This window comes from Lampetra planeri, chromosome 51 (assembly GCF_965212315.1).
Source record: "Lampetra planeri chromosome 51, kcLamPlan1.2.h2, whole genome shotgun sequence".
NCBI classification, from domain to species: domain Eukaryota; kingdom Metazoa; phylum Chordata; class Hyperoartia; order Petromyzontiformes; family Petromyzontidae; genus Lampetra; species Lampetra planeri.
This window is the reverse complement of record NC_136157.1, coordinates 3798051-3919946: the sequence shown is the minus strand read 5'-3', so window position 1 is coordinate 3919946 and position 121896 is coordinate 3798051. Positions and strand designations below refer to the sequence as shown.

General features: G+C 45.5%; 4 protein-coding genes across 14 annotated transcripts; 1 reads left to right on the top strand and 3 right to left on the bottom strand.

Annotated features, from left to right (window-relative positions):
• Window positions 1-361: 361 nt before the first annotated feature.
• Window positions 362-17165, bottom strand: NHLRC3 (NHL repeat containing 3). 7 transcript variants are annotated; one of them, XM_078616510.1, is made up of 9 exons: window positions 17049-17120; window positions 13460-13612; window positions 12765-12836; window positions 10333-10497; window positions 9178-9328; window positions 7821-8021; window positions 6632-6723; window positions 5038-5150; window positions 362-1789 (listed from the first exon to the last, which is right to left on the bottom strand). In XM_078616510.1, the coding sequence occupies exons 3-9, from the start codon at window positions 12825-12827 to the stop codon at window positions 1561-1563; spliced, it is 1014 nt and encodes a 337-aa protein (XP_078472636.1). In that variant the 5' UTR covers window positions 12828-12836; window positions 13460-13612; window positions 17049-17120; the 3' UTR covers window positions 362-1560. The 7 variants fall into 7 exon arrangements, with proteins under 7 accessions (XP_078472636.1, XP_078472640.1, XP_078472635.1 ...); XM_078616514.1 differs by having other exon boundaries at window positions 13541-13612; window positions 17049-17118; XM_078616509.1 differs by lacking the exon at window positions 17049-17120 and adding an exon at window positions 16852-16961.
• Window positions 17166-18037: 872 nt separating this feature from the next.
• On the top strand, window positions 18038-73935 carry PROSER1 (proline and serine rich 1). The gene is made up of 15 exons (XM_078616662.1): window positions 18038-18403; window positions 20643-20708; window positions 21203-21271; window positions 21863-21957; window positions 23578-23671; window positions 24859-24960; window positions 58393-58476; window positions 61034-61112; window positions 64025-64147; window positions 65752-65796; window positions 67541-68097; window positions 68618-68939; window positions 69927-70059; window positions 70805-70889; window positions 72050-73935. The coding sequence occupies exons 1-15, from the start codon at window positions 18359-18361 to the stop codon at window positions 72581-72583; spliced, it is 2433 nt and encodes an 810-aa protein (XP_078472788.1). The 5' UTR covers window positions 18038-18358; the 3' UTR covers window positions 72584-73935.
• LOC144734469 (serine palmitoyltransferase small subunit B-like) lies at window positions 32457-44814 on the bottom strand. Of its 5 annotated transcripts, none has more exons than XM_078616665.1 (3): window positions 44676-44814; window positions 36752-36798; window positions 32457-33831 (listed from the first exon to the last, which is right to left on the bottom strand). In XM_078616665.1, exon 3 carries the CDS (start codon window positions 33800-33802, stop codon window positions 33527-33529), a length of 276 nt encoding a protein of 91 aa, XP_078472791.1. In that variant the 5' UTR covers window positions 33803-33831; window positions 36752-36798; window positions 44676-44814; the 3' UTR covers window positions 32457-33526. The 5 variants fall into 5 exon arrangements, with proteins under 5 accessions (XP_078472791.1, XP_078472794.1, XP_078472793.1 ...); XM_078616668.1 differs by lacking the exon at window positions 44676-44814 and adding an exon at window positions 40801-40885; XM_078616667.1 differs by lacking the exon at window positions 44676-44814 and adding an exon at window positions 40247-40358.
• A 23128-nt stretch (window positions 73936-97063) lies between the features above and the next one.
• Window positions 97064-108123, bottom strand: LOC144734387 (angiotensin-converting enzyme 2-like). The gene is made up of 7 exons (XM_078616542.1): window positions 107945-108123; window positions 105950-106007; window positions 104449-104501; window positions 101936-102024; window positions 100937-101053; window positions 99026-99220; window positions 97064-98037 (listed from the first exon to the last, which is right to left on the bottom strand). Exons 1-7 carry the CDS (start codon window positions 108014-108016, stop codon window positions 97929-97931), a joined length of 693 nt encoding a protein of 230 aa, XP_078472668.1. The 5' UTR covers window positions 108017-108123; the 3' UTR covers window positions 97064-97928.
• Window positions 108124-121896: the final 13773 nt, after the last annotated feature.

The following is a 121896-nucleotide window of genomic DNA, read 5'->3' as shown; positions in this document are numbered from 1 at the left end:
TTCTACACGACGTGTCTTGGAAGTCACTCACTACACTAGCAACCCACACATCCTTTACAAGTGACCTGTCCCTCCCCCAAATTTTTTTATATCCTGAAATAGCCCGGTCTCTATTGCCCCTTCTCCTTGCCCGTCTATCTGTCGATCCTAATTTCTGGCTTTTTGTCTCCATTCCTGTCTTAATTCTCCCCCTGGTTCCTCCTACCTCATCTCACCCGCTTCCCTCCCCCTATCTCTCCGCAGGTTTCTCTCACGGCTCTCCCTGGCTTGCCTTATTCCACCTCTCAATCTCTCCTTGCCTCATCCTAATACCTGAATCCAGCCAGCAAACATTCAAAATGTAGCATGAAATTCCACTCGGTTGAGCAATTTCAAGATTTTATTGAACTTAATTTAAATTTCATGGAGTATTTCGTTTTTTACAATTCTACTTTGCAACATTTTACAAACATGTACACGCTATTTGCATTTGTAATGCAGCTCCAATTCACCTTACAAATGAATGTTTTAATACATTTACGTCCCTACACATGGACTAGCCAAGGGTGGGTGGCGCGTAAACCTGCTCCAAGGCTGTGGGATGCGGATGCCACTTGTACTTGCCCCACGTGCCATACAGTTAGCAAAGCTGATTTTTTTCCAGTGCGATTTGATATGATTTTTTAATTAACTACTTTGACACCCTTATATCTGAATTCTTTAACTGCACCTCGCGCTTTAAATACAGCATGTATAATGGGACCTCCTTTGTCAGTACCAAAATATGAGAATAGGTTTTACCCTTTTTTCTGGCAACAAAATAGGTGTTAAGATGTTAAAACACCAAACTGAAACCTTCTACAAGGAATCATACTCTGATTATCAGTGTTTTTGTTTGCATTCTGACCACGAATATTGTGGTTAATGCAGACATGATTCCTTGTAAAAGGTTTCAGTTTGGTGTTTTAACATCTTAACACCTGCTTTGTTGCCAGAAAAAAGGGGAAAACCTATTCTCATACAGCATGTATATTAAGATGAGGTACAGTAATGCAAATAAGCTCATTGGCATACCTATTGTACTATCACATAACTTTCCTTTTGTACATTACCTCTAACATTCCATGTGTACATTGCTTTGTTACCGAGGCTTTTGAGCACCAGAGACTGTTGCATTGTGCACTTATTACAGAGAAACTTGGTGGTCTTTGTAACCACGATTTGAAATGCACCTCCAAATTATAAAAATAATATAAATTCACTCAATGTTTATCTTAATTTTTGTGTGCCTAAGGTGCAGGGGAAAAAACATTTACAAAAAGATTGGACGAATGTAGGGTAGTTTCTTTTCCCTTTTCCCAACATACATAATTTTTTAAGGAAATTAAGGAAAAGCAAAACCTAATATTTCTACAACCCACCATCCCAATGAATAACAGCCTCCAAGATTTCATGAGCTTTGTCCATAGAGGTATTTAAAATCCACATATTGTAACCATTGTTAAGTCTGTGCTGAAATTGCAGCCTAAATAGAGACTCTGTGGATTTGTGAACGGAGTGAATCCGCAAAGGCAGAAGTCATCACCGGATTGGAACAAACTTCTGTGCCTGTTCAGCGCCGATCTCCGCCAGGTAGATGGCACCCGTGGCAGGGCTGACTGAGACAAGGTGTGGCCGCGTCTCAGGGCCCATCTGCAGCGAGGCGGCAACACGGCACGTGCCCGGTAGGCCCACGCTCGGCATGTGCAGCAGCAGCAGCCGCCCCACGTTGAGCTGTGCCACCACCAGGTACTGCCCATCCTGGGTCAGTCTAAAACATGCACATACACGCGCGCACATGACCTGGGTCAGTCTAACACGGGGGTTGGCAACCAAAAATGAGGCATTTTATTCGAATTTGGTCAACTTATTTCAAGAGCTGCAATGCACTTCAATAACATCATGAAGCAGTCCTTAAAGAGCCACATATGGCTCTGGAGCTGCAGGTTGCAGACCCCTGATCTAACACATGTAAACAGATGTACACACATGACTTGGGTCAGTCTCGCACATGTACACAGATGCGCACACAACTACTGTTGGCATTGTAATCAGCATCGGCATTGATAATCATCAGGAACAGCATCAAGCAGGTATATCATTGGAATCCAAGTTGTGGAACATCTTACCTGGAAAATAAATGCACCCACCAATTTATATATTTAAGACTGAATTAAAGTCAAAACTTTCAGATTGTAATTGGATAACAAAAAAGAAAGTAGTCTTAAGCACATTTATATTTAAAAACTTTGTTTATTCTCATTGTGTGAATGGCTGCATCGCATTGTTTTTGAACATCGTATTTGGTCTGCCATGACTTCCTTCCTAAGTAATTATCTCAAATACTTAAATACTTATTTATTCTGGTGCCTAGAAATGTACTGTGCAGGAGGCATGGTATACATAATTAAAATATCATTATGATAGCAGAATCCTAGAACCAACATTATTAGTATCAGTGCCTCCACGCTCTAATAAGCAATCGGATAGCACTGACCTCCGATGGCAGCCCTAAACTAAACTAAAATAACATTATCGGTACCGAGACTGACAAGGCCATGCAGGAGGGCGTGTGGTACGGTTTGGCGCCAGCTATCATAAAGTGTGGTCGTGTTGCTACAGTTCTCCACGGTGAGTACAATGTTTTTAAAAACTGCGGCGCTATGCCTCTAAATCAAATTAACGCCGAGCCGATTGCGAGTTCCAAGATTCACCGGTGAACGGGGGGAAGCCCCCAATCTGCAACTAGCAGATGTCTCGGAACAAGAAAAGGGTTAATTATGTTTGGCCTCGCGTTCCATGCTTGGTGCCTCCCTTTTCATAGGCAGTGTTTGTTTATCTTAACATGGCTGCCAGCGATTAATTTCATGCTTGGCAAAGGGGAGGACTTCTCTCCCCCCTCTGTGTCCACTTCGATTCTTAATTTAACACGTAGGCTTTCGCGACCAATATTGTTCATAATCAACGATTTTTGGGTTTAGATCGCGTTATTTATAAATGTGTCGTAACCCTCCACCACCCGACACGGCCAATCAGTAAAAAAAGTGTCACGTTGACAAAAGACAAATAGTTCACTGCTTTAGCGGTGAACTGAATGGCCATTCAGTTCACCATGGAAATGGAGGTGAAGATGCCTATCTGAATGCGAAATCGCATCATCACCCAGCTCAGAAATCCTCTCTAATCAAGACGCTCATACATCGGGCTAAAACAGTGTCAGATGATGAAAGTCTAGTGAGAGAGATTAAACATGTTAAAGAAGCACTAAGACAGAATGGCTACAATAATGCTCAAATTAACAGAGCACTAAATGCCAAATCACGATCGCAAAGCAACACTGCTGAAAGCGATCAGATTATTAAAACAATAAAAATACCATTTATCTCAGGAGTAACTGACAAATTAGCCCGTGTTTTGCAAAAGCAAAACATTACAGTAAGATTTGGTACAGTACACAAAATTCAACAACTAGTAACGTGCACTAAAGACGAATTACCTAAATTATCAACAGAAGGTGTATATTGGATTAATTGTGTATGTGGCAGATGCTATATTGGACAGACAGGGCGTAACGTTAGTGTAAGACTAAAAGAACACCAGAGAAATATTAAACTATCGCAAACACAACTGTCGGCAGTGGCAGAACATGCTTGCCAACAGGGACACTCAATTGATTTTGACAACGTTGAAGTGTTGTGTAAAACTAGTTACTACTGGCAAAGACTAATTAGAGAATCCATTGAGATTGAGAGAAACAGAAATAACTTTAATCGCTCAGACAGCTACAGGCTTAGTGCGGCCTGGAAGCGTATTATTAAATAAGATGCATTACAATTCCTTATAAGGGAAACAAGCACTAACTGATTATTAATGTAGCATAATCACAATAGAACACATTCCAAATGATTACTAATCTACAACTCGCATCGTAACAATAGCCTTATTACTAATCAAGTATATAATTACAATAACCCCCCCCTCAAATCTTTGCACCTGATGAGTTAATGAGTTAATGATGACGTCACCCTGCTGCTGCTCTATATAAGAACGGGAGACACAGCAGAGCCTCACCATTCTGGCGAATTGCCCGATGATGCTGGATGCAATTACCAGCGAAACGTCGTACTCAAATTGTAAATGTTGTGGTTCCACGCTTCAACACACCGGTGGGCTAAAGCAGTGAACTATTTGTCTTTTGTCAACGTGACACTTTTTTTACTGATTGGCCGTGTCGGGTGGTGGAGGGTTACGACACATTTATAAATAACGCGATCTAAACCCAAAAATCGTTGATTATAGATTCTTAATGCTGTACAGTTTTTTTGACTCTTAAGATCCGTCTGACTGGTTTGTGGCCTCAAGTGCCAACTAAAACACTTGCATAAAAACGTGATGCAACCAATGCATTGTCAATCGAGAAATTTGTTCAATAGTATACCCACGACATTAGTCACATAAACCATTTCATGGCAGGGGTCAGGCTCTCCATAGAATGACCACCGCTAACTTCTTAGGGTGGCGATATGGCCAAGCAGTAGCACATTTGTGGCTTGTTGCAGAGGTTTGCGATCTGAACTCCAACGGCACCGTAGTTAGCATGACCGGTATATTCACAGTGGACGTGAAAGATCCCGCAATGTTATTTCAAAAAGAGTAGGCAGGCATTGAGGTCTGCAAAGTAATTAACTGACAACAATGCAGCAATATCAACCCCCTACTGCTGGCAGGCCAGTGCTGCAGAGGGATGGTTGCCCCCAGGGGACATCTCAACCATTACATTTCCCTGCTGTAGGGAAATGTAATGGTTGAGATGTCACATCACACGTTTTAAGTTGCCGAGTCATGCAAGTGCCTAAAATCATTATCCTGAAGAAGAGGTGATCAGATATAACTTACTCAATGGTGAAGTTCACGATATGCTAGATTGATTCCTGATTGCGATTTAAACTTACAACATTTCAAATTTGAGTCGAGTGCTCTGACCACAGCAACACACTGGACCAGGCCATGTAGCCTCACCTGACGGAATATGGGCCGTCATCCGTGAAGCAAGAAGTCCACTCTCCCAGCCATTCACCAGTGGCAGCGTCGAACACTTGAATTCGCTTGTTCCCCCTGTCAGCCACCCACAGCTGTGATGTACAAACGCCAGACGCACAACTCTTGAGTGGATTTCATGCTCGCTAATAGGCATGCAACCTATTAAACTATCTTGTGATTCAATGCACATGTACAAATTTTGGGTCGTGACTCTATTCAAGTAGAGATGGGCAATATAATTATGTATTCGACTAATCTGATAATGTGAAAATACATGAGAAAAAAGACTTACATGTGTTCTTACACGTGCGAATTTATGGAAGGGTTATTGGGTGGGACTTGGTAACATAATTACCTTTTTTAGCTGCATCACGCTGGGCGTGAATTTGTTTTTTTCAAGGGGCCGAGTAACGGACCACTGGAAACGTATTTATTCAAATTTTTGGTTGCATAATCGCCTTAATCAAATGATTGCCCCAACTCTAGACTGAAGAGTGTATTCTTTTTAGTGTGAGTTGTAATGTTTATCATTCTCATTTGCACAGTGTTTCCCTGCATTAGTATACGTAAACATATCAATACACAGCTGAATGAGGTCCTTCCAATGCCATGTGGGTCACTGTGGTTATTTGAACATCATCAAACTGGTCTGCGAGTTGGTGAAGGTAGGAAGTGGAGACAGGGAAGCATACATGTAAAAACAACAATGTCTAGATTTGAAGCTTTCGTGACTGCAAAGATTCATACTCTTTGGTTTTTTCGGTAAAGTCACGTAGGTAAAACACTCGTTGTCTGTTAAAAACTCTAACAGATAAGTGAAATTCCTCCCCATAGAGGGCATTAATTCTAGATTTGAAACCAAATCTAGAATGAATGCCCTCTACGGGGAGGAATTTCAAATCTAGAATTAATGCCCTCTATGGGGAGGAATTTCACTTATCTGCTAGAGTTTTTAACAGACGAGTATTTTACCTACGTGACTTTACCGAAAAAAACAAAGAGTATGAATCCTTGCAGTCAAGAAAGCTTCAAATCTAGAATTAATGCCCTCTATGGGGAGGAATTTCACTGATCTGCTAGAGTTTTTAACAGACGAGTGTTTTACCTACGTGACTTTACCGAAAAAAACAAAGAGTAACAATAATGTCCTCCACATAGCCCCGCAGACTTAAATGGACAGTTTTGTGCATGGTGGTTGCCCATTCAAGCACTATCCAGGCTCAATATCCAGAGTTGGCTTCTGAGATCTGATGAGATCTGGAGCACTCCAGGTGACATGGCCAAAGGCAGCAACATTTTAACACCATAAGATTTGTATACACTTATTAGCTAACATTCAAAATAATTATTTCTTACACGTACCAATTTATGCATGAATCGTACATGTAGGAATCAATTTTAATCGCTTGCAAACATGTTTTGACATGCCTTCTCACAGATTCACTGCAGTCATTTTCTTATCATTAATCTCTTACATCCGTGTGTTTCTGCTGTTGCTGCTACTATTAAATTCGATACTCTCAGGCGCAACAGGTATGCATTCCGACGCCAATTTCTTGATCGGTAAACTGACCCTGCCAAAGCTGTCGAGGCACAAGCTGTGTGGGATGTAAAACTGGGCTTTTCCACTCCCCTTTTCTCCGTGCACCCACTCCAAGGTCCGGTCTGTCAATGGAAAGAATGAGTCACCATGTGCCAATCTGATCAAGTGCAGTGGAGGCTTACAGCTAAAAAGGAAATCAATTGTATTTCATATTGTAATCAAAGTTAAAATTAGCAGGGATTCATCCAAATGACAGCAACTGCAGGCAATTCAGCAAATGCAATGTTACTAAGTGGCTTCCAGCCTTTATTGGATTGGCAGACAGGTTTCAGCCACTTTCGCTTAAACTGGGGTCTCAAATGGAATGTGGTGATGGTCTCAGCCTGACTCACAAAGTACCATTAAATTAAACTTTGTGTTCCAGTTAACTTAGGATATACCAGCTCAGTATAATTTAAATAAATTGGTTTGATTGCCATGTGAGAAACACATGGAATATGAAAGGCATTCCACCTGGGTAAGATTCCTAACAAATTTACTTTAGAAGTAGTTCCTTAATCTCATCTTATAGGGGCTTTCTCCAAAATTGATGTTACATTAAATGTGTCTGGTAATATCCAATGGAAATGTATTTGCCTGAATGCAACATGACGTAGATAACGTTACAAAATTTAGTATATTTTGGAGGAAAAACAAGGGGAAAAAATTGAATTAAATGTAAGCTGGCAGTACAGTCAATTGAGTGAGCCTCCACTTGAAGACAGTCTCCATTAAGGAGACTTGAAAATGGGGCTGTTCGGTGGATGGAAGAATCCAAAAGGATAAATAAATGAAAAAACAACTAAATTAAATCACGACGTTTCGGAGGCAACACAAGCTTCCGTCTTCAGGTAAAACCGTTACAGCCAAATTCACTGTAATAATGCACTTATTCTTAATAATTAACTTAATAATGCACTTATTCTTAATAATTCACTTATTACAGTGAATTTGGCTGTAACGGTTCCACCTGAAAACGGAAGCTTGTGTTGCCTCCGAAACGTCGCGATTTAATTTTTAGTTGTTTTTTCATTTATTTATTTTTTACCTACGTGACTTTACCGAAAAAAACAACGAGTACGAATCCTTGCAGTCACGAAAACTTCTAATCTAGAATCTAATAAAGGGTCCAATGCGAAGTGAGAGGTAGCGACAAAAGGACAAAATAGCTCTCACGCACCAGATTGGAGCTTGAAGACGCGGTTGTTAAGGCCACCGTCTCCATCGGCAACGTACATCTCCCCTCGCGGCCCCACAATCACCTCTGCCGGCTGGTCAAACTGCAGTGGCGTGAAGCTGGCGCCAGCCTTGCCCGGCGTGCCTAGCACCTCAAGCAGGTTCCCGTCTGGGGAGAACCTCTTTATCGAGTGGCCCCATTCACCTGTCGGCAAAGTGGTTGCAGTGACACAGTCAAGACAGGGACCGGACTAGATATGAATGTATTCACACATGGCAGTGGCGGTCAACAATCACGTTGTGCTGGGGCTTTGCCGAGCTCGGCTGGCGCACCTCATGAGTGCCCAGGTTGTTTGTCCAATGCAAAATCTGAGCCGCGCCGCTGACGTCACAAGCAATGAACAAGTTGAGACGCATGCAGATACTGCGGTGAAGCTGTATTCGAGTAGTGACGTCACAGGCAACAACAACGTAATTTGCCCCACCCCTGGCCCTGCTTGGGCCCAAGCCAGATAGGGATGTCTCATGTCAGTATCATATGTAGTGATGTTATTCGGATCACTACGGCGCTTTGCGCTGTGTGTGTGTGTTGTGGAGATAACTAGCAGGGTACAGTACCATGCACGTGACGGGCCGGGGTGAGATATAGGGGCACGTGAGGACAAGTCACCCCGCCTCGGGTTAAGCACGTGACAGGATGGGCAAACAGATGCTAGGGAACTGGAATTGGCCGGATGGACCGAGGAGAGGGGCGACGGAGGGAGGAGCGGGGGCAGCGGGGAATAGAGGATATAAGGCAAGCCTCGAGCGAGGTTCGAGGCTGTTCGGTGGATGAAAGAATCCAAAAACCTCTTATGGATGATATTGGTCGCGAAAGCCTACGTGTTAAACTGACTAACCTCTATGGGGAGGATACTTTTCTTCAAACCAGAAAACTGGAGAAACTCCGAATTGTCTTCACTGGCATTCCTCAAAAGATGCAGAGATTCAAAGAGCGCAAGAAGGGTAGTCAACACATCTACGCCTCTATATCAGGAACGAAACAGAAAGACTTCTCCACAAATTTGGCTGTCGCCTGATGAAGCTAGTTGTAATTACTGGTGGAACGTCGTACTCAGTTTGTATATGTTGTTGCTTGGCTCTCCAACACACTGGTGTGCTGTACAAGTGACGAATTGGCATGTTCTGTTTACGTGACAACCCTTACTAGTTGGCTGTGTCGGGTGGTGGCGGGTTTTAATGACACATTTATACATTATACAGGTTCATTATCACAGTAAGAATGAATTAGACATGCCCTCTCCTTTGAGCTCGTTAAGTTTGCTGATCGGGTAATTATGAATGGTGATGGGGTGTGCTACCCGTGCCGACGTCTGTGACCCAGATATTGGAGTTGTTCGCAGATTGCAGGAAGAAGATGCCGTGGGGCATCTCAAGGGCTGACGAGTTCCAGGACCCAAGGAATGACCCAGACTCTGAGAACACCAGCATTTTTGGCACGTTGTCTCCCCTCTACACACAAACATGCGAAAATACAAAGAGTGCTTGTATAGCAATGTTCCATATCTGTGACTTATCTGCCATGAACAATTAACTGCCCACACCCAGTGCAGTATTTGTGCACATGGAACTCATTTCCTATAGACGTCCACAAATCTGACATTTTCACACGCAGTTAATGCTTGCATACATTTGTTAACTTATAAAATACAGTGGAGCATTGCTTCAGGTACAGAGCAGTTTGGGTTTTATTTTATCCGTGAACTTATTTGAGCAGGATGCAACTGTGATTTTCTATAATGTTCACATGTACAACTTTTTCACATTCGCCTACACCTCAAGTCTCCAAGCGAGTATGAATATGCAACATTTGACTGTATAGCGTTTAGGGTTAGCGCAACGTAAATATTAATTTGTTGTTACATGAAGCACCAATGGCTTGTTGACAAGAGGTCCATTGGACAGGCCCCAGGTGTGTATGTATATTTAACAGCTTTCGCACCATAGGTAGCCAACTGTGCAAATCGGAGGTGTGAGGAAAGGACAACTAAACACAAATATTAGTTGTAAAGAAATTAGTCTTAAATCTATATTTAAAAGTGCATAGCTCCAATGGCTTCCTCATATCGGAAGAGAGTTCCAGACCAATTGCAGGAGTGATCTGAAAGTGTCAGATGCGGTGACCGCATTTGTTGGATGGTTAGCCAAATTCCGCTGCAAGGATGGCCAGAGTTTACGTGATGGTTTATGCTCCTTTACGAGATCAGCAAGGTATTGTGGTTAATTTGTGCCCAGCACTTTGTGTTAAATGAGTGCTATCTTATAACGTATTCGTTCAGCAACCGGAAGCCCAATGCAGCTCAGCAAGCACTGGACAGACATGGTCAGATCTTGCAGTATTCTGTATTGGTGGACTGAGATGACAGACAGATGTGCCAACTGCGTTCCCCACTGCCACATTGTTGTTTTCGCTGCCTACTATATCGTGGGTAGCCCAAACGATTTTATCCACTTACCTGCGCGACATACACCCGTCCAGTGGCGCCATCCACCGCTGTAGCAAACACCTGCCCGCTGAAGTGCTCCGGATAGTGTGGCCACGTGGGGTCAAGCTTGTAGAGGAAGCCCTCGCCACTGAGATGATATGACCAGGCTTCCCGGTGCCTCAGCAGAAGCGACATCTACAAAGGACAGCCAACAGTTGTTACCATGCTAAGGGAATGTACTGGGTAAAGATGTCACCCTGCAATTGATTACTCATGCCACTGATGATAAAACAGCATCCACTACAAAGAATTCTAGAGTACAGTCATACCTCAGTATACGACCGCTTTGGAATACGTCGAATTTGGTATACGTCGTGTTTTGACGAGAAAAAAATGTCTTGGGATACGACGTCTTGCTTGGGGTACGACGCGCTTGCTAGAACTTGTATGGGTCGGGATGGGTCACCGCGTATCCGCGTATACGCCGTTCACGACTCCTCCCCTTCCTCACCACCATCCTCGTAGGCTAACAAACTCCTCTCAGCAAGGTAAAGTGATGTTAAATTTTATTTTTATTTCAATTTATTTATATTTATTTTAATTTATTTATGCATTTATTTTAAATTATGTATGCATTTTAGTAATATGTAGTGTCTAAATTATTTTATACAACCCCATTAATGTATAATATGTCATATAAAATATAATTTCTTATACTCTGGAACGGATTATTTCCTTTCCCTTATTTCTTATGGGAAAAAAATTAACTCGTTAAAAAAAAGTTTTTCACTATAAATCCTTTATATGCGTGGCGGCTAGAGTCCTCTCGTCCTCTGGCTTGAGATGGCTGCCACCTATGGGTCAGATGATTGCCTGCAACCATTAAGCAATTGGTAATTAAATATAATTTATTTTTTCCTAAAAAGTGTAAAATTTAGGAAAAAAATTTTCACGAAAATAAATTGTCACGCACAATGAGTCTGTGTGCAAAATGTCAGCTCGATTGGATCACGGGAAGTGGGTTAAAAAACGACCGAAAGATTTGCACGGTCGTAAGCGCGCAAGCAAGCAAGTGAACTTAATATAAAGGATTTAAAAATCGTTTGGTATACGTCATTTTCGGTATAAGTCCTACCTTCTGGAAAGAATTAACGACGTATACTGTACTTCTTTAGAACATAGTTCGCTTTTCTTTCACGCAGGCCAGATATCTTGGTATGCCCAAAATTAACCTCGCCACACATGACCTGCCGATCGACTGTGGCATACCAATTTAGAATCCCACTGGATAGAGGCAACCCAAAAAACACACACCTCTGATCTTGCAGGTAAACGTTTATTTCGTGTGCCCGGCTGTCAAATGAAAGTTTTAGCATTTCATAATTGAAGAAAAAAATACACTTTAAATTGGCTTTCTGGTGCCCTCTAAAAATAATATTCCAATGGTTAATATATATGTACCAACTGAGTCTGATTCTCAAGCACAATAATCGCTACTTGCGCATCATGACCATAAGGATACATTTTAATTGATGAAGCAATAGAAGAGGAATTAATGTTATCACACATGGAAGGATGATGATCATTAAGTGCTATATGTAGTATTGACATTTCAGGGAAATGGCAAAAACATGCTGCATTCAGGAACTGCTCTGTCCTCATCTTAGCTTTGTGTAATGTATCTACTGGTGCCTATAACTTTCGTGTAAGCTGGTCAGAAATCCAAGCACTATCCAAACTAACCCATGCTTGGTTTTCAAATAATGATGATATCGGGCAGATTCTGCATTGCAATACAGGGTGGCACAGTGTTAACAGTAGGCAAGGAGATCCTGAGTTTGATTTCCGACTCGGGCACCTTTCTGTGTGGAGTTAGTATGTTCTCCCCATGTTCTACCTAAGATTCCTCTGGGTTTTCTGGTTTCTTCTCATAGCCGAAAAAAACATCTAATGTCAATGGTTTCTGTCAGACTTCCCAATGACGAAAAATTACGGGCATATTTCTTAATTGGAATTACACACAGCAACTTTTGCTCCCTTCTGCAAAAACTTGGCAGAACCCTACCAAAAGCAAGTATTGAGAGTCTGTGAGCCTTTCCTGGGAAAACAAACATAACCATGTGATTTGTGGTCGGCAGCAGGGGGCAGTGCAACAAAGTCCATACTTGTAATGGATGTATACGCCTCCACATCTACGCTCTCCCCACCTTCACCAACCAGCACCGATAGACGTGAAGTGTGGTGAAATATCACTCGACAAGGCATGGAATGGCCCTCATTCAGCAGCACGTTTTTAAGAGAGTAGAACAGATTCATTGAAACTACTGGAAAGTTCAAGTGGACCACGTGTGTATGCAGTGCAAGTGTTCGCGTGGCATTACATGTTCACAAGGATTCACGTTCATCTTTGTGAAGAAAATGGCCAGTCAACAGTGGTGATGGCTGAGGCTGTAGATTATTACCTTCAACACGACGAGGATTCCCACGAGGGTGAGACTCATTGTCAGAGTCATACATTTTCTCATGGCTTCTGGCTGTCGGTACAAAATACATACACATCACACATTTGATAATTCTACGTAGACAATGCCACATTTTATAAATTACTCCCTCCAAATTTAGGGCCACCAATGGTGGAGCGACGGATCTTTGGCGCAATTAAGAATGGACCACTCTTTTAATGATTTCCTCGTGCAGCAAGGGAGTAAAGTGTGGTTTTGTGAAAGGCCTTATGTGCTGTGCGGTGCATCAATGCACGTGTGTACACCAGCATGCGATAACGGAGTTGGGCCTGTGAGTGGCTGGCAGGGTTATTGAACACATTCCTGCAGGGGGGAGCTGGTAGGAACGTTGGGTTGCTCGGTCAATGGCCAGGGTCAACGGCAGTGTGGTGTATTCCGCAAATATGCCCGACTGTGAGGGCTGGCACAAGCCGGCGTGAGTAGGTTAAACGTTGAGTTTTATAAGGGCACCACCGGGTGACCAGCCCCTCCCCACCCAGCCCCACCCTCCCCACCTAGCCCCTCCCCACCCAGCCCCTCCCCACCCAGCCCCTCCCCACCCAGCCCCTCCCTGCACGACGGACACAATAATCCCCTGTGGGCTGGTGGAACCAGGAGGTTCCTACCAGTAAAATGTATTGTTGTGGTTGTCACACCTGATGATGATTGCTTGTGTTGCAATCGAAACGTCGTGATTTAACTTATTTATTTTTCTTTTATCACCTACGTGACTTTACCGAAAGAACCAAAGAATATGGATTCCTTGCAGTCAACGAAAACTTCAAATCTAGAAACAAAACATACGTGGCCTAAACACAAAAACAAACACGGGGTCATTGTATTGGCCAGCAAAGCCAAAGATACGTTTTTAAGTCGAATAAACTGGACATTCCCTACATCCCACACAACACACGCCAACTGATGTAATTTCCATTCACACGCCCCCACGTCAAGGATTTGTTGTGCACAGTTGCATACACATAGCAGATGTATCACTTAATCACATAAAAAGTTTAAGGTTTGTTTTGATCTGCGACATTGATGATCCCGTTCAGAACAGTTCAGTTTGCTGTCCTTCCCCTGGCAACCTCCCGATTAGCTACGTACGGCGTGAAAGAAGTTCTCGGTACAACGCAAATTTATCACGGGAGATGCGTGGTACATGAGCACAACAACTGCAAATTAAATCTAAAAAACGTAAACAATACATTGCAACGAGACCTTAAGGAATTGTGCAGAACCATCAGGCGGCGACAAGCGATGAAATCCAATAGAGCTATCAACAAATCGAAATGTTGCTTAACAACAAGACAATTAAGTTTTGTTCACGAGGTGATGTTACAATGCATTGATGCACATTAAGGAACACCCTTAATAGTGCTAAGACGTAAAACAGACACTCACTATCTGTCGGTAAAGTCACGTAGAAGGTAAATAATAAAATATAAGGGAAGTAATAAAATAATAAAAATAAAACATAATAAAACAATTCTCACGACGTTTCGGCCACAACGCAAGCAGCCATCCTCAGGCGAAGAATGAAACACCCCAAGCTTGGAGCGTATATTTAAGCTGGGTTAGAGGGGGGGGAGGTGGGAAGAAGAGCGCCTAAACAAAATAATTTGCATATCAAGAGGAATTCAGCATATGGAAAATGCGTAGGAGGTGGGCGGGGGGGGTTCCAAATCAATACTATGCCCGTGCATTATGCAGGATTAGCAGCATCAAAGGGGGGGGGGAAGGGGGGGAGCATTAACAAAGGAAAGGAATGTTAATAGTATGTAGCTGTAGTTACTAAACAACCACGTAAAAAACTACAGTATAAACTGCATGACAAACGAGCCAGTTTGTAAGTCGGGGAAAGATACATAAAGAAGATACACCTCTTCGTCCCATTGTCTCTACTATCAACTCCCCGACTTACAAACTGGCTCGTTTTTTGTCCGAAATCCTACGGCCTTTCACTGGAAAAACCACCTCTGCAGTACTAAACTCTACTGACCTGGTATCAACAATCAAGGGGATTGCCCTGTCCCCAGACGACCTGCTTGTCAGTTTTGATGTGGTTTCCTTGTTCACCAAGGTGCCTGTGCCTGACACCATCGCAATCATTGAAGACTTGGTTCATCAAGGACTGAATGCTGGGGTACCCCCCCTGGTGAGACACTGCTTAACCAATACATACTTCACCTGGAATGGAACCTTCTACAAGCAAATTGAGGGCACCCCAATGGGCTCCCCCTTATCTCCGGTTGTAGCCAACATCTTCATGGAGAAATTTGAGACGGACGCCATCCAGACTGCCACTCTACGCCCGACCTTATGGAAGAGGTACGTAGACGACACTTTTGTCATCTGGCCACATGGCCGGCCTGCTCTAGACCAATTTCTCGACCATATCAATTCCATACACCCAGCCATCAGATTCACCATGGAAGTCGAAAATGATGGCAAGCTACCCTTTTTGGATGTCCTAATCAAAAGGAGACCTGATGGTTCAATGAGCCACTCTGTCTACAGGAAAGCCACCCACACGGATGCTTATCTAAAACCGGATTCCCACCACCATCCATCCCAGAAGAATTCCCTCATCAAGACTCTATATCATAGAGCCCAATGCATCTCCGACCATGAACACATTTCCAGTGAACTCAAACACGTACGCCAAGCTCTTAAGGCTAATGGTTACTCCGACTACACAATCCGCAAAGCCATCACTCCAACCACCAAGAAGGATCCTGTTGAGGAGCCTTTCAAGACCATCACCTTACCCTACATTGCTGGGGTCACAAAAAAGATCTCCAAAATCCTGATTAAACACAAGATCCAGGTCCGATTCAACACAGTACATAAAATCCGTGATCTGGTACCGTCTGTAAAAGATGTGGTTCCAGACATACAGTACCCTGGTGTCTACAAACTAAGTTGCCTCTGTGGTAGCAGTTACATTGGGGAAACCAAACGACATGTCTCGGACCGCATCCGTGAACATAAAGCTGACCTGAAACACTGTAGGACAAACACCTCAGCCGTGGCAGATCACTGTTACAACTCAGTGGGCTCACATGACATTGACTTCTCCAAGACAGAGGTTCTCTGCAAGCCATCTGGCTATCATGAGAGATTCGTACATGAGGCGATCCACATTTACAAACACAGAGACAATTTTAACCGAGAAGATGGATTCTGGCTTAGCAATCACTGGAAGGACGTAATAAACCATTTTGATACACATTAGGGTGGGTAGAATAATACATAGTGTTATATTAAAAATGTATAAGGTATAGGGTGGTTTATAGCAATACAGTATGTAATTTAATGTTGGTTTTGCCTATGGAAGTATATAGTACGGTATAGACGCGTGTGATGTAAGAGAATAAAGTTTAGATGGAAGCATATTATATAATTTTTTACAACGTAGAATTTTTCATGTATTACTTACTGTTAGTAACTCAGCTTATTGTAGAGTATAGTAAGTTTACTGATGATGCTATGTAGTTTATACTTTAGTTTGTCATGCAGTTTATACTGTAGTTTTTTACGTGGTTGTTTAGTAACTACAGCTACATACTATTAACATTCCTTTCCTTTGTTAATGCTCCCCCCCTTCCCCCCCCCCCTTTGATGCTGCTAATCCTGCATAATGCACGGGCATAGTATTGATTTGGAACCCCCCCCCGCCCACCTCCTACGCATTTTCCATATGCTGAATTCCTCTTGATATGCAAATTATTTTGTTTAGGCGCTCTTCTTCCCACCTCCCCCCCCTCTAACCCAGCTTAAATATACGCTCCAAGCTTGGGGTGTTTCATTCTTCGCCTGAGGATGGCTGCTTGCGTTGTGGCCGAAACGTCGTGAGAATTGTTTTATTATGTTTTATTTTTATTATTTTATTACTTCCCTTCTACGTGACTTTACCGAAAGAACCAAGAAGATGAATCCCTGCAGTCACGAAAGCTTTAAATCGAAATAAAATATAAAACAATTAAATTCTCACGACGTTTCAATTGCGACACCAGCAATCATCATGAGGTGTGAAAAACTTTACCGAAAGAACCAAGAATACGAATCACTGCAGTCACGAAAGCTTTAAATCGAAACCTCATTTCCTTGTTAAATGAAGATAAAATAATGAATTAAAGTGGCCGCTTTTAGCAATGGAATCACACGACGCCCTGAGAACTACGAACAAGTGGCGGCTCGTCGTTGTTTATTTCAACAGCGCCGTTTACAATAAAAACATACCTTGAGGGAAAGTGTCAAATACAAAACGTAACGCGAAGCTCACGTTAACGTTAACGATGCGGAGCTTTAACACGGGCCTCGGTCGGCCATCTTAGGTAAGAGGAACGGCTTCGGCTAAACGCGAGGAGGGGGCGGGGCGATTCACCGCCCCACCCCCCTCCGAGCGGGCGACGTCACTGCCAACTTGCAGTTACGGGGGTTAGAATATGGGGTGGCGAAGGGGGGGAAGGGGGGGTAGGAGGGGGAAGGGGTGGGTGGGAAGTGGGGTCGGTAGAAAAAGGGAGAGGGGTAGAAAAAGGGGGGGGGGCGTTGTAGAAAAAGGGGGGAGGTAGAAAAGGGGGGGGGGAGAAAAAGGGGGGGGGGGGTAGAAAGGGGGGGGGGGGGTAGAAAGGGGGGGGGGGTAGAAAAAGGGGGGTAGAAAGGGGGGGGGGGGGGTAGAAAGGGGGGGGGGGGGTAGAAAAGGGGGGAGGTAGAAAAGGGGGGGGGGGGGTAGAAAAAGAGGGGTAGAAAAAGGGGGGAGGTAGAAAAAGGGGGGGGTAGAAAATGGGGGGGGGGGGTAGAAAAAGGGGGGGGGGTAGAAAAAGGGGGGGGGGGTAGAAAAGGGGGGATTAGAAAAGGGGGGCGGTGAGAAAAGGGGAGGTTAGGAAAAAGGGTGGGTAGGAAAGGGGGGTAGAAAGGGGGGGGGGGGTATAAAAGGGGGGGAGGGGGATAGAAAAGGAGGGGCGGGGGGGGGGCAAGGAGGGGCGGGGGGGGGCAAGGAGGGGCGGGGGGGGGCAAGGAGGGGCGGGGGGGGGCAAGGAGGGGCGGGGGGGGCAAGGAGGGGCGGGGGGGGGGCAAGGAGGGCGGGGGGGGGGGCAAGGAGGGGCGGGGGGGGGGGCAAGGAGGGGCGGGGGGGGGGCAAGGAGGGGCGGGGGTTGAACTACTTTCCCTGACAAACATGGCCGCCGCGGGCCTCATCCCCACTCGTTCGCGAGCCACCTCGACCACGCGCTTCTGTCTCGCGTCGTTGGCAGCCGTCGTTTGAAAGCCCTCTCGGTCCCGCTCGCGAATCGCGCGGTCCGCGCTTTAGTCGCAACAACAACAACGTCAACAACAAGAAGAGGTTTGCGCAGTTGTTAAAGTGGCGTTATATCCGCACCCGTCGGGATATGTTCACGTTCGGCGTTTGCCGCGTGATGCGAGCGTGGGTTTTGGCATTAAAAACCTGAGGTGGGGTTTTTTGTAATCGTTCCCCCGAGTCGACATTGTTAACAGTCTTCTAAAACACGCAGTGTTGTAATGTCTAATAAGCTTTAAAAGCCACCCAAGCGATGGATTCCACTAAGTACGAGGTCGTCCTGGACGAAGTGAAAAAGGCAAGGAAACCTATGTTCATGTGCTGCTGCTGCTATCCTTTCACCATCGTCAGGGTCTATCCACTGCTGCCTTCTCTCGCAATCCTCTTGTATATAATCCACCACAGCACCTGTTATTTCATCGCTCCCATCTCCGACAGCGAACTCGTAACAACTTGGTGACAGCCACGTTGGCCGAGGGGGGACGTGACGACTTAATCACATCGTGTTGTTGTTGTTCCTTCCTACCAAGCTGTTCAATTATCAACATCACAGGTTGCGATGTCGTTGTTGATGATGATCGCTGACAATTGACCATGCTTTGATCACTACCACTGTACATGTTGTGCTCATTGAGCCAGCTTAAGGCACTTGCTAATCCACACTGATGTGGATCAACCGAGTTATGTACAGGGTGGTCAAGATGGCCCGTGACACCCAATTACTTGACCTTTGCATAGTCATTCCTGTTTTATATAAACCGTACTCAAGAAATGTTACGTTTTAGAGACTTATTGCGGGTCACAAGACATCTAGACCGCCCTGTGGATGATGATCACTGGCTTGTACGTGTTGTGCTCATTAAGCCAGCTTAAGGCGCACTGGCTTATCCACAGTAATGTGGATAAACCGAGTTGATGTACATTGTGGTCTAAATATGTTGTGACCCCCCCAATTAATTGACCCCGAACATCTTTTTTAATTATTTGCATATTCATTTATGTTTTAAATAAACTTTCTTTTAAAATCAGTTTTAGAGAATTAATTGGGGGTCACAAGACATCTGGACCGCCCTGTAGATGATGATGTGCTCATTAAGCCAGCTTAAGGCGCACTGGCTTATCCACAGTTAGGTGGATAAACCGAGTTGATGTACATGGTGGTCTAAATATGTTGTGACCCCCCAAATTAGTTGACCCCGAACATAGTTTTTCATTTGCATATTCATTTATGTTTTAAATAAACTTAAAAAATGTGTAAGTTTTAGAGAATGTATTGGGGGGTCACAATAAATCTGGAGCACCCTGTATACGTTTGGGGGCAATGCAGCAACAATGAACTGTTGTACGACTTCACTTGGACCCACTTCCATCCACCCAGCACCTACGGATCGCGAGGGATGGCGACTGCGTGGGGAAGCATTCATCCAGAAGTGGATAAACAATAGCTTATTGATGGTGATGACTGTGCTTATATATTCCCAGTTGCACTGGTCTGTACTGTGTTCAAATTGCACTATGTGGTATGTACTGTTTTGTCTTCGTGGTGTCTTGTCATATCTGCTTTGGGACCGTCCATAAATGACGTCACGCACCTGGGGGGGGGGTGGGGTCAGACATTTGTGACGATGTGTGACGAGGGGGGGGGGGTGAGAAATGTGACGTCACATCAAAATGCGCAACTTTAAATAAATATAGACAACACCTTCTGCTTAATTAAATAGACTTTTTAATAAATGTTTTCTCCTACAACATCAGAGTGCAGCGCCACATTAAATACGCACTACAATGACAATAGTTTAAAGCGATTTGAAGTATGTTATATTTTTTTTGGGGGGGGGGGGGAGGGGGCAGAGCTCTGTAACGTCACATTTGAGGGGGGGGGGGTCTGACTTTTTGTGACGCCGTGTGACGAGGGGGGGGGGGAGTCAAAAATTGTCCAAAATCGCGTGACATCATTTATGGACGGCCCCTTTGTGATTTTTGTTTCGACGTGACTTTATTGTGCTTCTGTCTAATGTGACGTTTGTGTGCAGTCTGCCTTGTGTGTCGAAATTGTACTCTTTTCTTTTACTCATTCGTCTGTACTGCCTCGCTTATCAATCTCAAGTCGATCTCGTTTTTTTTTTATCGTCGGCATCATCCATTGCGTTTCCTCTGCTCCATATCCGTAAAGGAAATCAATACGTAATGCTGCTTTATTTGAAATAATCGATAACCAATTTGGTGCATGTTTAATTTGCATAAGGAAGTTTTACTCAACCATCAGTTTTCTTCACATTGCCCAGTCGCATGCAGTTTGGAGATGCGTTTTCGAGTATTCTGCATGATATCCGAGCGAAACGTCACACATAAAGCTTCCCGAAGAAGCTCGCGGAATATGGCTCCAAACATCGGACGTCATACTGCGCAACGCACATTAACAGCTCCAAAAACACATTGGAGAGATATAGAGTACAACCGCGAAAATCAAAATTGCTGCTCGCATGTCAACAAAGTCTGTGGTTGCTTGCTTTCTCTCTCTCTCTTTTTGCCCACAGGGGGTTTTAGCGGAGCACAAGCTGAAGGCTGTGGCGTGCGTGCAGGGATTTTTTTCCGGAGAGCAGGTAGGTGATTGGCAAGAATAAAGGAAACACAGATGGAACAAACACACACGGTTTCCGTTGTGCACTAGGAGACATAACGCATTCAAATGGCCAGATTTGTATTCGACTAGTCGTGGATTTACAGCGAGATTTTAGTAATTAAGTTTTTTATTGATTAAAAAGTTAACAGCCCACTGGCATCTATGTACCAAGGCAGTTTAATTTTATGGCAAACTCACCGTGCTTGTGACCCAATCTCTCACGAAAATAATATTTTTTTTAGTGACATGGTGCGATTACATGTTTTGAATTAGTTGCGCTTTTGCTCAGGGAATTGATGTAACGCTCAATGGCATTTTATTGAAATTATATCGATCCATAAAAGCGTTACTAAACAATCTGGAAGTTCAATTCATGTGATGCGGTATCTGCTTACCCACTCGCCCATTTACATCTGCGCTCGCAGCCACTAACCCAATCGCTCAATAACTTGACTCGCTCTATTTTTCCTGCAGGTTGTTCGACTTCTCAAAAGCTTCCCCGGTGCGGAATGTCAACTGAAAGCACTGCGCATTTTACAGCAGGTATTATTTTTGTTACACAGCATAACTCCAGCTTGCCAGATTCTGCATTTAACCTTACTTATTAAAATGTCAATGAACTTTGGGGAAAAAGTAAGTGTTTATCATAGACTAATGTATATTTTATGTACCGTTGATTCATTTTGTATAACGTTTTTTGTATACTGTCCCTCTTAACAGGGATGTGTCATTTCTTGACTCAGGGTTGGCAGTGGAGATGCTCACTGCCTAAGTTTGTAAATGTTGTGGCTTGGCTCTCCAACACACCGGTGTGCTGTACTAGTGACGAATTGGCATGTTCTGTTTACGTGACAACCCTTACTAGTTGGCTGTGTCGGGTGGTGGCGGGTTTTAACGACACATATATTTACGCGATCTAACCCAAAACCTCTATTATGGATGCCTAATGCTCATTGGAGCGTGTGGAGTTATTTTAACTTTTACATTAATATAGTGCATTGTCAGCTTATTGTCCGTTTAGTTTGCCAAGCAGTGTTGTTTATGATGCTGTTATTTCTTAGTTATGTTCTTCATCCCAACCCCTTTGGTGTTTCTTCTTTGCTGACCTGCCAATGCGCGTTTGCGTTTCTGCAGAAGATGTTCGCTCTCTCCACGAATGCTGCCGTCTCAATTTTGGGCGGCTTCACGTTCAGCAAGGATAAGGTCCACGCTTTGGAGGTCATCGCGTCGTGAGTGCTGCATGCACGCTGCACACCCTCACCTGCTCGCCCGGCCACTTGCACACAGTGCATACATTCATAAAATGTGTAATGTGCGTGATTTTAACTTAACTCAGTTTTTCTTCCCATGCTGATGACATAAACGTACGTTATCAGGAACAGAATAAAATTACTTTAAGATTGGTAACTTTAAGATTGGTAACTTTAAGATCGGTACCGAGGCTCCCACAAGACAATGCAAGAGGGCATGCATGTGGCACAGTTTGGCGCCACCTATCATAGTGTACAGTTGTCCCACTACAGTTCTCTGTGGTGAGTACAATGTCTCTTAAAAACAACAGTGCTACTACGCCTCTCCAAATAAAATTATCGCTAACCACTTGCGCATTCCGAGAATTCAGCTTTGAACGGGACCCCGTCTCTGCAACTTGCAGACATCTTAGAATGGGAAAGGGTTAAAAAAGGACATTCACAGGCATTTGAGATTAAAGAGGGAGAAAAGTGTTCAGATGCTGACAAAAGGTCAACGCCGAGGTGCGCAGTTAGGGAGGAAGTAAATTCCAGACGACTGGAGCTGTGACAGAGAACTGACGTTTATTGCCTTGTCTGGTTCGACAGACGGGCTTGACATAAGTGGCCCAGTGTCACAATGTAATTGTACCATTTCGTTGTTATTCCTAATGAGGTTATTGTCATTGTGAAATTGTTGCCATTTAATATGAAGAATCGCCAAAAGGTGCAATTTAGTAGTGGATGAAATAAAAAAAATAATTTGACTTCTTTCATGGAAACCAGGAATCTTGGTTTAAATTAGCGTGTTTTCTATGGACATTGCCTCGGCTGTCAAAAATCACATTCCTCTATTTAAATGAATGAGCATGCCACTAGATGGCGCTCTAACCACGCTTGAATTTCATTCAAGTGAATGGCGATGTTACATGGTATTCGCTCATAGATTGCCATCATTGCATGAATTGCCCACATTGGATTTGTGGAATTCAAATACAATTCCTGCAGGAATTGCACTGGTATACATACATAATTTACAAGACACACACGTGAAATACAATGTACACAACACATTCAACTCAACAGTCGCACACGTTCTTTTCTCAATCCACTTCTGCATGAGGGCCTCTCCCCACCGTACCGGTCATGGAGGTTATTTGGCCACATCACCACACTGGTCAGTGTGGGTTGGCGAAGATGGGAAGCATAGATGTGGGAACATAGATGTAAAATCCAACAATGGAATTTTCTGCACTACTGCCTGCCACATAGCTCCCCAGCCTATAACAACCGGGTTTGTACAAGATCGTCACCCATTCAAGCACCATCCAGGCTCAATATCAGGGTTAGCTTCTGAGATCTGACAAGATTGGGTGCATTGTGGGTGATTTGGTCTTGGGCAACACGCATCACATTCCCCAAATACAGAACATGTACACACTACATATAAACTACACACTATCCCCAATATGCGTCATACACCTCAAATATACAAACACAACATATATCACATGTGCAGTATACAGTATTTATTTCACACAAGTAAACTACATCGCATGTGGCATTACTGATTTGTTCATTCATCATATTTTGCTCCATGTCATGCTCGACTGTCCGCAGGTCCATTCGCAACCCACTAAAATCGGCTCCGCTGGAAGATCACTTCCGCACATTCGCAGACGAGCAGAAGAAATGCCGGGCCATTCTGGAGCAGGTGATTTCGCCGTGTGTTCGTTTAATCGTGGCGATGCTCACATGTTTGAATTTGGCTTTTAATTGAAACCTGAACATTGAAGCGTCTCTATGCGTATGTGCACGTGTGTGTGTGGCGAGTAGGGGAGTGGTGGTGTAGCGGTGAGCGTGCTGCACTACGAACCCAGCGCCCTGAATTCGATTCGCGCTCGCGGCCAACACCAGTGACAATTATCCGAACCGGTCATGGGCCTCCCCTAGGTCGACTCAGCGGCAAATGAGTACCCGGTGTGATGTGTAAACATCATGTGTAAACATCACCACTGGCGAGACAAAGGCGGACAAGCGTGGTGTTGGCCACCCATTCCTCTCGTGTGCCGTGCCGGCCTCAATAGGTGCTGCTCGCCAACTGCACTTGTCCCAACAGTCTGTTAAGGCTATTTGGGGGATCTTTGTTTTTTGTGTGTGACGAGTGGTAGCACAGAGGTTAGCTGGCGATGCAACGACTTGTGGGACCTGCATTTGGTGTCCGATCATAAATGGCGTCTGTATCACAGGAGTACTTTCACCTGTCCATGAGTCAATTCATTCTTAAATGAACACAATGGTTAGCTCGCTACGCCGCATCTCCAGGGACTTGGGTTTAATAACCAGTTATGGCTAACATCAAAGTCCAAATGGTACCCCAACCTGTTTTGGGCCTTCCCTAGGCTGACGAGGCTTAAAGCAAGTACCAGGTGTACTCTGTGAACATGATCACAGGGGAAAGTAAAAGGTGGCTGGCCTGGCCACACCCACTACCCCTTTGGGCACCGCGGTGGCCAGATGTTAACTCCCTCGCCAGGTATACAGGAGGTCGGGGGTTCTATCACCATCCCTAATGCCTGTATATTTGGGGTTTGCATGTTCTCCCAGTGGTCGCGTGGATTTTTCTCCGGGTCCTCCGGTTTTATACTCCACATTTAGAAACATGCGTTTAGAGTATTTGGCTGCTATAACTTTTCACATGATTAGCCACTTCGTTGAGCTATCATTTGTGGCCAGGTCTTGGGAGGCCAGTTTGGTTTCTGGTCCAGCATGGCAATAGCCAGTGGAAACCACCCATACCACAAAGCCCCTGCGTTCGCTCAGCAAGGATGTGCCATTGTAAAAAGGGGTATTGATGTTTGGTTCGTGTACATATATATATTTGTGTCTGTGTGTGTGCAGGCATCACGGCTGGGTTGCCGAGCTCCCATGCAGTCGTACAGCGGAAACTCGGGGAATCCCTACCCTCAAGGTCGGCCCAGTCGCTCCAATCCCCTCTTCACGGTACGTGGGCCTCAGTGCGATACCCATTATGGGTATCGCTTTGGAAAGTGACTAGATTATGAGTAACATTTTTTTTCTAATTTAGAACAGTTTAAAATTTTTCTCAACAGAAAGTACCTAAAGAAGAAATAAAAGAAGTGGGAAGGGGAGTGTGCCAATGTAAAAAAAAACATTTGAATATTTAAGACAAGGTATGTGCAGCATAAATAGTAGAATTACCAAAGAAATTCCTACTGCATTGTGGAATGCAATAGTTACATGTTTATGACAATGACTACGTGTGCACGTACGTACTGTCCATATGTAGTGCATTATTTACTTAACAGTTCTTAAACAATCCATCAAATGTTTCGTTTTCATCAGTCATTTGTAATTTATGAATATTAGAAACACATCACATACTAATGTACCCCTTTACGAACAGAATAAGCAAGACTGAACAAACTAGACAAAATATAAGACATCACAAACGAGACATGACAAAAAGACAACAATCTAATCTTGAATCGAATAATAATCCCAAGTGATGAACAATTCATTAAATAATTGGGGAGGTGGATTACTATATCCATCTTTAAATGTATAATGTATGCATGCTTTTTGTGTTTAGTTTGTTATCCTTACCCCGCACCTCCATTTAGCACGGTTGGCTACGTACGACGCGAAAGAAGTTCACCATACTTACATGTGAACATGTGTGTGTACGTTTGCATAGTCTAATTAGGTGCTCGCCAAGACCACTTGGCCCCTCAATGTATGGCTATAGGGCAGTGCTTCTTAACCTGGGGTACACGCACGCCCTGGGGATGCGAGATGCCATTTATGGGTGTGTGAGACACGCCATTTTTTTTAGAGGGTAAATCTTCAAAACACAAATTAAGCATGGGCACGCAAGTACAACTACTTTGTTTCATCAAACCTATGTATTTATTAACATAAACAAATTTAACGATTGAGAACCAAAGGTTAAGAACCACAGCTATTGGGAATCGTTGCCTTAAGGATGTATTTGTGTGCATGTCCACACAGTTGTATGCGATGAAACATGCTGTGGACAGGCATGTGCTCTCAGGCTTTTATAGTTTCCCTCTGTTCCCACATCTCCACAACCCCCCTCACTGTCAGCTCAGGAGTGTTAAACAGGTAATGAATAAGACACCAAGCTGCCTCTAGCTGAGTGTTTAAAAAAAAAACACGAGGTGCATGGCTTGGTTTTTTTGTTATTTTCTGCCAAATTTGAGAGCAGCCATCAGCACTCGCTGGCTGGTCAGGTTGCATTGTACTGGTAGGAACCTCCTGGTTCCACCAGCCCACAGGGGATTATTGTGTCCATCCGTCGTGCATCCAAAAATGGGTGAGGCTGGGTGGAGAGGGGCTGCGTGGGGAGGGGCTGGGTGGGGAGGGGCTGGGTGGGAAGGGGAGGGTGGGGCTGGGTTACCCTGGCCATTGACCGAGCAACCCAACGTTCCTACCAGCTCCCTCCGCCCTCCGCAGGAATGTGTTTTAAATGATGAGCAATAGTTAATGAACGCACACACGAATACACGCTAGGGTTGCTGCGATATGGCGATACGCACTGTGATGCGTCGTACAACACAATATCCACTATTCTCATAGCGTGCATTTTGCTAAATATTGTCACAACCTGATGATTGTTGTTCTTCTAAGTTCGTCTTAAATATTTACTAAATAATAATTGAAGTTCGCAACAATTGCTATTACCCATTACATCTGTACAATATATTATAAAACATTTTCTGAAGAAATAAACTGCACGGCGATCATAATATGAAGCCATCAATTTCTGACGGCATGTTCTGATAAGCATTATATGTTTATTGCAAAGTTACAATGCTTTAAAAGATTTATAGCAGGCTTAAGTAAAGTGAACTGCAGTTGAATAATTCAGTCTTTATTTGCACTTCAAGTACATTAAAGCACAATAACAAGATGATAAAATAAACTAATATAGTAACTGTCATGGCATTGTGAAAATTATCACTGTTAGAATGAAAACTCTGCCAGAGAGCCTATTAATCATAGATCATTAACTCGGGTGTGTTAACAACAGGCTTGGGAAATCGCATTAATAGAAATGCAAAACACAATTATTAGGGTGTACCCCTCCGCTATTAAAAGCATGTAAGTAAGCCACATGTTGCATGTCCATTTCAAAGAGTTAAAACACGTAAAATGTAACTTTGTTTACAACCACTACGGCAGTGAGGAGTTACGCAAGCAAAGTGATGAGTTACATCAGAATATGTGTTACATAATGAAACACAGTTTCTTGAAAACTAAAGGGTTCCCCAAAACTTGAAACCCCAGTATGGAGCAGGAACTGTTTGCAAATATGTGAATCCAATTTGGCCTCACAGCTGCCTGTTGAAAAGCATCACGTAATTAATGTGTGATTTTTCCAAACTTGTCGAAATAAAAAAATGTTGTTTCAAAAGCATACTACTGCCAATGCTATCCAAAAACTAAGGATACGGACAGTGGTATGTTGAGCTACGTGGTAAAGTTTCTAGTGATTTAAGGCGGGTTTTCGGAGTTTTTAACAAGTCTTCCCAGACGAATGGACATTATTTTCATGGTATAGCATGCACTTCAATCATTCTCCTACGTATGGCAGGATGCAAAAGCAACATTTTTTGACATGTGCTATAGTTGAATGCCAAGTTTTCTTTTCAATCAATCTAAGGAGGCAATCGACTTTGTATGGATCACAGCCATAGCATTGAAGCAGTGATGGGAGAGTATAATCACAGGGTTACGTCTTTACCTTTTATTACGACATTGCTATAGACCAACTTGGAATATTAATTCTAGATTTGAAGCTTTCGTGACTGCAAGGATTCATATTCTTAGGTTTTTTCAGTAAAGTCACGTAGGTAAAAAAATAAAATTAATAAAAGTAAAATAAAAATAAAATAAAAATCACGACGTTTCGGAGGCAACACAAGCTTCCATCTTCAGGTGGAACCGCCACAGCACGACTGCTGCATCAAGTAAGCATCAAGTAAGCATCAAGTAAGATGCAGCAGTCGTGCTGTGACGGTTCCACTTGAAGACGGAAGCTTGTGTTGCCTCCGAAACATCGTGATTTTTATTTTATTTTACTTTTATAAATTTTAATTTTTTACCTACGTGACTTTACCGAAAAAAACTAAGAATTGGAATATTAACTCATAAGAAATTTACGAAGTATAAGAGTTTTCATGGCGCTGTTAGATAACCAGGATATAATGCTGGATTACGGTAACCCCCTTTACATTGCGCAATGTGGTGTTGTTTCACCATGCGTGTCTGTGCACGTTTGTTATCAAACAAACGTCTGAAAAAATCTCTTGGATATGTATTTGCAAAAAAATCTCCAAGAGCGTGGAGCGAAACATTAGACAACATGCGGTACAACCTGAAAAATGCATCGGAGAGCTCTACATCGCAATCGTTAAAATCTATGCAGTGGCAAATGACTGAAATTTCCATTTGCAATCTGGCATAGATATTATTGGGGCCCTCACCATTTTGCTTCACAATCAACAATTTTTATTTTACGTGGGGTTTATTCCAAAGTGGCTAAAGATTTTGGGTTTAAGTTTTTGGACTTATTTTTTTGCCTAAGGCTCAGAACCAAACAATAGGCGTTCTTCTTGCAGGGTTGCACGGCCTCGTGCTTCCGGTGGCACGTACAAATGAATGCAGATTGTCAGCACATTCTTTAGAGAAGGTTGATGGAGGAGCTGTTTGCTAAGCTTGTGAATCGAGCGCAAATTATGATTACTGCTGTATTGTGGGAGGGTGGCAGGTATGCATTTGTATACCATTGAACAAAGTAAACAAATACGTGACTAAATCCAGCTCTTTGGAGGCATGGTTGGTGGATCGTGAATAGATAATTGTGCACTGTCAATCTGTTAATCAAGGGGAGGCGTGTTGGCGAGATGTTAACTCCCTCGCCTGGTATACAGGTGGTTGGGAGTTCGATCCCGACCCTGATACCTGTATATTTGGAGTCTGCATGTTCTCTCCGTGATCGTGTGGATTTTGCTTCGGGTTCCCCGAGTTTTTCCCTCCACATTTAGAAACATGCGCGAGTATTTGCCTGCTGTAAATGTCCACGTGATAAGCCACTTTGTTGAGCTGTCGTTTGTGGCCAGGTTGCTTCTGAAAAAGAGCTCTATAGCTCCAGTGGGCCTTACCTTGTAAAATCAATAAAAAAATTGTTTTAGTATCTTCTCAACTCCATGGTGGCCCAGAGATGGTAGTACAACAAGTGGGTTGCCTAATTATTTTAATTCTGAGTGTTACCTCCTCATGTGAGGGGTTTCTTTAGGTACTCTGGTTTCCTCTCGTTTCCACAGCACATTGAAATTAGCCAAGCTTCATTATACAGGACCCGTCTGAAAAATGTATCTTGAGATTGTCTCTCTTTTGTGGATAAGAGAGCTTTATCGTTATCGTCACTACCGCTCCTTCAAATTAAAATCTACCACATGGTGTGGATTATGATCATCGTGGCGATGACAAAATGTGTACCTTGTGAACAAAAATGGAATGCCTACGAACGTCTTTCCCCTGGGGGGATGGAGCGATTAAATCAGGTTGTGTAGGTGCTAGGTGGAATCGTATATTGTAGGAGGATGATAAATAACGATGACGTGGTAAATACCCTCTATTAGCTCAGTGGTTTGGCAGCATCCACATTTCTGCAAGGCAGTGTGTCCAAGGATTGGAGAGAATAAAAATGCACCGGATTGAATTAAAGTTTCATCTCCAATACCGGAAGGCATGCGTTGCCTGGCAGGAGCTCAAAATATGTGTTCTTAAAATAATCGTTTATAGTTCCACTCCACTGCTGGATGAAATGTTTCTTAGTCATGGGGATCGTTTGACCATACCTTGCCACACTGGTCATTGTGCGTGAAAGGTTATAATTTAGCATCGGTGTCATCTTCAGATAATGCATAAATAGATTATGCAGTGGGGAAAGGATTTTATTCATTTTCCTAGCACTTTTAAGAGATTAATACCATATTCTTTGGTTCTTTCAGTAAAGTCACATAGGTAGAAAAAGACAGATGCTTGTGTTGCGAACGAAACGTCATGATCTATTATTTTTTTCTACCTACGTGACTTTACCGAAAGAACCAAAGAGTATGGATTCCTGCAGTCACGAAAGCTTCAAATCAAGATAGATTAATACCATTTTAAAAACCCACGTTTTTGAAATATAAATGCACGTAGAAACATTTCTTTTGCATGTGAGGATGTTTGTCACTTTACCTGTTTTGTCAATCGACATGCCAAGTGTGGTAGTGTAAACTATGGCGACTTGCACTTCTTTCAAGATGTCTGACCAACATGGAAGAGTAGGCCAACAACACCCTCGATGGGCTCAATGGAGCTCACTCCAGTGGAGACCATTTTGCCCGCAGTGAATTTGAGCAAGGGATTGCAGGGCTGCACCTTTACATTTTTGTGCATCTTATATTTTATTTTGCGTGGTGTGTACATGTGCTGTCGTGACTTATTGTCTGCAGCTGAACCAGCTGCTTCTCACGCTAAAAAGAAGATTATGCTGCAACAATAACTTGCGTCCCATAAATGTTAACTGCCCAGGTTTATTGGACAGAGGTTTCAAAACAGCGTTGACATAAAACGTCACAAATACAGAACTCCTTAATTATACACCAGCATTGCATGACCCACAATTTTCCCAATTGTGCTCATTGCACCATGTCACGAGATGGACCAATCCAGTCGGGTTTCTCGCAAAGTCTTGGCAACCCTTGTCACTGGAGAACGAGCCACGGTAGCCCAGAGTGACCATACATCTCCGAGGTCATAGCGCGGAGCTGATGCTATGGAGATCCTGGGTTTAAATCCAGGCAAGCCGCCCGTGATTAAACCGGGTTTTTTTTCTTCCTGTCGCACGTAGACTCTCAGCCCGGTTACCAGCAACTGCACCAAAAGAACCATTACATTCAATTTTGTTCTACGATTAATTTGGCTAACAATTACATATATTGCTTGGAATAACAAACAAATGAAAACAAAAAGCACAAGTGCAGAACCATGACGTGTGCAAATTTGTTACACACATGTAAATGTTGTGCAGATCCTGTGCTGATCCATGCATTAAAATCCACAGGTATGCCCAGACACACACTCGGAGGTTGTCATTGGTCATTTTGCACACATGATTTGTATGGCAACTAAAGGAATTTTTCTTCTTTTCCGTGTGACATTTATTTCTATTTGAAAGTTGTACAAAAAAACACAAAGTAAGACAAAGTTGATACTGTACACATCCTTTTTACCATAGTTTAGACCCGGCTCGGACTGGTGTCCCATGTTCAGTAGGGCCATTTTTTATCATGCAGTTTTGTTTTGATCTTTATTTTTAATCATTTACTGGAAGCTCAATTTAAAAACAACTTGACCAAAATAAAACTTCGTTGTCACCGTCATCAGAGCCCAGCAAATTCAAGGGAACAGTCAAGCCCATCGCCTCTTGCGTGGAGCTGGGTTACTCGTTTCAGGCTGAGTTTACCTAGGGGGAGGCCCTCACCGGGTGAAAATGTCATTGACCAATACAGTGGTCACTAGCCTGGTAGGCAGTTGAGTAGTTACGTACAACTTAATCACAGATGCGATATTGGAAACAATATATGGTGCAGGCAATTACTTTATATATATTTGACCACATGCTAGAAGACTTTTTTTGGGTGAGAGGGGAATGACTAAAGTTCAATAAAGTATATAATATTGTATGTACAATCCTATGCACTTTATCAATGATGTGGAGGTGGTTTGGATAATGGGGAAGTTATTCCACCAACATGCCTGCTGTTTTATACTTTCACTAATACAAGGAGTCTTTAATGTAATTTTTGCTAAGAATACGATTACTACTGCAGGTGCAAATTGTACTGCACGTAAAAATAATCCCTTGCTAGGCCTTTAGAGGCAAGTGCTGTTTGCGAGCACCTATTTAGGAGTTGCACAGCACGCGTGGGGGTTGTGTGGCCAGCCACTATGCCTTTGTCGCCCCAGGTTTGATTGTTATTCCCCAGACCAGCAGCTAATTTAAGGCCGAGTTTCCTAGAGACTGCCTAAAGGCAGATTCAGATACGGCTAATTTGCCTCGTGCATGGCTGGCTGGCTGGCAACTGAACCCATTTTAACAGGAATTCTGTTGCTCCCCATATACTTACACACATGCACAGAAGTATGTGCACATGTCAGTGTATTTTATATATTACGTATGTTGCAATGGAAGATATGTAAAACCTCATGTTATAGCACATTTCATTGGTTAGACACTTAGTCATCTGTTTTGCTGTTCGTGTTGTAAGGTTTACGCTTCCTCTTTAAAGACACTTTTCTTTGCGATGTGCCACAGAAAGCAGGAACATAGTTTTAGTGTAACATTCAAGGGATTATTTGGAGTTAACCTATGCATACCATTCCATTTATTTATTAATTAAAGAAGATTAAAATATTTTTTGATTAAATGCTACCACCATAAAGTTACTTAGTTGTTAACAAAATGGCAAATGCATCTATTTACACCTGTGTAATGGTGTGATTTATGTTTCAATAGATTGAATTCACAAGATAATGGTTGGTACTGTTTGCGAGGAATGTGTTTACAGTGAAGAGAATATTTGTTGATGGTTTTCATACACTCAAGCGTTCACAAAAGCCCTTGTGAATATATATAGAGAAGGTCAGTGAACGATATCCATCTGGGATAAATCCAGCCTTTGTACATTCTTTCCTCATTCTATATTAGAAAATGAGCAGTCTTACAATTTGTTTCAGTTTAAGACGGCTCGTTTTGTATTTGGCTAGTTTCACATCCTCAAGATTACGGGTTTGTGGGCTATAGCGGAGGGCACCGCTGTTTAATTTCCGACCTGACCGATTCTAATTATGGTCTCCACCAGGTGGGTATTATTTAAATTTCCCCCGGGGGGGGTATGGACACCAAATAAAATGGACTGTAAATATAAACGGCGGTTTAAAAAGTTTCTTAGTATAAGTGTTTGTGTGTAAAATAAAATGTGTATTTTTGCGAACGTAGGTGTGGGTAGGCAAGTGTATGAGCGAAGTAGCGTTAAAGCTCTCCAATATGTTTTGGGGTTGCACTGCTTGTTTGGAATGATGTCCGACGTTTCACTCGATGTGCTGGGAGCCTCTTCGGTATGTTTCTTCAGACAGCGTGCGGTACAACCCGTAAACACATCATAGAGTTATGCTACACAACCGCCAAAACATATGCAGTAGGATTTGTATTAACTCCCTCGCACCATGCCACCTTTTAAAGATAATACATTTGGTAGAGGGACCTGGGACATAGCTGAAATTGGTCAATTTTAAACACTGCCTGATTATAACTTCAATATTATGCCAGGGCAACCCTGCTGCTGTGGGGACACACTGCCATCGTTCTATTTCCGAATAAAAAAATCCCCCGAAAACAAAATGGACAATAGTACGTTTTGCAAATGCCCTCCAGAAAAAATCCGTGCGGTCTGAACGCCAACGGGTGCGCTCAGACTATGGCACCCTCCATTTGCGATGCATGAGTGCCGCCGCCCGGAGACTCGCTTCCCAGGATGCTGCAGAGCAGGCTGGCAGCAAAGCGTAGATGCATGGGCACAAAGGCGTAGGTGGTGTAGGCCACCATGGCCATCACTGACAGGAAGATGGTGTTGAACACGGTTCTTTCCCAGGGCTCCATGACGTAGCAGCACGTGACCAGCAGGTACTGGTAGCGGAGCCAGCAGAGGTACTCCTTGATTCCTCGTCGGTGTGCCGGTGGGGCCATTGCTGGACAACCCTAAAGCCTGTGGGTTTCTGGAGGGGTGACAATGGGATGAAAGGAAAATAATTGGTCATCACATGGCCCTGATAGCACAATTAGTAAATAGGCCAAAGTGCATTGGCCTAATGCAATAATACGACTGAAACATGAGGATTTCTCCACAAATCTGGCTGTTGCCTGATTAAACTGGTTGCAATTACCACCAAAACGTCATACTCGAATTGTAAATGTTGTGGGTTTACTCTCCAACACAGGTGTGCTTAACTAGTAACTAATTGGCATGTTTTGTTTACGTAACAAAGCCTTCATAATCCATAATAATATTGGTCGCGAAAGCCTACGTGTTAAACTGTGTGTAACAAACCCTACTAATTGGCTGTGTCGGGTGGTGGCAGGTTTAATGACATTTATGCGATCTAACCCAAAAAAAACATCTTATGGATAATAAGCAAATATGTTTTATCGGGCACTAATTCACAACTGACAGCTGACAAAAAAAGGCTGGGTAAAATCAAGCGGGGATAATAAGTGATGCATGAAGTGTGAAAATCCACTTAACACTCTCAAAATTGCTGCAAGATCTGTGCTCCCTATGGCCACACTTTGATGCTGGGAAAGATGTCCGTTTTTAACTCAGGTTGTTAAAATTTAGGTGTAGATGTTTGAACAGTTTCAATTGCAGGCGGAAAACAGCAAGGAATCCACTATTGGTCAATTGTAAAGGTTATCACGTGGGTGACTCGCACAGTGCCAAGCCCCAGTATGACTCACTTGTGGTTAAATAAAGGAAGAAGCACTCTGCAGTTTCTATTCTTAACAGATAGCCTGTAATTAACTTTTTTTTTTCAACGATGGCTCAGGGTGCATTTACCTGGTGTTGTGTGGTGGACTCTGCTTGCAATTATACGACTAAAATTGCCTATTGTAAAGGATACGTTTGCAGGTGTCACATGGGTTTCAAGCTGGTTACAGCTTGCAACCGTCACAATGTTACGGTTACATCTGCAAAGTCGACGTGCGGTATTTATAGACGAATGTCTTCCAGTTTGCGGAATCACAAAGTTGAACGGTGAAGGCAGAATTTAGATCGCATTTGACAGCCAAGATTTGTGTTAGCCCCCATGTCGTCTACTGAAGCTGTTCGACTCGTAAAAGGGGCTGTGCTCCGTCGCCAATGTTAACCATTGCCAAGCAATGGTTAATGCACGGGCATAAGTAGTACTAATCACATACCTGCATTTTCCATAAATATGCTAAATTCCTCTTGATATGCAAATTCTTTTGTCAAGGCGCCCTTTCCCCCCCTTCCTACCCAGCTTAAATATATGCTCCAAGCATGGTGCTGTTTCATTCAGACGCTGTCGCCTCGACAGACCTGGTTTTCACCTGAAGACGGCTGCTTGCGTTGTGGCCGAAACGTCGTGAGAATTATTTTATTATGTTTTATTTTTATTATTTTATTACTTCCCTTCTACGTGACTTTACCGAAAGAACCAAGAAGATCATTGCCAAGCAGTGTGGAATGTCCCCTACCCTAACAGCTGTGCGTCGTAAGCCAATGAACTCGGGAAGTAAACGGACACCTCCGTTTTAGCGTTTCGTGCCCCGACGAACTCTGCCGGGCTCCCTCGTGAATATATTTGTTTGTCATGCGCAAGCTGAAGTCATGTCGCTCGGGTCGATATCCTTGTTGCTGCAACACTTGCTTTTATGTAAAGACGGCACGGTGTTTTTCATGCGCAGTTTAGAATAGGTCAGACCTGGTCTCCCTTAGCGCTCACTGGCAAGAACTAGAATTTGCTGTATTAACTACTTGGTTTGTTTATTATTTGGTCTGCCTTGTTTACAGTGTTGTCTGCTCCATTAGCTTAAATGTAACATTTAGCTTTACATTGTCACGTGATATTAATAGGTTTTAATTGACAAGTCGTGGCATGCCTAGCAAGCACTTGTCAACTCAGACTGGTACAAACTTTAATAACTCTGGAGAGATGATTGGCTCGTGACCTCGAAACATGCACTTGGGATTTGTTTTTATACGACAGCTTCACGCACGATTTATATATTTATTTGCAATCGAGGCCACATTTGACAGTTGTCGTAATGACAACGTTTCTATGCTCGCGAAAGTGTGAGCATCAGTGTCAGTGGTGGTGCTGCTGATCCATTGTGGGGGAGGGGGTGGGGAAGAGGCCGTTTTCCATTTATAAACTCCCGGTGAGATAATATTTAGTGAGATTTTTACATCAATTGGCTTGTGTTTATTACGATTTGAATTCGAGCTGCCGATATTCCATGCATCTCCGTGTTTTTCATCAACCCAGAGCTTTGTTTGCTTCTGCCAAGTGCCACAGCTGGACAGGGCCAGTAGCACGTTTTGTACGCAGATCAATACTGTCTGTAGTCGTCTGTAAAGGAGGCAATCCCCCGACAGAGTAATGTGGAAATTGAACTGCTCACTCAGGGTGGTCAAGGGACGATTACCACCCCAACACTCACCGAGCAAGGGATACACTATCACAATCAATTTGATCATTCACAATGTTAGTTTAATTGCCGAGTGACAAACACTATTATGCAGGGCATGTTAAAGGAATGCCCCAAATGTGGATAATGAGGGTTATTCCATGGACTTCACAGTTGGTTCTGTCCTCATCACCCACGGCCCTTTTCACATTCACTGCTTTCCGTGAGAGTTCTGAATTAAAATGTCTTCTGACCATCATGCTGATATTACAGTTGGAATTCAAACTGATGTGTGTATAGACCCCATAAAATTATATTGAGACAATCTGAATGGGCGTATTTAATATTGAACACCCTTTTGTAAGATGTGGAGCCATTGCTTTCACGATATTCATTCACCTATCTATATAGAAAAGAGTCATCCTGTACAATGAGACAAAATAGAGAAAATGACAGGCCTGGCAGAGAACAGTGTGAGTGACTCACTTTTTAGTTTGTCGTCCTTCCCCTGCACCTCCGATTAGCACGGTTGGCTACGTACGGTGCGAAAGAAGTTGAACATGCGTACATAAATACTTTGCATTCTATCGTCACACAGTGTGTTGTTTAAAGGAGAATGTTTTTAGTTCGACAGGAGTATTGCCAAGCTCAAGGACGCTTGAATGACGGCATATCCTGCATTAGTGCTAATCATGCCGAATAGGCTGAATGCCATGTGCTGAGTTTATCGTAAAAAGCCATAACGATCATGTTCTGGCCAGATGTATGTCACTATTAATATTTGTATGTCAATAAATGGGGAACTTATATAGGCAGACAATATACATAATTATTAGTAAGTCTTATATTACACGAGTCCCTTAAAGCAGCTTAGCCCTGGTAAATATTATAGATAGATAGGGAACACATAGGTAAGAGCATAAAATGAGAAAAAATATTCATCATCGGCTTTGGTCAATCCACTGCTGAATGAAGACCATCCCAAACTACCGCGATCTCTCTCAATCCTGCTATGTAAACAGTCCACCTAAACCTTGCACACGAGATGAATTCACCTCTCCATCTCCTCTCAGACAAAGCTAGCGATGACTGCGGTATTAAGCTTACAGGTTGAGGGGCCGACTCGTGTCCTTATACGCCTTATCATATAAAATGCTTAGACATGAGGGCATATAAGGTGAGCATTCAGTGGTTGAATGCAACTTGGGTTTATCGGCCTAAAATTTTGCGGAGGGGGCAGCATTGTTGCAGTTAAGCTCCTGGAATCTCGTCAAGCTAGCTGCCAGTACCCAAGGCACCTTTACTACCCCTGTATGCTACTGGCCCACTCCCCCTCCGCCCTCTAAAATCTCCACATTCCTGGGCCAAAAGATTAAGCGGGCACTCATTGACATCAGGCGCTCCTGTTGTTTGCAGGGACGTAGCTTGGAGGCATAGAGCCAGTAAGAAAATAACACGCTTGCTTTAATGCCTCTTGCATTCGTCCTCTTTGTCGACGGAGTTCCTAACCCCGTTTGGTTTGGGCCTTTTGGCGAGTGAAGGGAGGAAAGTCAGCAGCGCAAGCTTAGCCACACATTCTTAACTCATCCTCCCATCGTTGTAAAGTATTGCACGGTTACTCGTTGAGCGCGTACAGCTCTCACTCGAAAATGTAAACAAATTATTCGGTGATAGTTTCATTGGCAGTGTTGCACAAGCACAAATAACAAATGTGCTGCCGAAGACCAGCCCTTGCTCAAATGATTGCCTCATATACTTTGCCTTTAAAAGGCAGAGTTATTGACAAAGTATTGATTTTTTTTCTCATGCTCAAGATACTACATGCAGACCCACACACGTAAGAATTGATTATTTGCTCGTCATTGTTATTTATTATTTATACCGCACCTCCCCTTGCAGTATATCTCAAGGTAGCAGAAGAGGCGCTTTTTAGAATTTCTCAGCAAGGAAATGACTGCAGAACATAACATGTGAAGCAAATGTAAATTGTCTAAAGATTATATACAAATGTACCTTGGGAGCGAATTGATGAAACAAATGAGATGACACCATCGAAACAAACACAGAAGAAATTAGACATCACAAACGAGAGACACCAAAATGCTTTTTTTTTCATTTAATGTTGACACCCCGAATGACACGTGTGTGCTCACGCTTTGTTTTCTTCTCAAAAGGAGAATGGGGGAGGGGGGCTCATCCCCTTTCATGGCCAGAGCACGAAATAAAAATGCCACATTCCCACGGAAGGTTGCCCCAGGGTTCTTTATAAGGAAACTGTCCTATATACGTATGCATTTTGAACTTCTTTCGCACCTTACGTAGCCAATCGTTCCAATTGGACGTGCGGGACGACTATTGTTGACTGCTCTGGGGTGTATTATCAAGCTAACATCTGAAACATGTAAATGTACAACTTATTTAAGATTGTAGACTTAAGATCTTGATATTCTATAAATATTTGCACGTGCTCCCTTATTGTTATCTCTGCGTGAAGCTCTCTTGTTTGTTTTGCAATGTTTTTAACTGTGCCTTTGCGATTGCCAAGTTACACAGTATTCCAGCTAAGATGCGTGTTTAGCCCCTCGGAGCCCATACCATTGAGTAGGTCACGGTTGATCGAGATGAAAACATCAAGGCACATTGCTATGTTTTTGTTCATTCTTAGCATAGCGTCCCACCTGCTTGTAAGTTATGCTTTTGTCACGTATATTGCACACCAGCACTTCTGTCTGCACGATGCGCCCAGTTCGTATCGACTATTTGTAACGCCTCGGAACCTAACAAGATCGCACCGAGTTCTTAAGACTGGGCTTGGGGTGTTTGGCCAATTGGATGTCCTGTTGTGTTTCTGCACAGCGTCTTGCATTTAGATGACATTTCTAACTCCAAATTGTACCTTAGACTATTGCCGGAGAGATACCTCCTTTTAAGGAAAATAAACAACCACGTTGACCAGTTGATTTGAGCAAGCTACTTGCGGTACTGTGTCCTACGGGCAACTCTCCGCTCCTGGAGGGTGGGCTATCATCTTGCCCGTATGGCCTCGGTGCATCCACTAAATGCGCAAGCTGCTGGCTCGACAAGCACGCGCCACCACACGTGTGTGCGTGTGTATCTGCATGAGCGGTGGCCCCCGTGGGTTTGTGCACTGTCGCTTCAAACACAGTGGCTCGAGTTCAATTCCCAGTCCTGGTTAACATCAGTGGCAAATGGTTCAGCACTTGATAATTGTTTTTTTACCCTTTTATCTGGCAACAAAACTGACACCTTTTTTACAAGTAGTCATGTTTGCATTGACCACAATCCCTGCGGTCGGAATGCAAACAAAAAAAAAGATGTCAGTTTTGTTGCCAGATAAAAGGGTAAAAAACCAATTATCATATTTGCTACTGGCAAAGGAGGTTCCAATGGTGGTTCAGCACTTTTCCCATGCCTCTAGGTCAACACGGCTGTAGCTGAGTATCCGATGTAGTGTGCGATTAACAGGACTGGGGACACGAAGGGCAGCCACTTATTGTACTTGCCACTTAGTCACCTCGTGTGATTGTGTTTTCCTTCATCGATGCTCACTAACAGTCTTCGCACTTGTTTGAGTAATGTGTTTGTGTGTGTGTATATATACGGGCATATTGCACTCCGCTATGAAACCGGCAAACCGAGTTTGGTTCCTAGCAACGACTAACATCAGTTAGTCCTGTGCCTCCCTGAAGTTCACTCAACTTTAAAATGAATACCTGTGTAAACATAGGCAGCTGGACGTGATGCTTGGCACACCACCTCCTTGTTGTGCCATGTCAGCCTTCATTCGTGGTCACAAACAGCAGTTTCCCCAACAGTCTATATGAAGGCTATATACAGGGGATGCATGTTTTGGTGTGTGTACGTGTCAGTGCCTCTGGGTGACTAGAATAATGCACGAGTGCAGGCGTGGCTGTGTGTAACGTACACTCGGGGTGTAACAATTCAATCACCCCTCCTTACCCGTGGCGACTTGAAGAATTGTTGCAATTTGTGGGTCATGGTTCCATTTGGCAGATCGTTTTTCATCTTATTTTAATCATCTTGGTTGTGCTCTCCCATTTGGCCCATCTTGTTTGGTCCTTTAGCCTAAATATTGTATTGGCATATCAATTGCATGAACTATTTTAATCTCCGATAGCCACATTACAGGGTCTTAAGAGATGGCTGTGGCTTCCGGAGGCCTTCATCCAGCAGTGGTTTATTCATACGTACTGTAATTTGCATAAATTTAAGAACATAGATTCATTAAACACGCGATTTGTACTATGAACTTTATAAACAAATTATCAATCGATGAATAGATTACTTACTCCATCCCTACTATGTCAGTGGTTACCTGGGGGTTTGCATGCGCAAGATTCATCACTTTGGGGAGAGGTGGCGTATTGGTGAGCGCACTGCAATACGAACCCGTTGACGTACGTTGTAATTACCAGCCACGGATAACATCACTAGTCATTATTCGTACTAGTTCTGTACCTTCCCAACATTAACTTGGCCTTAAGAGAGAGTACCTTATACGATGTGTAAACATCTCCACTGGGGAGACGAAGGTGGCCGGGCGTGGTGCTGTCCCACACCACCCCCTTGACAAGTGCCATCCGGTCTTTCATAGGTGCTTGCTCAGTAGCACAGGGACGATCTTTGCCTTTGTAAGACAGTCATCATTGGCGCGATAAACTAGTTGGTCTCTTCTGCTCCTGGGTGATGTGTTGTAATGGGATAGGTTTTGTTTTTCATTGCACCAATCTGCCAATGTACCTCAAGATGCTGTGCGTACACGTGACGGCCAAGCAAGAGTAATGTATGATTAGATTACTCTTGCCTGGCCGCGTCCATTTAAAAGATAGCATGCCTATTTGCAAGGAAGACTTGAGGGAATACAGGCTCCTAAACACATGACTTACATTCATGAATAAACAACCTAAAGGTGCAAATGTGTGTATATGTGTACGCAGGGCGGTGGGGAGCGGTGGTGTTGCGGTTAGGGCGCTACGCTACGAACCCGGCGACCCGAGTTCGATTTCCGCTCATGGCCAACACCAGTGACGATTATCCGAGTCGGTCCTGGGCGTCCCCTAGGTCGACTCATCCTCAAATGAGTACCTGGTGTGGTGTGTAAACATCACCACTGGGGAGACAAAGGCGACCGGGTGTGGTGCCAGCCACCCACCCCCTCCCTCGTGTGCCGTGCCGGACTTCATTAGGTGTTACTCGCTAACAGCACTTGCCCCAACAGTCTGTTCAGGCTATATGGGGGATCTTTGTCTTTGCGTTATGCACAAACGTTTCGATAAAAATACAAGGTGAACATTGTGCATAAACAGTAAGCTTTGGGAGGAGTGCCGGACAGAGTGAATGACCATTAAACGAACCAGCTGTTGTGAATGCTAGCAGTGTCTTGCCATGTGTTGTAAAAAGCGGCTGTCATAAATCCAAACGGTGTTTTTGGACAGAAAGAACAGCATAAGAGAAGCTGGTGACTGCCCAACCACTGCATTGGTGTTGTGTGTATTAAACCAAAGCGTAGATATCCTCGTGTGCATTACCAGCATGATCGAGCACGCTACAACAACGCGGAATGGGCTCGTTGGATGAAAGCAACGCCAGCAGGAATTTTTGCAGCATGATTTCGTGAGTCCCGATTCAATGAAACCCAATTCGGCTTTCTATGCAGGACCATGAAGGTACATTTTGCCCCACTGCCTTCTGCGGTCCACAACACAGCCCTGCAAGCAAGTAGCCGCCTGCATCACGGGCTTTAAATGGTGGTCGCCCCATACAAGCGACTACCCACGCTTAAATCTTGCCTTTACTTTTGAGATTTGATGCACCTGTGCGAGCATTTTGCACGATTTCTTTATGAGATCCGACATATTCGTTTGTGTTATCCCAGAAATGGCATTGTTTAACACCAAGTACATTAATTCTAGATTTGAAGCTTTCGTGACTGCAAGGATTCATACTCTTTGGTTTTTTGTGACTTTACCGAAAAAAACTGAGTACCAAGTACATTGCTGCTTATGCTGGTTCTTCCTAATGGAATATCCCAATGTTCTCATCCCCTGCAGACAAGATGGAACGATCCAAACCTCCTGTGCAGACAGCAGCAATTTGGATCAGTCCATGTTGTATAAGGGGGGTCTTGTAGGGGAACGCATGGTGCCCCTGTTGTGCATGCTTGACTTTATTTGCTCAGGAAAGCTTCAGAAGTATTAAAGACTGTTGAGAGAATCTGTCAGCAGCCACCTACTTGCTGCACTCTCAAGTAAAGAACCATTATTTTTACTTCGTATATTTCAATAGTGCTACTAGCATCGTGCCATGACACACAAATTGTTTTGTTAAAAGCGGTTAAGCAAGCAATTCGCATCACCTTGTGTGTGTGTGGAATGGCTCCAGGAGATGCAATCACCAAAACTACTTATAATTATAATTCTCCTTTCACAGACCAGGTCAATGTCCATGCACCACCTTCCTGTCGTTGTAGCTACAAATGTCACTGCCCGTTTCCAATGCCTGTAAGGGGGCACTTGCACGCATTGCCCTGTAAATGCACCTTTCTCGAACTAATCCTGCATTGACCATTGTGTGTATGTTTGTAACCAGTGACCCCATCATTGAATGCCTCAGAAGTGATCGATTGTAAAATGTAGTGGAATAATGTGCACAACTTAAAAAATAAGTAATCAAGACCGCTTGTGTATGTGCGCGTGCGTCCTGGAGAGCAGTATTGTAATTGACTTTAGCCACTCAACGTTACGTGCTATGGTTATGAATGTCTTTGCAGAGAAACTCGTGGGTGACCTTTGACCCACTACAGTCTGACTTATCTTATTTTCCATTAATCTGTATATCGTAACACGATGGAGTTTCAAAGACTGTGACGAACGCTACGTTTTGTTATTATCTAGCCCACGGCTTAGAGTTTAGTCATACTCTGGCAATGTTTTTTTAAACATCCCCAAAGGGTTACGCGAGTCCACAGTCACCCTCCCACCTCCGCACTAAAAATGTCAACATTCGTAATCTGCACAGCATTTGTTAATTTTTTTGTTCTCACGTTCAGTTTCACGAAGAAAAAAAACCCTTTATTTTTCCTCCCCGTTAATCTGTTTCACCAAGTTAGTCCCCAATTGGTCTTCCGTTGAAGGGAAGACTCCCGTTTGGGGAGTAGTTGGCTGGAGGGCAAACACTAGGCAATGCAAACAATTGTTAGGAATTTTGAGAAATGGTTCAAAGTTAACTCCAGAGCAGTGCAAATCCAACACACCTGACCAGGTAAAGCAATTGCAACACACATAGCGCCAACAATGCCACGGCTACAAGCAAACATAAACAAACAGAAACAGAAAGTTTGTTTTTAAATCACCGAGCACATTGCTTTATGGCAAGTTCAGTGAGTGTACCTCTTTAATATCGTTCAATCATCTCACAAGTATGCTTTGAAATCCCAGGTAGTATATTTAAATTATAGATCTTATTGCAAGAAATATCATTATCACTCTTCAACCACTCCTGGCAACACAAATAAGTCTTGTTATTCGTTTGCTTAAGCTGTTTGTCATTTTCCTTTTTGTCTCCATGGAAAGCAGCTTTGACACTTTGTTGAGCGTTTTTGGTCTTGCAAGTTAATGCATATGAACTGGCGATTGCAATATCGTCCATGCTGGCGAATTGTAAAATTAATTTGTGAGCAGATGCATATTTAAATCTACAGTACGATCATATGGGCCATATACACAGTGTCTCACAAGTTTGTGGAGCTTTGTTTTCATAGCAAAATATATTAGTTTTTTTATTTACATCATGTTGCTCTTAAGCACATGAATGCTGAGGAATTATTATTCTCTTCTCCCAACATTAATTCGCAAACACACACAAAACACACCACATACTTATTAGTAAACCTGCTTCACTCACCGAACACTTAAGTGAACAAGGCATGAGAAACACGCTCACATGCAATAAAACGTATGATAATGCATTGCCAGTCGTTCACGACCACAAATAATAACTCGCATTCCTCGGCCACTTTGTATGATTGGCAATATATTTGCGCAATTTGCCCTTTTCATAGCGGATGATATGAAGGACATCAGAGATTTAAGTGAATAATAAATGGGTGACTGCACGATACATTATGGTGGGATGGTCAACTATTAATCACTCTTCTTGGTTCTTTCGGTAAAGTCACGTAGAAAGGAAATAATAAAATAATAAAAATAAAACATAATAAAACATTAATCACTCACTCTCCAGCCTATAATGAAGAGCCATTTCCTGAAATATCACCTCTTATATTTGATCCTTTTCTGGTAATGTTACTAACCAAAATGTTCCGAGTTTTTCGCACCTACATAGGCGGCGCATTGCAACACAATCGTACCTTACGAGCGAAAAGCGCAGAGAGAAATAAATGTCTTGAGTTGGTACAAGCGCCGCTGGCTCGGGACGAGGTTGACAACGCTTGGAGCTCCCTCCGAGGCTTTTTCCACTGCAGAGATTGTGGTGTCCTCCTGCTGGGGTTATCCGATCATTCTGCCACCCCGTTGCCTTTTGTAATTAACGGGGGCGGTCCGTCTCTGCAGCGCAGCGCCGCGTGATTGGTCCGCATGCCGCGGTGACGTCACGCGCGGCTTGCACAAAGGAAACAGGTTTGGCGACATGCGCAGTGGGGGATTTGGAAAGGGTGGTGCTGCCAGATGATTGAGTGGGCATGGGGTTGTATTTTGCTTTTGACGCAAGAAAAGTGGGGCGTCAAGGCAGTAAAAAAAAATCAAGGCTACGTGCGCCAGCAGACTGGTTTTTCAGGTGTTTGTTTTCAGGCTGAAGATAGTGTAGCCGCAGGGGTGGTAGGTATGGCTCATGCATGAATTCCATTGATCTTGTAAATATTCGTTCGTTTTAACAACGTGCACTTCAATACTATGTACAGTAGCCATTGCTTTATTCACCCATGAGCATTGTTATGAAAGTTTTCCACTTTGGCCAAAATACTTGAGGAATCATGATACATATACTGCTTTAAAAATAAACCACTAATTTACGTTCTTAAAAAAATATTTTAATGAAAGGGCTGTTCATTATTAATCACTTAAAAAAATCTTGAGACCAGCCTATGAGATGATAAAAAAACAAAGTTAATTACGTGAGATGAACCATTACTTACTTCTTAGTGGGTTGCTTTTGGATTGCTAATCCATTTCATAATCAGATATTATCAATCCATTGCTGGATAAAGGCCTCCCCAAGTCATCACGCCGTCTGTTGCGATAGTGACATGTAGCGTTGCACCCAGCAACTGCACACAACCGGATTTGATCGCTCCATCTCCTCGGTGGAAGTCCTCTTGGATATGCATGAGTCAGTTTAACACGTAGGCTTTCGTGATCAATATCCATAATAGAGATTTTTGGTTTAGATCGCGTAAATATAAATGTGTCGTTAAACCCGCCGCCACCACCCGACACAGCCAATTAGTAAGGTTTGTAATGCAACCAAAAAGTGCCAATTCGTTACTTATACGGTACTGGTGTATTGGAGAGTAAACCCACGACATTTACAATTTGAGTACTCGAATTGGCACATTTTGTTTACGTGACAAACCTTACTAATGAGCTGCGTCGGGTGGTGGCAAGTTTAACGGCACATTTATATTTACACGATCTAACCCAAAACCCTCTATTATGGATGTATGAGTTAATAAATAAGTTCCTTTCTTCGAACAAAATAGTTACACTGTAGAGATGTCAGGTAGACTAGGGAGGGAAACGACTATTTTTTTTAAAAATTTAATTGGGACAAATAAAGCATGATATGAAATTTCTATAGTGTTAACCATCTCAGGTAGTCGTAACAATAAATGAGCGACAGGAAACAATTTTAGAACTCAATAGAGGAGGCTACAAAGTGGGGTTAAAACTGTCAGTGTATTCATATTCTTTGGTTCTTTCGGTAAAGTCACGTAGACATAAAAAATAATAAAATAAAAACCACGACTGACGTCGGCGTGTTGTCAGTGTGTTGTGTAACTTGGTGAGAACTCAAGAGACCAGGGCATTGTAATTTGCAAGAATGACCTAAAAATAAATTTAAGAGTATGTAAAATAACGTCGCTGAACAATAAAATATATTGTTGGAGGGACACCACTACAAAACACAACAAAGTACTTATATATCTTTGGCAGTAATTGAAGGTGGGCCAGGACTTAAATAAAGTGATAAAGATGCGAGTCAGAGGAGGTTATGTTTTGTTTTGGAAGATGTAGATTGACAATGAAGAACGGCATATCAATGTGTCGAAAGAAGAACATGTCCAGTGAGTACGTATAAAAACAATGAGATGGGCTAGAAATAAACACTGCAGAGTAGTAAGCAAAGAAGCAACAGTGATACTCGCTGGGCTGACAAACAGAACAAGGAACACATGGATGAGAGAACAAATATATATACGCGAGACATACTGTACACGATTCTGACAGAATTCCCCCCAATGATTCTGGTTGTAATTACCAGTGAAACGTCACGGTACCCATTGCAAATGTTGTGGATTTACTTTCCAACACACCGTTGGTGCTGAAGTAGTTAACTAATTGGCACGTTTTGTTTACGCGACAAACCTCACGAAGTGGCTTTGTCTGGGTGTTGGCGGGTTGACGACATATTTATACTTACGCAATTGAACTCAGAAACATCTTTATTATTATATTCTTAGGTTTTTTTCGGTAAAGTCACGTAGGTAAAAAATTTAAATTAATAAAAGTAAAATAAAATTAATAATATTGGTGGCGAAAGCCTGCGTGTCACATGTACTTTTGACCGTTCATTGAAACTGGTCTTGGGATAGGGAAAGTCACACGAAGGGGATGAGGGCAAGTGGAAGAGATGGCTGACAGAATGACAGCCAAATGAGGCAACTCGCCAAAGAGGATGGACACCGCAGAGGTGGATCGCAGAGATCAACTCGCCGACCCGCCAATCTTCCTCCTCCAGTCCCAATGAAGATTCTGATTTTGATCTGAATCATCCGCACAAGTTATATTGTGGCATCGCAGGACCATGAGCGACATCAATGGTGTGGCGGAGGCCTTTGTCTAGCAGTGGATTTGTCGCGACTGGTGATGATGAGGATGTGTTTCCTTTTAATGTAATCTTTGTCTTGGGGATTGTTTGTGGAGTTGGACAATGAGAACAGGGGTGCGGTGGAATGCATCGTTAAAGAAGTGGCCCCCCAGGGCACGAGTGGTAGTTGAGTGAAATTTCCAGATCTGCTTGCAAATAATCCATTGTGCGATTTACAAAAGCCCCCTTGTCTCGGGGAGCTCATAGTCCCGCCACCGCCACACCAACAATAGGCGGGTATGAAACATGCCAATTCCTCATCTGAAGATCAATTCCTGACTGATCCTCCACAATTCAAGAGAGATGGACTGTTATTATATATATTAGTGTGATTCATTTCTCTTCGGCATTAATAGGTAGTTTCAGATGCGCTTTTGCGGCTGACTGAAATGCTCTTCCTTCCGATATTAGGACTCAACTGGAGCTATGCACTTTTATATCTATAATGAAAGCTAATTATTTGAGAACTGCTTTTTATGTTTAGTTTGTTGTCCCCCCCCCCACCTCATCTCCGATTAACACGGTTGACATCGTACGGTGCGAAAGAAGTTCAACATACATACATGCATACGTAGTTAACTCATCAAAAGGGCCAAGTGGCATTGCAACCAAAAAGCTGAGAAGCAAGAATAAGGAGGGGTGTTGGGAGCAGTGATAGGGTGAGTGGCAGTGTGGGGTCTGATATGGGTGGCTGGTTGCCTATTGGGGTAATGTTGGGCTCAGTGGGATGAGTAGTTGTAGAGGACGCCTTTTGGCGCCTTTTAATGTCCTCTGGTCTAACACCGTTTGAGACGAGGCTCAAAAGAAAGCTGTCTCTGGTGTGGACCAATCAGTTTCACGGACAATGCATATATTATCAGAGTGTGTTTTTTGTTTGCTTTCTGACCACAAGCATTGTGGTTAATGCAGACATGATTCCTTGTAAAAGGTTTCAGTTTGGTGTTTTAACATCTTAACACCTATTCTTGGTTCTTTCGGTAAAGTCACGTAGAAGGGAAATAATAAAAATAAAACATAATAAAATAAAATTCTCACGACGTTTTGGCCACAACACAAGCAGCCGTCCTCAAGTGAAGAACAGAGCTGTCGGAAAGACAGCATCCTAATTAAACGTCGTGAGAATTTTATTTTATTGTTTTATTTTTATTATTTCCCTTCTACGTGACTTTACCGAAAGTCACAAAAGCTTTAAATCAAAATCTTAACACCTGTTTTGTTGCCAAAAAAAAGGGGGGAAACCTATTATCAGATGTGTATAATGTTCACTACAGGACAACGTCGTATATATTTGATGCCTTGGTGACTGAGGCATAGGCGAATATCGATATAAAGCAGTTACACCGTATATAAATAGGCTACTGGACTAAATATCGTGTAAATTGCTTTAAACGTGGGAAATTTGCTTCTCTGTGCTTTAGAAGTAAGCAAATGTACACAAGATTAAGAACACATTACTGACTCTGAAAAGGTTGGGTTTTGCCAACATCTTTATAAAATGACATTTATCCCGTGCACAAACGCTAGACCGAGTGTGGGCGGTTAATTGCTCACGGCAGATACGTGGCGGTCGGATATGCCTTGTTGTACTGCTCTGCCGTGTTGCTTCTTAACGTGCACCAGTGCCGCCCGCTCTGCACGCGCCTTTCGCCTCGTGTGCTCGAGCCGTCGCAAATGAAGAGAGGCATCCGATGGAGAGCGCATGAACATCGGCCCCGGGGAGGCACTCAACGTGTGCGTGCGGGCACGCGTGTGCCGCCCCCTTGTCAGCTTGCAAGATGCTCACACACCGGGCACAATCGGCATTTGCGTGGCTGCCCGCGCGAGTTGAAGGTTTCAGAATGCCATCAAGGCTCGCCCGGTTATTTATTTCATTCGGCACTATCCCCGGCGGAGCCTACGCCCCACCCATCACGCACAAAGACAAAGATCCCCCGTATAGCCTGAACAGACTGTTGGAACAAGTGCTGTTAGCGAGCTCCTATGAAGGCCGGCACAGCACACGAGGGGGGGTGGGTGGCCAACACCACGCCTGGCCGCCTTTGTCTCCCTCGGTGAAGACGTATACACACCGCACTAGGTACCCATTTGAGGCTGAGTCGACCTAGGGGAGGCCCAGAACCGGTTCAGATAATCGACACAGGTGTTGGCTGTGAGCGGGAATCGAACTTGGGTCGCCGGATTCGTCGCGCAGCTTGCAAGCCGCTACGCCACCGCTCCCCACACTCACGCAGGCACGTGCGTACGCCTGGGCGGGCGTGTGGATGACCACAAGCGTGCCGCCGCCGTTTGCGCGCTCACTCGCTCGCCCTTTCCTTGGCTGACATGAGCACTCGACGCACGTACGTGCAGGTGTGCACGTATATATTCTTTTTGCTGAACTAAAATATAGGCAGCGGCGGCCGGCAGTAGGTGGTGTAAAACAACATGTGTGACCGCATGATGCCCCCCCTCCCCCGCCTGTTTTCACTAGGCACGCCGATGCTTACACAAACACGCGCACTGTCGTCACATAAACGCACACGCTTCTTTATTGGCATGTGCGTGCACATGAGTTGATGCGCGTGCATGCACATATGTTAGGTTACACACAAGCTTTGGGGCACATGTGTACACTGTCGTAGATTTTGGGATGCACACATTTGAACAGGCACATGCTTGCATGGGGACACAAAGACAAATATCCCCCGTATAGTCTTTGCAGACTGTTGGGGTAAGTGATGCTAGCGAGCACTTTTGAAGGCTGACTGCACGCACAATATCTATTTTTGACTGCACGTACGTGCGCGCTGGCTTACTGGCCCCCAAAGTGGCTTTGTGCGTGGGACGGCGAAACGCCGCAGTGTCTGGCGCACTGGGCGCTCCTCCCCGCCCCTCGCTCGCGATGGTTCGTCAACACCCACCCCTTCCTTCGCAGCGCGGTAGCATCGCAATGCCATAAGTTCGCCGGTGCACTAATTATTGTTCGGTCGGTTAGCCTGGCAGGTTCGTGAGATTTCCCCCCCCCTCCCCCCCTGTTGTTTTTTTACATGTGAAAAAACCATCATGAACGCGTCAGAAAATTGGGCTACGTTTCTATTCGGTAGGACAGCTTCCCTGCGACACACCACTGTTTGTGTACAATTTAGACGTACACCATCCCCTGGTCATTCACAAGTTTGCTGTCCGCGTTTTTGGCTTTCCGCGAATCGCGTCTGAAACTCTACACGACTGCATCGAGAGAGAGAGAGAAAGTGGTTAAAGTGATGAGAGAATGTAATGAGTTACAGTGATGAGAGATTAAGTGGCCAATATCATTTTAGGCCAATATCATTTTCCACAAAATTTGCCATTCAAGAGCATCTCCGGAACGTATTCCTCGCGAATAGCGAGGCAATATTCTGCATATTGAATACTAGCTTTACTACCCGGCTTCGCCCGTGACTTGGATTCACCACGCCAGGCCGCCTTTGTCTCCCCAGTGGCGATGTTCACACACCACAGCAGTTACTCGTTTGAGGCTGAGTCGACTTAGGGGAGGCCAAGGACCGGTTGAAATAATCGTCACCGGTGGTGGTCGTGAGCGGGAATCGAACTCGGGTCGCTGGGTTCGTAGCGCAGCGCGCTAGCCACTACACTACAACGCGGTACGTGTATTTTTATAATTTTTGCATGGTGTACAGTCTGGAAAGTACCCACATGGCAAATTTCAAGTTTGTTGCATGTCGGGAAGTACGCTAAACATTTTGAACAGACACATATAATCACAACTTTGCCTTTTATTATATTGTATATGTACTGTATAAATCCATGGGATAATCAAATTGGATGAGAACCTCCCCAAGCCACCACCGTCTATCTCTTAGGAGTCTGAATATTCACCAATCCATCTAATTTGTGGCACACGAGCCGTTTCAGCTCTCCATCTCCGCAGTATAATATCTCCTCTTGATTGCTGTTACTCCTTTTGTTGCCTCGACCACTAGCCATCGTCACTTGTCGCGATGCGTCCTGCCTGGGCCCACTCACTTTTATTAATGGTCACAAAGGTAGATGGACTCTGGATACTACGCCACCACTCTTCTTAACACAAGGTAAATCCGTTGCTCATGGGAGATAACAAGGTTGACAAACTTCGACATCGGCGTTTATGTTATTTAATTTCTGGTTCCATTTGGTTACATTGTTTCTCCGCCTCGCACAACGGGGAGATGCATTCGCAGTGTTTCCGTTTGGGATTCAGCGTAGGTTTGGGGTGTCATGGTGGAGAGATGTTAACTACCTCGCCTGGTATACAGGTCATGGGTTCAATCCCGACCCTGACACCTGTATATTTTGAGTTTGCATACTCTACCCGTGGTCGCGTGGATTTTTCTCCGGGTTCTCCGGTTTCTCCCTCCACATTTAGAATCAACAACATGCGTTTAGAGCATGTGGCTGCTCTAAATTTCCACATGATGATAGCCGCCACTTCGTTGAGCTATCATTTGTGGCAGGTTGCTTCTGAGAAAGACCTAAATAGCTCAGGGGGCCTTACCTGGTAAAATAAAAATTGTTAGTTTAGTTTAAATAGTAAATACACTGCTCACGATCATTACCCCTCCCGCAGTAGGCCAGCGAGGCTGTATGCTCCCGTTCGAGCCCGAATTCTGAGGGTGCATTGCGTCGAGCGTGTTATCTGTTATCCTTTCTTTTTCCACCCTTTTGAAATTCCCACTTTATTCTTGGGTTCTTTCATGAGGATAAGAAAATGCTTACAAACTCTCTCACCGAGTGTAGTTCATGGCCTGCATTGATGTGTGTACTACTTTACACACTTTTCAACGTTTGCCTCTTTTTTTATCTGTTATTGTCTTATGTGTCCAACCAATGCAAAGTGGGTGCTTCTTCTAGTCTGTTCAGTTGCTCATCATTTAATCAAAGTGTATGAATTGGTCTAAAGCGGGTGAGTGTTAAGGTACTTACATAATATATTATTATACACAGGAGATGTTTATCCCACTTAGATTTTATTTTTGAATGTTGGTATTTTGCAGTTGCTATGACGTTAAGATGGGTGTGTGGTATTTTATATAAGCGGTGGATTATGTTTTTTCTCAAAAGATAATGAACTGCTTTATTTGGGGCTCATATGTCACCATGTCTGTCAAGTGAGATCATAGCCTCGATAGTAAATCCTCCACGTGCCCTGTAGCAGTGACAATTCATACAACACAAGAAAGCATTACAAAAATGTGTTTACTTCTTTGATATGTAAAGTTAGCAACGATTAGGGAATGGTTATCGAATAAAAACGACTTACTTCCAGTAACACATACCGGGGTGGCTTGATTCATTTTTTTAAATAACAGAGTGAGCACTGGCAGATTCTTCTTGCTTTCAAGCTTGTAATTTTTTTTTCATGTATATATGTATCATTGTTTCAGTAATGTAAACAAATTTTTTTAAAAAGTTGTACGTGAGATGATCTCTGCCCATTCACAAATGACTGAAAAAAACAATCACATTAATATTGATTCCGCCACTAACGTGGTTACATTTTAGCTATGGGATTAAAATATTAGCTTGTTATTCCATTGAACGATACTTTTTGCGGCAGGGTTGGTGGGAAATTACTGCCCTCTACATTGATGAGCAGAGGTCAGTTGCAACGATCTCAGACGCAGCTCTGCGGTATCCACTTCTGTGCGATCTCAGACGCAGCTCTGCAATATCCAGTTCTGTGCGCCGTTGTTGAATTGCTCTGCAAGAGATCTCAGTGGCTTCTTAATCGCATGACGTGACAACAATAGTTCAGTCAGGATGAGATTGGAGGACAAATATACATTTTGAAAAAATTTGGATGACAAAAAGTTGGGTGTCATCCGCTGGTAGCATAAAAGGAGCTCTCGGCTCCTTTTATGCTACCAGTGTGGCCTGGCTCCACCCTGACCGTGCCTCCCTTCTCGAACCCACTAGCAGGTTCCAGGGGCCTCCAGATAGGGTTCTCCGTGACCCTTGCCCTAGTTCCTCCGCTCTGCCAACACACCCTGACCGGTGTGTGTACTGTCTGTCCACCACAGTTGCTGTCGCTGTCCACCAGCCGGCGCTATTACACTACACAAGGATAAGAGGAGTGACCAGCAGTTGGCAGATGATAGAGTCATTTTATCACCTGCGCATGTCGCGTGGACCTCAAGTGGTGTTTTTGAAGCTCTAAATATATCCTTTTGCAGAACTTTCTTGAAAATATTCAAAATCTGTTATTGTCCTTTGGCTCATTGGCTCCGCTTAGAGCTTGCTTAAACAATTGTAGCTTGATAATAATACTGGTCTGGAAAGCCAATGTAGAGACAGAATGAACTACTTATATTAGCTGCTACCTATAATACTTCACAGCAACATTTATTGAGAACTGCTCCTTGTGTTTAGTTTGTTGTCCTTCCCCCGCACCTCCGATTTAGCACGGTTGGGTACGTACGATGCAAAAGAAGTTCAACACACAAACATACATACAACATAATTTATTCGTTTAGTTCCTGAAAGAGAGCCTTCAAACCTCGTGGTGCTCTTCAGGGTAAATGAAGAGAGCGAGCGAGTGTGTGAGTAATCATTGGAAAGATGTGATTAACCATGCAAAAAAGATTTAACTACACTTATTTGCCAATCTTATTTGACAGACAACCATTACAGTTTTACCATGTTTAGTGGTGGTCTCCTTGTCCCAGGTCGCGTCACAAACCGCACCTCTCCATAACATAGGCTCAGCCTTATGCAGTCTATTCTTAGTCTTAAGCCTCACATTACCATATTAATAAAAGTATGCGGCCCTTGCCCCACCACCTTCTCCAACCATTATATAAACGGAGTGGTAGCTCCTGCAATCTCTCATTTACTTGATACAGCTGTCGTGGCTGTGACGGTACCACCTGAAGACGGAAGCTTGTGTTGCCTCCGAAACGTGATTTTTATTTTATTTTACTTTTTAATGTTTTTACCTTCGTGACTTTACCGAAAAAACCTAAGAATATGAGTGTGTGCATATTTTATTGTTTTCTCCCTGAATTTAATTTTTCACGGGTCTCCATTGTAAAATGCACGCGCACGGTGCCTTAATAGAGGTTCTCTGCCTGCTTGTTTTCCACGGCATACAGCGATGATGCATGGACTCATCGTAGTAGTTTTTTCCCACGAATTGTCATTATTAAGCCTCCCTTTGTAAGAAGAGATGGCTAATGTTGCTGGCCCCTTCCCTGGTCCTAAATGCGGCATTTGATGGATTTGCGCTCATTGCTCTGTGTAAGCACTCGCTTTGCTTAACATGGGCCTATGTTGTAAAACTTCGCTGGGATTGACTTTTTTGAAGGGATGGTTAGTTGGAAACAGTCCAACTGATTTGGCAGTTTAACACGTAGTAGGCTTTCGCGACCAATATTATCCTCGATAAAGGTTTTTTTTGGGGGGGGTTAGATCACGTAAATTTAATTGTGTCGTTAAACCCGCGACCACCCGACGTAGCCACTTAGTAGTAAAGGTTTGTCACGTAAATTCTGGCTAATCGCCAAATGGTTGTAATCACCTGCAAAATGTCACGGTACGAATTGTAAATGTTGTTGGTTTACTTTCCAAAAGATCGGTCCGTGGTACTGAAGTCGTAACTAATTGGCACGTGTTGTTTACGTGACAAACCTTACTAATTGGCTGTGTCGGGTAGTGGTGGGTTTAACGACACATTTATATTTCCGAGATCTAACTCAATTGTTTTTTTTGTTATGAACTGGTTTGACTTTTGTTTTATATCCAGTATTAGGCCGATGGGCTGGACGTTCAACGTGCAATAGTGATTCTAGATTTGAAGCTTTCGTGACTGCAAGGAATCATCTTCTTAGGTTTTTTCGGTAAAGTCACGTAGGTAAAACATCAAAATGAATGAAAATAAAATAAAATCAAAAATCACGACGTTTCGGAGGCAACACAAGTCTCCGTCATCAGGTGGGACCGTCACAGCCAGATTAGCTGCATCAAGTGAGGCAATGATTCAAGATGTACGCCGTCGCCCACCCTTTTGGCCTTGCCCCCCCTCCCTCCCGATACGTTCCATTCATTGGCTACCATAGTCTGATGAGCTCCCCCCTCCCTCTCCTCCCCCCCTCAACTCGCTTTTAAGGGATTACATCTTGAATCATTGCCTCACTTGATGCAGCTAATCTGGCTGTGACGGTCCCACCTGATGACGGAGACTTGTGTTGCCTCCGAAACGTCGTGATTTTTTATTTTATTTTATTTTATTTTCATTCATTTTGATGTTTTACCTACGTGACTTTACCGAAAAAACCTAAGAAGGTGCAATAGTGAATTGATTTATAATCTCATTACACGTGGCATCAAAGTGCATGCGTACGAATCAGTTATTTTCTATTTATACAAAAAAAACGGAATGTCTTCATGGTAATGGTCTGAATCAGAGACGGAACAAGAAGTTGTGAAACATGATGGTTCAGACAGTGTCAATAAAACAGTACTGATAAGGCATGAGAAAGAGCATGTAAGAAAGGACAAATGAGACACATATATGAACACAATTGAAAGTGCGGTTGGCTATATACGGTGCGAAAGAAGTTCATTTCTGAGTTCAAGAGCCCTGCTGTTTGAACCCAGAAATATGAGTTCTATTCCTGGTCACGGCTAATCATTTTTGCCACCCCCCTTCACCAACTCAAGATGATCAACATGGGTTGGGTTGTGAGCAAACAACACCTGCACCTCCGGTTTCCCATGCCCATCCGATTAGCACGGTTGGCTATGGACGTTGTGAAAGAAGTTCAACATACATGAGAGAGGGCTTCATCCAAAAAGAAACTGAACTATTATCGACTCGCATGTCTTTTTCGCGTACATTTTTTTTCCCATATATTTATGATGCAATATGTTGTGGTGCATTAATTATCTGTAATGCAGAAACTCAGCAGTTGAATTGGTGGTTGACGCAGTAATTGCACCATTGGGTACGATGCACTCGTTGGTAATATAATGAAGGGTTCTTTATAAAGCTGTACATTAAATAGGAAGCTGACATGGTGTATGTAATAGTTAGCACGCTGGACTTGTAATCCAGAGGCTGCCGGTTTGATTCAATCTCCCGGCACGGCAGTTAAAGCAATGGTTTTGATTTCACAATGCTCCCGCATCCGTCCTCCCAGCAGTATTGATGGGTACACCACAGTCAATTGGCAGAGGTCGCATCTGGTAAGATGAGTACTCCCATACCTGGCCAGCGTGGAAGAGTAGGCCAAACACTCGATCGAGGGGTTCTCTCGTGCTCCCTCTAGCGGACGCCCTTCTACCAGCAGTGGGGGGGAGCATGCAATTTCAGGGCTGCACATTTACCTTTTTTTTCATCATTAAATCGGTGTATGACCTATCAATGGGGAGGGGGTTAAATTGCCCAGATGAGGCATGTACAAGTCAGAGCACTAAGCCAGCACCACTTCGATACAAGGCTCAAATACTAGCAACCACCCATAATTAAGCTGGGATCTCCAGTGTAGAACCTGGTCCATTGAACATTAAGGGAAAAAAAATTAGTTTTTCAACTTCATTTTGCTTTTTCCAACTTTTAAAATGTTTGAACTTGAAATGCTTTTCATGCAACGGACATTTTTCAAGGCATATATACATTGTGTGCATCTCGTGTGGATAAAGAGACCAACTGTTAAGTGACTTCCGAGGTATTTATTAATCAATATCCTGGGCTACTCTCCAATACCAGGTGGTACACTGGTCATTTGTGAGCATTCCAGTGTCATAGTCATCTCATAACATAGCATAATTGGAATATAATTGAAAGAAAAAAGCCAAATGTATGTTTTTATTACTATCTGAAAGAGAACCTTTAAACTCACGAGGGCTTCCTGAGAATATATAATTGAATATTAGTTTAAAGCAATCACTGTATATGAAGTTGGAATTTAGATGCGGTTCTGTATGTCTGTATTGGAAACACTGGTAAAGTATGGCTACAGAGACCTACGACATGCACATTGGGTTAATAGCTAAATTGCTGACTTGGTCACACAAGCTGCCCCGCTATAAATAGTGAATACGTGGTGATTTCCTCTCTCGGTGTGTAGACCATATCTCACCACAAGGAGCCCGAAAAAATCCATTCCACATGACTCACCGTGCCATTAACGTCCAACGCTGTCGGCTGTAGATGGGGAAGGCGGTGGCAGAGCCGTACCTCACACTGAATAAACCCGCCCTACCTTAAAATATAGTAGTCGGTGTGCGTCAATGTGTGAGCAGCACTCGCGGATGTCCAGAGTTTCATTTGCTTTACGATCGGACAATTGGAGATAGAGTGAGGCAGACACAAGCCAGCGCTTTCTCAATCGTGTGTTTTTCAGAAGTGACCTTCACTCTGGGACATAAATGAACCCCCATCATTGCTCCATGATTCACAAAATAGGTATTGCATTGTGGGAACTTCAGTTTGGCTATCCTATGGATTCGCTGGCATAGGAATGTGTAACTTGCACCGCTGGCTCCCAGTGAAATATAGAGGAAAGCACTGCCCCATGCTTATTTGAGCAGGGAGATGCTGACGTTTACTAAAGAATGAATTTGCATCAGTGTCTCCATGCCCATATGAGTTTGGGGCATTGCTCATATCCTTGGGCACCCCTGAGCAATTTCTATTCCGGAGATCAGTCTCTCCCTGTGACAAAATGCTATAATTGATTTTCTTGGTGCGAATTTAAGGTCACCCTTACAATCTACAGTATGTGTCCTTCCCCACAATATTCAATTCAAAGATTTACCGGTTAATTGATAGTCGCTGTTGTGAACGATTTTGGTCACCAAGTGGATCGCGTTGTTGAAAGGAGCTAGTGAACAATTTCGGTTCACCAAGTGGATCGCAATTCTGAAGGTAGCGAGTAAACAATTTCGGTTCACCAAGTGGATGACCGGCACTGTGCTGAGCGTGTTTGTGTATCCCCCCCACCCCTTGTCTCCCCATCTCACAGAGGGACACGCTGAGCAAGGACTCTGAGAACCCTTACTTACGGACAAGAGGTGTCGCTGCCTCCGTTCTGGGAGCGTGCAAGGCGGTAAGAAGACTCATTCTCACTTTCACGCTCACGAATCACAAACTCGTTGGTGAGATGTTAACTACCTCGCCTCGTATACAGTAGGTTGTGGGTTTGATCCCGAGCCTGACGCCTGTATATTTAAAGTTTTGCATGTTCTCCCCGTGGTCGTGTGGATTTTTCTCCGGGTCCTCTGGTTTTCCCCTCCACATTTAGAAACATGCGTTTAGAGTATTTTGCTGCTATTTGTTTCTATATGATAAGCCACTTAGTTGAGCTATCATTTGTGAACGGGTCACTTCTGAAAAAGAGCTGTATGCCTCAGTGGGCCTTACCTGGTAAAATAAAATATTGTTTAGTTTCACGCAACATGTTCAATGGCTCTTCATAGCAGAGAGTTATCGAGGTCATATTTACCATATGACCTAGATAGGAAATTAATGCTGAGAATGTTTCTAAATGAACAGTGTTAAATTGGAATATGTACAATAACCCATTCGATATTAAGTAACTGGCAAATCCTTCGAAAGTCAGACATATATACGTTAACTAATTTGTGATGGTGAATAAAATATTACTTTGTAGGGCAGTGTTATTTGTTTACGTGTTGCTTGTCTGTGGTTTATGCTTGTGCAATATCAAATATACACAGTAGACCCTCGATTACCCATGCTAATGACTGGGAGGATGACTGTGGATAATTCAAAATTGCTAATAATCCAAAAATATTCATTTTACGCGGATCTCTTTGCCACAAACCATGAATATACAATTGACCGATCAATGCACGTGCTCAGTGATAATACATTCCTTCTCTGCCCACTAAGTGGGGAGCAGAACCACGCCAATCAACATCAGTCAAACTCAGGCCATTGTTGCAAAGATATGCAACTACTGCACTGTAGAGGCGATCACGTGGATTTCGGATTAACCGGAGCACATATTTGGTCGGTCTAAGCACATGACTTGTAATAAACATTTCCAACAAGAACGATGTATAACTGTTTTTAGATGATTCATTTGGGCTGAAAGGAAAATCCACGAATTTATGTCAAAATCTCAGGTGCCCAGTTAATCCGCAAATCGGATAAACCGCACGCGGATAAATTGACAATCTACTGTATATATTATTTGTTGTTTAGAGCTCACTTTGCTCGTCCACCTCTCCTTGCCCACTCGGATCAAGGGAGTTTAATCACTCTGCCGAGAGGGTTTTGTACTAAATGCTGGGGGAATCGTCCTCCGTAGGTTTGCAAACTCATGCTTTATTGCTGTCCAATGTGGTCTTGGGTCGTGCTGCTTGTTGTTCGGCATGATGTCCCTCTGAAGAAACTTGTGGCATTCGGAGCAAAACTTTGGACATCATGCCAAGCAACATTGTGTTTGTGTTGAATTTCTTTCACACCGTACGTAGCCAACCGTGCTAATTGTAGGTGCGGGGGGAAGGACAACAAACAAAACACAAAAAGCAGTTCTAAAGAAATGGGTTTTCAATCTAGATTTAAAAGTGCATAGCTCCAGTGACTTGCTAATATCAGAAGGAAGAGCATTCCAGACCGCCGCAGAAGCGCACCCGAAAGCGTGCGATGCAGTGACCGTCTTTTGTTCGATGGCTAGCCAAAAGCTGCAGCTGTGAGGATGATCGGAGTTCACGTGATGGTTTACGCCCCTTGACGAGATCAGCAAGGTATTGTGGCTTCATGGTACAACCCGAAAACACATCGAAGACCAATGGGTTTTTCAACTGGTGGCCCATGGGCCAAATGTGGCCTGCGACGGCTCTGTTTTTAACAGGCCACGGCTCGGTGGACCACTCCACTCCCGGCATGGCAGTTGAAACAATGACACAAGTTTCTTAAATTCCCCCACCTCTGTTCTACCCAGGAGTACACCACAGTAAATTGCCAGGTCTCGTGCGGTGGACTAAAGTGTGGGTGCACCCACCTCTGCCAAGATGTTTTGCCAACATGATAGAGTAGGCCAAATACACTCTAAAGGGGCTCTGTAGACCCCTCTCTGGTCGAGGCTGTTCTGTCCACAGTGGCTTGAGCAAGGGAACACAGGTTTGCATAATGGCAAATGCGCTCTCTTCTGCCAATTTGCAGGGGGTCAAAAGTTAAAGTGTTGCAGCTGCCTGGTAATTACACAGATGAATGACATCAAATCATGGTTTTGAAATGCAAAATGAACCTCGGGAATCATGGACAGCTTCAAACGGTCGCTGTCAGCTTGCAACCTTGCTTTCTCATACTTTGATCACATTAGAGGTAACTGATATAAAGCAATCTAAATTAATGATAATTCACGAATGTAATTATTTGGTGAATTAGACCTGCTTAATGCATCCCAATATTGTGTATCATCATCAGCAGTAGCAGCTGCTAAATCATTATCACCACCACTACCACAGTCGTGTAAAAATTACTCAAAAACATGTGTCTGGGAACACTTGAAAGTCATTTTAATCACTTGAGTCATGCTGCCATTTCTTACACACGAGTGAATTGGGTTCGCTTGACATTTATTCATTTTTAGTTGCCTACGTGAATTTGCATTGTGCCCGTTCTCTGCTGTCCAGAGTCCCGTGACCTACAATCCGATGCGGCCCGTGCCTTACCCGATCCCTTCGCCTATAGTCCACGCCACCTTTGCACCAAGTAAGTGGTCCTGGGTTTTTCCTTTTTACACGAGTACAAACACGATATCCAAACTTTTTTTGCGTAACCATTTATTCCAGAGATTATTATCGGGGTTTGATGACTCGACTAATTGCACGACACGATAGTTGGGGAAAAAAGTCTCGCACCTCTGTTCCCGTGTGTTGCCGACGGGAGGTAATGGGTGAGGCTCTGTGATGGCATTGGTGTGGGTGTCACGTGTGCGGTGGTTTCAATGCCTTCAGGAGGCAAGATTTTAGGGTGGTGACCATATTTGAAAAGGGCCCAAGTAAAGAATCACGACAAAAAGGGTTGTCAATTTTGAGTTGAATAATTGTTTACAATTGGATAATTAATTGTCCCAACTATAGACACGACAGTCTTCATTGAGCTCCCCAAAAACTGAGATGGTTGCATGCCTACACACAACCTATATGAATGCATCGGTGTACTCCGTAACAATACAGTGTAGCTCGATCATTTGTTTGTCAGTCTGCTCGTCCTGGTGAGGGTCGCGGCGGCATTATGTTGAGTAGGGCGGTCCAGACTTCCCTTTCCCTCTAGTGTAGATATGGGACCTTTTTTGCAAGTATCCAAAATGATTAAAATGAGAATAGGTTTTAACCTTCTCTGTAAATAAAACAGGTGTTAAGATGTTCAAACACCCAGAAGTCGGAGCATGTTTGTTTGCACGCTTTGCCACAAGTGCGTGTGGTTAATGCAGACTTGATGCCTTGCAAAAGGTATCTGTTTGGTGTTTGAACATCTTTACACCTGTTTTTTGTCAGAAATTAAGGGTAAAACCTATTCTTATTTTCATCAATAAAGTGTGGATGCACTTTTTTTTCGAACGACCTGCCTGCCTTGCTGCTTGTTTACCACACACTTACTTCCCTGCCTGCCTACCTAGCCACTCACCTACCTGTAAACAAAACTTGAATCCCCCGCTATGCATGAGGGATGTATGGTGACTTAGCTGGAAAATACTTGAAGCGAACTGTAATTTCCTATAGACATGATGTTAAAATGGGGGGTTGCATTCCTAGCCCACATTTCTGGAATAGAAAAAAATGCGTGACTAAATGTCATTGAAGTGTACAAAAACACATCTGGCTATAAGGTAACATACATTTTAACTTTTAATAATGATTGCAAGTAATAAGATAGAAATTTAACACATAGGCATTCGCGACCAATATCATGCATAATAGAGGTTTTTTGGGTTAGATCGCGTAAATATATAAATGTTGTGTCGTTAAAAACCGCCACCACCCGACACAGCCAACTAGTAAGGGTTGTCACGTAAACAGAACGTGCCAATTCGTCACTCGTGGCAACGCAGCGCAACGGTGGCGAGGTGGCTGCGAAGCGTCCGCGGGGGTCTGCGCGTGATGCTGTGCACGCGCGTGCAAAATTGCAAGCAAACAGATCACACGCAAACACCAACAGCAGGCATGCGCGAGCCCACGTGCGAAAACAAACACGTGCGCGTGTTGCCGCATGACTACGCGGCACACACCACAACATGCCCCAGCCAGCCAGGCCGATTTGGCCTGGGGCATGTTGTGGTGTGTGCCAGTCGGCTGGCTAAACACTTAGGGAGTTGCCACCTGTCCTGCTTTTTCCCAAAGACGTCCTCTGCAAGTCTTCCCGGGGCATTGAAATTCCCGGTTTTTGTTAGTTGCGTAATAACAATGATGATGATGATGATACGCCGCTTGAGATCACAAATCCAGAGGTAGTTCTCCCTCTCTCCTGGTAACGAGATATTTGTCTTCGCCCAGTTAAATGTGCCGGGTGTTTTTTTTGCGCCTCGGAGATGGCAGCATGATTCGCGTATCCACCACGTAGTGACTTTCAGAAATGTAAAGGGGAAAAAAAATGTGTATAGTGTAGTATACTCGTACAGCACACCAGTGTGTGGAAGAGCCAAGCCACACCATTTACAATTTACAAACTGAGTCCGACGTTTCGCCAGTAATTACAACTAGCGCAAGAGCGCAGAAGTGTGGTCACCACATCTACGCCTCTATATAAGGAACGGAACAGTAAGACTTCTCCACAAATCTGGCTGTTGCCTGATGAAGCGAGTTGTAGCTACTGGCGAAACGTCGTACTCAGTTTGTAAATGTTGTGGCTTGGTTCTCCAACACACCGGTGCCCTGTACTAGTGACGAATTGGCACGTTCAACCCTTACTAGTTGGCTGTGTCGGGTGGTGGCGGGTTTTAACGACACATTTATATATTCACGCGATCTAACCCAAAAAACCTCTATTATGAATAAGATAGAACTTACCAGAGATGAATAGCTAGGCCTCTTGGGGTGAGTAGTGGTGGAGTTATGCAAAGGGGGAGGATCAATATTGATGTTTTTGTCTTTGTCTTTTGCTACTGTACTCACGCACCACGGATTTCCCATGTAAAATAGTCAGGCAACTGGTTAAACTGTGTAATAAATACAGTCATCTGTGTAATAATTAAAATAAATTCAACATATTTTACCATCCATAATATGCCCGATGCCTGCCTGAGCCGGGAATCAAACTCAGGTGGCCGGGTTCATCGTATAGCGCGCTAACCACTGCATCAATGCTCCCCTTCCTAGTCACGTGTATACATTCAAAAACGTACGTATGATGAAAGGGAATAATTTTGGTAAAGTCCCTGATTAAGCAGTGTGTCTCTCTCTCGACTTGTCTTACGCCCATGTGGATATTCGCGATTACTTTTATTCAAGTGGCTCCCCTGGTAGCAAAGCCAGTTTTGCCGGAGCCTGTGAGTGCCGCCCATGGCTCACAAGCATCAGGCAATTTGTCTCTCTCTCACACAGATGTTGCTCACACAGATGTTGCTCACACAGCTGTTGCTCACACAGCTGTCTCTCTCACACCGTTGTCTCTTTCTCGCCCAGCCATCTCGAAGCCGATCTCCGTGACGTCTGCCAGCGGCATCACGGCGGCCGTCGGCTCTTCGGCACAGCCTCCCTCCTCAAAGTCGGCTGTGCCAACTCCTGTCCTCGCCCACATTAAGGCTGGTGCGTAACGAAAGTCTGCAGATGTGACTCCGGGGGGGGGCGGTGGTGGTTTATTATAATGACCCTGACGCCTGCTGTATATTTGAATTGCAAATTCGCGTGGATTTTTCCGCGGGTCCTCCGGTTTCTCCCTCCGTATTTAGACTCGACGTCGCTCGTTTATAGTATTTGGCCGCTTTAAATTTCCACGCAGGGATAAGCCACTTCGTTGCGCTATCGTTCGTGGCCAGGTCGCTTTTTAAAAAGAGCTATACAGCTCAGTGGGACTTATGTGGTAAAATAAAAGTTTAGGTTTAATAATCCGTTGACGTGTCCAGGCGGTGGCGCATTTTTCACTAGTTGCAAAGGTGTGTGGTTTGAACCCAGGTGCTGTCCTCGTTAATACTACAAGTGTTGGTGAATAAAAAAGTATCATATTAATATTGATTGGACACATTGGTTTTTTTTCATGCACCTAAGGCAAATGTATTTATTTTCACGGAGAGGAATACACATGTGGTCTAATAAGTCAGGGGTAAAACAATGTTAATATGTGTATTTAGGAAATAGGCAGTGATTGGTAAGTATAACATTACTCTTTGTTTCTTTCGGCAAAGTCACGTAGGTATAAAATAAAATGAAATCACGACGTTTCGGACACAACACAAGCGTCCGTCATCAGGTGGGACAACCACAGCAATTGTTTCGACTAACTGTGGGTGTACCCATCCCTGCAGTCACGGAAACTTAAAATCGAAGTGTAACATTCTTTGGTGTAATGGTTTAGCAGACTGCACTTGCGATCTAGACGTCGCCGGTTCAATTAAAATTTCTGGCACGACAGTTGAAGCAGTGACCAAGTATCCTAAATCCCCCGCGCGCCTGTGCCCTCCCAGCAGCATGGATGGGTACACCCACAGTTAGTCGATTGACAGGTAACGTGGTGGAGTACAAGTGTGGAAGAGTAGACCAAATAACCCTCTCGGCTTTTCTCAATTGGAGGCCCTTTCTCCTGCAGTAGCTTGAGCAAACAATTGGAGGGCCACATCTCTACTCTTGTTCACAAGTACATCGTGGAAGAGTAGACCAAATACCTATCGAGTTTTCTCTCGTGGAGGCCTTTTGTCCTGCAGTAACTCGAGCAAACAATAGGAGGGCCACACCTATACTGAAATAAAAATAATAAAAAACAAAAAACCACTGATGTAGACTGTAGCCTGGTTCTTAATCGGAGTGAGTGTACTGGCAGTCTATAATGTAGACTGTAGCAATGGTTATTAAACTGAGTGAGCGTACTGGCAGTCTATAATGTAGACTTATTCTTGGTTCTTTCGGTAATAAAAGTAAAACATATTCTTGTTCACAAGTACATCGTGGAAGAGTAGGCCAAATACCCTCTCGAGTTTTCTCTATTGGAGGCCCTTTGTCATGCGGTCGCTGGAGCAAACAATAGGATGGCCACACGTATACTCTTGTGCACAAGTACTTGTTTTTCACTGCTAATATTTACACCGTTTTTCACTGTCTTGCAGTGAGACATACATGAGTGACTTCAAGACAGTGTTGTGTGAGTATGTCTGTCTAAACCTGTCACTTTCTACGTGTTTTTCTCTTTTTTGCTACAGATCCAGACGCTCAGCCCAGCGTAATAAAACAGTCCACCAGTCACAGTGAGTGCATTTATTAACGTCCTAATGACCACACCTGCACAGGTGTGTATCGCTGTGAAGGGTCCGCGGGGAAGCACGCGCTCATGTCTGTTTGTCAGGGCATCCGTCAACGTGCGCTCTGGTTCCATCATGGTACCAGTAAGACGGTCAGGCTGTCGTCACTGTTGTGAGACCGGTTCTCCTACGGCCTTGTTAGATCTAAAACGATGAGTGTGTATGTGCCTAGTTACTACATGAATGAGAGAATGCCAGGACATTGCAGGGTTTTCGTAGGTTTGGTGGGTTACGAGGTAGTTGGTTAGCAGATGGTTCTGCAGCAATGGATTCTTAAAATATCTGTGTAGAGATGTGAGTGTTATACGCATCTTACATGCATTGTTTTTCTCCAGACACTCCAGTTCCGTACAGATACGGATGTTGCAGTCATTTGTTGTTTTCGATTGTATTTTATGTGTCGGTGTTTTGCATTTTTAATTTCCACTTAACTTATCAGCAAGAGAAACGGAATTGTCATTGGTTATAAGTCGGTTACTTTTGTATAATTTTTATTGTATCGTTTGCGGCATTAACCATTAACACACTTTTTCTTCACTCAACTAAACTAAATGCGACAGTATATAATTTGAATGTCATTTTCCTGAATTGTAGATCATCAATTCTCACGAAAAATGTTCGATTACCTGTATCATGAGCACAGGAATTGGGTTTAATCAATGTACATCCCTACGCATTGGCACGCATTGGCACGCATGGTTTACTCAACCATGAGATGGCAGGACGCTCGTGGAAACAGTCCAGAGTCTCATTGAGGTTTATCTGAGCAAGGAAAGACTGAAACACATACAAAGACAAAAATCCCCGTTTAGCCTTAACAGACTGTAAGGACACGTGCTGTTAGCGAGCACCTATGAAACACATACATACACACACACATATACATACACACTCGCACCTCCGATTAGCGTGGTTGACGATGTATGGTGCGAAAGATAAGTTATACATACTGATATACATATGCAGAGTTTCACATACATGGTGAGATGTTAACTACCTCGCTTGGTTTACAGGTGGTCGTGGGTACGATCCTGACCCTGACGCCTGTATATTTAGAGTTTGCATGTTCTCACCGTGGTCACTTGGATTTTTCTGCAGGTCCTCCAGTTTTTCCCTCCCAAGTTTAGAATCAACATATGCTTAGAGTATTTAGCTGGCGTAAATTTCCACGTGATAAGCCACTTCATTGAGCTATCATTTGTGGCCAGTTTGCTTCTGGAAAAGAGCTATGTAGCTCAGTGGGCCTTACCTGGTAAAATCAAATATTATTTATCGTTTAGTTGTATAGTTTAAATTCGTACACAAAAAGACAAAGATCCCCCGTATAACCTTAACAGACTGTAGGGGAAAGTGCTGTTAGCGAGCACCTATGAAGGCCGGAACGGTACACGAGGGGGTGGGTGGCCAGCACCACGCCCGACCGCCTTTGTCTCCCCAGTGGCGATGTTTACACACCGCACCAGGTACTCATTTCAGGCTGAGTCGACCTAGGGGAGGCCAAGGACCGGTTCAGATAATCGTCACCGGTGTTGCTCCGTGAGCGGGAATCGAACCCGGGTCGCCGGGTTCATAGCGCAACGCGCTAACCGCTAGACAACCGCTCCCCATACACACACACATACACACACCTGCATGCATACACACACATACATGCACATTATTGTTGAGATGCCCAACCGTTTTCTACCAGGTCACTCTGGCAGCTCCAAATCATCCCACGCTTCTTCGACCAAGCCCACAAAGCCACCTCCGGGATCATCCGCCAGCACCCACGCTTACCCGTCGCCCGCCACATCGACTCCTGCCTCCACGTTAATGCCAGCATTGGCCCAAGCGATCCAGGCTAACTCTGCTTTCCAGTCTTCTGGGGCCCCCGCGGGAGGAGCAGCGGCGGAGTGCCTGCCGTCGGCACAGTATCTGGCGACCGCTGGTGCAGCCGCTCCCCCGCCAACCTACTCGAGCTTCCACGGGGGGTCGCAAAAACCCTTCCGCCCGCCCAGCAGCACCGCGTCGCAAGCACTGCCGTCGGCCGCCCCGCCGCCCTACCCGTCCACGCCGCCAATCTCCGCGTCCCTCGGTTCGTCGGGATCTGCGGCTGAGAGTTTCCTGCCGGCACTCTCGGGGTCATTCCCCTTGGCTCAGCAGCCGTACCACCACCCTGGCGCCACTGCTGTCGCCGCCACCACCGACACGTCGGCCCTGCCATCGGCGGCCGCCCCCTTTCCATCGCTGCCGGCAAACTTCCAGGTAGGCTTGGCCACATTGTGGCAATACTACGATATGTCGTACAACATAGGATCCACGCTAATCGTATCATTCGTTTTGAAAGATATCGTCACGTCGTGCTTACTGGGCTCGTTATTTTTTGTTGTTAATTATTTGATTTTCTGATAAAATAAAATCACAGTGAATACCAAGTGACATTCTAAAAGAATAGCTATTATGCATTACGTTAGTGCTTTGTAAAACGTTTTGCGCAGCAATGGAGAGCATGGCGATTATATAACATTTTTTTTAAAGTCTGCGTTTTTAGCGGCATAGATTGTGAGGTAACAATTACATTTATACCAGGCTTATGTCGAATGAACTGCTGTTGATTGTTTATGTAATCTTTTTGTACTCAAAGTACACCAAAGCACAACAAGGTAAAACATCATGAAATAAATGTGCAAAGTAACGGGAAACTGACTTTGCGAAAATCGTCGTAACACGACGCTCGGTATTATCGCATCGTGGAAAACAACACCACGGCAAACCCCACTTCTAGGCAGCTGGCGGCGGCGGCGGGGGTGCGGCCGACGGCACGGCTCCAGCGAACGCCGGTAGCCACGCGGAGTCACGGCGGTACTCCTACAGCGACACGCACGGCGGCAAGCGGCACTCGGCCAGCACCGACGGGCAGAGCCGCTCGGCCCCAACACCACCGCCGCAGAAGAAGACGAACGCGTTCCTCCCCCCGTCGTCTCCGGCATCCGCCGGGTTCGCGCCGTTTGCTGTGGGTGCCTCGCCCACGGCCGCGTCGCACGTTCAGCCGAGCGCGGCTGTGCAGGAGATGTCGTCGCGAAAAAACCACGAGTCTGGCAACGCGGGTGAGTTGCATTTGGGAACTGTAAAACTATAAAGCCACGTTTTATTTTACCAGGTAAGGCCCACTGAGCTGCATAGCACTTTCTCACAAGCGATCTGGCCACAAATGCGAGCTAGATAAAGTGGCTTATCACGTGGAAATTTATAGAAGTAAAATACTCTAAACACATGTTTCTAAACGTGGAGGGAAAAACCAGAGGACCCGGAGAAAAATACACGTGACCACGGGGAGAGAGACATGCAAACTCCAAATACAGCAGGCGTCAGGGTTGGGATCGAACCCATAAACTCTGTATACCAGGCGAAGTAGTTAACATCTCGCCACCTTGGCACCTGTTTGTGATGGCTAGCACACCAGACTGAGAGGTTCCACCGAGTGTGTGTGCTGACGTAAGGCCCCACTTGTTATTGAAGCCACGTTGGACAACTGGGATGCTGTCGCGGTGTAATGGTCAGCAGGCTGGACTTGCAATCCAGAGGTCGCCGGTTCGATGCCATCTCCCGGTGCGGCAGTTATAACGTTGGGCAACTTTCATAAAATCCCCCACCTGTATCCACACAGCAGTATAGACGAGTATTGCCATTCGGCAGGTTGCATATTGAGTGTTAAAGTGTGGATACTTCCATCTCTTTGAGACATTTGACCAGCATCGAAGAGTAGGCCAAATACCCACTGGAGGGGTTCCTTAGAGCTCCGTCTAGTGAAGGCCCTTCCTCCAGCAGTGGAAACAAGCAAACAATTCCCAGGCTGAAACTTTACTCTTTTTACAATTAGGTTTGTTGTCCATCCCCCGCACCTCCGATTAGCACGGTTGACTATGTATGGTGGGAAAGACATTCAACATACATATACTGTACCTTGTGCATACAATATATTCATATAATTTAGGAGCTATTCATCGCTTTGTCTTTGTTTAAACGCTGGGGTCTTGCGGATGCTAACGCCGCGGCACTGTGTCCTCCTCCGTGCCAATGGTCGTCGCCACCAGCCCTGGCGGCGGGCAGCGCAGTGGACGTGGGGGGCTCGGAGAGGAGCTCACAAACCGTGGGGGGCTCTTTGGGTCGCTCTGCCTTCACAGCCCTTCCCAGCCCTGCCGGGGACACCGGTATCTCCAGCGCAGGGTGAGACCCTAAAATAAAAATTAGTGCATTATTTAAAGATAAACCAAATTTGTTTTATTTTAATTTACCAGGTAAGGCCCACTGAGCTACGTAGCTCTTTTTGAGAACGACCTGGCCACAAATGGTAGCTCAACGAAGTGGCTTATCATGTGGAAATTTATAACAGCTAAATGCATGTTGATATCTAAATGGAGAGGGAAAAACCCGAGGACCCGGAGAAAGATCCACACGACCACGGGCAGAACATGCAAACTCCATATATGCAGGCATCGGAGTCGGAATTGAAACCACGACATCCTTCATACTAAGCGAGGGAGTTAACATCTCGCCACCGCAGCGCCCATTTCATTTATCAATCACAGATGCTGAGCACAGATACAAAGGCCCGAAGCCGCTAAAATGAATTTGAAGCACAAATCTGGACTCATTACATTCATTATTTAAAACATTGCCTTACAATGTATTTTTTCATCTCATAGGCTAAAAGCTAGTGGCAGTGGTCCTTCTTAATTGGTTGCAGTGTATTGACTTGAGATCAGTGACTGATTGGGCTCTACATATATGTAGATGAGAAAGGTGAATGTGGAGGAGGCGAGGGAGACAGAAGCATGCAGAGCAGAAAGAGGAGTGTAGGATCATGGTGGGAGACTCGGTTCTCGTGAACAGCACTTGCCCCAACAGTCTGTTCAGGCTATCTGGGGGATCCTTATATTTGTGTGTGTCCCTTGTCCGCTTGTCTGTACAGATACGGAGCGTCCCCATACCATATGCCCATCCAGAAACGGTCGTCTTCCTCCAGCAGACACCGGGAAACCCCATCCATTATGCAGGTACTGGAGTGTTCACCGTCACAACCGTGTCTCCGCACGTGAATATGTTATGCCACGTGATTCATAATAGATGTTTTTGGGTTAGGTCACAAAAGGATCTGACCCAATGCATGTCGTTAAGAGCCCCGCATCACCCAACATAAGCAAATAAATAAAATTGTCATGTGCACAAGCGTTCAAGTTGTCAGTTATTCCATTGGAACCTCATTTGCCAGAAGAAAAATATGATAATTGTTTTTTTACCCTTTTATCTAGCAACAAAACTGACACCTTTTTTAAGCTGTCTCGGGTGTGGACCAATCAACTTCAAGGACAGTGCATACATTATCAGAGTTATGTTTTTTGTTTACATTCCGACTGCAGGTATTGTGGTATATGCAAACATGACTCCTTGTAAAAAAGGTGTCAGTTTTGTTGCCAGATAAAAGGGTAAAAAAACAATTATCTTGCCAGTTATTGTTCAGTTCATCGCTGAGTTGAAGAACTATTCTCAATACCCAATTTTGTTACCAATTTGGATACATTATTTAATTGTTACATTGTTACATTTAGCATAGAAACTATTGTAGAGCCTTTCCACGTCGCATGGGTCATGGGCGTTATTTTCCCACACTTCACCATGGGTTAACGGTAGGGAGCATAGCTGTGGTAGCATAGAAGTTCAGTACAACAGTGGATTTTGCTGCACTGCTTTTTGCTAACCACCACACATTAACCTTTCCGCTGCTAAGTACAGTGCTACCACCTGAGGATGCAAACAACCCACCTCATAGCATGCATTTTCGAACACTTTGGGAATCTGTATTGACAGAATATATATGAAACAAATATGCATTTGGTTCCAAAGTATATGATAGCAAGACTGGGAAATGGACGATATGATTTCATTTATTTAGAACTACTTTTTGTGTTTAGTTTGCTGTCCTTCCACCACACCTCCGATTAGCATGGTTGGCTACGTACGGCGCGAAAGAAGTTCAACATACATCCATACATGTGTTAGTCGATGTATGTTGTTGGCACTTTGTTAAAGAAGAGACGTAAATAGGTGCACTGTATAGGCGGTCTGTATCACCAAGATTGCCGATGTGAAAAACCTGGCATGGGGAAAGGGGTGACGCCCACCTTGCTCTTCACTGTCACCGTCTCACCACCCACAGCCCCAAGCAGGCATCGCCGTTCCCAGCTTCGCCCAGTATCAAGTGGGCGGCTACAATCCCCAGCCTCTACTGCCGGCCGCCCTCTCCCAGCCGGGCCTGGTACCCGTCTACCCCGGCTTCCCCACGTCCACCCAGGCTGAACTGCCCCTCTCTCTCAGCTCCATGGCCTTCGCCGGGCAACAGCAGCAGCAACAGCAACAACAGCAGCAGCAGCAGCATCACCATCAGCAGTCCTCCGTCCTCGCCGCGGCACCCTTCCTCATGCAGCAGAGCCTGGCCGCTTTCCAGACGCAGGCCGAGCTGAGCGCCGGTTTGTCGGCGTCGATGGGGCTGCCGCTCACCGTGCCCTTCCCATCACACTCTGCGGCGCTCGTGCACCCGGCGCTGGCGGCGCAGTCGCAGCAGCATCAGGAGCAGGCGGCGGCCGCGGCGGCAGCGGCCCTCGGTCTCGCGTACATGGGGCAGCAGAGTGCTGTCACGCAGGACCAGGTTCAGATGCAGTCGGGTTTCCCTGCCGCACTGGGCTGGCAGTGACGGGAAGAGCAGATTCTGTTTCGTTGTACGAGGACTCGGGGTCTGGCACATGCGGGGGTGCGAGGCGATCCTTCACTGTCCCACGTGGGGATGAGCTGCTTTTTTATGAGATGGTGCAACCTAAGAAAGTACAAGTGACTCTTGTAGATGCCTAACTGGGCTTGCTAGGTGGGCCAGTCTCTTCAACATGAGTATGGAGCTTAATTAGTGGATACAATTACCTTTTAAAACTACGGTGGGGTATTGTTCTTTTGTGATGTCACTGAAGTGACGTATTAAAAATTCCATCTGTAATGTTGTAGTGACATCACTGGAGCACGTCTGACTGATTTAAAAGTCTCCTACTTAACTAAGGAAGCTTAAAAATGCGTGTCCGACAGCACGAACATCATAGCCTATGGTTAAGTGTACACAAATGAGAGATATTTGTTACATGGGTTCCGTTAACCATTTTCCCATGACCTCGTGAGAGGCTTGTGGTGTGACGTATAGATACGTAGTCAGAGAAAAACTGTACGGGCATTAATTAGAAATATAGTTCGTGTTGCTATCGGCTGCGAATATTGGGGGGCTGGGTGTGATGGTGTTTATGGGTGCCAATGTGATTATAGCGCTATCCTCACAATCGGCAGGCTGTGATTTCCAATCCCAGTTGGGGTTGACTCAGCCCACCATTGGAAACTGGCCCTCACCATTGGAATGTGGAATTTCCAGCACTAGGTTAAGGGCTGCCAATGGAGCTGACCGGGGAGACCACTTTCACCTGCTTATATAGCTCTCTGATGCTTTCTCAAGTTGTACCCACGTGTTCCCAATGAAGCTCCCAGGACGTGGAGCGAAACGTCGGACATCGTTGCCGAGCAACACGCGGCACGCCCCGAAAGCACGTCGGAGAGACGTACAGGACAACAGTGAAGATCGACGCAATCAAGGAATGCTATCGATGCTCTTGTTATCTAAGAATGTGGCGATAAGGAACTCGTAGCAACTGCTAGCATATTGCACCACGTAACTCCGCATGCAATTAATAGGGTATTTGCATAAAGTATTAATTTTATCTTGATGTAGAATATACACCAACTGTTTGTAAACGTATACACTGGCATGCAAATTGACATTCTATGAAATGAGACTTTACGAGGAAACTGCAGGAATTGTATTATTTTCTTTTTTTACCTGTGACACGATCACATAGCTGCCTGTGCAGACATATATGAAACTTGGTGTGCGAAAGTGATGAGGCGAAGGCACGCACACCCATTTGATATGGACATTGGTGGGGCTATTTTATTTTTGGTAAGCACGGACACGTATACCGCACTTGGAAAAACAATAAAAAATACTAAACTGTGCTGTTGAAAAAGTCAAGACCTCTTTTTTAATGTGTATTTGTTGTTTTTGCTCAGTTTATTCCCAATTGTGCTCTGCGGTTCTTGGTGTTCGAGAATAGCCCACAGAAGCAGATATTACAGAGCTACCTTAAAGTGACCTACAAGATCACTTGAAGGGGGCAGCATTTTCCCCCATCCACTGCATATGACCGTATTGTTCGTCACGTGATAGTCAAACTGACAGTTTCATTCTCAATGCTGGAATTTAGCCGAAGAAAGTGCAGGACAGCCACTGGTGATCGGCCTTAGGTCGTCAAACTAAAGACACCAGATTTAATTGCCTATATTTTAACCCAGGAAGTCGGCCGTGCCAGCTCTTTGCCCTGACCTCTGGTTCACTTGGCCACCTATGCTTTCAAGACATCTGATGAAGACGCGCATCTGTTGCGAAATAGCATTTAAACCAAAAGTTGTTCATGTCCTCTTGAGCAAAAGCAACGTGTTAACGCATCGAAGGAACAAGCGGAATCCACATTCCCTCGACGCCTAATCAACAGGAGTGCCTGCAACATCTCATTAACGCGTTTGCAATTAGGTGAATATTTGTTGGGCATGGAACATCTAGTTAGCGCTAACGAGCTTTGTAGATGTAAGCCTGGTTCAATTAACGGTCAAGTGAAGCTACTCTGCAAATTGTAGCCCTTTAAGTGAGCGCACAGACGGAGATGGCGATGTTTTCTCCAGTGAGCAGAAATCACAGCGCATTCCCGGCGATGGGAAGTGGCACACGCGCGTTTTAAAAAGGGCCCTTAATTATCGTTTTCCGTCGGGCAAAGCAAGCGGCCAAGCGGATGTGTGCGTGGCGGCGATAATGAACGACGCGTAATTGAGGGCACGTCGCTGATAGGCTCGCGGGAATGCTCCTGTAATTGAGTGCTTTATATAGAAAGGTGTTCGAAAGGAAATGTGTGTTTGCACGTGGACCCACCTGAAGTTTATTTTTGGAGGGCGGGGGGGGGGGGTTTAATTACACGTACTGTATATTTCGGAATTCGCCATGTTTCATTTAATCATTCAATCTCCAGTTGAAACTGAGCAACATTTCCCTATTCTTGGTTCTTTCGGTAAAGTCACGTAGAAGGGAAATAAAATAATAAAACATAAAAGAAAATGTTTTATTTTTATAATTGTATTATTTCCCTTCTACGTGACTTTACCGAAAGAACCAAGAATATGAATCCCTTCAGTCATGAAAGCTTTAAATCGATATTCAAGATTTCCCTGTCTCTTGTCCACCTAACGGGGAGGGGTCTATGTGGTTGGGTAAAGTGTGGGTACTTGGCCGGCTACCGCTATTGTTAGAGCACTCTACACTCTATGAAATCTAGGGTTGGTTAAGCCCATACCAGAAACATCTCTTCTTGGTCGATCAAATGAATAAGACATCTGCCGTGCTTGTTCTATTTAAAGACTGGTTCCGGTTATATAAATGTGGAATTTGCAATGGAGAAGGATCTCCAATAGATGAGCATTCCAATGATGCCCTTTTCACAACCTCAACCCACTACTCCCTCTCTCGTTCATCTTCTGTATGACACAGCGTTTACTGATGATTGATTGCGTTGGGTACAATGGCCTAAGCTTACACTTTGTTTATACTGGTAGGAACCTCCTGGTTACACCAGCCCACAGGGGATTATTGTGTTCGTCGTGCAGGGAGGGGCTGGGTGGGGAGGGAGGGGCTGGGTGGGGAGAGGAGGGTGGGGGAGGGGAGGGGCTGGTCACCCCGTGGTGCCCTTATAAAACTCAACGTTTAACCTACTCACGCCGGCTTGTGTCCGCCCTCACAGTCTGGCATATTTGCGGAATGCACCACGCCGCCGTTGACCCTGGCCATTGACCGAGCAAACCAATGTTCCTATCAGCTCCCTCCGCAGGAATGTGTTGAAGTTACTGCAAGGGCTTCATTTCAGCCAGGTCTGTCCGGAATACAATTTTTGGTGTTAAATGTTAATGTGTCGTTAACCCACCACTACCCGACACAGCCAATTAAGTACAGTTTGTTAGGTACACAAAACGTGCCAATTAGTTACGTCTTAATTACACCGGTTGTGTGTTGGAAGGGTAACCCCACAACATTTACAATTTGAGTACGACGTTTCGCTGGTGATTACAATCAGCTTCCTCCGCCGATTTGCCAGAATTTAAACCCAAAGAACCTTTATTATGGAGAATATTGGTGGCGAAAGCCAAACGTGTTATACAGTTTTGTCCGGGTCGGTAAAATACTTTCCGCAACCCAGCACACCACGTGCATTCCACCTCGAGCTCGAGCCGTAGTCGGCGTGCAAACACAAACCCTAAGGAGCCACCTGGAAATATGGTGGTATTGCACTGAATCTTGATTTGCACTGGGCAAATGTTGGCCCTAGGGGGCAACAGCAAACCATATTCAAAGCCGTATCTGGCGTCGTTTATGCCGAAAGGTGTTGTTGTTAAAACCTGTCGTGGTGTTGGGTGTTGTTAAAACCTGTAGTTGGTAAAACCTGTAGTTTTAATCTTGATTTGAAGCTTTCGTGACTGCAGGAATCCATACTCTTTGGTTCTTTCGGTAAAGTCACGTAGGTAGAAAACAAAATAGTTTTATATTCTTGGTTCTTTCGGTAAAGTCACATAGAAGGGAAACAATAAAATAATAATTATATATAAATATATTTCACACCTGATGATGATTGCTTGTGTTGCAGTCAAAACGTCGTGATAATTTAATGTTATATTTTTATTATTTTATTGTTTCCCTTCTACGTGACTTTACCGAAAGAACCAAGAATATGAATCCCTGCAGTCACGAAAGCTTTAAATCAAAAAATAGTTTTAGTTGTTAAAACCTGTACTAGTCCCTTTGAGGACGTTACTCGTAGTGGCATTAGTTCAGCATCAGCCAAGATCAATCCACTGCGGATGAAAGCCTCCCGAAGCCGTTTGCACCTCAGTTCTGCAACGTAGCGAAAAAACCGCATCGCAACCGGAACGCGGGCAGATTTCATCGCTCCGTCTCCTCGGTGCAGGTGCTTTCAGACGTCTTCCGTTCCTTGGCCTGCACTGTCATTCCCTTGCTGTGTAACTAATGTACACATTTAATGTCACGTTACATTAATGAAGAATGCAATGGCATGGGCACCTGGCCATGGGCTTGTCGTCCATGGGACATTGTTACCACCTCATCCCTATGTCATCGCATTATTATTAACAAAATAATGCGATGACATAGATCATTTATAAACAATATAATACAATCTTGAAGCGTTGTGGATGTTAACAAAATAACGACTCCTTCCCATATTTGTCTCTGCACGTAATATCAAAAGAAATACAACATTGAATACATCCCATTGGCCACATGATCTGGGAGTACATGTTATCAGCAAGATAGATAATAGTCCTGGGAGTTGTGGGTTAATTCATGAAAGATACACAAGTGCAAATTCATCGTGCAAAATCAGACGCCCAAAAACACATTCCTGCGGAGGGAGCTGGTAGGAACGTTGGGTTGCTCGGTCAATGGCCAGGGTCAACGGCGGCGTGGTGTATTCCGCAAATATGTCCGACTGCGAGGGCGGGCACAAGCCGGCGTGAGTAGGTTAAACGTTGAGTTTTATAAAGGTACCACGGGGTGACCAACCCCTCCCCACCCAGCCCCACCCCTACCACCCCCACCCAGCCCCACCCTCCCCACCCAGCTACTCCCCATCCTCCCCACCCAGCCCCTCCGCACCCTCCCCACCCAGCCCCTCCCCTCCCCACCCAGCCCCTCCCTGCACGACGGACAGACAGAATAATCCCCTGTGGGCTGGTGTAACCAGGAGGTTCCTACCAGTAAAAGTACGTATACGTACGTACTGTATGTTTAACTTTGTTCGCACCTTACATAGCCAACCGTGCTTATCGGAGGTGCAGGGGAAGGACAGCAAACTAAAACACCAAAACGCAGTTCTAAAGAAAATTAGAGTACTGTATTGATAATCCTGCGTGGCATCATGCCCACAGATCAGAACCAGTAGTGCAGTATTAACAATATCACTATAAACTACGCCAACGATAAACAGGCAAAAAAAGTAATTAAGAAGAGTAATTGCAAAATATTAAGTCTACAAAGATACAAAAAAAACATTTCGAGTTGACTTTTAACGCGTGAGCGAACGTTGGGATGCCGCCCGTAGTGCAATGGTTATCACGCCTCGACGGTTCGATCTCCTGGCGTCGAAATTGAAACGAGGCCAATTTTCTTCGCCAAAATACCCCCAAGAGGGGTCCCCTCGGGGCTCCCTCCAGTGGAGGCCCCTCGTGCCAGAAGTGGCGTCACAAAGCAACGTCGCAGGGTGCTAACACATTCGCCTGCTTCACCATACTGCGTAGCGAAGCGACCTTCACGATGTTACGAATGTACTTTGACGTTACATTAGCAACCATTAACCTAGCGTGAAGGGGGGAGGAAGCTTCGATAGTACAGCTTTAATTGGCAATTACGAGCCACGCGGCCGTTGGGAAGCATTTTATTACATGCGGTCAGGTCCAATGAGTGGCTGTAGATGAATGCGTCGTAATTGGATCTTGCCGAGAGCCTCCAGCAGGGGGTAAAGACATCATGTGGGCAAAATGGTTTTGGCCATCTTGACAGGCTTTTAAAAGTGAACATTATCAGTGTAAATATTCGGGAAAACCCACTCCAACCTGCTGTTGCCCGACAAATGTGCGTGCATGTAGCGGCTGAATTAGAAGTCGACGTCGTGAGTAAAGGGAATCTTCGAGACTAAGTTCCCAAGATCAGGGAGGTACTGGCTTGACTGCGCAACGTTGTACCCTCGAAGACTCCCGTTAAGGTAGTGGTTCGTTACCTTGACTGACGCCTGCACCCCTTTGGTTCTCAATCGTAATTGTTTTATGTTAATAAATACATAGGTTGGATGAAACAAAGTAGTTGAATCGACATGCCCATGCTTAATTTTTGGGAAAATGTCAAAACTGGGTGGTTTTTAACTTTTGCCGACAAAACTGGATCCCAAATGTCAAAACTGGGTGGTCTTGGAAAACGACAGGCAAAACAGGGTGGTGCTTTTTGATATGACAAAACTGGGTGATGTTCAATGTGGACAAATGTCAAAACTGGGTGAAGAAGGTGTACGATTTAATGTATCATTTTGTACACGTTTAGGTCCTTGCGTTATTCATCCATATGTCGCCACAGATTTAGAGCGTTCCAAATGATGTTTCTCGTGGCTCATGTTCCATACCTTGCACCACAAACTTCCCGTTTGCATACTGGCACAGTGTGCCAGCTCGCTACTACAGTAACACTTACTTGCCATATGTATACTGGCACAGTGTGCCAGCTTGCAACTACAGTAACACTTTCAGCTCGCGAACATACACGAACTTGCCATTTGTATACTGGTACAGTGTGCCAGCTTGCATGCTACACCTACTACAGTAGAACAACGGTAGATAGTGTTTGCGTCGAGAAGTATGGTGCTGCACACTTAGAACAAAACATGTTTGTTACATATATATAACTACTTCGACGGGCAAGAGCGCTTGTTGTGGCCCTTGGCGCGACAGAAGGAGCACTGCGTGAGGCCCAATGGGCCACCTTCGCCACGGTTGCGAATCCGACGCTTCTTCGGGCGGCCAGCCTTCTTCTGGCGAGGAGGTGGCATCATGGTGTTGTCGCGTTGCAGCTCCTCGGCAATGGGCAGCTCGATACCGGCAACCGAGGTCCATGTCGTGTTGATGGCAGAGACTTGGTAACACACCGCACATGCGTTGTAGAGCTCGGGCATCCGCCCAAACGCCATGAGGGCACGAATGTAGTGCCGACACGGCAAGCCCATCTGCTTCATGTACCCGCACGTGCACGACCGAGAGCTGAGATCGACTCGGCGCTTGGCAGAGGCGTAGGCGTCTGGATCCTTGACGTATGCACGCGTCGAGGTACTCTCGTAGACCTTGTACCTCGGGACCAACGCCTGCTGAGCGTCGATGAGTCCTTGAGCGTACGGCGTAATGACACGCCCTTGAGCGGCCCACTTCTCGGCGTCGCTGCGGTGGGCAAAGGCCGTCGTCATCATGTCTTCCATGTGGTGCATGAGGAAGTGGAAGGGGTCCATCTCGCGAGCCGGCAGGGCCTCGCTATTCGTGGACTCCACAAAGTTCGTCGTGCGCCAGCCGTACAATGGCGTCGTGTGCAGGTGCGGGTAGAGCGCCCACGTGTGGGGGTCGATCTTGTTGTAGTACGTGGCCGCCGCAGGCAGAGCTACGCCCAAGCAGCCCAAGGAGCTGCGGAACGCGGCCTCGGAGGCGCACCCTTGGGCATCGTAGATGATGCCTTGGAGGTCGGGCGTGAACGCGGAGCCGATGTTGTCCACGCCGTTGCAGATCAAATGCCGCGTGCAGTGGATGAGCATGAGGTCCTTCCAGTCGGAGGCTAGGATGCCCGTGCCACGATCGCAGAAGACCGGCGTGCCGTCGAGCTCGATGTCGTTGGTCGTGCAGCAGTTGAGAAACCAGTCGTAGGCCGCTGCCGTCTCGGACGGCACCAGCGCCACGGCGAGAAGGATGTTGCGGTTGTTGCCGTCGCGCCCAACGAGGACGAGCATGGTTCCATTGTAGGCGCGCGCCTTCATGTGCGACCCGTCGATGCCGACGACGCGTTGAAGACTTGGCTGCAACGAGCGTGCGATCGGGTTGCAGATGAACGCACCCCAGAAGATGCCCGCGTCTTCTCGCACACTGCAGGTCGTCGCGTTGAGCTTGCCGAACGTCTCCACCAGTGAGTTGATGAACTCGAAGCCTGCATGGGCCGCACTCTCGTTCGCCGCGATGCATGTGTCCTTGGCGCGGTACATCATCCGGGTCGGGACAATGACGCGAGCAACGTCGGCGACCTGGGCAATGACAGTCGGTGCGGAGGTACGGGGGTTGGCGCGAAAGGCCGAACGGGCTGTCGTGTTCGCCTCCACTTGGCGCTGCGTGATCTTGGTAGTGCCTGTGCAGCCGTGGTGATCCGTGCACAGCGCCGAGACGCGGAAGCCGCGTCGTTCCCCCGTGAGCTTCGTCAGCTTCACCTTGAAGGAACAAGGTGTTGAACTAGAGCAGACGATGGCAACGTGCCGTCCGCCGCTTCGCTTGAGGTCAAGGACCGCGCGCTTGCCTTGTTGCAAAGCAAAGTCTTGGATGCCGTGGATGGCCTCGCGGCGCGTGGTAAAAGTCTTCTTGGGGTGGAGGGTTGCCATTCGAATGTGAGCAAGGTGGCAGTGCGCCCACCTGGTCACAAGCCCGCCCCGAGCTCACTTCCGAGTCCGAGCCGTAGCTTGAAATGTTGGTCGTTGGGGTGCTGGCACACTGTGCCAGCGTACAAATATCAAGTGTGTGTAGTTATATGGTGCTGGCACACTGTGCCAGCATACTAATACCACGTGTTTAGATGAATGGGGTGCTGGCACAGTGTGCCAGTATACAAATACCAAGTGTTTGGATGAATGGGGTGCTGGCACACTGTGCTAGTATACAATTATCAAGTGTATTTGACAAATGTCAAAACTGGGTGCACCCTGAGTGTCCAAAACTCAAGTTTTTGGCCACCCAGGGTGCACCCAGTTTTGACATTTGGGATCCAGTTTAGTCGGCAAAAGTTAAAAACCACCCAGTTTTGACATTTTCCCCTTAATTTTTGTTGAGATGAATTGCTTTCTAAAAAATGGGGCATGTCTCGCACCCTCAGAAAGGGCATCTCGCACCTCCATTGGGCCAGTTCCGATCCTCCAATCTTCATTGGCCCAGCTCCACTCCCCCACCCTTCATTGGCCCAGTTCCACTCTCCCCCACTCTCTATTGAGCCACAGCAGCATTTGGCATACACGTGTAGTGAGCGGCTTCCGAGACACGTCGTGTACAAGGCTTCTTATTTATTAGGAACACACTGGGCAATACATTTATGTAACGCAGTTACACATAGCCGACCCTATCACACAACCCCATCGTCGGCATCCAACTCGGCAGCTGTCCGACTAGCGCAACGACGTCGACGATGAGATCCTTGCAGAAGATCGGCCACGTGGTCGCACGACGAAGAGAGATGACGGTGAGCAGCGACGCAGCCAGGACCCGCTTGTATACCTCCCGACGTGGCCAAGCCCCGCCTCCGGCCACGCCTCCGGCCACGCCCCCTTCCAGAACCTTCGAGCAGGTTCCCAGAGCTTCCCGACTGACTCCGCCTTTCACCTTTACCCCAGATACGAACCCCTCATAATTAGACATTACGTAACTTTCCCATAACTGCGATTACACCTTTAGGCCGACAGGTGACACCCTGTCATTACACGCCTACATTAGACGCTCTAATGGTTTCGTGGGCGGGAGGGGGCGGGGATTTAATCCCTAACAATAGCTCAACGCAGGACAACGTGGAAGTTGATGTTAAATTCATGCGACTAATGCGTCTGGCGTTTTGCTCCTCGTGCTGGGAGTTAACTCAGCAACTGAATTCATTCAGGATAGATGTTATTGCTTTCATTGTGGTTCCAGGGTTTGGGGGGTGAGGGTTGCTATTAAATAACTCAGTATCCTACCAAAGCAAATCTTTTTACCTATTTTGACGTGCTGTCTCAGGGTTCTCGCCTTCTGTACAGAATGTTGTTGTGTGCGTGGCAGTGAAGATAATATTTTGAGGTTCTGTACATCACGGAATATGTTACATTGTATCTGGTCAATCACAGTTTAAATTGTATTTATATGAAAAATATAATATTAATCAGACAATCCACACATATCAGTCCATCCACATTAAAAGAAAAGTACTTTCTTACACATTCCAATAGCCACACGGCCTACTGGGAGCACGGAATTTCTGCAGAATCGGTTCAACTTCCGCAAATTCTGGATCGGTTTCTGCATTCAGTAGCTTATCAGTAGAGTCAGAATTGCTTGAACTTATACTCGGAAACTGCCAGATGTTTCCGGATGACAATCCTGTCTGTTACGTATTATGAGTTCTTAGTTCGATGCAAAACCATATAATACAAAGCACGAAATAATAATCCATAATACACGTTTTTTTGGGTTAGATCGCGTAAATATATACACGTGTTGTTAAACCCGCCACCTTCGACACAGCCAATTAATACGGTTTGTCACGTAAACAGAACGTGCCAATTCGTCACTAGTGTAGGGGTGTTAGAGAGAGAGCCCGTTATGCATGGCAGCCTATGGTAAACAAACACAGTAGGCGGGGCTACATGTGTGCACAAGCAGGTGCCCTCTGCGACGTCCGCGCCAGACACCCTGGGGGGTCGATTCGGTCGTTATGATCCCCCGGGGCCCCACCCCTCAGGGAGGGGTTGGGTATAAAAGGGGATTGTATCGAAGGGCTCGGGAGTGATGTTTAGCTAAAGAAGAGGAGGCGGAAGACGTCTGAGATAGAGCCCTGGACTCCCCCTGGTACGCCGTCCTGATCAGGACCGCGCAGGCTCGAGCCAGTGGCGTGGTACCAGAGCCAGAGCCAGTGCTGGTCTGGACTCTGGGTACCGGGCCCGACTGACCAGTGTCGGGCCAAGATAGCCTCCCCTAGCCCATTAGTGGAGGACTCAGAGGCAGGCTAGGGTTAGCTAGAGAGGTGTGTCCTCAGATAGACGGGTGAGGGGGCCGATACCCCCTCAAATGTGTATGTCACAACGTTGGTGTTGAATAAACAAGTGTGCCTCCAACTCCGGTGTGAACGAGCCGTGAGCGTTACTACATCTGGCGTCAGAAGTGAAACAAAGTACGAACATGGATACACGCCGGACGACTCGAGTCGGAGTACCAGGGGCGGAGGACACCGCTGCAGTCGGAGGGCCCGAGATGGCTGAAGATGCCATCGAGCAGCCGGGGCTGGGTGCATCCACGCCACAGCAGCTGGAGGAAGGGGAGCCGTCGACGGAGGGGCTGAGGCAGGCGCACGCGAAGCTGGCCGAGCTGCTGTACGCCGCAGCCGCCATGCTCGACAACATCACGCGGCTGGGGGCTGCGGGACCGCCACGAGGCGACAGCAGCCAACGACCACAGCGCCTTCCCGCCATTTCAACGGAGCAACATTTTGAAACTCCCGCCATCGCCGCAGCTGCTGTTGAGGGCGTGGCCGCTCTAAGCATCGCGTCCAACGGCGGGAGTACAGTGCCTGCCACGTCACCACGGGTGCGACCGGCGATGCCATCGCTGGTTCGTGCCGACGCTGAGTTGAGTGAGGCGGACGAGGGAGTGCGTTCTTCCTCTGCAGCCGCTGCCTTACATCAGCGGCTACCTCCACTCAAGGAATTTGTGGGCGAGGATGGCGACTGGGGCGGCTTCCAGCGGCGCTTCCTCGCTCACCAGGAGATGGCACAGTGGACAGACGCCGAGGCTCTCCGCGCGCTGCCAGCACTTCTCGACAGCGACGCCCTCGCCACTCTAACATCGGCTTCAAAGGAGAGGCGCTCCACGCTGCGGAAGGCGATGCAGGTGCTGTCGGCGGTATATGGTCCACCATCGGACTGTCGCCAACTCTTTTACGATCGCCAGCGGGGGACGAAGGAGTCGCCCCTGGCGTACCGCACAAGCCTCCTGGCACTGGCGAAGGAGGCCTTTCCACGAATGGATGACGAGGGTGTCGACGCCATGGTGACAGAGAAGATACTTTTGCTGGCGGACGACTTAGACATCGTCATTGTCGCACAGGACGATGCAGAGATGTGCTCCCTCCAAGCGGCCCGTCTCCTCCACGCAAACCTGTCCTCTCAACGACGGAAGGCCAGCAAGGCGGCGAGCGGGCGCGCCGTCGCTGCGGCCACCCTCCCGGCGGAAGAGGTTTGCGCCATCAACCATCAACGGCAGCACGGAGCGGGAGCGCGGGAGGACCGGGCCGGTTCAAGCCGTCTACAACGTCCATCGTCGCCACCAGCGCTTCCACGCTGTTATAACTGCGGCATCCGGGGCCACGTCGCCTCGGGGTGCCGCTCTCCTCGGCAGCGCGGAACGACACCTCAACGGGACGCCGGCCCTCGTCACAAGCTCCACCATCATAATCCGGCGAGTCGCGGCACCCCTCATGTTTGGCCCACGCACACGCCCGTCACACACTCGAACACCGCAGCGAAGGGGGGGCAAATATCGCGTACCATGGCACCAACACGCACCGCTCTGGGTACTCACATTGAACCCAGCCAGTGGTCCGTGTTGGCCCATCGGGTTGTAGCCGCGTCATCGGGGTCGTCGGCCGTTGTGGGTCACATCGATGGGGTCGAGGTGCGCATCCTGGTCGATACAGGAGCATCGGCGACCATTATTTCGGAGTTGATTTATAACATTCTCCCTGCCCAGAGCCGTCCTTTGATGCCTGTTAATGTGCCATTCTTTGCTGCTAACGGGGGTTCACTTGGCATCATCGGACAAATTCGAGCCCAAATTTGTGTCGGGGATATTAAATTATCTGGGCCGATTTTTGTTTCCTCCTCGCTGGCGGTTCCGTGCCTGCTGGGGACGGATTTCCTGGCCAAAATGCCGATTAGGATATTAATCGACCAGGGATGCATTGAGCTCCCATCGGGCCGACGCATGGCGTTTTTGCCATCCCCCGCTACGAGCCGGACGGCGTTCGCGACGGTGCCGGCGTTCGTAGATAGAACGGTGCGCGTTCCTCCGGGGGCGCAAATGTTAATTCCTTTGAGACTTCGGCGGCCCTTCGCTAAGGGCATTGGGGCTCAAGGGGTTTTGCTGGGACCGTCTAGGGCCGGGGTCAGTGGACCTAATTTACTCCCGGCCCAGACCATAGTGAGAGGGGATGGAGAACCCTTCATCGCGGTCCTCAATGTGGGCTCGCAGACGGTGGTGGTCCCACAGGGGACCGTGCTTGCTCACGCAACGCCGGTGCCCTGTGAGGAACCCGTCGCGAGTCATGTCGGCGCTGCCCCTGCACCGCGACCACATTCAGACAGCGATGAAGGGTGGCTCGAGGCGCTTTGCGCGGGATCGACGGACCTGTCAAATTTAGAGCGCCAACGTCTTAAGACACTGAGGGAATTTTCCGACGTTTTCAGTCGGGATAAATACGATTTGGGCTGCACTCATCTGCTGCGTCACCATATTGATACGGGTGACAGCGCGCCAATACGCCAAAATCCTTTTCGGTTGAGTCCCGCCGAAAAGGACCATGTCAAATCGGCTGTTGATGACATGCTAGCCGCCGACATAATTTCTCCCTCCAACAGCCCTTGGGGAGCGCCGATCGTCCTGGTTAAGAAGCAGGACGGTTCGTTGCGGTTTTGCGTTGACTTTCGGCGCCTTAATAAAATTACGGTTGCCGACGCATACCCGCTCCCACGGATGGACGAATCGCTTGACGCCTTGGCGGGAGCGCGATTCTTCTCCACATTGGACTTACTTTCGGGATTCTGGCAGCTTCCTCTGGACGATGATTCAAAGCCTAAAACTGCTTTCCGTACTCCGCACGGCCTGTTTCAATTCAACCGGTTGCCGATGGGCTTACACTCAGCGCCGGCAACTTTCCAGCGGTTGATGGAATTGGTTTTGGCTGGATTGCAATGGGAGTCGTGCCTGATTTATTTGGATGACGTCATTGTCTTTGGCAAAACTTTTGAGGAACATCTCCAGAGGTTGCGGGCGGTTTTCCTAAAGATGCGGGCTGCTAATTTGAAATTTAAGCCCCAAAAATGCCATTTGTTACGCGAGTCGGTGCGTTATTTGGGGCACATCGTGGGGCGCTCAGGTATTTCTACCGATCCCGCCAAAACGCAGTGTGTAAGCTCCTGGCCGACTCCCACCTCAGTGGGAGAGGTTAGGAGTTTTATTGGGTTTGCGTCGTATTATAGACGCTTCGTCGCTAATTTTGCGACTATCGCCAAACCCCTACATGCTTTAACATCTAAAGGGGTTCGGTTTTGCTGGGGTCAGGAGGAGGAGGCTGCTTTTTGCTCCCTTCGGGATGCTTTGGTAAACGCTCCTCCCCTGATTTACCCTGATTTTTCAAAACCGTTCTTGCTCGACACCGATGCGAGCAACACGGGTATTGGGGGCGTGCTCTCCCAGGTGGTTGACGGCGTGGAACATGTGGTTGCGTACGGCAGTCGGGTGTTGTCTCCAGCGGAGCAACGGTATTGTGTCACCCGTAGGGAACTGTTGGCAATTGTCCATTTCGTCCAACAGTATCGCCCATATCTGTACGGTCGGCATTTCACCGTCCGCACAGATCATGCGGCACTGCAGTACGCCCTGAGGGTTCAACAGCCATCGGGACAATTGTCCCGATGGTTGGAGGTCCTCCAGGATTACGATTTCCAAACCACATACCGTAAGGGCGTTCGCCACACCAACGCGGACGCTCTGTCACGCTTGCCAACCACCTCCGAGTGTGCATGCCTCCTGGGGTCTGGACGTTGCAGGCCTCCAGGGGACACATCGGTACCTGTCTTGGCGGCCGCCAACGACGACGATGCAATGGTTCCTAATTCGATCGAACAGCAGGGCAAAGATTCCCTGTTGGGGTTGCCCGTCATTGAATGGGGGCGCCTCCAGATGGAGGATGTCTCCCTCCTCGGGTGGCGACGTCGCGTTGGCGGTGCGGCGGGGGGAAAAAGTGGTGGTTCCGACGCATGGGAAATGTGCCAAGGTCTGCTAATGCATTGGGACGGGAAGTCACGTCGACATCGGCTGGTTGTCCCTACTGGGTTGCGGGGTAGGGTGGTATGGGCCGCTCATGAGCGCCTCCTACACCTGGGGACCCAAAAGACTCTCGCCTTGCTGCAACTTGATTTTTACTGGCCTGGCATGACGAGGGATGTGGGGGATTTGTTGGGATCGTGCCCTCAATGTGCACAACGCAAACCGCCGGCACGGGAGTCTAACCCGCCCTTGCAATCGATCAAAGTGTCCAGGATAAACGAGCTGGTCGCTCTGGACATTTTGGGACCATTCCCCGCCACCCCCAGAGGGAATAGATATTTGTTGACGGGTGTCGAGTATTTTACACGTTGGCCTATGGCCTGGCCTTTGGCCAACCAGTCGGCAGCAGCCATCGTGGAGGCCTTTGTTCAGGGTTATGTCCTGGACAAAGGTGCTCCGGAGAGGCTGCTGACCGACCAGGGCAGAAATTTTTCCGGTAAACTACTCAGACAAGTCTGCGATCTCCTGGGCACAAAGAAAATTCGGACCTCCCCATATCACCCACAAACTGACGGGATGGTCGAACGTTTGCATCGCACCATCTCGTCCATGTTATCACAACAAGTTTCGGACTCGCAAACGGATTGGGACCTACAAATTCAGGGGGTCTTGGCGGCGTACCGGATGGCACCCCATGCGGCTACGGGGTTTTCTCCCTTTTACCTTATGTACGGCCGAGAACCAGACCCGCCTGTTCGTGCCCAGTTGCGGATCCCCGTGCCGCAGGGAAAAACTAATCTGGCTGACCACGTTAAATTTAATCTGGACAAATTGACCGAGGCACGGGATGCTGCAATGCAAAACTCTGACCTCCGTCAGAAGGCAAATGAGCGCCTCAGATTGAGTCGAGCGCACATGCTGCAGTGGAAGCCGGGGGACAAGGCATGGTTGCACTGCCCCCAGGTGCCACTGGCAACCTCCTCTAAACTTGTGCGGCCGTGGCGGGGCCCTGTGGAAGTGGTGGAGGTGTTACGTCCGCAGTGCGTGCGCATCAAGTGGGGGAAGCGGCGATGGTTCGTGCACCCCTCCAGATTAAAACCCTTCGCTGCGGTTCACAACCCCACTTCACACGCGCGTGGCCAAACATGTGGGGGGTCGGCCGACTTGCTGGGTCCGTCTCCGTCGCTCTCACCTAATGCCTTGCCGGCTGTGCCACCTTCAGGAGCATCAGGAGTGACGGGCTCACGCCCGATCACCCCTCCTGCGGATGCCGAGGGTCACGCGGAGTCAGAGGAATGCTCACCTCAAGACGGACAGTCGCAACCTGATTGTCCGCCACGCGGGGTTACCCCGTGTGAGGGGCCCGCTGCAAGGACGCGCGCTAAAATGCGCAAACTGTTGTGAGGCCGGAAAATGTGTACATAGCTGTTGTGTTTATTGGGTGTTGTGTGGATGGTGTGTTTCCCGCTCCTCGGATGTACATATGCTGGGTTCACCGTTTGTTGTGTGTGCGGGGTGGGTTCCCTGCTGGTTGTATATAAGCTGTTTTTTTACGGAATTCGTATTTATTCGGGGGGGTGCGTCGGGTTGTTTCTCATCTTGTTGTTGCGTTCTTGTTCTGGTTCCTGTTATTGTTCAAAAAATAGTGAGGCACACGCGCGCTCAGGGGGTGAAGGCACCTTTATTGTCAAATTTTTGTATGTTGGCAGCCGGGACGGCTGCATGCTATGCGGGGGGGAGTGATGTAGGGGTGTTAGAGAGAGAGCCCGTTATGCATGGCAGCCTATGGTAAACAAACACAGTAGGCGGGGCTACATGTGTGCACAAGCAGGTGCCCTCTGCGACGTCCGCGCCAGACACCCTGGGGGGTCGATTCGGTCGTTATGATCCCCCGGGGCCCCACCCCTCAGGGAGGGGTTGGGTATAAAAGGGGATTGTATCGAAGGGCTCGGGAGTGATGTTTAGCTAAAGAAGAGGAGGCGGAAGACGTCTGAGATAGAGCCCTGGACTCCCCCTGGTACGCCGTCCTGATCAGGACCGCGCAGGCTCGAGCCAGTGGCGTGGTACCAGAGCCAGAGCCAGTGCTGGTCTGGACTCTGGGTACCGGGCCCGACTGACCAGTGTCGGGCCAAGATAGCCTCCCCTAGCCCATTAGTGGAGGACTCAGAGGCAGGCTAGGGTTAGCTAGAGAGGTGTGTCCTCAGATAGACGGGTGAGGGGGCCGATACCCCCTCAAATGTGTATGTCACAACGTTGGTGTTGAATAAACAAGTGTGCCTCCAACTCCGGTGTGAACGAGTCGTGAGCGTTACTACACTAGTACAGCACACCGGTGTGTTGGAGAGCCAAGCCACAACATTTACAATCTGAGTGCGACGTTTCGCCAGGAATTACAACTAGCTTCATCAGGCGACAGCCAGATTTATATATTTACACGATGTAACCCAAAAAAAACCTGTATTATGGATGATATCGGTCGCGAAAGCCTACGTGTTAAACAAAATATTAATTATTATCAAGCCCTCTGAGACGCCCTGGCGTTAAAGGTGGTCGACCAGAAACAAATGATTATAAATCACTGAAAATGTGTGAACTACCATATTCCTACAAAGTGATTCGGAGAAAGTTATATTGCGATGATCATATCGTGAACATTAATATTTCATTGTGCAAAATACACATATCGCAGCAGCCCTCATGCTTACACGTTTAAATATTTCTGCAAAAATGCCCTTCGTTATGATTGTGAAAAGGATAAAAAAACGCATTAAAATGTTCGCCTCACAGCCATTGCGACTCTATTACAAATCATTGAATTTTGTTGTCGAATTCTGAAGATTCCACCGGGAATGCAATTTACACAATTTGCAAAGTGCATTTACGTGCCCAGATGTTATTATGAGGGCCACTCATCACAAATCCTTGCAGGGAGAACACTAATAGCACCAACAACAAAAACCCATCAGATGTAGGATTAGTGTGCGTATGATTAGGGTGACACGTTGGCTTTAGTGAGTTTGTCATGGCCATCTTTTGTACTCAGCCGATGCATTCGTTAATACGAAGAGGATGAGAATATAGTTAGTTGACCCGAGCGTGCCCCTCATCATGGAAGCATTAGGAGTGGGAGACAGAGACAATGTAACACCAACGTACGATTGCGATATTCATTATTGTATCCAGGAAAACCTCATTTAACCTTGAATTTTTTTTTTACAGAGCCCTTCTTTGAAGCCCTTTTTTTTATACATTACTTATTTGACGGCCATACATCCCACGCCTACCAAATGAAGTATCGGTGCCTGGTGGTTCTGTCGTTTTTTACAGCCGTTCACATGTCCGATGTTTCCATACATAATTCCCAGAGTGAGATGTATGATGTTCGACCGGGATGTTTGTTGTTTTCTTATCGGATGGAACTGAAGTGCTTGGAAACAAAAGGCCCAAATATGAGGGGATGGCAACACCTGCCACATTAGGGTGTCCTCATTGCTTATCGTCAAACTATTTACGACACCTACAATTCTGTGGCTCAGACATGAGCTAAATCTAAGATGTGCGATACAAAAAAAAAGTGTTTTATTCTATTGCAGTTCACCTTTTTCGATCCACACATCTGAATAGCATGGCTCGTGAAAATTCCACTTCGCTCTGCACGCCACACCCCTTTCAGCAAGAACTCGTCCGAGACCAATGTTACACTAATATACTTTAAGTCTGCGGCAATTCCCCTTTGTGTATCATATCCCTGCTTCTCATTATAAACTCGAAATAACACAAAATATCCATCGTGTTTGTGACCAGCGTGTCGCCATACCTGCAGAAGACGATACACGCGCTGATACAAAACCTCAAGTTTTCTGCACATTCTGGTCTCCGTCTCGAAAACTCATTTGTTTAAAACTGCTTTTTGTTTTTAGTTTGTTGTCTTTCCCCCACATCTCCGATTAGCATGGTTGGCTACGTACGATGCGAAATAAGTTTAACATCCATACATAAAGGTGATTTTGTACGTGTAATGACAGTAGAGCCTATATGCGCCGTGAGTGGACTAGTGGCCACGGGAGGTAATTACAGGGGTATCAGTTGTGAGTGCGAAGGGACTGGTGGCTACGAGAATTTTCGAGAAGGGGGCGTGGTCAGGTGACGGAAGAGGACGGTGGAGTCTGCCGGTAGAGGGAGCGTCCAGAGTCAGCGAAAATGATCGAGAAGGGGGGCGTGGCCTCGTGTCGGTATATAAAAGGGAGATGCACGGGAGACTCGGGGCTGTTGCAGTGGGGGTCTCCGCCTGATGTCAAGTGAACGTGTCTTCAACAAAGGTTCCATCTCAAGAGAAGCGTGTCAAGTCGTCATTATATACGGAAGAAATAAAATCAGCGTGCACGAGTGTATCTCTCACATAAGTGGACTCCATGATCTTGGTCTCAGCCTCTGGTCATCTCGTTGGGCAGGTATCTGGCCATCTGCCACCGGTACAATTACACGTTCGCCTCGAGTGGACGTGCCACCCAAAAGGTCCTCCTGGTCGCGTGGCTGTATTCATTGTCCGTCGGCATCAGGGGCGTGATCATTCTGAGTGAAATGCGTTTCTGCCAACGCATCAAGGTCCACTACATGTACACATGTTCAACTTCTCTCTTAACCGTACGTAGTGAGCCGTGCTAATTGGATCCTAGATTTGAAGCTTTCGTTTTTTCGGTAAAGTCACGTAGGTAAAAAATAAAATGTAAATTAATAAAAGTAATAATAGAAATAAAATAATAAATCACGACGTTTCGGAGGCATCAGGTGGGACCGTCACAGCTAGATTTACTGTGACGGTCCCACCTGATGACGGAGACTTGTGTTTATTATTTTATTTCTATTATTACTTTTATTAATTAAAATTTTATTTTTTACCTACGTGACTTTACCGAAAAAACCTAAGAGTATGTGCTAATTGGAGTTGCGGGGGAAGAACAACAAGCTGAACACAAAAAGCAGTTCTAAAGTTTATTCGTTGTCACTCTAGATCAGGGGTGGGGAACATTTTTTCTGCCAAGGGCCATTTGGATATTTATAACAAAATCCGCGGGCCATACAACATAATCACCTTAAAAATTTGCCCGTTATATTTGGTCAAACATTTAATTAACTCGCCCCTAATGTGATGGCTGGAACTGTATCTCTTTGGTGAGGCGTGTGATGTTAGCTGGTATTGATGATGATGTTGCTAGTCGCAACTGCTTTTCCAGGTTTGCTCCTAGATTTATTGAATTTCGAGTCCCACCTGCAGTTGCCTTGGCAGGGCCAGACCAAATGATTTTGCGGGCCTCATACGGCCCGCGGGCCGGACGTTCCCCACCCCTGCTCTAGATGATGCTTTAAAAGTGCATAGCTCCAATGGCGTCTTAATATCGGAAGGAAGAGCATTCCAGATGGCCACAGAAGCGCTCCTAAAAGCGCGCGCGATGCGTTGACTGCCTTTATTCGATGGTTAGCCAGAAGCCACCGCTGCTCAGATGACGTGAGTTCGCCTTCCCTGCTGTACAATGTCGTGCTCGACCAGTTTCGCCGTGAGCTTGCTGGGACTTGTTACCGTGATCATTTCCAGCGTGGTGCCAATCGCTCCTCATCATCTTCACCGTCTGCAGGATGACCTCCGGAGTGTACGCTGTGCAGCGGTTAGACGCGAAGTACTCCGACTTGTGCGTCACTGCCAAGCCTCTGTACGCCGTCGTGCCCACCCACTGTGGCGAGCACCGCCATCCACATACTGTGGTTTAGGGAGCTGCGACATGAGACGGCCAAATACTGGAGAAGCGAAGTTAAACCTGACTTCGTCGATAGCAAACCTCCCAAAATTGCCGTCTAGCCAGATACTGCTTTAGGTAAAAAATATATGCATTGTGTATAATCCTAGAGAGAAATGTGATTGGCTTAGGGAAGCCTTCATCCAGCAGTGGATTGATCATGGCTGATTATTATGACAACATGGTTAAAGAAAGGTAATTAATGTTTGTGAACATTCTTTTTTTGTGCTCCGGTAAGTGGGCTTGGCAGGTCATGTCCCCGGAAGTGATGATGGGCCGTGGTCGCGACTAACAACGGAGTGAAGGTAGAATCAGAATATGTATTTATACTGGAGGAATCCGATGAGCTATGAAGCCCTCTTTCACAGATGTCCAGTCGGGGTGGGTTAGAATGAGAGAGTACGTCTGAGAGGAGGTGCAACACAGAGGTGGAGTAATGACATTAGCTCGTCTGCTGGAACCAGATGTGGGATGTTCCATCAAGAGGACGTGACAGATTGCTTTGGAAGGTCTTCGTCTGTCCATGGAAAGATCGTCGGTGATGGTCATGAGTAGATTTCAGTTGTTGAAATAAAATTCAAGTCAAGGTGTCTCTTGTCTCATGCAGCCACTTAATATGTACCGTTGCATGTAAATTAATCTAATTACTGAAATCATCAGAATGGCATTGTCCCATTTATTCATGACAATAGGTTGGGGCAAACCAGCCTTCCTCTTGTGACCTCCAAGTGAGCTAATTCTACTGCAGCCTGGCAATTAATCCTTATGGCGGTACCTCGGGGTACCAAATAATACAAACTGGCCTAGGCAATTAAATATTTTATTTCTGGGCCCACTATTTTTTTTCAGGGGTGTACTTAACTCCGCGACTGGGGTACCAATCAATCCGAAATCGGTGTCACACTCCGCGATGTCGAAACGCAGCGGAGACGATTGCGCCGAAACCCTGAACGCTCGAACGCACCGTAGCTGTGCATCGTGTCCAGCTCGTCGATATGAGTCGATTGCCGCATCGCCGACCACCAGCAGACTAAAAGTGACTGCATCACGGACATTATACGAGAGCCGGGGTACTATGGTAGCCACCAGCAGATGAGTCATCATCAGTATGTCATTCCCGGGCTATGGGCTCGTATTAAACCGAGAACCCATTTGGTTTTGGCGGAGTAATGGGATGAAGTTATTTATAGGGCTCCATTTCCAATCAGACCTACATACTGGCACATTTCAGATAACTGACTTGAAGATATGCATATAAATTAGAATTTGCAAAGCTTGGGGCAGGGTAATAGCAGTATGTATTGAGATTCAGATGTGTGTATCTGCACGTGAGTCGCTTTGACGCCGACATAATTCAAGGATTACCTCTTATCGCTTAGGAATTGACGCAACACACTAAGTGTCTGTGTTTGTTATTTACATGGACAGGAGTTGTATTGAACGTATTTTTTTTATTGTTAATTGCAAGGCCACATACAATGCGATAACATAGTTTTAAATACTAGGCATGTAATGAGGTATTGATTTCTTCATATATCTGTATCATGCGTGACAATCGATTGTTTACAATTCATACGTGCACATTATATTGTTACGTTTAGACGAACTGAACCAACGAAACTGTACAAAGCATACACTAAAAAAAGCAATACAAATGAGGATTAAGTCAGACGCAACGATTTTTTCTTCTAATGCAATCGTGACCCCAGATAATGACGATGCATCACATTTCAAGGGTGGTACGTTTTAATGGTAGGTTTTTACCCTTTTAACTGGTACAAAACTGACACCTTTATTCAAGGCATCATGTTTGCAATGACCACAACACAAGTAGTCAATAAAGCAAACAAAAAGAAGCAACTCTGATAAGGATAATAATATGCACTGTCCTTGAAGTTGATTGGCCCACACCCGAGACGGCTTTCTTTAGAGCCTAGTCCCCATTGGTGTAGGGCCAGATGACACCAGAAGGCGTACAACTCAAAATGGGGACTAGGCTCTAAAGAAAGCCGTCTCGGGTGTGGGCCAATCAACTTCAAGGACAGTGCATATTATTATCCTTATCAGAGTTGCTTCTTTTTGTTTGCTTTATTGACTACTTGTGTTGTGGTCATTGCAAACATGATGCCTTGAATAAAGGTGTCAGTTTTGTACCAGTTAAAAGGGTAAAAACCTACCATTATATTTTGCCACTGGTAAAAGAGATCTCATAGTGGTGGTACGTTTTATTTTACATTCTATTGCAAACTATATAAATACGCACGGGATTATTTTTTTGTTAATCAACCGACAATAATTTGATTGTGAATCGGATTGTAACTGAATAAAAGAGAAACGGATCCAATTGCTGTGAGGCTGAATCATTACATGCCTCTTAGTTGACAATATATCCTCGTACGTTTCTGCAATTACATTTTACGATGGATGGTTTTTTGTTTAAGTTTCATTTTGTTCAAGCCACTTTTTTTATTTCTCCTATAATGTGGTTGCTTTTGGTCTGATTTGCATTTGCTTCATTGCTGTACTCATTCGCAGAGTGAAGCTTCTGAAACAAATGCTGCTAGGTTGTGGTATGTTCAAAGCTAGAATATTTGGAAGGTCGAATTCGGTGCAGAGTTTTCTTGATGAAACACAATCTGCTGGATGATATTGGTCTGAAGAGTCAATAGGTTGAAGGGCGATAACAATATTAGTCATTTGTGGAGATACTCCATTTTCTACTTATCTTATTACAATAATACTCCCCAATACATACATCAATTTGCGTCAATGATGTACTGCAGTCTTTAGGGGCCGTCCATAAATGACGTCACGCGATTTTGGACTATTTTTGACCCCCCCCCTCGTCACACGGCGTCACAAAAAGTCAGACCCCCCCCTCAAATATGACGTCACTAAGCGCTGCCCGCACCCCCACACCAAAAAAAAATAAAACATGCTTCAAATCGCTTTAAACGATTGTCATTGTAGTGCGTATTTAATGCGGCGCTGCACTCTGATGTTGTAGGAGTGGTGTTATAACAATTAGTGTTGTTATAACAATTCTATATTTATTTAAAGTTTCGCATTTTTATGTGACGTCACGTTTCTCAACCTCCCCCCTCCCTCGTCACACATCGTCACAAATGTCTGACCCCCCACCCCCCTAGGTGCGTGACGTCATTTATAGACGGCCCCTTATGTTAATTTTTTTCACTCTTGAAAATGAGAATCCTTGTCCCTTGAGTTCTCACCTTGTTAGAAATAATATTTTCTAAACTATTAAATAGTTGTTATTTAAAAACGCTGTCGAACGAATACGTTAAGCGGTGCAGTACAACACATATGGGGCAATCCTGTGGGTGGCATTGAGCAGGGCCGCATTAACGCAGAGGTTTTTAGAGGCTACAAGCTCAAGGCCACAAATATTAAAATGGTTGAAACACAACGCTGATGATACATCCTAATCCATAGCACCTGCCGGATTAATTCCAGAATATAAAAAAGTAATATTTTAAAATACTTTTTTTTAAAACACGCTTTAATGAAATGTACCGTACTGGTGATGGCAGAACTCCACGACTCCAGGAAGTGGCCCCGAGGTTTGCCATAATGTAAGGGGCCGTGGTGATTTACAGCCAACGTCAGTTGAGCGTGGACAATTAGACCCAAGCCAAAACATAACATAAAAAGATGGTTTTACATTTTTTTTTTATGATAGAATATAGTATTGTCATCAGTATGACATAAGTATACCAAGTTTGCAGTCGATACCACATTGGGAAGTGGGTTAAAATTGAGTTACAAGATTTCAGGATACGACACCAACAACAACAGTGAGTTAATAGAAAGCGTGTAATAAAAATATTGTTTAAAAGTATATTTTCATTTTTTTTATGATAGAATATAGTATTGTCATCAGTAAGCCATAAGTATACGAAGTTTTCAGTCGATACCACATTGGGAATGAGGTTAAAATTGAGTTACAAGATTCGAGGATACGACAAAAACAACAGACAGAGTGAGTTAAATACAAGCGAGTAAAAAAAAAGCTTTGTTAATTTTCACTTTGATTTAGCTTTACAATTAGTATACCACATTTTAAGTTAGAACTAAACAAAAAAACAAGGTGAATGACAATGGAGAGTGTGGAATGGGGCATGGGTGGTGGTAAAATGGTAGAGGGATGGAATTCACTATGCAAAACGAAAACGATAAGGGCACTAGGCCCTCAGCAAACTCTTTAAAACTTTTTTTTTTATTTTACCAGGTAAGGCCCACTGAGCTACTGTATATAGAATTTTCTCAGAAGCGACTGAGCACAAATGAAAGCTCAACGAAGTGGCTTATCACGTCGAAATGTATCGCAGCCAAATACTCTAAACACACGTTGATTCCGCATGTGAAGGGAAAAACAAGAGGACCCAGAGAAAATCCACACGACCACGCGGAGAGGGAACGTGCAAACTCCAAATATACAGCAAGCGTCGTGGTCGGGATCGAACCCACGAACCTCGTGCATACCAGGCGATGGAATTAACATCTCGCCATGGTGGTCTAGAGGGCAGTGAGGGCATCTCCGTTGTGCTGGGTTGTAACGCTGGTCGCTGTGGGCAGTCCGTCTGCGGGGTGATCGGTGGCCTCTGAATTAAGACCTCTTCTCTGCCTAGGCACAGCCAAGCAGAAAACACGGTTCGTCATTATATATCGTGCAGTTATATGGGAAGGTATAGGTTAAATCTTGAAATGTAATAATAGGCGAAAATGGTGGAAATGTAATAATGGTTCAATGGGATATTTTTATTTTATCAACTTGCTCCATTTTCTTCATACAGTTTACAATGTAACTGCTCCAATTATCACCAGAACCCGATCCAATCATATACTCGCTTGGAGAGCAGTGTTAATTTTGTCAACATTATTTATTATCCATCGCCTCACAACGTGATTTAAGAATCCTGAAGTGGCTACGACAGTGTGATTAACATCTGGGGTCGATGCTTGGATGCTTTCGCGGTTCACCAGGTTAGGGATGGCGATGACCTAGGAATCGCTGCTTATTCTGAAGCAGCGGTAATAAAAATTTTGATTTAAAGCTTTCGTGACTGCAGGGATTCATATTCGTGGTTCTTTCGGTAAAGTCCCTTCTACGTGACTTTATCTAGCGGTAATTTAGTTTACGCTTTTTTATTTTATTATAGCCATTTTCTTAGGCCAGTCGACTAAAGCAAAACATGTAGTTTGTTCACTCTTAGCCCCTTTAACTATTATCAGATCAGCCAATTAATGAACTCAGTAAATAATTTTATATCCTGTTCATGTATATAAATTTACCATTTTCGGTATACCTCAGTGCACTGCGGTTTCCCATCATAAATGACCTTCGTTCTGCGTCACGAATGAGACCAATTATTTTTGTTTTGTCATTCATACATTGGTCCTAGGGCTTAGGGGTGGTCTTCATCAGCGTCTTGCTTTCGATGATTTTCGACCACCCTTAGTCATTGTCGACTTCAAACGAAAAAACACCATTGACAAATACAATTTCACGAATGACACCACCCCCCCCCGCCCCGACTCACGTCACCCATCGGTCCCGCACTTGCCCACCGTCATTATTATCACGAGGACCTGGAGGGCCAACCCTCGCTCACCTGTATCGCTTGCGCCACGCGTCCGCGAAGAGGGCCATGATCGCCAGGAAGGAAACGCCGCTCACGACGCCGTAGGCCACGAGCCACGTGTCCTTGAACGCGGAGCGCGTCGGAGCCAGCGTCGGCTTGATGCCCACGAACTCCAGCGTCTTCACGTCCAGCATGAAGGCCCGGTTCATGCGTGGACGCGACAACCTTCAAGGCCAGGGGATTGGTGTCACTGGTCACTGTTGGAGTGGAGTGCGTTGCGTTGCGTACGTTGAACTTCTTTCGCACCGTACGTGACCGACTGTGCTAATCGGAGGCGTGGGAGTGTGTCGGGCAATGTCCTGCTGGCGTGAGGTCACCTAACACTTAAACCATTCATCAATAACACTGCCCTTACGGAAGACTAAATACATGATAGGCAACATTTCAGGCAATGCACCTTCTTCTTGACTGGCATGCCACCTAATCGTTGTATCCTCCAGGTTACAAAAAAATATCGTTTCCCCCCTGTACAGTATTCTAAAGTAGAAGTTAGGGTGGGTCTTATAATCTGGGAGGTGTTTACGAGTTGCCTCTTATATTCCGGGGCATCTTATAAGCTGAGGATTATGGCACAGTAAAAACCCCGGCTACCCAGAACCGGGGAGGCGAACAAGAAACATATTTTATCATTCATTTGGAATGCAAGAAAGTAGTCAGTATAATAAGACATCCGATACACTTTCGAATAAGTTACATGACATGAAATGTATAATATGCGCTTGGGACATGTTCAGTCGTGTACATCATTTGGCGACACTGCGTTGGCGGTGTGCACGACAGCACAAAAAAAAACGATACTGCGCATTCGTCAATTTTCTCTTTCAAGGCAGTACTACTGACGGTAGCTGTTCAATATGTATATACCTAAGTGACAGTGTTAGGGGGGGGGAGCGAACGTCGAACTGGAATGGAGACGGGGGAGGGGGGGTGGGAGTTTGTGTCGTGATGGAATTGAGAAATAAAGAGTGTACACACAAGACACGGGGAGCGACTCGGCATGCTTTAGTAGCACATGGGTCAGCAACTAATATAACACGAATCCATTTTTTGCGAATTCGGTACCAAAAAAAAAACCCCTCTATGTTTCAAGAGCCGCAATGCAAGTGGTGAATACGAGACGGCGGTGGTCCTTGACGAATAAAGTCACGCAGCAGCGGTCCTTAAAAAAGCCGAATGCAGCTCCCAGAGTAGCAGTCTGCAGACCCCTGCTTTTCGTGCAATAACGAGTGGTGGAAATCTTGCAGAACGAATCAAACAAACAGAAAGGGAGGGGGGTGATGATTTCGGACCCAGGAACGCAACCCCATTGCTTCCCATTAGGTGATATTATTTGCAGAACGCGGTATTTTGCTCGACGCGTCATTTTCCCATGAGCGTAACCCCCCCAGCGGTCGGCCTCGGTTCTAAAGCCCGTAACCACGTTGTTCATTCTCCAGGCGGGCGCGATTGACACATCGCTTGTGCGCCACTGCCAACGCTGCATTGCGCACGAGCGGTCAATTTATTGTCTAAAAAATTAACCCGTAAAAACAAAGTTTTTCACTATAAATCCTTTATATGCGTGGCGGCTAGAGTCCTCTCGTCCTCTGGCTTGAGATGGCTGCCACCTATGGGTCAGATGAATGCCTGCCACCATTAAGCAATTGATAATTAAATATAATTTATTTTTTCCTAAAAGTGTAAAATTTTGGGAATAAAGATTCACGAAAATACATTGTCACGCACAACGAGTCTGTGTGCAAAATGTCAGCTCGATTGGATCACGGGAAGTTGGTTAAAAAACGACCGAAAGATTTGCACGGTCGTAAGCAAGCAAGCAAGTGAACTTAATATAAAGGATTTAAAAAGGCGACGTGGGGCGTGCCGGAGGTGGACACTGACCTGACGGCACGCACCAGCTGCTGCTTCTCCACCAGGGTACTCGTCAGGTTCGGATTCATCACCGCGAAGTAGAAGGAGATTCTCTCCGTCTTGGCGCACACGATCACATGCTCGGTCCTGCTCGGGCAACGTGGTTGGGCCGTATGTCATTGGTGAAGATGAACAAGTTTTTTTTTGTCTTCGTAAAAAAACAATTATATTTCAGTTGTGCTGTCAAATGTCATGAGAAAAGGGCTCGGATGCGTTTTGTTTTTATTTTTGCGCGTGTGATTCCTCCCCCCCCCTAAGTTTATTCAGAATCAAAATCTTTATCAGATTATACTGGTAGGAACCTCCTGGTTACACCAGCCCACAGGGGATTATTGTGTCCGTCCGTCGTGCATAAAAAAATGGGAGGGGTAGCGCTGGGTGGAGAGGGGAGTGTGGGGAGGGGCTGGGTGGGGAGGGTGGAGAGGGGCTGGGTGGGGAGGGTGGGAGGGGTGGGGCTGGGTGGGGAGGGGCTGGTCACCACGTGGTGCCCTTATAAAACTCAACGTTTAACCTACTCACGCCGGCTTGTGCCCACCCTCACAGTCGGCCATGTTTGCGGAATACACCACGCCGCCGTTGACCCTGGCCATAGACCGAGCAACCCAACGTTCCTACCAGCTCCCTCCGCAGGAATGTGTTTTATTTAGACTGGAGCAATCCTATGAACTATCGAGCTCGTTTTCACAGATGTCCAGCAAAGGCGGGTGAGAAAGTTACAACAACAATATAACAAAAACATTTTATATTTCAATCGTGCCATCAGTTGTGTCATCGACATCATGGGAGAACAATTAATTTGGATCTCTCAGGAAGCAGTGCAAGGTAACGGCCGATGGAAGCAGATATCACTTAAATACTTCTGAAATCCATTCAAGTGCCCTACAAGGATGCAACATTCTAACGCAGCAGCGCCTTTTTGCGAGCTCAAGGTGATGGGGGAAGTGTCCGTGGGCTGCGTGCGTCGCTCACGTGAAGGCGGAGTGCTGCTCGGGGCTTTTACGCATCGCGTAGGCGACGGCGCTTCGGAAGAGAAAGAGCTCCGAGTCGTCCCACACATACTGGCAGACGCGGCATGGGCATGCGAGGGGTGGACACAAGAGAAACAAATACCGTTGAGGTGAACAGGATTATTTTTTTTTTATCAAACTGAATTTCTTTTTTCATTCTTAACACTGATAAAAGTCACCTGACTCTCTGCATATGAGCTAACCACGTCACTCCATCTCTCTACAGTGGCTGCTGTCCTTTTGGCTCGCTCTGCTTCTACGTTGGTCACTCTTCTGGGTTCAAAGACCCTCATCCGCATTTCCCGGCCCCTCCTCGCCAAGGCGAGAGGGCCTCAGCAGTCGTCCCCTGGACACCGAAGCCCTCAACTTGCTCACCGTTGTCTCCCCTCGAACCGAGACTGTCCCCCCCCACCCTGGCAGAGCGTCGCGTCTCCCTGGCATTGCTCCAATCGTTTGTCATTGAATCCCGCTACGCCTACATTATTATTACGTATCGCTTTGTAACTCTTGCTGACTGCTGGCTGAGTCACCCTTGAAGAATGAGCTGTGCAGCTCACAATGGGTTATTTACTCGGATAATAAACTTCACATTCTGATGCCTCCCGCGCACCTCCGATTAGCACGGCAGGATATGTACGGCGCGAAAGAAGTCCTACGTGCGTATATGGCCAGCGGTAGCGTCCATCGCCACTTAAGAGATAATTGGAGGCTGCTCATCTGTTCCGTCGGGCGTATGAAGATAAACCCTGAGCTGATCTCCGCGCCTCCACGTCACGAGAGGAAATTTGGACTTTTCGCGAAAGTGTATGCGTTATATATTATTATTTTTGTAATTGTGACAATTAAAATGCCGTTTATTCGCCAAAGTCCTTCACAACGGCATTGGTGTATATTTTCCAAAGAAACTAATTGAATAAATAAAGGCATAAACGTCAGCTCAGATAAAGTATTAGCCATCTCAGATATGCTCACAACATAGTCATTATAACAACCGATGAAAACGAATCGCAGGTAATGATTGAATAACTTTCCAAAACTAGGCCGCACACGGTTCCATTCAAGTAAGAGGAAAACAAACGCCACGTAAAGTACATAGTTTCCCAACGAACATAAAATATCTGTCGGGAGGGACGCAATTGAAAAAAAGACAGCATCAAAGATAAATAACCACATTTTCATTACTAAATAGGCAAGCTTACATGAATCCGCACAGCATACAAACGTGTATTTATGGATATATGCAGTGTATGTTGAACTTCTTTCACACCGTACGTAGCCAACCGTGCTAATCGGAGGTGCTGGGGAAGGACAACAAACTAAACACAAAAAGCCGCTTTAAAGAAATTAGTTTTCAACCTAGATTGAAAAGTACATAGCTCCCTCTTAGGCTTTTTTTCGGTAAAGTCACGTAGGTAAAAAATAATAATAAAATAATAATAAATGTGATTTATTTGAGTAATTTTCATGTATTATTATTATTTTATTATTCTTTTTTACCTACGTGACTTTACCGAAATAAACCCTAAGAGTATGAATCCTTGCAGTCACGCAAGCTTCAAATCTAAAATTACATAGCTATATTCTTAGGTTTTTTCGGTAAAGTCACGTAGGTAAAAAATTAAAATTCATAAAAGTAAAATAAAAAAAATCACGACGGAAGCTTGTGTTGCCTTCGAAACGTCGTGATTTTTATTTTTATTTTATTTTACTTTTATTAATTTTAACTTTCATTTTTTACCTACGTGACTTTACCGAAAAAAACCCTAAGAGTATGAATCCTTGCAGTCACGCAAGCTTCAAATATAGAATTACATAGTGACTTCTTTATATCAGAAGGAACAGTGTTCCAGAAGGCCGCAGAAGTACGTGATCATATATGAAGAGATCCAGGCGTTTAATCACAAGGTGTGTTTATATGGGAATGGAAAATGACTTAATGTCTTAAGGGAGAATTACTTGCGTGTTTGTTTAGGGTAAATGTTCGATTTCTTCTTTATTCAATCATTACATTTCTTTTGCTGAGAAGGTTTAGCATGTCACTGTGTTAATCGTTAAGTGTCCGAGTTAAACACCACCACGTTCATTTAGACTCTGAGCCGCAGTCCACATGCACGGTGCTGCCGAATTCCTTGAGTCTTCTTCTTCCGTGTCGCCTGCTGATGTAGACGCAGTGCAACAACTACAATTTCACGTGCCAGTGGTCGAGCCAGACAACCGTGTTGGCAGCAGAGGAGGAGTGCATCGCTCGCGATGTCTCCGTTGTATTTGTGGATAGGGCGTTGGGTTGCTTTACATCGTACGGTCTGTTCTGTATCACCGCAGTCGCACATTCCTGGAGAGTTATTACTTTTCCATTTGTTGCATCAGGTAACCGCATCTGCCATGGTTTGTGCATTGGACCATGAGCTTCGTGGAAGGTCAAACCCAGGCATCTACTGCGTTGGGTTGTTCGCATGGCGTATGTGCGAAACTCACCGCATTCTCACCCAGCTGCTTCTTCAGACTGATCCTCACCTTAACACTTTCATCTGTGATGTAATCACGCGGACCACACACACAAAGACAATGATCCATAGATGCGGCTTAACAGACTATTGGGATACACACAGGGTTATTATATGGCACACGTGTGGGTGGCATGGTCAACAGTCATTCCCGGCCGCCTTCGTCTTCCCAGTGTTGATATTCACATACCACACCGGGCGCAGTACTCAGTTGCGGTGAAGGATAAAGTTTGACCGAAAGGGTGGTGGCCTTTGACCTTTTACTCCCAAATTCTGAGACGCTAAGCAGGGTTGAATTTGGATCGTGAGTTGGTCGTGGGGGACCCCCACCATAGCATGTGTCCTGTGGGGAAGCATGGTAGGCAGCAGAGGACAGCACAGCAACATCCACTATTGTACTGTACCGTATAGGCTCCCGTATCATCAGCATGGCAAAATTTGGTCAAATAATCTCCCCTCATCCAGTAGTGGATTGATAAAGGGATGTCCTCGTGACCTTGAAGGAAGCGCATCGTCGGGAATCGAAGCCCGGATGGCAATAAATGTAGCACTGATTACGGTCCACTGCATTACTGCTGCTCATCGGTACGCAGCCATGTAAGCTGGCATACCCATTCATGATTTAAACTCGTGACCTGCACAGTATCGGCAGGCAAGTGAGACAGGCAGCCAGACGGCGAGCAGGCACCAAATTCTCCCCCACCAAGCTCTGCGATCCCCTATATATCAAGGTGTTTATCGGCCAATATAATGCACGCGTGCTTATGCACGTGGGAAGAAAACGGAGCACCCGGAGAATAACCCACGCATGCGAGGGGGCAACACTGTATCCCATACAGATGGAACAGGTGGGGCCCCCATTGGCTGTTCTGCGTACTGGCAAGCCAGGGTACGGCTCTTTCTCGACGTCCACACAGGTAGGGAGTTTCACATTGAAATAAAAAATGTGCGTCATCCACCAATCCTCGCCACCTCCACAAGTCTGGATCGGCACCACGCACGGCCCACTTTGTCCACCCAAACACGGACGTTGACGCACCGTGCCCAGGCACTGGTTAGGCGAGAGATGACTAAGGGAATGCACCCGGGACTGGCTCAGATATTCACCACCGATGTCAGCAGTGGCCTGGAATCAACGTCCAGGTAAGCGCAGTGTGCTCACCACTACGCCACCGCTGAACCCCACGAGTAGAGATAAAGACAAAGATCCCACAACTGTCCTACGTAGACTGGTGGGGCAAGTGGGAAGAAACACCGCGCATCTCCCGAGACGAATTTATCGACGCAAGTGACTGGAATTGCACGCATACTCTGTGCGCACACTAAGCTAATCACGTCCACTAACTACTTGGCGATGGTAGATGCTGTTGTTGTTGTTGTTGTTTTTACAACGCTGCCAGTTGTTTGTGTTGTGCCAATTAATTGTACAATGAACCCTTGGGTGTACGTGTATGTGTGTGTGCACACATCACCTTTACAGATATTGCCGCACATGGGACCATCAGTCTCATTGAAGAACGATGCACATTGCTGAAAAATAAAGGTGAATAACAACAAAAAATTGCAAAGCAAGCGGACGCATTAATATACGCGCGTATATTGTTGCATATCCAACCGCGCCTCCGATTCGCACGGTTGGCTACGAACGATGCGAAAGAATATGAATTTTTATTTGAAGCTTTCGTGAATGCTGAAATCCATACTCTTTGGTTCTTTCGGTAAAGTCACGTAGGTAGAAAAAATAATAAATCACGACGTTTCGATCGCCACACAAGCAATCGTTCTCAGTTGGGGACTTTACCGAAAGAACCAAAGAGTATGGATGCGAAAGATGTTCAACGCACGTATATACATATCACGTGACCTTTTTTTTGCCAACAACAGATTATGAAAAATAACAATAGGTTTTACCCTTTCTGGCAATAAAACAGGTGGTTAAGATGTTCAAACACCAAAAGGATACATACTCTTTGTTTTTTTCGGTAAAGTCACGTAGGTAAAAAATAAAATTAAAATAAATTAAATCACAACGTTTCAGAGGCAACACAAGCTTGTGTGAAGCTTTCGTAACTGCTGGAATCCATACTCTTTGGTTCTTTCGGTAAAGTCACGTAGGTAGAAAAAATAAAAGATCACGACGTTTCGATCGCCGCACAAGTAATCGTCCTGTTCGACGTTTGTCGTACTCTGGTCTGCCACTGGTGAGACTAGGTCATAAAGAAAGCTGTCTCTGGTGTAGGCCAATCAGTTCCAAAGACAATGCCATTGTATTATCAGAGCTTGTTTTGTTTGCATGTTCACCACAAATACGTGTTGTTAATAAAGGCTTCATAACCAGGCACCAGAGGAAGGCGTAAACTGAGTCCTGGCTTTCAAAAACCCACACAACGAGAAAAAAATGTGCGACGCACGTGTTCATTTGAACATGATAAAACAATGGAGGATGCTGTAGGGCAAGGCCTTAATTATAACATATATTGGGGGGGACACCCTCAAATATTAAAATATGCTCAAAATGCCCCCCCCCCAATATATTTCTATAAACAATTAAAAAAAAAATAATAATTACTATGCTATGTAAATAAAAACAATTTGCTCAACCTTGGCCACAATATCTGGACTTGTCTTCATATAACAATGCATAGATTTATGTTCATATGATTGTGGTTATGGTTGTACTTTATTAATCCCTAATCTCTGCCATTACATACAATGAAACAAGAAATGGTGAAAAATAAAGAAAAAACAGAGCAATGTAATACAACACACTATTCGACAGTATTGTAACAAATACATGAAAAGTCCATCCCGTGTGTTAGTGAATTTATTAATATTTTAGGCAGGAAATTAGTTTTCAAATTTAGATTTTTTTTTCTGGGGGGGAACCCCTAGACCCCCTGGAAGATTTGGTCCCCCCCAATGTTGACTCCATGGCTACGACCTTGCTGTAGGGTCATATTTGGGGGGGGGGGGGGGAGAGGTGGATCCATGATCCACACACTCCACCAGTGAAATTCCCTGCCGTAAGTACCATCAGTGGCGAGTGTTTAACTGACAAGGTGCTGACCACCGCGATGGCCAGACGTCTTCCACAATTGCCATATATGTTGGACTAGGTGGGTGGACGTACCTACACCTACACTTTACCCCACCGAAATCGTCTTTGGCGATCCCCATTTATACGGCTGTGCGGAGAGAGAGAACGGGCGGATTTAGGATGCCCCCCCCCCCCCTGTTGCTTCAACTGCCCCGACAGGTGATCGAGCCGGCGACTTCTACAACGGGAGTCTTGACGCGCTAACCACGACAATCACGGCCACCGCACCACAAAGGCAAACGGTGCCGGCGTCAATTGGCAAAGCGGGTGACGCATTTGGTCGTAATGTGATGCGTCGGTTGGCTACGTACGGGTGCGAAAAACGTCCAACAACGGGGGCGCACGTCGGCGGATCGCATCGGTGACTTACCGAGCTCACGCGAAGACTCAGAGCAGCCAGCAAGAAGCAATTCGCGAGCAGGCGCAAGCGGAGGCCACCCATTGGGACTGGCCGCGAAACGTCTCGCTAATTCGCAAGAAAAGGGGCGCCTCGACGCCGTGATGTGAAAACCGCCCGTGCTTTGTAGTATTTGCTCCGCAAATGCGCACACGCACACGCGGCTTTCCCTTGGCATATCTTTACTGATAAAAAAAAACTAACTCTCCAATGTTCTACTCTCAGTGTTATTCATTTACAAATAGTTAAGCCCGCACCAGCACTTTTTGTTACGCACTGGCTGCTAATGATGTTCTCGCGCATGGCAGCAGCGTGGGCTCAGGAGCTAAATGCAAATGTGGAGGTGTGCCGTTGATGGCCACGACGAGAAGGCATCGGGAGAGAGACTTTTTACTTTTAAACAACTTTCATTGCCGCCAGCAGCAACAGCACTGGAGGCGATTCCGATATGAAATACACAGTCACCAGCAAACAAATAAACGCTATAAATCCACACGCTGTGGCGCTAAATGCACCGCGATCAACACGAAATAAAAGCCACGTGGTGGTGGTCATCGCGCACGCCACGGTGACGAGCGAGCGCTTCAGAAGGTGAACACCACGAGGGTGCCGTCCACGCTGGTACAGAGAGGGGCTTTTCCGGCTCCCCAGCGTTCGAAGAAGACGCGCTGTACATCACCGTCATGTGTGTGGTACATGGCGTGCTCCAGCCGGAGCCGCGCCTTAAGCAGGCCCCTGAACACTGGAAGCAGCACAGAGCAGCCGTCAGTGTCACCTTGCAGCATCTTTTTTCTCGTTCTGTACACCGCCAACTTCGCCTGAGCACAGGCGAAGTTGGCGAGAGAGAGAGAGAGTTCGTGATGTTTTGCTGTTCCCCCTCCGTTGAAGGAGATCCACGCTACAGTCGTTTTTACGAGAAGGTTTGATGAGTGGCGATAACACCGCACGTGTAGATCGTCATCCTTGTTTCTGGCCAGACGTTTCGCACGAGGTGGCAGGACAAGTACCCACAGCCCCGCGCTCCCGGTTGCAAACCTGTCAACCCCTCATCAGTGCCTAACCTTGTTATAGACGAATTCAGACCTTAATGCTCACCCCGTGCCTTTGTAAATCTCAACGTTTATCCTACAAAGTCCCATCACAAGGGAGAATCACAAACTAATAGACAAAATAGATGCCCGTATTGAAACGGCTGTACGCCGTATGAAGCTGAAACTACTCAATTTCCCTGTTGCAATAATACGGGGAAGCCGTCTGGGTTGGCAGCTAATGCGGTTGGAGGATGCAGGCCACGCTCCTACGCGGCCGCTTCCACCGGCTATTACATATTTGTTTTTATTTACATGGAGACTGTCCATAAATGACGTCACGCACCTAGAGAGGGGGGGGGGTCAGACATTTGTGACGATGGGGGGGGGGGGGGTGAGAAATGTGACGTCACGTAAAAATACGCAACTTTAAATAAATATAGACAACACGTTCTACTTAAATTTCGATTTAAAGCTTTCGTGACTGCAGGGATTCATCTTCTTGGTTCTTTCGGCAAAGGCACGTAGAAGGGAAATAATAAAATAAAATTCAACATAATAAAATAAAATTAAGGCGCTCTTCTCCTCCCACCCAGCTTAAAATACGTTGCCAAGCTTAGCAGTGTTCATTGGAGCGCTGTCTTTCAGACAGCTCTGTCTTCACATGAGGACGGCTGCTTGTGTTGTGGCCGAAAAGTCGTGAGGATTAAATTGTATTATGTTTAATTTTTATTATTTTATTATTTCCCTTCTACGTGACTTTACCGAAATAACAAAGAAGACGTTCTACTTAATGAAATATAATTTTAATAAATGTTTTCTCCTGCAACATCAGAGTGCAGCGCCACATTAAATCCGCACTACAATGACAATAGTTTAAAGCGATTTGAAGCATGTTTTATTTTGGGGGGGGGGGGGGGCAGAGCTTTGTGACGTCATATTTGAGGGGGGGTCTGACTTTTTGTGACGCCGTGTGATGAAAGGGGGGGGGGGAGTCAAAAAGTGTCCAAAATCGCGTGACGTCATTTATGGACGGCCCCATTATCACTGTCTGCAACTCACATCGCTGCATAATTTTCAGTGTTAGTATTAGCGTCACCGTTATCATCAGTAACAGTTTGATCATTATCAACACAGCGGTAGTGTGTTCACAGGTTTCCTAAGCAGTATATATCCATTATGAATATCAGCAGTAGCACTTCTTTAAAATGAATATATTTAGAAACAAATTAATAATGTACACGTGTTAGCATACTCACAAACTCTCACACTTATGCAGACATCCGCACAATCACGCATCTACTCACGCAATCACACACACACCACAGTCATGCAATTAAACCAGCATGTAAGCATTGAAAATAATGGAGAAGTTAATCGGCACAGACAGGCAGACAAGACCGCTTGTGTTGCGATCGAAATGTCGTGGGTTTTTTGTTTTTATAATTATTTTAAATTTATGATGGCAAAAAAATAAGTTTATTTAATTTATTATTTTATATTTTATATCTACGTAACTTTACCGATGTTTTTTTCTTTTCATTAACGTTTCTTTTTTGTGCTAGGGTTTTTTTTTACATTTACCCGAAGCCTCTCCGATTGTTGACACATTTGTTGATTTCACTCACTCACGTGTTATTCATTCTCTCGTTCATTCTCACTCACTCACTCCCGTGTTATTCATTCTCACTCACTCAACCCCGTGTTATTCATTCTCTCGTTCATTCTCACTCACTCCCGTGTCATTCATTCTCACTCACTCACTAACTCCCGTGTTATTCATTCTCCCGTTCATTCTCACTCACTCCCGTGTTATTCATTCTCTCTCTCGCTCACTCCCGTGTCATTCATCCTCACTCACTGACTCCCGTGTCATTCATTCTCTCGTTCATTCTCACTCTCTCCCGTGTTATTCATTCTCTCTCACTCACTCCCGTGTCATTCATTCTCACTCACTCACTAACTCCCGTGTTATTCATTCTCCCGTTCATTCTCACTCACTCCCGTGTTATTCATTCTCTCTCTCGCTCACTCCCGTGTCATTCATCCTCACTCACTGACTCCCGTGTCATTCATTCTTACTCACTCCCGTGTCATTCATTCTCACTCACTCCCGTGTTATTCATTCTCTCGTTCATTCTCACTCTCTCCCGTGTTATTCATTCTCTCTCACTCACTCCCGTGTCATTCATTCTCACTCACTGACTCCCGTGTCATTCATTCTCACTCACTCACTCCCGTGTTATTCATTCTCTCGTTCATTCTCACTCACTCCCGTGTTATTCATTCTCTCTCACTCACTCACTCCCGTGTTATTCATTCTCTCTCACTCACTCACTCCCGTGTTATTCATTCTCTCGTTCATTCTCACTCACTCCCGTGTTATTCATTCTCTCACTCACTTCCGTGTTATTCATTCTCTCGTTCAGTCTCACTCACTCATTCCCGAGTTATTCATTCTCTCGTTCATTCTCACTCACTCACTCCCGTGTTATTCATTCTCCCTTCATTCTCACTCACTCCCGTGTTATTCATTCTCCCGTTCATTCTCAGTTTAACAAGTCGGATTTTGCGACCGATATCATCCATGATCCAGGTTTTTTTGGGGGTTAGATCGTGTAAATATATAAATGTTTCGTTAAACCCGCCACCACTCGACACAGCCAATAAGTAAGGGTTGTCACGCAAACAGAACGTGGCCAATTCGTTACTAGTTCGGCACAGCGGTGTGTTGGAGAGCAAATCCACAACGAGATGAGCTCTGCCCGATGCCCGTTTCATGATATGAATGTCAGCACTGTCCATGGCGATGGTCCCGTGATTATAACACAAATCGTGTATACAAACAGTATTAGTTACCACTCGAATTGAATAACTACCACAGTGTCATGGTTAGCACACAGGGCTTGCAATCCAGAGGTCACCGATGATGAAAAATAGGAGTAGGTTTTACCCTTTCTGGAAATAAAACAAGTGTTAAGATGTTCAAATACCAAATCGATACTTTTTCCAAGCCATCAAGTCTGCATTAACCAAACGGACTTGTGACAAAACATGAAAACTAACATACTCTGATGAATATAGTATGCATTGTGTTGGAACTGATTGGCGACCTGGCCCCAAATGACAGCTCAACGAGGTGGTTTGTAACGTGGAAATGAATAGCAGACAAATACTTTAAACGCATGTTTCTAAATGTGTAGGGGAAAACCGAAGCACCCGGAGAACAATCCACACGACCACGGGGAGGACATCCAAACGCCAAATATATAATACAGGCGTCAGGGTCGGGATCAAACCCACGGCGGCCTGTATACAGGCGATGTAGTTAACATTTCGCCACCGTGATTATGATGATGATATTCATGCAACAACAGTGTATGCAAAGTCTGTCTTGCAAACAAAGGTAATGGGATCTCAGCTGCTTCAATGAAGGACATGAATAAATCCGCATGTCATCAACAAAGACACCCGAGCCAAATCACAGCTTGCTATCGTATCTCTCGGATCATGATACACACTTTTCTCCCCGATTATAATAGAAGCAGCTTCGTGTGAGTGTGAGACCAGTTGTGGATCATTTTATTGTGGGGAGCGGTAGTTGTAGCGGTGCGCGACCCGGTGTTCGATTCCCGCTCACGGCCATCACCAGTGATGATTATCTGAACCGGTCCTGGACCTCCCCTAGCTCGACTCAGCCTCCAATGAGTACCTGGTGCGGTGTGTTGTAAACATCGCCACTGGGGAGACAAAGGCGGTCGGGCGTGGTGCTGGCCACCCACCCCTTCTTGTACCGTTCCGGCCTTCATAGGTGCTACGCTAACAGCACTTGCCCCGACAGTCGGTTAAGGCTATACGGGGGATCTTTGTCTTTATATAATTTTATTGACGCTGGGAGCAGGAGGCATGGGCCGCTTCTTCCTTTCCGAGGCGTTGAACAATCCAGAGACCACATGGATGTACGTATCTATGTTGAACTTCTTTCGCACCTTACGCTAATTGCAGGTGCGGAAATATATGGACGCGGATTAGGTATCGAACACCAGTTGAGGGGCCATCCATTTCGTGGGAGTGTGGGAGAGGTGTCACTCGTGTGCCACCGTACCCCTAAGGGGCCGTCCATAAATGACGTCACGCACCTAGGGGGGGGGGTCAGACATTTGTGACAATGTGTGAAAAGGGGGGGGGGTTGAGAAATGTGACGTCACATCAAAATGCGCAACTTTAAATAAATATAGACAACACGTTCTTCTTAATTAAATAGACTTTTTAATAAATGTTTTCTCCTACAACATCAGAGTGCAGCGCCACATTAAATACGCACTACAATAGTTTAAAGCGATTTGAAGCATGTTTAATTTTTTTGGAGTGGGGGGCAGAGCTTTGTGACGTCATATTTGAGGGGGGTCCGACTTTTTGTGACGCCCTGTGACGAAGGAGGGGGGGGGGGTCAAAAATCGCGTGACGTCATTTATGGACGGCCCCTGACTGCAGCTATCACGCAGCTCAGCAACATCAGTGGCCAAGGTACGAAACTTAATTCTTTAATGCAGCCGATGGTGGACTATCTGTTTGCTTAAACACGTTAATAGTATTAATCCTTGATCGTTTCTGCGTGGATTAAATATCGGCCGTTCTATAGGATTCGGGGGGGGGGCGTCAGGCGTACGTACGCAGGTGGGGGGTCGGGGTGTAAAAAGTCCGCGTGCGTAGAGGGAGGGGTCAAGTTTTGACAGATTTCTGCGTACCCCCTCAATGGATGTCCCCTTAATGCCCATTAATTATTTCCAGCACGAACCGAACACTTTGAGTAGACAAGATTTATTGGTGATTTAGTGATTGCCGCAGCCAACATGATAGTGCTAAAGTACACACTCGGAAAAGTTCGTGTGGTTAATGGGTAACGCGTAAACGCTCAGTCGGGTTAACAGCTAAGCAGGGTTGAGCTACGGAAAGGTAAGAACGATGCATCGATTCGCCGAATAAAATGTATCCGCATGCCGATGATTGAAGCATCGCATTGTGCTCTGAAAACGGATTGTCTAGTATAACAGATGAACTGAAACGTTTGATATTCGCGTTATTTCTTGCTACACATAGCTATCATGGAGGTGCTGTTTCACAGATGGGTATTGATGCAGCAGGCGGTGATGTTGACGTGCCATTTTACCCAATTATTTTTTCTGTGAATAATATACGAGAGTAATTTTTCCAATTTGCAAAATTTAGACCATTGACGTCGGCTGAACGTGGCCTAATATTCTTCGGGATCTTTAACGTCCACCGTTGAAGCAGAAGGCGAATATCTATTTGTTTTGGTCAATACAGCGAACAATATTAACCAGGATGGCCGCCGGGCTCTCACCGCGAATTTTATCATCAAGTGGAATACGTGCTACCGCTTGTAGGATGTCACAGCAACGTAATTTTTCACGCTCACATTGGATGTAAATATTACATCCAGGGCATTGGAGCAAACGCAGCTGTCCAATGATATGAAGAAGAAGAAATACACGCCATTTCGAACGAGACAAAAGATAAATATTATTAAAGTAAATGAACTCCAACGCATCATGAACAATGATCGAATTCATGGGATATGATGTGTCACACGTGGCTCTTCGAAGGATGGTGAAGTGTTTCCAAGCCAAAATTGTGTCCTGCTTATTGAGGTGGCAGTGCTCATCTTCTTATATTAATCTTCTTATATTCCTAGAGCAGGGGCGAGTCCATCCACAAGACAACCAGGGTTGACTTCTCCACACAGTGGTACTCGGTTTAATTCTAGATTTGAAGCTTTCGTGACTGCAAGGAACCATACTCTTAGTTCTTTCGGTAAAGTCACGTAGGTAAAAAATGAAATTAAAATTAATAAAAAATAAAATAATAAAAATCACGACGTTTCGGAGGCAACACAAGTCTCTATCATCAGGTGGGACCGTCACAGCCAGATATGCTACTCGGTTTCTCAACCCCAGGGGGATGATGGGCTGAGCCAACCCCCATGTATGGATGTATGTATTCTGGACTTATTTCGCATCCCAAGGACGACAAACTAAACGCGCACGCACACACACAACCCTAGCGAGGAGTTGAACTCGCAAACCACCTGGCTGTTAGGTTTGGCTGTTTTTAGGAGAATGTTTGGTGAGGGTCGATGGCCTTAGCTCGGTCATCAACGACTGCACGAACCAATCCATCACGTTAAATATGGTTCGGCGCTTAATTTTGCCACGTTTCCATCTCTGAAAGTTAATGATGTTGTATTTTGTTAACTGTCGTGTGAAGAACATTTCTAATTGAGGCGAATGAGTGAGAAAGTTGCTGCCCCCGGCTGTGTGGACCAAAGATCACTGGAAGGGGCCTCAGAAGTAGTTCTGTGATATCTGCTTCCGTAAGCCGTTCTCGAACATCGAAGGGTTAGGATGCTTTGCTAAAAATACAAATTGATCCTTCATCTCACGACATCACACTGATAGCACATATGGGATCGAAATTATTGCACGGAAAAAAAATCCGTTGAGTCAAGGTTACATTTTGGTTTGGGGTTAGGTTGCATTAGCGTTTTAGTTTGGTTAGGGTTAGGTGCCGATTAGGGCTTGTGTTTTCGTTAAGTTTGAGTTGTGCTCATGGTAGGTTAATTGTAGGTTCGGAACTCAGATTAGATGTGGGTTAAGGTTTGGTTTGGGTTAGGGAGTGAGCGGATTGTATGGATCAGGGCTAACCCTTCTTTGTTCATCTTTCCTTGCCCATCATATTCTTAACATCCTTTTGAAACACCAAATTATCAGCGCGCTTCGACAGTCCCATCGGCCAGACAAGGCAGTTGAGGAGTTCAAGTCACGTGGACCTGTTACAAAACACCACCAGAGGGCTCAGCACAAGCGTAGGTTGGGGGGGGGACCTCTTGAAGTGCATTGTGGGTAACAACTACAAGTCATTCCACACGTGACCTAACGATTGACAGTCAGTGCCGGATTATCCTCGTAGCAAAAGAAGCTACACATGTAGTAGCTACACATGTAGTAGCTACACATGTAGTAGCTACACATGTAGTAGCTACACATGTAGTAGCTACACATGTAGTAGCTACACATGTAGTAGCTACACATGTAGTAGCTACACATGTAGTAGCTACACATGTAGTACATATGTAGCTACGGGCCCCGCACTTTCAAGGGACCTGCGCTAAATTATTTCAAGCTATCAATTCCGGTTCAGCGATTCTGCACTTGCTCTATTACTATAGTACTATACCGCCTTCGACTTTTACGAACAACCGGGTGTTTAAGGTTAGCGATGTGTCGTATTATCTGGCCGTGTAGCAAATTAAAAAAGACAATTACTTTACTATGCAAGTAAAAAAGGGGAATTATATTATTTATGTGTTTTTTTTATTTAGGGCCCCTTTATAACATATGATACAGGCCCCGCACGAGCTTAATCCGGCACCGCAAACAGCGCTGTACCCATTTATATCGCTGGGTGGACACAGGAGGCTGGCGTTTAGGAAACGTGCCCATTGTTTCAACTTCCGCAGCGGGAGATGTTAACTACCTCGCCTGGTATACAGGAGGTCGTGGGTTCGAACCCGACCCTGACTGGCAACGCCTTCTGTATATTTGGAGTTTGCATGTTTCTCTCCCCGTTGTCGCATTGATTTTCTCCGGGTCCTCTGTTTTTTTCCTCCACATTTAGAAACAACATGACGCGTTTAGAGTATTTTGCTGCTATAAACTAGGGTAGAAAGATTTGGGGAAAATATTTAATAGCGATTTTTTTAAAGATATTGCGATTTGATTTGCGATAACATTTTTTAAAGTGAAGCTTCAGTTCAATATTCACTGTGCAATAGATTTAAAACATGTGATGGAGCATTACCACATGATACCATCAAAATATGAACTGCTCTATATATTCTAATGCATGGATGAGAACTTAAAAGATACGAATTGCTACCAACATGTATTTATTACAATGTTTTAATTGAAATAGAGCAATCAAACATAGAACAATTGTCAAGCTAAATAAATAAAGTTAAAATAAATAAAAACAATTCCAATAAGTAACAGGACTTTTCAAATCGCAAAAAATCGCAGCCTTTGCGATTTTGCTAATCGCATTATTTCAAATTGCGATTTCGATTTGAAATCAATTAATCGTTCATCCCTACTATGAATTTCCACGTTAAAAGCCACTCATTGAGCTGTCATTTGTGGGCATGTCGCTCCTGAAAAAGAGCTACATAGCTCAGTAGTCCTTACCTGGTGAATACAAGTGAAGTTTACTTTAGAACAGGATTGTAAGTCCACTGCGCTAACCCTTATGGGCAGACCATAAATGACGTCACGCACCTAGGGGGGGTGGGTCAGACATTTGTGACGATGTGTGACGAGATAAATATAGACAACACGTTCTACTTAATTAAATAGACTTTTAAAAATATGTTCTCCTACAACATAAGAGTGCAGCGGCACATTAAATACGCACCACAATGACAATAGTTTAAAGCGATTTGAAGCATGTTATATTTTGGGGGGGGGGGCAGAGCTTTGTGACGTCATATTTGAGGGGGGGTCTGACTTTTTGTAACGCCGTGTGACAAAGGGGGGGGGGGGTCAAAAATGGTCCAAAATCGCGTGACGTCATTTATGGACGGCCCCTAAGACAAATGTGCAGTATCCCACAGCATTAATAGTCTTCATTAATTATATGTGGGTTCAGCCCTTTCCGGTCTCCCGCATAAGCGAGGGAGCATTGGAATGACCCACCTGCTCTCTCTCGAGGCCCCGTATCCTTATAAGGTTCTGAGAGCAGTGCATGTGGCATGCCCGTGTGTGCGTGTGTCCAAGCAACCGATCCATTGGCATTCGAATGTGATTAGGCAAACGGGGCGGGGGGCTGTGGGTGCAGACGGGGGTCGGGGTGGTGGTGGTGGTGAGGTGCCTTTGGGGTTGAGATTGTTCCTGGGACTTTAAAGGCATTTCATTTTAAAATGTGATTTTTTCCTCCTCCGCTTATTCAATGTATGGGTTGAAGTCAAGTATGTTGAAACTTATTTCGCACCGTACGAAGCCAACCATGGCTGATCAGACGTGCGGCGTTAGTATGATGATGGTGATGTTGATGATGATGATTGTAGTAATGAATTTGTCATCCTCATTAGAATATTGCCATGTGATCATGGTTGGCACACCGGACTTGTCATCCATAGTTTTCCGGTTCGATTAAAGTTCTAACCGATTTTGCAAGTTTCTTAGATCCTCCCACCTCTGTCCACCCAGAAGTATGAATGGGCACAGTACCATTAGTCATAGGCAGGTCACGTGTGTGATGGGGTAGAGGATAGGTCAGTGTGGAAGAGTAGGCCAAAAAAACAGTATGTATGTTGAACTTGTTTCGCATCGTACGTAGCTAACCGTGCTAATCAGAGGTGCGGATAGATGGACCATGTACAGCTCCCTCTACTAGAGGCCCTTCTGCCGGAAGTGACGCAAGCATGACATTGCAGGGGCTGCACCTTTGTTTTTTTATACTGTGTTGCATCAATATTCATTTCATTTTTATTGACAGGTAATTTCACTTTAAAGACACACACACACTCTCGTGTTTTGAATACTCTGCTGATGTGTTCCCAAGGCGATTGTCATTTGTGTATCATTGTTGGTTAGTGAGCTCGATTCAACGTTCCGGCGTGACTTTCTTCTGGCCTCTCATATCAAGTCGTGATACGACTCTCTCGCCACTACCTTTGCCGCTCACTTCGATGGGAAGGATGGTCACAATTCAAGCGAGAGTCGGGGCCACGCTCTGGCTCAAAAATCGACAAAATTTTGATTCCGAGCCACGGCTAATTCTGTTCTTGCGCATGGCAATGCGTTCAGCAACCACATGGGCGATGTCTCGAGTTCTGCTGATGACCACGAACAAGAGGGGCTGCAGGAGAGAGAGAGATAATGAGAGTTCGTGTCGTTTTCGTTGTCCCTCCACCGTTGGTGGAAGCGCAGAGCACAGCTGGTTGACGAAATGATCCGAAGTCCGGGTTGCATGGCCACGGGTCGCCCTCTCTGTTGGACTGGTGTCATTGATGTTCAACTCGTGAAGAACGTGTGCGCATCTCCACGTGGATGTTCTCATGCCCGTTGACGACGGTGCACCGGTGTCATCATGTAATAAACGCGTACCGCATTGTATCAACCGCTTGGCCGAGAGATGGGAGTCTAACTGACCGACCTCTAGATTGCAAAAGTCCACTGCGCTAACCATTACCGTGTCCATCACTGTGGCATCTCCCTTCCTGGTTGAGCTTGGCTCGTGCTCGGATGGTTGGACGCCACGTACCATAAGGTAATTTATAGGCAACAGGGGGGCGCTGTTGCTGCAACAACAACAACAAAACAATGTTGTACTGTGCTTCTGTGCTCCCGTGTTCCCGCACCAGTGCTTGGACTCCCTTCACCAACACTGCACTCATCGGCGTGGTGATGAACAGTTCAATAACCCACTATGCATGTGTTGAACTCCTTTCGCACCGTACGTAGCCAACCGCGCTAATCGAACAGCCTCTCGTCCAGCAGTTGATTGACGAAAGGCTCTGCACGTACCAGTGCAGTACAACATTTGCCTTGTTGTGCTTTAAACATACTCACGCCTTCTTAACGTCTTAGAGCAACGGGTTAGAGGGTGAGCCCCAACTGTACGGGCAGGTGACTCACGTTTGCGCGCGCGCGCACACACACACACTGCACACAGCATTCCTTTGGACAATGTATTCCCCTCTGAGTTTCAAACCCCATCCTGACACTTCTCCTCCTCCCTCTGACGATCATCCACCGCCCTAACAACGCACACACCATTGAGCCAAACCAGCCCACAGAAGACACACATGCATACATAGTTACATACCCACCCATCCCTTCCCAACACTTGGGTTGAGAGCAAAAGGAAGGTTAGTGGCGCGGGGGGGGGGTGAGAGCGACTGAGCAAATAGCCCTCCCTTGGCCTGGATCTCAGTCGCACAGGCAACACTACCTTGATTGTCCATTCATTCGTTTATTTGTTTGTTCTAACGGCGATGCATCACAATACCGTTGGAATTTTTCGGGCAGTGGTGGTGTACAGAGGGAATGTTGCAGCGGTGTATGTTGAACTTCTTTCGCACCGTACGTGGTGGTCACCCGTGCTAATCGGCGGTGCAGGGGAAGGACAACAAACTAAACACAAAAAGCAGTTTTCCACCTATACGTAAAGTGCATAGCTCCGGTGGCGTATCTGACGGAAGAGCGTTCCAGACGGCCGCAGAAGCGGAGTTCACATGATGACTGTTTATGTATCGGAAGATCCAGGTTATTTCTCCCGGTGGGGCAAACTGAAACAGTGGGGCGAGATGTTTCAAGTCGCACACCCCTCTGTACGCCCAGTAGTGTGAGCGTGAATATGCTCAATCAAAGAGCAGGCCGTGTTTGGTGGTGGAGGTAAGAGTGTGGGCAACTCCAGCCTGGAAGATTGGGCCATGCGAATCACCAGGGACTGTTTTTGTGACGTTATTGATGAAAGACCATCACCGTCTCGTATATGCACCGCCTTGCATTGAGGCGCTTGAAATATAGAGTTTTTTTTTACGAATTCGAAAAATAAATGGCTGTTCTTGCTCCAGTGGATGCCCTTCCTCAAGCAGTGGCGTGAGCAGAACGATTGCAGGGGCCGCACCTTGACCAACACCGAGTGTTTTTCTGTTGTTCTAAATCCATTGCTGCTGCGTCGTCATAACTCGCTTTTCCCGCGACCCCCCCCCCACACTCATTGCGTCTTCAATTTCCATGGATGAGCTCCGCTGTACGTCATTGTGGTCCGTGTGGGTAGCTTGAGTGTGGGTTGCTTGACTAAACTTCCCGGCGCTGATTTGGATTTATGATGCGTCTAAAATGCGACCGCAACTCACGAGTCGTTGAAAATATGGGGTGGGGGGGGGCACATGCTCATCTCCAGAGTTTTAAGTAACGAGGGGAATTTTGAGGGTTTTTCTTTTTTTAGAACCCGGCCAACCGGGAAAGAATGCTGCAGAAATCACGTCATGGTCGACGTAGGAATTAAGATGTAGGAATGAAGACACTTCGTAGGAAGAGAGAGCGAGAGAGTGTTAGCGAATTGATCACGTTCTGTGTCGTGTAAGCTTTTGCGACCAATATTATCCTTAATAGAAGGTTTTTTTGGGGTTTGATAGCCAATTAGTAAGGTTTAACCCACAACATTTACAATTGTGGGTTTACTATTCAACACACCGGTGTACTGTACTCGTAACGAATTGGCATATTTTGTTTACGTGACAAACCTTGCTAACTGGTTCGGTCGGGTGGTGGCGGGTTTAACGACACATTTATATTTACGCGACCTAACCCCCTACCCCCCCCCCCCCATTGTTTTGGGTGGAGCAGCGGTACAGTGCCACGAACCGGACCACATAAGTTTGATTCCAGGCCACGACTAACATCAGTGTCTACTGTCTAGTAACACGGAAATCGCCCTGGGTGGACCCCTTCGCTAACCAGCACTCACCAGGGTTATGTAGTATGCTCCAACAAACCCAGCACGTGGTTAGGGGTCGTCCATAAATGACGTCACGCGATTTTGGACGATTTTTGACCCCCCCCCCCCGTCGTCACACGGCTTCACAAAAAGTCAGACCCCCCCTCTAAAATGACGTCACAAAGCTCTGCCCCCCCCTCCCAAAAAAAACCATGCTTCAAATCGCTTTAAACTATTGCCATTGTCGTGCGTATTTAATGTGGCGCTGCACTCTGATGTAGGAGAAAACATTTATTAAAAAGTCTTTTTTATTATTTAAAGTTGCGCATTTTGATGTGACGTCACATTTCTCAAACCCCCCTCGTCACACAT

What these genes read in the sequence shown, in the direction of transcription:
- NHLRC3 (XM_078616513.1), bottom strand. Translation starts at nt 12,827, where the DNA reads ATGAGAAAATGTATGACTCTGACAATGAGTCTCACCCTCGTGGGAATC. An exon ending in GAATCCTCGTCGTGTTGAAG is followed by an intron (nt 10,498 to 12,764) that starts GTAATAATCTAC and finishes TGTCCTTTGTAG; the next exon opens with ATGTCGCTTCTGCTGAGGCA. An exon ending in GACGGGTGTATGTCGCGCAG is followed by an intron (nt 9,329 to 10,332) that starts GTAAGTGGATAA and finishes GTTTGTGTGTAG; the next exon opens with AGGGGAGACAACGTGCCAAA.
- PROSER1 (XM_078616662.1), top strand. Translation starts at nt 18,359, where the DNA reads ATGGATTCCACTAAGTACGAGGTCGTCCTGGACGAAGTGAAAAAG. An exon ending in CCACGCCACCTTTGCACCAA is followed by an intron (nt 61,113 to 64,024) that starts GTAAGTGGTCCT and finishes TTTCTCGCCCAG; the next exon opens with CCATCTCGAAGCCGATCTCC. An exon ending in AAACCCCATCCATTATGCAG is followed by an intron (nt 70,890 to 72,049) that starts GTACTGGAGTGT and finishes CACCACCCACAG; the next exon opens with CCCCAAGCAGGCATCGCCGT.
- LOC144734469 (XM_078616665.1), bottom strand. Translation starts at nt 33,802, where the DNA reads ATGGCCCCACCGGCACACCGACGAGGAATCAAGGAGTACCTCTGCTGG.
- LOC144734387 (XM_078616542.1), bottom strand. Translation starts at nt 108,016, where the DNA reads ATGGGTGGCCTCCGCTTGCGCCTGCTCGCGAATTGCTTCTTGCTGGCT. An exon ending in TGAGTCTTCGCGTGAGCTCG is followed by an intron (nt 106,008 to 107,944) that starts GTAAGTCACCGA and finishes TTTATTTTTCAG; the next exon opens with CAATGTGCATCGTTCTTCAA. An exon ending in GCGTGGCGCAAGCGATACAG is followed by an intron (nt 98,038 to 99,025) that starts GTGAGCGAGGGT and finishes GGCTGTGCCTAG; the next exon opens with GCAGAGAAGAGGTCTTAATT.